General features: G+C 36.4%; 5 protein-coding genes across 7 annotated transcripts in view; 3 read left to right on the top strand and 2 right to left on the bottom strand.

Annotated features, from left to right (window-relative positions):
- Positions 1-26274: 26274 nt before the first annotated feature.
- On the top strand, positions 26275-30046 carry LOC141431625 (putative odorant receptor 92a). Of its 2 annotated transcripts, none has more exons than XM_074092805.1 (5): positions 26275-27090; positions 27164-27260; positions 27442-27546; positions 27926-28047; positions 28484-30046. In XM_074092805.1, exons 1-5 carry the CDS (start codon positions 26291-26293, stop codon positions 28620-28622), a joined length of 1263 nt encoding a protein of 420 aa, XP_073948906.1. In that variant the 5' UTR covers positions 26275-26290; the 3' UTR covers positions 28623-30046. The 2 variants fall into 2 exon arrangements, with proteins under 2 accessions (XP_073948906.1, XP_073948907.1); XM_074092806.1 differs by having other exon boundaries at positions 27926-28081.
- A 3305-nt stretch (positions 30047-33351) lies between these two features.
- Positions 33352-46430, top strand: LOC141431765 (uncharacterized). Its single transcript, XM_074092944.1, has 5 exons — positions 33352-33449; positions 38193-38231; positions 38509-43077; positions 44028-44077; positions 44745-46430. The coding sequence occupies exons 1-5, from the start codon at positions 33371-33373 to the stop codon at positions 46428-46430; spliced, it is 6423 nt and encodes a 2140-aa protein (XP_073949045.1). The 5' UTR covers positions 33352-33370.
- Positions 46431-54148: 7718 nt separating this feature from the next.
- On the top strand, positions 54149-60366 carry LOC141431624 (uncharacterized). Its single transcript, XM_074092803.1, has 10 exons — positions 54149-54247; positions 55061-55348; positions 56926-57008; positions 57759-57798; positions 58272-58454; positions 58919-59013; positions 59132-59168; positions 59451-59531; positions 59693-59712; positions 59982-60366. Exons 1-10 carry the CDS (start codon positions 54187-54189, stop codon positions 60123-60125), a joined length of 1032 nt encoding a protein of 343 aa, XP_073948904.1. The 5' UTR covers positions 54149-54186; the 3' UTR covers positions 60126-60366.
- A 4619-nt stretch (positions 60367-64985) lies between these two features.
- On the bottom strand, positions 64986-115724 carry LOC141432133 (uncharacterized). Of its 2 annotated transcripts, none has more exons than XM_074093583.1 (5): positions 115618-115724; positions 115283-115404; positions 88652-88820; positions 75882-75983; positions 64986-65378 (listed from the first exon to the last, which is right to left on the bottom strand). In XM_074093583.1, the coding sequence occupies exons 2-5, from the start codon at positions 115301-115303 to the stop codon at positions 65329-65331; spliced, it is 342 nt and encodes a 113-aa protein (XP_073949684.1). In that variant the 5' UTR covers positions 115304-115404; positions 115618-115724; the 3' UTR covers positions 64986-65328. The 2 variants fall into 2 exon arrangements, with proteins under 2 accessions (XP_073949684.1, XP_073949685.1); XM_074093584.1 differs by having other exon boundaries at positions 88664-88820.
- Positions 115725-132859: 17135 nt separating this feature from the next.
- Positions 132860-144179, bottom strand: part of AGO2 (Argonaute 2) — an 18076-nt gene continuing 6756 nt past the window's right edge. The window contains exons 8-15 of the mRNA XM_074093582.1: positions 143123-143230; positions 142185-142304; positions 140418-140507; positions 139974-140102; positions 138307-138416; positions 137188-137278; positions 135741-135943; positions 132860-134345 (exon numbers count right to left, since the gene is read on the bottom strand). Of these exons, the coding sequence (XP_073949683.1) occupies positions 134249-134345; positions 135741-135943; positions 137188-137278; positions 138307-138416; positions 139974-140102; positions 140418-140507; positions 142185-142304; positions 143123-143230 (948 nt within the window). The 3' untranslated portion in view covers positions 132860-134248. The remainder of the gene's footprint in view (positions 134346-135740; positions 135944-137187; positions 137279-138306; positions 138417-139973; positions 140103-140417; positions 140508-142184; positions 142305-143122; positions 143231-144179) is intronic.

Here is a 144179-nt window from a genome sequence, read left to right as displayed (position 1 = left end):
ATTTTTAATCAAGACCAGACTCGTAGTTTACTTGAAAATTGGAACAAAACGGATATAACACTTTTGCCTTCCTCGCCCTCTATATCTTTTTCTCTACTATGATCACTTTTTCTTTCCAAAATATTTGTAAAAACTCTATAATTCCGTATTATAAGTGTCCTACTTACTATCTTTCCTCTTTTTATTCCAAATTAAAGAAAACGAGCACGTTGAGTCAAATCAAAAAGTAAAAAAAGTTGATGAAAGATAGCTAAGTAGCAATAACTCAACCGGCAAGAATGTAAATCTTAAATGTTGATAATGCAATTCAAGTAGATACTCACGCTTGTTGCCTCATAAGATTCACGTTAAATTATAATTAGCACTATTTAAAACCTTAATGTAAATCAAGAAAAGTTGTCATTAATTTAGAGTCACAATGTTGAAAATTTGTGCACTGAGTCTTGGGAGGTTAGTGACGGCAAACCCTTTTGTCAGTCACAGTACTTATGACAAAGTTCCCCTCAAAGCCCTAGAGGTCACTTCCTCTTATAGTTAATTATAATAACTGAAGGGCCGACCACGTGGCCGGACCCGAAGGCCACTTTGTGCACTCGCTTCAGCAGACCCTGGCTTAATAAGGTCGTGCTAATTGATTATAATTAAATTAATTGACACATGTGCTCCAAAATGAAATATATTTATAACACGAACATGCTATTGTTAATCTTTCAGTGTACTTAAGCGATAAAAAAGATTAACAATTAAATTTTACAATTTACACGATTTACTTTTTTCATGGTTGGTATTGATAAAAATGTTTTTGAACCATCATTAAGTTGAAAATTTTTCTGAGCATTAAAAATGAAAATTAATGTTAATAATAGAGAGGCACGTACACTTGCTGTTTTCACCTTTTCAACCCCTAAATTAATGCTACATTAGTAAATTTTATTTTTTATCGCATCCATAAAATACTTAAACTGGGTTTTAGATAACTAAATAAAAAATCTAAAATGTCATGCCAAGCGGCTTATCTCTTAGAGCTTTTGCAATTACCAAACTATTAGATTAGCTTCAACAATACGGAAAGCAATTGATGCGTAAAGTAATTACCTGTTCCAGATAGCACGAGACCCTTCATTTCTGTTGCCAAACTCGATTACATATGCTGACAGCCAAGTACCTCAGCACTATAGTACCGACCAGTCTAAAGCGAGCCCCCTACCCGGACTTAATACCTTTAACAGCATTAATAACAATACTTTACGCAACACAACAGAGATCAGGATGTCTTGGTTGGTTTAACGTTGCGTATATCTTTACAATGTATTTGAAAATGTAGATTAGGTATGGCCTCTTATGGTACGGATGATAGGAGACGCTAAAATCAATTATTTTGATCTAATAGTTGTAAGTGCTCTTCCGCTCTAGTTAAGAAGTAATCAATTCGAAATGAAGCTCTATAGTTGATGTATTTCGTGATAACAATGAACGTTTAATCATTTCTTAATGATTATTTTCCAAATAATTTTAAAAATCTCATCAATTGGTGGTACAATTGTCCAGGGTTGAAATTTAAATAACAATTCGAACTTGTTATTGTAATACTGTGAAAGAGCTAAAATCATACATACATTTAAAAAAAATATTTTTGGTAGTTACACAAAAATATTTTTCTTTTGAAACTAGATAATATCGAAAATACAAACTGAGACATGGATACACAGAAAAACCAGAAAAAGTGCTATAACCCCTACACCACCGCTGGACAGGAGTCTAGACACGAATTTCTCCTATGCACACATATCTCAGGTTGCTTTTTTCCACTACGCTACTTTTTCGATATGGTTTCACGGGATACCCGTAAAAGTAACGAATTTGGAGTTAAAATAAAAAATACAAAAAAGACTCCAAAAAACCAATCATAACTAGATAATAAGAAAAAACTTATCTATGTCACATACTATCTATACTATCGTAAATTGAAAATACAAACTGTAATATAGACGCACAGAAAAACCAGAAAAATAAGAGCAGCACTGGGAATCGAACCCAGGTCCTCGGTATTCCGTACTATCGTACATAAATAATAGTATTGTTGTGTCTTGTGTTCTGAACAAATGTACTTCATTCTTTGTTTTTTTTTGTGAAAGCGAAAATTGCCAGTCGGCATTTTTTTTAAATTGTTGCTTATTATGTCCGTTTATTGTAACTCAATAAGCAACTGAGAAACCGATATTACGTCTGAATTTATTCTTTTAATTGTCTTTTTCAGCGAGAATGTTGATATTTCGTCGGTAAACTTTTAATGTATGCCCGTTTCGCTGCAAACGCTGGCAGGGCGAACTTGCTCCGTCGATCCCAGATGCTTGAAGAACTAATTTAACTGCCTTCGGTCCCCTACAGCCACTTCAATAAATTCTAAACTATATCTAAATAATTCTCGAAATACTATTTTGCGGTGGCAATTTTAAATTTTGCAACCGAGGGAAATTTATTCTTGAAACTTGTGCACTGGAATATTAATGTTTTGAGAGTTTTTCTCCAACTGCGATGTTTCTATTGTTGGTTTTTAATATCAAATATTTGAGTTACAAATATAAAACAAAAGTAGGTGCTTAGTAGTTTTTTGTGTAACCAAATATAATTTAATAAATATTTAATTGTAAGGTTTTATTTAAGTTTACCTCGTATACATACATAAATGTACATATTTGTTCCGAATCTTGCAAGTTAATTTTGATCCACTTATAGTGGTCGAATTGACTTGAAATTTAGTAAACATTATTAAGGTTGGATGAGGATGCAAGTACAGTCAATAACAACTACAGTCGCTTAGATAAGCTTCTATTTTTTATCAAAAAAATATCGTAATTAAATTGAAGAAATGGCAAAACGAAGTTTAATGTCCTTTATTTCTCTTTTTTACCATTCTTAACTTTTGTTGTTCACATACGAGTACATAACAGATGTGATGCTAAAAGAAATAATTTTTCAGTATTCTCAAATTTTAAAATGCTACAACTCTATTAAAAATGGCGGACTCCACACTTACCTATCTTACTATTTAGCCGGAACTACTTCCGACATGAATGCTAATGAATGAGGCGCTATTTTCATGAGACCAATGATGCCAGATATCATTGGTCTTATGAAAATTGCGCCTCGAGACCGTGTCAAGTGAGTGATCCTAATTAGACGGCCGACTTCGCGCAATGCATGTTAACGAGTGACATTTGCATTCGGAGAGCGCATTTTGTCTGCGTTGTTAGGGACAAGTTCCACTAGATGCGAATGGAGTGAATAATATACGAAGATGTTTTATAACACGTTTGTTTTCTACGGTGTTACAAATCTTGTACCTACTTGGTATCGAGCAACTTGACTTCATTATGTTACAAAAGCAAAAAGCATAAAAATGTACGGATGGAGCTTAATCCAATCTACTATTGCACGTAAATTAAGATTTTTAATAAGACATGTGTTGTTTCCGAGACAGCTTAGCTTAGCTAAATAAGAAAGAAACAGGGGCTCCAAACTGGGAAGAAACCTATGATGGGGGTTTCTCTGCGGGATCGAATCAGAAATCAGAAGATACGTAGAATAACGAGGGTCACCGACCTAGCCGAGCGAGCTTCTTGAGCAGGCCATATACCATGGAGAATACCATGGCTGTTGGGGAAAGCGCAGCGTCGGACGTACAGCAACGAGAGTGGTGGTTTATCATCAAGTGACCAACTGCCAGCTTCCTCACTACCTCCCTCGGTCAATAAAAATATCTTTTCTCACAAATATTCGACGCAACTAGACTCCACCCTTACCCCGGTGGGGGTAAGCCGGGTAGCGCAACTGTCAAAATCACCACGTGATTACGCGGGGGAATGAGACGGAAAATGAGCGCCCTCGGATAATTGGCCGGCGGGATGAATTTGTGTAACGCGATATTTTGATGAGGTGCGGATGACGCCGCTGCGAGTTGATTGTCTGTGTATGACTAAATGTTTTATATTCCAGCCGAGGCTAACTATATTTATATTATACGCCATCTGAGGCTCTGTACTATTAAAAAATGCTTACCTGAAATCTTTTCAAACTGTTATAAGGTTATCTGGACTTTTACACCTTGAGGCACGCTACTGCTCTCGCAATCATTTGTAAATTTTGGCTATATCAATCTTGGGTATAATTTGTATTACCCACGACTTCGCTTATGAAGAGTTGAAACTATACAATCTTCCGAAACTAAACCATTATAATTAGACATACGTCCTTCTGGGTGCCTTAAACTATCTCCATACCAAATTTCATCTCGATTAGCAACAAACACACATAAGTATTTTATATTATTAGTCAGAATGAGTTTGGATTTAATTGTGATCACAGGCGTTTTACTGCTCACTTTTAAAGCAAGCAAAGCTACTCATTCTACTTCAAAACCGCATCCCAAGCCATATTAAATTGTTACGACGGCCTACCAACTATTATAACGTATAGTTATAGGTCGTACAAGTGAAGTATGGCGTCTGGAGCTTGAAGTGGCTCCTTTATTGCACTGTTTATAATATTTTTATTCCTTTATCCGGATGTTTCTGAAATTGCATCTGTCTCCTATGGGATATCTACGTGTACCACGGCTACGTGTAAACATAAAATAGGAGTATATAAATACCCTTTGGCTGATTCACAACGCACCGCGCGCGCCGGTGGAGGTAGCTTGCACGTGCTCATTCTACCTACTTAAATCTAAATATATATACATGTTATTTTTTTCGCCATCGTTGTTTTATGTGCTTGTGGAGTCGCAGTGCAAGTTAAAACTTGTATAAGTTCGTATGTACTGTATTTGTTGTATGTGTAGCATTCTTTTGTTTACAATAAATAAAGATTTTTTCCTTTTTTTTTACAAAGAAAATAGTACCGGAATTTAAAAAATAACTTCATAAAGGAAAGGATTAAAAGTGAAAAAATCTACAAATAAAATGAAATTTATGCACGATTAGCTATTGCTCGACTCTGTCTGCAAAGAATTTGTTTATTTTATTGCTATCCCGCGTGACGTATGCAGTTTTATTGGATAAAAACTATCCTATGTTATTTTTAGGGTCTCAAACTAAGTATACCTTTACCGGTTGGTTACGCTTTTTGCCCAATTTTTTCTGAAATATTTAGAAAAAGTGTTATACCTAATTGTTAAGCCACTTATGAACAAGAAAGCAAATCGTATTTTTTTTGCTGTTATTGCAATGATTTTTAGACTAATTTTATCGCAATTACTTGAGTCGTTTGTGTGATATGATAGAAAACGTTGAAATGAAAATGTCGGGGGTTTTTAACTCTTCTAATTTCTAGTTATGTAGTTTTTGCGCGCTTTGTTGTACCTACATTAATTTATAATACGTAACTAATTTGAAACACGAAAATGAAGGAATATTAATTCTACCTACATTTTCATACCTACCATTAAAGCTTACAAAGATTTTTTAAATTATCATTACGCTACAAAAACTTTATAAATCTCCGCCCATTCATTTCAAATGAATGGCCTCACAAATAAAATGGAAAACTCATAGCAAAATACGTATTCAAAATAATTACTCGGCAACCACACAGTATGCCCAATGTTTATTAAGAACAGCGGGAGTTTTCATTATAGAACATATGGATGTCGAAAGTATTTTAAAAAGCCTTTTGTAAGCTACCCTTTCGCCAACACGAGTTTCGCGAAATGCTCTTTCATACTTGAAGAGGATGCTCGTTTTGTAATGCCGAACCCACGACACACTAAACAGACTAAGAACAGTATTAAACTAATATTGTAATTCGAGACCAAACCAGTCCGTGCTGTGTCCAGTTTTAGATTACCTTAGAAGGACCCATCCTTTCCCGTAAATAGGTGTCGTAAAAGGTAACGGAAGGCTCAAAAAGACTACGACACTTTACATGGGAGGTACAACCAGTGTATACACAAAGTGTCTCTGTCTGTACGCGTGTGTAACCGGCGTTCATACAGATTTACTTCGTGTATGCTTAAGATAGTTGTATCCTGAAAAATTGTATAGTTCCCTCGGCACGCTATAAACAAATTCTTCACAAACGAAGTCTTAGCAATAATAACAATTAAAAATGTCTCAATCTCCTCTATCGTCGTTATTGTAATAAAAAGTCGTCGTTATTGTAAGACGCGCAATAGAGACACAATAATTTTTGAGGTAACACTAAAGAAAGTTTATACATGCTGATTAAAAGCTTAATCTGTCAGTTTTTGAATAGATAGATACATTTCCTGCAATAACTATTGTACTGTTCTAAACTGAGCTATAGGAAAGTCTGAGGACTATGAAAACAGATCTTTAAACAATGCTTGTTTTGCTAACATGGCGCTTTTCTGACGAGGGTCTGCTCATAAAGGTATCTTCCGTTCCCACAATTCAATGTTATGAGTATGTACTTGATTTGATTAATCATAATGTGATTTCGTATTCTGTCACCTTGAGGTGATATTTTTGAATATACTTAAACTAATACTTAAACTTCCTTACGACATCATGTTAGCGTTGAAACATCGACGTGATGATGTTTTACAAGCTATAAAATAAATGAGTTTTCATCTACCTATAATGCTTTTACACTGGGTGGAACAATTGGAATAATTATAATTATGACGACCAGATGGCCTAGTGGTTAGAGAACCTGACTACGAAGCTTGAGGTCCCGCGACGACGGTATTTTTCCTTCAAATTAAAATGAAACTGAAGGGGAAATAACAACAAAAAAAAAAAACAAAAAAAACTTCGTCTGTTCATGACGGAGTTCTGAGGTAAACCACACAAAATAAATAACTAAATTGATAACCTCGTCCTTTCCATATCTTGTTGGTATTTTTTTTATTAAACATCACGTTGTGCGATAGACCATTCAAATATATACTGTCGCAACGAAACTTTTTCCGGTCAGTGGTCTTGTATGGTTAACTACCCGGTTAACATGGTCCAATCGACTCAAAACCTCCACTTATCTATCTGTCAATCCCCCAACAAAGCGCCCCATGTATCTATTGACTCGACCACGGGCACTTCAACACAAACACGATTTTAATCAATACATCAAACAAAACTTCGCCACTGCGGCAATAATAATTAAAAGCGAATGATTATGTGGAATATTTGCGGAGGACCAAAGGGGAATCCGCCCTGAGGCCGCGGCATAATAAGACATAGTTGCCTAAGAATAACGAGCATGTAGAAGCGGAACAAAATACATCTAAGTATTAAACTTGTTTAAAAAGCCGTGGTGGCCTAGTGGTTTGACCTATCGCCTCTCAAACAGAGGGTCGTGGGTTCAAACCCCGGCTCGCACCTCTGAGTTTTCGAAATTCGTGTGCGGAATTACATTTGAAATTCACCACGAGCTTTGCGGTGAAGGAAAACATCGTGAGGAAACCTGTACAAACCTGCGAAGCAATTCAATGGTTCGTGTGAAGTTCCCAATCCGCACTGGGCCCGCGTGGGAACTATAGCCTCTTGTTCTGAGAGGAGGCCTGTTCCCAGCAGTGGGACGTATATAGGCTGGGATGATGATGATGATTAAACTAGTTCTGTGTGAGGATTTGATAAATTAACTTTCATCAGACATGTCCAAGTAAGAGCGCGATAAGAATTGAATGTTTTTTTTTATTTCATTAAATGCATAAATAACTCTGGAAGGTATAATCTCTATTCGTTAATTCTTGCATCTTACACATACTAATCGAAACAGTATATGGCTTTAAAGCTAAATATAATGACACTGGCAGTACCTATTTCTTTTTCATGATTCATCGAACTTTTGGGCATTTTTCTGCCTGTAGGCAGATTCTCTCGAGTCCTTACTTTATTAACAAATGTGTTAAAATTCTTTATTAAACCAACATTTTGTGCTTTGTAAAGTAAATCAGCTGTTATTCTTAGTGTAAATTTGTTCTTTATAAAGTACACCAAGACTCGAGGATAAACCTTGTACAGTCTATCCGTTAGTCTCGTTCGCGTGTAATCCTACGCCCTCATGTAATCCTGGTGGGCAGACGATGATTGCGTCCCATTTCAGTTTACAAAAGGTAATCCTTTGAAACTATTGGGGAATTTTGATAGACCCCATAGTTAGTGTTTACGATGTAAATTTGACTGTAATATCATAAACCTCTTTGATTGGATGTGTTCGAAGTTGTGGGATAAGAACTTGCAACATTATGTATAGCTTCTTATATGTATGTGATATACATAATCTAACGGTATACGGCTTAAGAGCCATATAATATACATACGCACACGACTTTATAATTTTTTCAACGATATCTTAAAATTTTCAAACTTTAAGTCAACCTTTTATATAGCGATAGTAAACTAGTTTTACTGCATTACTTTACTACGTGACTACTCCTTCCTCTACTACTCTTTTACTACGTGACTCTACGTTAGGCTTCTACTTTTTTTATCGGACGGACTGTTGCTGTTAGCCTCAGGTGACTTTTACAGCTTACCGGAGAGAGGGCGAGCAACCAGATGGGCTGCTCAGCAAGTAAGCTTCTATTAATTTAACATTCGTTTGTCTTTAACTGTGACTTAGATTTTGCCAGACACTGAAAACATACCTAACTTTTCGTTTTGTTTGCATTTTCATGAAGAAGGTTCTAACTCAACAAATAAAACACAAAAACATGCATACATTGATAGCGGATGTATTTGGTTTTTACCTATTGAATAATATCTTAACTAGCTGAAGTCCCCCTAAAATAATGTACAATCGAACCATTTGATTCCTGGCCCACCGTAGAATGGTCTCACAATGTCATAATAAATTACCTTGTCAAGCAATACGATACAGCACTATGACTTTTTCTACGAAAAGGTTCCACAGTGAGTCACGATTCAGTTGGCTAGATAGTACGATGGCCCTTAAATATTTTCTATGTTTGGTACTATACTCTAACACAGACGAGCAGCAGACAACAGAGATGCAGCAACAGACGATGACTACTTGTTGTACAGTACAGTATGCACCTAATATAAAGTAAAAGTAAATACAATTAATAAGAAATTGAGTGTCAATAAAACAAACCCCGAGACGTCGATTCGAACGTCCCCGCCGTAAACACTCAGCGCTCGTTACATTGAAAATTTCATATTCGGAACGTAAACACATCGGGCAACATTGTCGCCCGAACTAAACCGACAAACTTTACGAGCGCATAAACATAAAAAACTCATCGGGACCGCTGAGAAAAATATGAAAATGCTCCTAATATACGCGCATGTGTTGGAATAAAAGTTTTTCCATTTAGCAGTACATTGTCGCGGATAGTATTTCCCTATAGAAGTCATAAACATGATGGTTAGTACTGCAGTGGGCAGCCGGGCGCACTCCCTCCAGTGAAAGTTCAATTTCACTCCGGTCTACGGCTACAGAAGAATAATAAATATGTTGTAAAGAAATGACAGTGTTTTATGGCTGCCAGGATTTTAGTGATCGGGAAACCTGCTCATAGCCCTTAGATTCGTCGTAAAAATACATGTAAGTTCAGTTTTACTGTCCAGGATCCTAATAAAATTCAGTAAATAAATAACGGTCACAAGACAGGCTTAAAGAGTATAATGCTATGTATAATCCCAGAATTACGTACTCCAACGCCTGTCTCAAATCTCTTAAAGCGGCGAAAAAACTTTGCGCTTCCCTGTCCATTACGAAGTTCAAATTAAGCTTTTAAAATTTAAACGGGCATTTGCTTCAAAAACAAAGTCTGGTTGTAGTAAATTATTAAAAAACGGGGCTCTCAACTCTAACGGTTTAGTTAATATTAACATTTTCTGTGTACAATATAAAAAAGCGGGTTTATTTTTGCATGCAAAACGGCAGGTAAAAATAATTGCTTTTTAAAATAGAGCTCGCTCCTAACATAAACATTCCGATACATCCAGATGAGTGCACTGATGCCGCAAAATTGAAAGCAATTTTTAATAATTACGTTTGTTGGAAAGTATTTGGGGCAACTTTGTCTATCGGGCGTGCTATTTGGGGCAGCGAGAGGCTCAAGGCAAAGCCGCGCAAGCAAATAAAGTTACAGCCGAAACGCTCGGTAATGAGAGTTGATTGGATTACTACGGCTTACTCAGCCCCAATAATAATAACCAAAAATGCACGTGGACTCATATTAAATAACTCACTCAATATAACGTCCAATTTAGACGTCTAAATAGACCGGGCTACAGACGCGGTAATAAGGGTAGCGTTATGCGGCTTGTGGTAAGAGTTTATGGTTATTCTCATTATGTTAAATGTTATGAGTTCAGAAGTATTTTTAGCGGTCTGTTTAGATGTTGGAGTGGCGTTGCGTATTAACAAAATTGGGATTTTAAATCAAATAAATAGCTCGGTTGCGGAACCTACTCTTCTTTTAATATTAAAGGGGGTTGGTTTTGTCATAATATTTATTATACTCAGGCAACTTTTTAATTACAGAGATGAACGTTTTTCTTGAATAATAAAGAAGGCTGAAACTAATTTATAAAACATCTTTCCATTAGTTAGTTTCCTTGGTTCTTTTTTACCGTATTAAGTTGAATAAAATTGGATGCGAACAAACTTACGTTATCCTCGTAACTCTTAGCGTACTTTCTAAAGTAGTGGTAAGAATTACTGCCGAATGAACTGTGTAAAGCACAAATTGTTCAATAGAAACGTTACTCTTCATATGTTGAAAAATCACTAATTAGGTAAATTACAAGTATACAGGTATGTTGCTCTGTGTATCTGTTTATCTGGTTGTTTCATAATTACATATACCTATGTACCTATTGTATATAGTACTGTTGTATTTTTATTCATGCTACTATTTGTTTTTAAATTGCACCACCTATATATTTTTTCTTTAGTTTCGTTTCGTTCCCTGGAAGAAATCGCTCTGAAGCATTTTTCTCCATTCTCTGGTGTTGCAAACGCAACTGTTTTTATTTTGTCATTTATGTTTTAAATTTATACATAAAATTACTTAAGCTGTAAAGTAAAATCAAAACGTACTACAGAGGTCATGACGTTAAAATATTGACCAATCACAGCTTCGCATGTACTATAAAAAAAAGCTATGTAACCGTCAAAAGACACACATTTACTAGGCACTTTCCTATGTACACCAGCTACCTCCGAAATTAAACTTACAGTCGAATCTTTATCGAAATTTTATTCAAGCATCGCTAGAAAACCCTCTACTTCAGCAGCCAGGGTTTCGGCAGCTACAACTGGCTTTTCCGTATTGTATTGATATACAATAAAGATACTCACTGTACTGTATTTTAATTTCCAAAATCATACATAGGTAATACTGAAAATACTCCCCCTTCGACTTGGTGTAAAACACCTAAGTACATATACAATCAAAAATTAAGGACTTGGAAGGCTATAAATGTTTGGCGCTGTAGGAAAATAAAATTGAAGCCTAATCATGGTACGAGAAATATAATTTAAATCCATTATACATTGCTTTTCCGCGGTAATGTTGATTAAGAAGCGACCTATTAACCACAGCAATGTAACGCAAATTGCATAATTTCTCACTTCTTCGTGTAAATAAGTCTATAGGCTAACGCTTACCATATTTATCGCATTACAAGCGAAACAAGCGCGATATATTTTAGATACGAGACGCACCAATTGTAAATAACGCGGCGTCGCGCAACATTAATACAGAAACAGATATTCGCCACGTCGCAGCTTTATATCTTTTGTTTCCGTTTTGTAAAATTTCGCCCCATAACATTATGTTGATGGCCGCAATAACGCTTGAAATATTTACGAATATAGTAACAAACGAGGCGAGATTTGATAAATAGGGTATACGCCGGATTGACCGTGGAGGAATAGATTAGCCCGGACAGCGGTGCGATCTTCATTTTTTTCTGCCCGCAATTTGTCGGGAGCTGCTTGACTGCTTTTTGATCAAACGGCACGAAAACAAAGCTCCTTTTGTTTATATTCACCGCTTTGTTAGTTAGGAATTTAAAAGTTTGAGATTACTACTCTGGGATTCATTTGGATTTTACATGGCAGCTTGGTTAAATTAATAGCAAGCGGCATCAATAAAAATAAGTTAGTTATTCAATGATATTTGTGTGAGGCGATTTTCTTTTTCCTGGAAAACGAAGCGTTGGCAGGCCTCCCACTAGGTGGGCTGACGACATCGTGATAGTTGCGGGCAACTGGTGAATGCAACTGGCGAGTTGCTGTTCATTGTGGTGCTGTAAGGGGGACGCCTTTGTTCAGCAGCGGACGTCTTCCGGCTGATTATGATGATGATGATGAAGTTTCTATTTGCACGAGGTTGAGGAAACTCGCTTATCGCTGAAAGTAAAATAAGCTAGAAATATCTTGCCTTCACGTGGTATATGACTCTCTCACAAATGTTTTCTGTTTACTATCTATCTAGATTTTCTATCGGTACATTTACAACAGCACCTACTTTCAAGGCTTGGTTTACATGCATATTATTATCACAAATAGAATGTACTATTACTTTTTTTATGATAATGATGATGATTACTTTTTTATAATTATTTTCCCCTTAAAATTGCTCACAATTCTGACGCACTCATATCAAATCTCTAACGCTCAAGCCCCTGCGATCATTAACAATAGATTGGGCTTGAGGCCCCGGATTATATCGCGTCCCAAGCGTGGCCACTTCGTCCGCCTACCCCACCTTTTGACTACCGTTTTGCAATTTGTTACCCAATTTTGGATACATACGGACTTGAAAGATTTCTAGCATCAATTTGAAAACATTTCGCTGTTTATTTAAATCCAAATCGCACCATACCCATAAGTATCATTATTGTGTTTCTTCTACTTTCAAATTGGTCAAGTTTTTAATGACATCTTTTATCAACTAACAGACGTTCACAGCCTTCCCCCAGAAGCTCCATGTCAATTGTATTGTGCTACCTGTTACCAAAAAGCTTCTTACTAATTAAATTCGTTCGATCATTCGTCCACCTAGCGGAAGCTCGCCTTTCTTTTGTCAAATTTTATTGTGAAGTTATTTTTATTCACTGTTTGACTTACTTTGCAATGTTTATTATTGGAGATGAAGGCTCTAAAGCGGTCTCCGAGATTGAAAATGTTTGGGTACTTATACATAGTCACGAAACGAAATACGCATTAACTTTCTACGATGTTAGGGACTTTGCGATAATAATCTTGTCAAACTTTAAGGTACATTAAAAGTCACTTCGAACATGTTTTTCTTGAAATTTTGATTTCACCTTAACTTTCCTTATAACTTTGGAAAAGTCCCTGTAATCACAAGAGTTGCTTGCAACTGATTTTGAAATATCACTATGATGTAACAGCTACGTTAATCGTATATAAAGTGACCGCTTCTTCCCTTGGAGTACTTAGCAAGCGACGACCGGGTCCCGGCATTCCGTAAAAGTATGACACAAAACATAGATTACACATACCTATTATTTTACTGCAGTTATAAATAGTTACTTTATAAACATTCTTCATTGTCAGCGTCCGTAAGTATCGGTGAGTTGTGCGATGGCCGTTGGTCAGAGCAATATGGGGATTCCTAATTAGCCGAAGTATCCTACTAACAACCGCCCAATTAAAACAAATTTTGCATAGTTACTCTAATAAATAAACCTGCTCTTTTGAAGTTCGAGGCGTTCTCATTTCATTTGAAGAGGAAAATTGGACATTGTCGTGTCAGCTTTAACGATAAATGGATAACGTAATTGTAGCCACCATGTATGTATTATTTTATTCGTGCTGGATTCGTGGACGAAGGTTTTTTTTAGAGAATAACACCCCGATGCCGCAAGGCTAGTCTTCAAGATAGAATGTTCACAGAATAAGAATACAATGCAAAATTTTGTTTTATTTTGTTAATTTTTCATTGTAAAATATACCCTTTCAATGTTTTAAAACCTTCTTCAAGTATCTACTAGTTTACTAAAAAATTTATATCTATTCCCAACCAGACTGGTTCAAATTCGAATTATTATCATTCAAGTATAAGTATACTTTGTCAATATAATAAAGCAAACAACATTATTCTCAACGCCCAACTACAATATCTTAGTAACTATCGCCGAGGATTGCCCCCGCCACGGCGACATTCGATCGTTTGAATCCAAACCGTATAGCAAAAGCAACAAGCACGAGCAACTTCGTAAGACAATTTAATCGTGATTGATGCGAAGTCACGCCGTCAATCCAGCCGATGCGATTTCCCACCGGGCAGCTTCTAATTACCAATTCGATGCCCATAAATATTCCAATGATCTCGAATTTACATAATGTTGCCCACAACAATTGATGGAACTGTATAATTTAGGAGGGCGACTTTATACTTACAACCTGTCTGAGAGGTGTTGAGACAACGCGGACTATCTTACCTACCTGAATATGATTGTTAGATATGATCATCTCGCATAAACATTATATAAATAGAAATATATATTCGCTCTTCGCAAATTACAAAGAACTCAATCAAAATAAAAACAAGTACATATACACACATAACATTCTCTTTCTTACAAAAAAAAATTGTATAAAAAAAATTGACAAATCAGGGTTAAACTCGCGTGGAAAGATTTCCATACTTTCCTAGACTGCTGCGTAGACATTACGGAATTTTCCTATGTTACTTTGCGTTATAGGTTTTCCTGTAATCCAAAAGGTTTTTTTTTTCAAATTTTTATGCCAAATAATTACAGAGATTATATTATAATCTTAAAACTATTTAGGTATATTCAAATTATGAAATTGCTTAAACATTTATTTATTCATTTATATTTATTTAGTAACTGTCTCAGGAACACATTCGGAAATTTTAGTGTATATATAATAGTGTATATTGGATAGTGTAATTTTAGTGTGTATTTTAGTGTATTTTACTATTATAACACTGACCCAAGCGCTCGCATCTCGACGCGACGAGGATTGACGAGTATTGGAGTTCGATTTCCGAGCCCTGGATTTCTTTTCTGTTTTTTTTTATATGTTCTGATTACAGTAAAGTTAACTAAAATAATTCATAACGAAAAATCCGTAAAAATAAATACATACAAAACAAAATATAAAGTAAAATTTCTGAACTACGATAGTGAGGTTGTCTTATCGAAAACAAACAAGTCAACATAACGTTGACCGTAACTTTATTTGAAAATAAACAAAGCGGAACTATACCAAACGTCAATATGCAGACGACATCAAACAAACTACAAAGCAAAGACTCAATTACGTATCGTTCTTATAGTTACCGTCCCTTATTACGACCGCGAAATGAGGCAATTTTGCGGACAAAAGGATGCCTCTCAACGCACGACGGACGCTGACGGCGATTCAAAAGTTTCCATTTGAAGGCTGACGTGGCCACCCTAGCTGTCCGAGTTTATTGAATTTAGTCCCGTCTAGTAGGATGACCACACGTTTATTGTTCTGTCCGAGCATTGATTAGGGTGGCCATTGTTACAGGTATGCACCCAAATATTTTGGGTATAATTTAATTATCTGTCGAGACTTTATGATTGAAATAGTTTGTAGTGTGAAATGCATGAAAATGATAGAGCCGTTTTGTTTATAATTTACAGTGAAATTATAGTATGGTACAGTCTAAATGAGCTGAAATTGTTCCAAAATGTTGTTGTATTGTTCATACTTTACTTTAATCTATTTCGTTAAATGAAATCATTTTTTGGGGAGGCCTATGTCCAACAGTGAACGTCCTACTGCTGATACCTGCAGTGATGATAATGAATCACTTTTCATGTACATTTGAATTCTTAACATTTCCAGTTACGTAAAAAAAATGTAATGGATAAAGTAACAAGTACCGAAACCAGTCGTTAAATAAAAAAATTATATCTGTGTAAGTTAATAATATTTACCTACAACAGCTTGGCTTGGCTAAATTAAAACATCGGCAGATAAAATCGTGTCGACGAAAGAAACCGGACAGCACTATTATTATCAATTGTATGTAGCTTAGGTTATTTAAAGGGGGATGAGAAGGATGAGTTGTCCATATTTCACCTCTGACTACATCTCGCGAGGGATAAGTCAATTAATTATTATATTGCGTTTTTGACATTCCCCGGATAGTTGCTTTATTGAGTCAGTTGCGGTCAGGATGTTATTTATGGTTCCGTGCAATTTACACCGAACAAAGTTGTACAACGTTCCTTATGAATGATTTTCGTATTTTTTCCTTTGCTGTGTTTTGTACATTTAGAGCTAGAGCTAGAATTTCGCTTTTGGTTGCTTGATACGTACATATATGGTTAAGAACATGTGATATTAATATTTTATATGTTTATCAACATTGTGTTTATTAGACAATGCCATATATTAATCAGAGGTAGTATAGTTATCTATTAATGAAAAAAAACGTTAAAGTCATTTCATTAGTTCTAGAAAAAAAATCCTACAAATAAAAAAACAAACAAAGAAGAACCATTTAATTAAATAGAAGCGGGGAAATGCTGCCAGCATCTTTGGTACCATGCCGCAGGGTCCATTTTTAGATTTATTACAGTTTTAGTTTATTTAATTTTATTGTACCTATTATACCTTTTTTATTGTTGGACCTGTATTGTTCTGGAAATAAAATTATTAATCAAAAAAAAATTAAATAGTATAGAATAGATTAGTAAAAATAATGTTACATAATATCGCATGTTGAAAATCAAACCGTCATTAAACTATACATTAAATCTTTCTTGTATAGTTATTGAGAGGTGACAAATTTTGTTTAGTGACGTTTGATTCTCATGATGCGATAAACATTAGCAAAACTTTATTTGCAAGAATAGCAAAAATATGACTCAAATGTCAAATGTACTTTTTACTACTTTATTGTTGTTTCCATCAGTTAATTTTCAAGAAGTAGCGTGTTCATCTAAACTTTTAGTACTGCATTTTCTAGAAACTTATTAATTTAAGTTTTCAAGTTATCAAAATACAATATATTCTTATACAACAGAAAAAACCTTATCAACTACTGTTTCATATTTATTGCCACCGGTCACCTACCTCCCTGTCTGAGGCGATTCATTGCCGTAATGTGCGACATTTGTCGTGCGCTCGACATTATAACTCACGGCTGGCAAAAGTGCACCGATACGATACGACTTAACAAAACCTAATAGCTTTGTTTGATAGAAACTGTCCCATTTGAAATATAAATTGCGGATGTTGGACTACTTAATTGGGATCATAATTGTATCGTAAATCAATATTATATTCCTGTTATTTACGATTCAAGTTTAATATTTTATAAAAATTAAAAAAGAATGGAATAATTGCCCTACCTATAAAACTAGTTATTACACCCTACAAATGATTGAAAGCCCTGATTGTCTAATTTTAAATAAATAATATATTGATTGGACATATTGTGACATTAATATATTTCATTTGATCAATATTAATTAAATTGTAAATTAATATCAATATTAATTGTATTGTTGTTAATTTAAATCGTATTGTTGTTTTTAATTGTAAATAATAAGAATATCCTATAGTGATTGTTGCTAATAAAAAAAAAAATATTTCCCTAATAACAATAGGTAGTGACCATTGTCCACCGCACTGCTAGCTTCCCATTTTCAAGTTATTTAATATAATATGTAAACTTAAGTTAATCGCGTTAAACAAAATATATAGAGCGTTGACTTAGTTCTTAAACTTTTAGTTAGTTCCTCGTATATAATTCCTAGTATAACTCCTGGGACCTGACTTTTTTAAAAGACTTTTTTACTTACGCCCTAGGCTTGGTCCACCAGCTTTGGTATTTTGGATATTATTTCAAAATTCATAAGATTCTTTTTTCAATTAAAAATTTGTACTTTATGAAGTATATTCGGCCATTATTCTTAGTGTTAATTGGTCCTTTATAAAGCACGTGAGGGCCCACGAGGATAGTGTAATACAGATGCAACTATGAAAAAAAAGGCGTGAAAAAAGAAGAAATACTATCAGCAAAGTCATTTCATATTTTTCACCCCTCTTTCCCCAAAACTATATCGAATACAAATTATAAACCTTTCATAAAATTATCTAACTGATGATGGAAATCGTATTAAAAATACGTTGTGTACTTTAAAAATATCTATGCGTACATGCAGGACAGATCTTGTTTTATACTACGGGTGTGTAGGAGACAAGAATGAAAACGGTTCAGAGTTTACAGTCTTCAAGAAATTGAAACGTTCGTTTTAATTGTGCCCATACGTAATTTTAATAACTATTTAGTATACTGATACTGTAACAAGCCTACCATAAAATATATAACGTATATTGCATTAAAAAATGTTGTCTTGAAAAATAAGGACTCATATTTATTACAAGCTCTATCTGTCTCTCTACTTCAATCAATCTAATAGCCTTGAAATCCTCCGTAACATCGATGTAGCTACCTTCTTTATTGCTGTTTTCTTTGATATATTTTTTTACACCACAATTGCCATTTGTGTCACGACTATCAGTGGAAATATATGGGTGCCATCAATTTTACTACCTAGGTACTTTTTATACTGGATCATTTACCGTCACGGTGAAATGCTATTTACATTTTATTATGTCCTTATTTACTGGAGTTTCGCATAAAATAATATTTAAACACGACATGTGCAAACTTGCATCGGCGTTATTATAAATTAAGAAGAATAAAGTTCGCTTCAGCTATCGTCATACATTGACTAAAATGGTTTAGGAATAGTTCACAGCGGAATACTAATGAAGAAAATAAAGCCAAAATCTTACCTACAAGCACATTCTGTCCTCCTCTCTCTTAGGTCCTGACTCACTTAGTTCCTTTTACTATTAGAGATTTTTTATAGCGGCGTAAATAGCGGTAAACAAAAAAAAACAATTCAAATTCGGCAATTGTTTTTTATTTATACATAGAAAGAAGATTGATTTAATTTGCAAATTAGTCAGTTAGTGAGTATTGGTGCTGATAATAAATAAAGAGAAGCTAAAGCTTGTTCCGTTAATTATAGATAAAACCTTCTGTTTCAATAAGTTTAAAATAAACTTTCGAACTTCAAATTGTTAAAACCGCAATAAAGTTTATAGCAACGCTTACAACGCATTTTATCATATACCAGCAAAGTTAGGGTGCAAACTAAAATTGCTCGCGTACCTCATAGTCAGAAATAAAGCTTATATTCTGACACAGATAAGTCAATCTGTTAGTGCAGTTCAATTAGTCCACCAGCTAAGTATGTACTATTATTAATCCTGCATTTATATTATAATGAATTTAAAGTTCCTAAAATCCTTATAAGAGAAATGAAAAACACGTGGACTCTAGACTTGTCCACACACACACACACACACACACACACACACACACACACACACATTGTGTACATGTCCTGATCCTATGAGGTAGGCTACTTCTTGTTATGCCTTCTTATGCAAAGCTGAAGTGAATTATATTTTAATTGTAATGTTGTAACCGGGACGGAGATTAGGCGCTGGACTGTTACTATCTACTGACGTGAAACCTGACAGAAATCAAGCTTTTTCTGTGGATAGGATATTAGGAATTAAAGTGTAGGATACAAGACAGGTAGTTACAAACAATATAATTACAATCGACAGTCAAATAGATTAATAAAGTCAAATTTATTTAATAAACCGGCCAAGTGCGTGTCGGACCGTTCCGTACCATTATCTATACAAAATTAGACATTAGCAAAAAACACGTTTGCTGTATGGAAGCCCCCCTAAAATATTTATTTTATTCTGTTTTTAGTATTTCTTGTTATAGCGCAACAGAAATACATAATCTGTGGAAATTTCAAGTGTCTGGCTATCACGATTCATGGGATACAGCCTGGTGACAGACGGACGGACAGCGGAGTCTTAGTAATAGTGTCCCGTTTTTACCCATTGGGTACGGAACCTTAAAAAAAAACAAAAGAAAGTTAACAAAGTCACATACTTATGTATGTACATAATATTATAATGTAATTTTCATTTGCAACAGCGCGGGGTCAGAATACTGTTTCAAAGTAGCCAAATTCAATTTTATATTTTATATAAATGGGCTAGCTCCGCGGAAAACAGCTCTATGTTAGAGATAGGACCTTATTAAAGTTTAAAGGTTCCGCCATTATTCATGAGCGGGTGGTCGCGGCTGATTCCCCACATGTAATAGTCGCAATAAATTCGGCCTATTTTATTGGCTATTAAAATACTTAATGGAACTGTTTCGTTGCAACTAAAACTATCCTCTTAATGTGGGTATCCTCATACCGTTTGATAAATAACGACTCCATATTAAACGGTATGAGGATAAGAATTAAATATTAAAATCTAATTGAAATAGATATAGATGGATTCATTATTCGCTACCTGACATAATTTAGGGCGGATTGATATTTAGTTTAAAATTCATTAGGTTTTTTTGTTCTTTCTGAATTTTTTTATAGTTTAGAAAAGTTAAAAATTGTTTTTTTTTTTTAATAAGACTGTTTTTCTTGCAAGTACAACTCAACTCTCGAACAAACTGTAGGTATCATATCATGTACCAGGGTGGAACCTTTGTACTACTAATGTGATCATGCTCTCGTCCTCATTTTGTCAAAGAAATCATAGTGCAATTGATTGTTAACACATGTTAACCATACAACCTGGTACATGAATCAGTTTGTTCGACTGTACCTTTGGATTGTGTAATAGAATTTAACTTTTTTGTGCCCAATTTTGGAAAAACTATCATTGCGAATAAAATGCCCTAGCTTGAATTTTACTCTAGGGTTACGTAGCGTGGTAGACCCGTCATGCAATGTGATTTTTTTTTTGTTGTTATACAGATTACACACCCAATATATACGTGGGTTGCCTAATGCTTCTGAAAATATATTATATGCGACTGATAAAATAATCCACTGGTAAAATAAGCGAAAAAAAATAAACGCGATCATTAAAAAACCGCTTCATGAAAAGCCGCTACGTGAAAAAAGACGAATAAGTAAATTTGCGATCGTGAAAATCGCGATGTAAAAATTCGCCAGACAGAAAAAACGCGTTTGTGAAAATTATCTAACAAATCCCTGGATCTATGTATTTAAATGCTCAACAATATATCTGTATTCACCAACACATTAATTACCTACATAAAAATACTGTCAAAAAATACTTTTAAAATGATTACCAACATGTTTAATGCTGTCCATTGAAACTCAACCAGCCACGTACAGCAGGATCAACTTAATTAAATCAGTTCACGAGTACAATCCGTTGACTGGCTGGCATGCATTGAGCTAAGGATTTCCATTAAATTAAACACCGTCTTTGCACAACTATTTATAAAGATTCCGCGGGGGTGCCATTCAGAGCGGGGAATTTGACGTGTAGAGAACTTGGGCGTATTTGATGATAGGGCTGTTCTACCGTACTACCATTTAAAAGATATTTGAAATACTAATTATTACGAGTACTACCTACTACTACAATTACTTTGCCGTTTTCGGCTACAATGACTTAAGCGTAAGTATTGTTGAAATATTTCTGGGCTGGAATATCCCTTAGGTGACTGACGTATCCGATCTTTGCAAAGAACGTTCTTATGCAAGAAGCGCATGTTAGAGTACCATTTGTAGTTAAAGGTGTATTTTCGGAGGCGGTCTTGCTTTTAGTTCGTCATGTTTTAAATCTAGTTCTCGCCTTCTCTCAACCTAAAATGCATACATTTCATTTTCAGTTTCATTAATTTACCTTGCTTCTTCGCTAAAACCAAGCACCACAACTTTACTACGTCTGTGCGACATAATTAAAACTTACAGAGCCCGCCCTCCCCCTCTTGCACATCAAAAAAACATAATAATATAACAATGACGCGTTTCAAACTATTTACTAGCTCATTATCTAGTTCTGTGTAGTTAACCGTTGCTCGAGTAAACGCCTGTTGCCAATCCAAACGAATGCCGTAATTAAATATATTATGTACTTGTATTTGATTTGGTTAAATGACTATTTTTTTTTGTCACCTACCTCATAACTCTTTAAACCTATTTGATTTTCTTTCTTCGATTGGGAATATTTCCAATTAAGTTTTCCTTTTTTTTGGGTTGTTTTCATTTATTTATTTATTTTGTATACGTGGCAGCCCTAACTCCCGGAGATTACGCTCGCACCGAACCATTGTGCGATCGAGAGGTGGAACACAAATCTACCTCATAACCTACGCCCAACCTATTATTCTTTGTGACGTCTTCATTTTGTAGTAAAACTAGATATCAATATAGAGTTGACTGTACCTACTTTTCTTTTTCTTTATTTAAACCAACTCCATTATTATTTTCCCATAGTTACCTACCTGATCTTCTTTTACATTATTCCACTTTTCTTTTAGTTTAAACTTCCAATTGCTCCTTGTTTTTATTCCTTAAGCTCCTTATTTTACTCAGAGGTGCGATTGAACCCACGACCCTCTTGTTTAACCTTAATACTTACTTAATACTTAGTTAGGTACGTAAACATTACAGGTTACAAATGAAAACAACTTTTTCTTAGAACAAGCATTGAACCACTTAATTAACAGTAAAATGTCTATTTTAATTGTTGAGATGGCTTTAGCTACTAAAAATTATATAAAACCACCTTTAAAGACGAATAAATAAAAACCAGCTTACAGTCAGACAAAAAGCTATGAGTACGTACATTTATTATTTGATCAGGAGTAATGAGAACCTTCTTTTTTTAATCTGGTTCAAAACCGACTCATCATCAACGGAAATAATTATTATCTATGTTATAATAATGCTACTGTTACAGAATTGGACATTTAAATTCTAAAATAAAAATAGATAACGTAAACGTACGAATGCTCGTCACTGTCCTAATAGTTGGCATCTTTAATCTTATGTCATTAGCAATAAAGATGACACCAGGGTCTCGTCTATTGGGTATTAGGGTGTCGAGCACTCGGACGTTTACCTTACCTCGACTTTTAAACCCATTTGTTGTAAAAGAGAAGGTAATGACCACTCTACAAAGTTTATCTCTTATTCACAAACGTATCCTATTGCGTGTGAATAAGAATACGCATAAAGGACCCGAACACGATTCGCGTATTATATTTCCAACATAAATAGACCCCTTACACTTCAATACATCTTTCTAGAACTCTTGTTCCTTTTAAAGGTGGGGTATGAGTGAATGGCTCATCGTAATTTGGTCGTTGTTTCTCCACAATCGAGCACGTAAGTACGCATTTTATATGGATTCCAAACGCATTTCAGGAATGAACACAATTTGGACATGAATGCGTTTCGATCTGAACTTTGGATGAACCCATATACGACCCTGATGATCTAATATTTTATGCGTGATTGAGAGGTAGCATTATTAGATCAATAGCTTTTTTTTCATAATTCCACTGTACTTATATGTAAATTACAGCAATGCTAGAACTATCCATGTTGTTTTAAATTAAATCAGCGCACATTCAACCACTGCTGAGAAAAGGCCTCTTCATTTTCACACCATTTTGCCCAGTCCTGTGCTAGTCTCATCCACAGTTTACCAGGCGACTGCCAGGATGTCATCCGACCAACGGGCCGGCGGTCCGCCAACCGTTCTTCGACTCAATCTTTTCGATCACCTGTCGAAACCACCACCATGTTACGTTGTTATAGTTACGAAATAGTTTTATTAAATCAGTACCTAAATAAATTAGTTCTACAAACTAGGTACATCTTTACGTTTAGCTTTGTACAAGTGACAACCGTGACACAAGTTCAAGTGGTACTGAAAGTGTTAGCGAGAGGTACAGGTCAAGTCACAAGAGCTGGCACGAATGGAACCTGTAATAGTTTACCACAGTGTTGGGAAGAACTACCTATAAAAATTTCCAGCTGTATGTTCTCTAGGGGAGCTACCCTGAAACTCAGTGATTTGATCATAAAATAACCCCTTTTTAGGGTTCCGTAGTCAACTAGGAACCCTTATAGATTCGCCATGTCTATCCGTCTGTCTGTCTGTCTATCTGTATGTCTGTTTGTTTGTCTGTCTGTCTATCCGCGGCTAAGCTCAGAGACCGTTAGTACTAGAAAGCTGTAATTTGGCATGAATAAACATATCAGTCACGCCGACAAACAAGTAAAATAAAAGCATCTAAAAAAAAATTACACGGTACCAGACGTAAAGTGGGGGTGATTTTTGATCTCGACTAACCCTATAGTGTAGTGTGGTATTATTGCATAGGTCTTTTAAAACCATTGAGGGGTTGCTAAGACGATTTTTGTACTTATTCAGTGATATGTTTGCGAAATATTCAACTTTAAAGTGCATTTTCATTATGATTGAGCGTCCACCCCCAAAATTCAGAATCGTAGTAAATGTATGAAATTTACAAGGAAAATTATAGCGGCTAAGATTTCTTGAGAATTATTAGTAGTTCAAGAGTAAATAGCAACCTAATAAGGTATAAAATATACCTAAACTTGGAAGATTCCGTACGCAATACGAAATCTACGCTACGGAACCCTATCCTGGCCGTGTACGACATGCTCTTGGCCGGTTTTTTAGCTATTAAAATGCAACCTCCAACCTTTTTATCAGAATTATTTGAACTTTTATGAAAAGAGAGTGAATGTTTAATAAATCCTAAGATTCATGACAATATAAAAATCAACAGCATTTAAACATAGTTTATTGTAAATAAGTAAAAAAGTGCAAGCTTTTTCCTGATTCTACTTTTTTGTTGACTGTACTTGCACTGTCATCCAATTTATATAATATGCATACCAAATTTCAAGTCAATCTAATCACTGGATGTGTATCAAAATTAACTTACAAGACTTGAAGCAAACATACCAGTATACGAACGAGGTGAAGTTAAATTAATAATAATAATAGAACATTAATCAAATTATATTTTTGTCAACAAAAAAACCCTGAATTTATCAAATCATCTCCAACAACTGAACAGACACAAGTAATCTTCAAACAAGACGAGTACAACCGAATGCCAATATTTCGTACCAGCAAATAGGCAAAGGGAAGGCAAGCCCCACAAAAGCCGTGCATTAGCATGAAGTGGATGACATACTCTCATCGGATTATACCCATATTAGTCATGCATCAAAGGACTCGAAACGGCATTGTGAAGTACCTACAATTCAGCGAACAATACCAAATTATAAAGCAATCGCTACGTTTGAGAGCTTCTTGACCCATTTCTGTCTGTAAATTAATGATACGCTTGTCTAAAGTAAAGCGTATGGGGGGGGAGTAAATGCCGAGTTCGGGGTCATACGTGATTGGAAAACTATAGGACTTTAAAAATGTATTAAGTCCTAAGGATATGGTTACAGAGAGTTGAAAAAATGCAACAGTAAAAACTACAAAAAGCGTTTACCTGTGAACTAAATACAATTACTTTGCTTACCCGCTACTTTATAAAGAAATAAAAAGAAAAGAAAAAGAAAGCATAATAAAAATGAAATAATCAAAAATGGTCGCTCCGCAAAGTAACGCCTGATTCTATAAATTTACGTTTATCTAATTGAACAAACAATGTAAAAATCCATGACCGCAATAAAATATTTTGAAATTTGAAAAAGAAAAACATAACTCATGGCATCTTTTCTGTGTCAGCAGTACATTTTTCCAATAGGTACAAATAATCACATCAAATTAGGTGGGCTAGTTAACAAACGTAAATATCTAATGTACATAGCTTTCTTTAATACAATCCATTGTTTAGATTATAATATTGCATGTTCGACGTTTTAAATAAAGGAGCACTCCAAAAGAAAACAATATTTTATTATGTTGAGGTTTTTTTTATTTAATAACCTTATAAATTCGTACTCTCTTAAAAAACCTAATATATGTATTTCGAAATACATTTAATTTGAAAATAAGTCCAATAAAAATTCACCTTAACAAAGCTGTGCCAGCACAGTTAATTGAGTAAATATTTCACATATTACTATACAATCAAATGTCAGGCAAATTGCTCACAATGAGGTTAATTCTTTGATCTTGTACCTTAGCCTGTATTCTGAGTTGATCGGTTCATAAATTGAGCCTCCGCCTCCGTCTTCTTTACAACTTACGACAGTAAAATGATTTCTCTATTAAATTGACTTTAAGTTAGTATGCGACTACGCGACTTTTCTACTATAGAGATTATATTGCATCGTGTCGTTTAGTATAACAGGATTTCAACAAGCAATCCTACTCAATATTAAATCAAAAAATATTTTGTCCTCTCCTTTATATTTGCATCGTCTTTCAAACACATCGACCGATCATGTCCGCAACTGATGAAGAAAATTTCAAAAAAGATATTGATTTCGTGGCCACTGTAGCGTCCCGAATTTGTCTTTACCCCTTTTATGGCAGACCAAAGTACAAGATTTATTGTTATTATTTTATATGTTTCCTTATATTTTTCGTTTCTGTGCAACAGCTCACCGCGCTATGTGTTTACGGATTTAAAAGTTTCCTTGACATCGTCAGCATTGCTCCCAATATAGGAGTGTCAGCAATGTCAGTGACTAAATATATCAAAATAAACAAAAATAAGCATATTTACGACTCGATACTTAATCACCTGCGCTCTAATATGTGGGACGTAGTGGATAAAAGCTCGCATACAAATCTTAAAATTTTAATGAAATACCAGAAAGTTGTAAAGTTTGTTACATTATGGTACGCTTACTACGTCGTGCCGCTGCTTTCGATTGTGGTGACTTTTCCGATTTTAATCATGTGCTATGATTATAATGTTCTTGGAAAGGATCTCGAACACCGATATCCCTTCGAGGCTTGGTACCCCTTCGATAAAATAAAGTGGTATTACGCTGCATACGTATGGGAAAGCTTGATGACAGCCCTCGTTGTTTGTATTTATTCCTTCTCCGAACTAATAAACGTATCTTGTATCGGCTACATTTGCATGGAACTGAGACTTATAGGCACACATTTGCGGCAATTGATTGAACCAAAACAAATCATTGACTTAACAAGGTCACATAATGTTGCAGCTGTTCATGATATAATTAAACGTAAACTAAGAACCATTATTTTGAAATACAACATTTTAGAGAAGTATGTATCAATTTTGAACTTTTTTCTTCTTTTCTTACATTAAGATTGTTAACTATTTTTACCATTTTTTCAGTATCTTATCTAAGCTAGATGGTGTGCTGGGTGACATAATGCTTGTAAATTACACATTTGGATCTATTTTCATATGTCTTACTGCGTATACGTTTACGGTAAATACTTCCACATAGGTATATATATTGAGCGGCAAAAAATCTGGCCCTCGAATGTATGCAGTAATAGGTAATTTCGTATGTAGAGTGGGCAAAATTTTATGCCGCTGAGTATATTCACAACTTACCCCTTTTTCAACTATAATTATGTTACGCTTATGACCATCATGCTTTATTTCAGGTTGTCGACGAATTATACAGCACCGTTCGGTTTTTCTTTTTCTTTATTTCTCTTATAATTTCAATACTTCATCAGTGCGTTATGGGACAAGTTATAAGTGACCATGTATGTATAATTTTTATTTCAAAGTTATAAAATGAAAATGACATGTTACTGTTTCGAGCACTTTTCGAGTCTTGCAATAAGATTTTGCTGTATTATGTTCTTCGAAAATAATTTGAAAGATGCTTAAGCAACTACAAGATGTTGTAAAAAAATAATATACAAGTTCTCAAGAACTCATAAAAAAAGGTCGATTTTCTTTTTCTTTTTCATTTAGATCTTCAGAAAAACGAAGAAAACCGACGAGTTCCGAGCGGTATTAATGGAAAAATGACAATGCAACTGTAGTTAGAATATATATATATATAAAAATTAAACGAACTTCTATAGAATTAATTTAGTTTAAAAACCGAATAAAAACGTGTTTGTTTGTATTCTTCAGAGCGAGGGTCTTGCTGGTGAACTGTACAATTCGGAATGGACCTACGGCGATCAAGAAACGAAAAAACTTGTGCTGATGTTCATAATGCGCCTGCAAAAACCCTTTCAGCTGACCGCAAAGAAGTACGTTGTTATGAACCTGAATACTTTCACTACTGTAAGTTTTACACATTTAGTTTTTACCCGCGGCTTTGTACACGTAAACCATTAGATCTAGCAGCTAAATTGAAATTCCGGGATTTCACTAAATTCCCAAAAAATATACCGTAGTCTTAATTGACGTTGCACTAAAAAAACTGTGTCAAATTTCATGAGGTTGAGATACTGAGATTATATTACAACCCTGTGTGATTATCGGGATAAAAAGTAGCCTATCTGTTGTTCCAGATATTCAGTTATCTACATACCAAATTACTTCCAAATTCACTTTTAGCGTTTTAGCGTAAAGAAGTTACAAACATTTACACCCCAAAACATATAATAAACTTTAGTTTTTTAATCAAAGCTTGGGTATAAATACGAGTAAGTATAACAAATTTTCTTTCTTTTTCTGTTTCAGATTTGCAGCACATCGTATCAGTGTTTTAATTTACTACGCAAGATGTACAATCCAAAAGGGAGCCTTGATAGTTAAATTTTTATGTAAAGCAGGGGTCGGCAACGCGTGGCCTGCGGGCCGCATGCGGCCCGAGACCTAACTCCTTGCGGCCTGCGACTGTTTTATAATATCACTTACAGTACCTACCTACAATAGTTAACTAGGTAGATATCTATTAGGTACAAAATTAGCTTACAAGTGCGGCCACCGCCTATATCTATTTTTTTCACTATGTGGCCCATGTCTGCAAAAGAAGGCGCGTGAATTCTTAAGATCTTTTTTTAAAGAAACAGGTATCTTAACCCTGCCGTCGCTTTATGTTTTTGAAATAATCATGTATGTAAGGAAGAACATATGTGATTTTCCCACTAACGTCGATAAGCTAAAGGCTACTAGAAACACAGGGAAGCTTAAAGTTCCATCTTACAGACTGGCTAAAACAAAAAAGTCGTTTCTGGGAAATTGCATACGTTTTCATAATAAAATTCCAAAAATATTATAAACGAAAAGGATACAAAATTCAGATCTATTGTCAAGAAGACATTAATATCTAAGGCGTATTATAAAGTTAATGATTATAATATCATGGACAGGGATATTTGGAAATAATTCTGATCCGCATTACCGATCCCTTCAAATATTATAGCGAACCTACTATGTTAAAAATAAAGTTGTGTTAAATACTTGTGATGTATAGATATCATTTAATAATATTGTAAATCTGTTTAAAAAAATATATCTCGTTGAGTTTCTTGCCGGATTCTTCTCAACAGAGGTTTTTCCGAACCGGTGGTAGTTTTTTTTTTACATCCATAAGTGCTTGTTTTAGCCTAAATTGAATAAAGATATTTTGACTTTGACTTTGAAGCTAAAGTGATAGAACTAATTGAAACTGTATCTAATAGACATTAAATTGATTTAATAAATGTATTGATTGAATGTAGCGTTATTTCGGGGAAGTCTAGATTTGCCAGCAACCAAAACTTGACCAGTGACCCACTGATCAGTGGTTGGTTCTGGAGTGGCGACCTCATATCAAAAGATGAAACGTTGGTAGGCTTCCCGCAAAATGGACGAACGATCTGATAAAGATCGCAGGAAACCATTGGCTGTAGGTAGTACAGAACCGATGGATGGATGGATGTGGATTGATGATGATGGTAATGCAAGAATACGTAGTTAATAATAATGATAATAATTTATTCCAAAAAATGGGTACAACAAAACTTACAAGAAAGAGGACAGGAACAGTTTAGGCACACTAGTATCCTTACTAGTAACCTAAACAAAATAATACGCAAACGTGACAGTTGTTGTACTTAGACACTCAACAGTAAGCCCTCTAACTCCTAAGCTAAGTGAAAACTTGTGTTAAAGGAGTTAGTGGTCCACCGCTCGCAACCATGTACACAAAAATACACACAATTAATACACTCACATATTATAGCATGTCTGAACAATGCACGTCGCACGACCTTTGTAACTGATGTGACTAAAATAAAAAATAATATATGATTGTTTTTTTGGAGTTCTTTTATTTATTTCAACTCCAAATTCGTTACATTTAAGGGTAACCCGTGAAACCATATCGAAAATACAAACTGAGACATGGATGCACAAAAAAAAACAGAAAAAAAGACCAGCACTGGGAATCGAACCCAGGTCCTCAGCAATCCGTAAATAATTTTTTTAACCGTCCTTCAAAACTACCTTGATTTTTTATTTATTTACTGACAAGGCATGTCTTATTAACTACCATTGCTGAAATTAGATCCAAGCCGTAGCAAGGGAGATGAAACTAAATTTACCTGCTCATTAATAATAGACCCCATACTGTTGTATCTAATTATCTCCATGCATTATTAATAAATTGTGGGTAGTTTTGTTTTGTTTCATAAAATATATGTGGGTACTTGGGGAGTTGCAGTGACAAATTAAAACGGTGGTTGTGGTTCGTTAGTCTAACAACTGGTAGCATGGTGTACGGTTGTGTCGCTCTGAAGATAAGCTCTGGTTGAGTTCATAACGCGTCAGTGTAGTGTGGTGGTGGTGATAGATGCGTTTGTGTCATTTGTTTGTGTTCTTACAGTGTGGAGGTGGAGGAACTGCATGAACACGCATATTTTGCATAAGCTTAGCTATCGTAAGTTCGTGGGTGAGCAAGGAAATTATTTTAGTTCATAGAAGACTTAAGTCTAGCTAAATTCGCTGTGCGCCTTGAAACGGTACCGGTAACGGCTAACTCATCGTGGAACGAAGACGATGGTGATGAGGAATTAAGGGGTGAAGATGTTACGCCGGCAAGATTTATGCGACTAAGAGATAACACGCGGATGCGTATAAGAAATAAGTCTGCAGTATTGCGCACACTATACTTTACATTGAACAGCGATAAGGAAGCTTATTACTACAGCTTATTAGTATGTCATGTACCATTTCGTGATGAAAGTGAACTTCTACTCGAAGAGGAAACTGCTGAGGAGTGTTTCATTAGGCGGCAAAGAGAACTTCGACCATTACATAGTAACCTAAACGCAGAAGAGTTTGCTCACGCAGAACAAGTGATACAACAGGCTCTTGCTCAAGCGGTCGCGCTCAACGCTGCCCGTGACACTCATGAATGTGAATGCTCCTTTGATCTGTGGCGGTGAACAAATAGTGAATAACGATGATAATTATTGTGAATATGTATGCGTAAGATCTGTAATGCCAGATGAAGTCTTTTTGGGTAATATTCGAAGAAAGAGAACTTTTCCGAAAAGTTTCTGCGGCTGTGGAAAGTGATTCACAGTGACAATAAAGCCAATTATTATTATTTATCACTGGCGGTGCAGGAAGTGGAAAATCCTTCGTCTTGAAATTACTCGTGAACCACAGTCAAAAGCCACCAGAGAACGTTATTCCCAAAGATAATCAATAACTGCGGTGGTTTCCTACAAACTTTAAAGTTGGATATTGAAGCACGAGTACGAGTTAAGGCGTAATATTTCCGTATCGGATGGGCTCGTGAATGGTACCATGGGCATTGCTAAGAAAATTAAATGGCCTGCTCTCCGAAGAGATCAATTAGAAGAAGGCGAGTTGCTTGAATCTGTGCTTATAAAATTTGATGACACGACTGTTGGCCTTAGAATAAAAGATAATGAGGGTTGTGTAGCAATCTCACCTGTTTGCACAACATTCCAAGTGCAATTAGGGTATGGAGATGTGGAACGGAGAATGTTGCCACTTATTTTAAGCTGGGCCGTGGCTGTCCACAAACTTCAAGGTACAACTCTTGATAAAGAGCATTTTTATTAAAACATTTACCTAGCAACGGCGTAAAGTTAAAAGTTGTCAGAAAGCAGTAGTCGATTTAGGAAAGAAGAATTTTGCAAAAGGACAGATTTATGTAGTTCTCAGTCGCGTGAAAACCTTAGAAGGCATTGTGTTATCTTATTTGGATGCAAATAAGCTTTTAAATCGACCCCATGATGAGAAAGCTTTAACAGAAATGATACGGTTGCGTAATCTTTCTAACAACAACTAGGTAGTTTTTTCTTTTTTCTTTGAGAATTGGTAAGTATTAATAATGTATTGTAATAATTATTATGACGACTCCTAATTACATATACATACAATCTGCTTTGTTCTTGTCTAATGTTTCTGTGATTACAGTTATAATTATAATTTTATTCTGTCGGTTCCAAAAAAAAATATTCTCAGTTTTTAGTGATTTGTAACCAAAATGCATCTCACAATAATTCCATTAAGCCCGAACACGGCTTAGTTACATTTTTTTATAACAGAGTTCCGGTGCCTACCTTTGTTCTTCAGCATCGGATCAGTTCGAAAAAAAAAACATTAAATTAAAGCTTCTTCTTTAGTCGCTTACCTACATTAATCGTAATCATTTATAGTCGCAGTGGAGCAGACGAGTCCTCGAATGGAGACCACGGACGGGAAAACGTAGTGTAGGGCGTCCTGAGGCACGGTGGACGGATGACCTTAAGAGGATCGCTGGCGGCAGATGGATGCGAGGGGTTGAAGACAGAGTGTTGTGAAGCGCCATGGAAGAGGCCTGCTGTAGGCTGCCAGTAGACTGCTGTAGGCTGATGATGATGATGATGATGATGATGATGATGGTGATGATGATGATGATGATTTATAGCCGCGCAAGCATTACATAGCTTTGAGGAGTTCTGTTGGACATCTGCAGTTTTGTTCATCAGGCAAAGTTCACCAAATTATTCATTTGAATGTTAATGCATGACTTGCTGTTAAAAAATGCCAAAATTGCTAGTGTGCTTATAAAATTTCAGGGTTGCCTTCGATTTCTCTAGGATCCCATCATCAGATCCTGATTTGTTGCCAATGGGATCACCTCGAAAGTGTGTTCTTTAAAACAAAAAAAGAATTTGGAAAATCGGTCCACAATTGGCGGAATAATCGCGTAACAAACATACCTACAAAAAAAACATACAGCCGAATTGAGAACCTTCTTTTTTTTTAAGTCGGTAAAAAATAGTAATTTTATTTTTCGATTGGAACCAGTATTAGAAGGTGCCTTGTAAACGTTCTCAGTTTCTTTATAAAATATCCTTCTCTAATTTCAGCAAATTTAAATAAAAAGCGAAACATACATAAATAGCACATAATTATACACGTGTTAGTTAGTTTTCGTGACAATTCTTTAAGAGCTTAAAGATCAATATATTTTATTGACACACGACTTAAATAAATAAATATCTCACGAATTATTTAATGCCGAAATAAAATTATTTATCGTTTTTTTTTTCATATAAATAAAGGGGTTGGTAGGGCTTCAATCACATCGGCATCAGTAGACGACGCACACAGTGGTACGAGATGTTCTGTATAAGACATTTGACCGTCCTCGCTCTCTTGGTACTGCCCATAATGGCAGTACCAAGCTTCTACCCAAGATGTAAGTACGCCTTTCGTATAACTTCACACTTGTATGCACTGTCTTTGATCGTAATCACAGAATATATAATAGTACAGAATGGCCACGCACCACCCCGCACCGGTGAGTTACCCCACCCCTCAAGCGCAGATTGCAGGAAAACCGCAGGAAAGCAGTCGAGTGCGCAACGCGATATATGTCGGCCGCACGGCACTAAGTTCAGGAGCAATCATTTTGCGAATACCCTCCCTACTTCCTTTTATAAACAAACAATTATTTCTGAAATTATCGCGATTAATACATGAAATAAGTACCTACCAAATAATTCATTTAAGTTTGTAGTCGTACATCTACTGTAAGTAATTGAAAATAATAATGCTAAAATACACAGACAGACACATTTTAAGTAGGTTTAAATAAATAGGTAAGATTAACGATTACATTTATTTGCACATCTAAGCCATACCTACATATAAGTACCTTTATATTTCATTGGCAGTACATACTTATAGTACTAGGGTTTTGCGATAGTCAGCCATGTGTATCTTACGCACACATTGACGCGTATACAGGCGTCGTCGTGCTTATCTAGATTCAAGAACGCGTATTTTGTACGTCGTGGCCGCCGTGTGTCGTAATGTCACTATGGTAACTTTTTTTTCCTTCCTCTTACTTAAAGTCTGATCATTTAGAATACGTCTTACCTATTATTTTTTCAGACATCAGTGCTCTTTCTTTTCAGCTTTTAGGGTTTCGTACTTACTCTAGAAATAAATCGTATACCTACCTAGTATGTCTGCCTATCTGTCTGTTTGTTCGCAGCTTATGTGAGAAGCACATAGCCTTTTTTCAGTGCAAGGATCCGTTTACTTTATTAAGCGTTGATAGCTTTTTTTACATTCAATAGTATTTTCCGACCCTGCAAGCTAAATGTTTATTTTTGGAGCTGTAAGCCAAAAACATGGCAGTACCTATTTACCGGATGTTCCTTCTAATAGAAACAGTAAGGTTTAGATTAGTTTTAAAGTTAGTCCTAAAATATTTACAGTTTCAGAAATATTAAACAGTTGGAAAATGAAAAGTGGTGAAATGAATCAGGTTGGCAAACGTTTTTCGCCAAAACATTAGTAAACCTTTGAGTCCTGACCCACCGTTGAATTTTCTCAAAGTGTCATAACAAATTCCCTTGCAAAGCAATGCGATGTCACTATGACTTTTTCTACGAAAATGCTTCACAGTGGGTCACGATACAGTTGGTTCGAGTGTACCTTAATCAGATTTTCTCACAAACTTCAATGTCCCACATTTTCCGATTCTATGGGATTTTCGAAAAATTCTTTAAAACTGCGGATAAATATCAACTGTAAAATCTGTGCACTAAGTTTCATCTATGGGCATTTCTATTTATCTACTATTCACATTCACATCTGGAGACCCTGTTTTTACAGCTCTGAGTCGTGGACTGAATCTACCTCCCAAATTTTGTTAAAATCGGAGAGGTTCTTGGCTGGTGGGTTAAAATAAAAGGTACGGCGTATCTTTTGATTGTGTTGGCTTAGAAGTTTGATTTTTTCATAGCTCCAAGGGACAGTAGATATGGATTTAGAGTATTTGATATGATTTTCAGCTTGATACCTCCACGGGTTCCTAAGAAAAAGGGTCTTGACAGACAGACAGACATACAGACGAACGAAAATGATCCTATAAGGGTTCCGTTTTTCCTTTTGAGGTACGGCACCCTAAAAATGACGTGTAAAAGTGCCCATTTACTCAATTAATTATTTCAATTTGAATTTGCTACATTCTGGATTCAATCCTTCGTCGTAAATAGGTACATAATTTTGCTCCCTTGTGACACAAAGAACTTGAACATTATTGAAGAATAGACTATATATGCCTCAGCGGAAATGGCAATTCGTGGATTCGTATTTATTAACTGTAGTCATCCACGAATTGCTTTTTCCCGGCCTCGGCAATAATGTTCTATTGTTTGTTGTGATTTAAATGCCTATGCAATTATTCTGACCTATTACGCATTTGTGACACTTAGCCAGGCTACCCAGAGGCTAACCGTACCTATCCCGTATCTCAACAAAAGTTTGTCAAGTTGTTCAGGAAGTCGAGGAAGTAGTCAAATAGGACATTGTGCATTAAGGGCCGAAGGTGGAGGGCTTTTAATGACTCGAGTTTGTAATCCCCTTACTGCCCGTGATGCACACAATGATTTTCATCACATTACGGGAAAAAAACATTCAAAGAATATAATTATTTTGTGTCTGAACACTTCAGACCTCGGCAAAAGAAAAACGCTAAGAAAAGAATTGAATAAAATAATGGCTACCCGCCACTTTATTCGTGTCATCTACCATAGATAATGCTAAGAACTGTGTTCATTACGTTAGTACTATTAAACTAAAAACTGGAATTCAAGACCAAAAAATCTACGACAGATATGTCACTGTTAAATCTCTCAAAGTCACTTCTGTCACTGTCAAATAAACTTTTCAGGTTTCGTCAACCTTTTTTAACAGTGATCACAAAATTCTATATTGCTCTCGTGTCTGACATTTTTTAATGCGCAAGTTGTCGCCGCGTGGTTTCTGGAATTTTGCTATCAAGTTGCAAAAACTACAATAACCGTACCTACAACGTGAAGAAGAAGAATATATTTATCTTTAATTTAACTGACATTGGCCTAAGCCTTAAGACCGCCATTGCGGGGAATAATAATAACCTTTTTTAATATGATTCCTTGTATTGTTATTAAATAAGGATTTTGTGAAAAAAAAAATTTACTTACTTATATTCAACTCTCAACTAACATTGAGACAATTTTATTCTAAGGAACATAAACAGGATAAGGTTGCGTTGTTCTACCACAATGTATGTGTGTGTGTATGATTAGCTAAATGTATGTAAAAAATTAAATCAAATATTAGTTTGATTTTATCTTAATTGTAAATTATTGCACCAAATGTTATGAATACCTGAAGAACAAGCACAATACCAGTTTTTCAACCAAAAATTACGAAATAATTAAGTTTTTATTCAGACGTCTAGTATTTACGTAAAAGTTAGTTAACAAAATTGCTTCTTTAAATTATAGAATCGAAATTACTAATAAAAATAATATTCTATCTTGTGTTTTAAAAAAAGGAATGTACTATTGTACACACACATTTTATTTCAGTGGCAACATTGTCGTAGATTTTTTGGTCTTGAATTCCAGTTTTAAGTATAGGCAGCCCACATTATACAGCCAGATGCTGCCAACATGTAAAAAAAATATTTACTAAAATTATTGCAAAATAATTTGATATAAATTTAAAATATAAAAATAACGTAGTTTCATGAAGCTGAGATAATTTTGTGGTGTAAAATTGGGTTATAGCTAAGTTTTAAAAATATTTTCATCACACCTGTTCGTAAACAGTGTCGCAACATGCAGGCTAACTTGGTTGCAACTTGCCACCCCCTGAATAAAACCCAAGGGCCTTTTTATTGAGTATAACGACAAAGGGCGTTATGAGTTGTTGCGTGTACTGCGGCTGGCCGCGCAGCTGCTGTACACGGTGCTGCACGCCAGTACCCTCACGCAGCTCGGGCGCACTGCTGCGGGGGGAAAGTAATACGAGATTATAACAATTTATTTTCTAATTCATAATATATACGCTCACTTTATATAAACTCGTTTAATATCTAATTTTGTAAGGTAAGTATTTCGTTGTTTATATTATATAATATCAATTGATATAACGATTAAAGCATATACTCGTAATGTTCATAACACCTAAGATTTAAAAATTATTATTCATTAAAAACTTTGATGCAAGCAATCAATCAAGCATGGCATTAATTTTTTCCTCTCTGTTAAAAAAAAACCTAACTAGCGTAGCTCCCGCCGTAGCCTTCTGAACCTAACCTATCCAAGTCGCTTCTGCTCAGTTTCGTCATGCTCGCTCGCTTCGCTCGCTCGCCGCCACATAATTTAACATTTACACATATTATTACATATCATGAGTGATATACCTAATGTATGTAATGTTAAAAGAAATTAGTCCATATAAATCGTATATAGATTGAAGTTATATAAAAATAACGTTATATAATTTAAGCGTTATACGTTAAAAATATACTTTTTGCTGTTATAGCTAACGTTCATTATATCTTGCGATCGTTATAAATATGAAATTAGATATTTTGTAGTTATATCTCGTGGGACGCACACGCTGCGGGAGCGGGGTGGCGGCGGGGTGCTGGCGCAGCACCCCGCCGGTTCTGGTTCTGCGCCAGCGGTATATGCAATTTTGGCAAAATAATATTTTTTGTCTTACAAATATACAATTTCACTCACAAATATGACGAAAAACATTGTATATCGCGCGTGTGGTACTAGAATTACGAATATCGACTCAAGTCTTCGACTTCGGGCTATTAATAGACTCGTTCGTAATTCCTTATTTACCGCTCTTAAGACACAATGTTTTATTTTTTATTTTATTTTATATTATTAATTTGGGGCATCAACAGCAATACAGTACATTATAATGGGACTTAGGTACTAAACAGAAAGCCAATAACAGATGTCCACAGAAATACAGTTGGCGAATCATACTTAAAACAGTTTAAACTAACACAGGCAACAAGTATTGTTAGTGAGTCCACAAGACTATGATCTCCTATTAACTTAGGTAATTACCTACTTCTTATCGTTAGGATGTAGGTCAAGTTTTAAGAAGAGTAAGAGTATTCTTTAATTTCCAGTTTATATGCCAGGATTCCCGTCACTGCCAATAGCGCCAGGTATGTATGTACTGTAATTAATTATTAACGTTACGACCATTATTCATTTTATTTATCGCCCTCCCAACCTAAGTACTGCAGTTCTTCCTTAATACACATATATTATGTACTAGCTTTTGCTTTGGCCCATAAACTATCTCTATGCCAAAAATCACTTCGATTCGTTGTTCCGTTTCGACGTTAAAGACGGACAAACATACAAACACACACACACACTTTTACATTTATAATATTAGTATGGATTTGTCTTTGATATGTAACATTTGTTTTGCTGCAGCGGGAAGTTTCTCGTTCGCTGGTGCCTCAGCTAATTCTGGTGCTGGTGGAGCAACATCTGCCGCTGTTTCCTCAGCTGCTTCAAGTGCTGGTGGAGCAACATCTGCTGCTGGTTCCTCAGCTACTTCTGGTGCTAGTGGCGTAGCATCTGCTGCTGGTTCTTCAGCTGCTTCTGGTTCCTCAGCTGCTTCTGGTGCTAGTGGCGTAGCATCTGCTGCTGGTTCTTCAGCTGCTTCTGGTGCTAGTGGCGTAGCATCTGCTGCTGGTTCTTCAGCTGCTTCTGGTGCTAGTGGCGTAATATCTACTGTTGTTTCCTCAGCTGCTTCTGGTGCTAGTGGCGTAACATCTGCTGCTGGTTCCTCAGCTACTTCTGGTGCTAGTGGCGTAACATCTGCTGCTGGTTCCTCAGCTGCTTCTGGTGCAAGTGGCGTAACATCTGCTGCTGGTTCCTCAGCTGCTTCTGGTGCAAGTGGCGTAACATCTTATGCTGGTTCATCAGCTGCTTCTGGTGCTAGTGGCGTAACATCTGCTGCTGGTTCCTCAGCTGCTTCTGGTGCTAGTGGCGTAACATCTGCTGCTGGTTCCTCAGCTGCTTCTGGTGCCAGTGGCGTAACATCTGCTGCTGGTTCCTCAGCTACTTCTGGTGCTGGAAGCGCAACATCTGCTACTGGTGCTGCTTCTGGTGCTAGTGGCGTAATATCTGGCGCAGGGTCAGGATCAGATTCTGGCACTGGTGGAGGTTCTGGATCGGGATTGGGATCTGGTTCCGGTTCTGGCGGCGGCTCTGGTTCTGGCTCTGGTGGGGGCTCTGGTTCCGGATCGGGCTCTGGTGCCGCATCTGGCAGTGCTTCTGGTTCCGGTTCTGGTGCAGAGTTGGGATCTGGTTCCGGCGCTGGTCAAGGCTCTGGATCTGGGTCGGGATCCGGTTCTGGTAGCGGCTCTAGCTTTGGCGGTGGCTCTGGTTCTGGCTCTGGCTCCGGATCAGGTTCCGGTTCTGGTAGCGGCTCTGGTTCTGGCAGCGGCACTGGTTCTGGCTCTGGCTCTGGATCGGGCTCTGGTTCTGGTAGCGGCTCTGGTTCTGGTAGCGGCTCTGGTTCTGGTAGCGGCTCTGGTTCTGGTAGCGGTGCTGGTTCTGGCAGCGGCTCTGGTTTTGGCTCTGGTTACGGATCAGGTTCCGGTTCTGGTAGCGGCTCTGGTTCTGGCAGCGGCTCTGGTTCTGGCAGTGGCTCTGGTTTTGGCTCCGGTTACGGTTCAGGTTCCGGTTCTGGTAGTGGCTCTGGTTCCGGATTAGGTTCCGGTTCTGGTAGCGGCTCTGGTTCTGGCAGCGGCTCTGGTTCTGGTAGCGGTGCTGGTTCTGGCAGCGGCTCTGGTTTTGGTTCTGGTTACGGATCAGGTTCCGGTTCTGGTAGCGGCTCTGGTTCTGGCAGCGGCTCTGGTTCTGGTAGCGGTGCTGGTTCTGGCAGCGGCTCTGGTTTTGGCTCTGGTTACGGATCAGGTTCCGGTTCTGGTAGCGGCTCTGGTTCTGGCAGTGGCTCTGGTTCTGGCAGCGGCTCTGGTTCTGGTAGCGGTGCTGGTTCTGGCAGCGGCTCTGGTTTTGGCTCTGGTTCCGGATCAGGTTCCGGTTCTGGTAGCGGCTCTGGTTCTGGCAGCGGCTCTGGTTCTGGTAGCGGTGCTGGTTCTGGCAGCGGCATTGGTTTTGGCTCTGGTTACGGATCAGGTTTCGGTTCTGGTAGCGGCTCTGGTTCTGGCAGCGGCTCTGGTTCTGGCAGTGGCTCTGGTTTTGGCTCCGGTTACGGTTCAGGTTCCGGTTCTGGTAGCGGCTCTGGTTCCGGATCAGGTTCCGGTTCTGGTAGCGGCTCTGGTTCTGGCAGCGGCTCTGGTTCTGGTAGCGGTGCTGGTTCTGGCAGCGGCTCTGGTTTTGGTTCTGGTTACGGATCAGGTTCCGGTTCTGGTAGCGGCTCTGGTTCTGGCAGCGGCTCTGGTGCTGGTAGCGGTGCTGGTTCTGGCAGCGGCTCTGGTTTTGGCTCTGGTTACGGATCAGGTTCCGGTTCTGGTAGCGGCTCTGGTTCTGGCAGCGGCTCTGGTTCTGGCAGTGGCTCTGGTTTTGGCTCCGGTTACGGTTCAGGTTTTGGTTCTGGTAGCGGCTCTGGTTCCGGATCAGGTTCCGGTTCTGGTAGCGGCTCTGGTTCTGGCAGCGGCTCGGGTTCTGGCAGCGGTGCTGGTTCTGGCAGCGGCTCTGGTTTTGGTTCTGGTTACGGATCAGGTTCCGGTTCTGGTAGCGGCTCTGGTTCTGGCAGCGGTTTTGGTTCTGGTAGCGGTGCTGGTTCTGGCAGCGGCTCTGGTTCTGGTAGCGGTGCTGGTTCTGGCAGCGGCTCTGGTTTTGGTTCTGGTTACGGATCAGGTTCCGGTTCTGGTAGCGGCTCTGGTTCTGGCAGTGGCTCTGGTTCTGGTAGCGGTGCTGGTTCTGGCAGCGGCTCTGGTTTTGGCTCTGGTTACGGATCAGGTTCCGGTTCTGGTAGCGGCTCTGGTTCTGGCAGCGGCTCTGGTTCTGGCAGTGGCTCTGGTTTTGGCTCCGGTTACGGTTCAGGTTCCGGTTCTGGTAACGGCTCTGGTTCCGGATCAGGTTCCGGTTCTGGTAGCGGCTCTGGTTCTGGCAGCGGCTCTGGTTTTGGTTCTGGTTACGGATCAGGTTCCGGTTCTGGTAGCGGCTCTGGTTCTGGCAGCGGCTCTGGTTCTGGTAGCGGTGCTGGTTCTGGCAGCGGCTCTGGTTTTGGCTCTGGTTACGGATCAGGTTCCGGTTCTGGTAGCGGCTCTGGTTCTGGCAGCGGCTCTGGTTCTGGCAGTGGCTCTGGTTTTGGCTCCGGTTACGGTTCAGGTTCCGGTTCTGGTAACGGCTCTGGTTCCGGATCAGGTTCCGGTTCTGGTAGCGGCTCTGGTTCTGGCAGCGGCTCTGGTTTTGGTTCTGGTTACGGATCAGGTTCCAATTCTGGTAGCGGCTCTGGTTCTGGCAGCGGCTCTGGTTCTGGTAGCGGTGCTGGTTCTGGCAGCGGCTCTGGTTTTGGCTCTGGTTACGGATCAGGTTCCGGTTCTGGTAGCGGCTCTGGTTCTGGCAGCGGCTCTGGTTCTGGCAGTGGCTCTGGTTTTGGCTCCGGTTACGGTTCAGGTTTTGGTTCTGGTAGCGGCTCTGGTTCCGGATCAGGTTCCGGTTCTGGTAGCGGCTCTGGTTCTGGCAGCGGCTCTGGTTCTGGTAGCGGTGCTGGTTCTGGCAGCGGCTCTGGTTTTGGTTCTGGTTACGGATCAGGTTCCGGTTCTGGTAGCGGCTCTGGTTCTGGCAGCGGCTCTGGTTCTGGTAGCGGTGCTGGTTCTGGCAGCGGCTCTGGTTTTGGCTCTGGTTACGGATCAGGTTCTGGTTCTGGTAGCGGCTCTGGTTCTGGCAGCGGCTCTGGTTCTGGCAGTGGCTCTGGTTTTGGCTCCGGTTACGGTTCAGGTTCCGGTTCTGGTAGCAGCTCTGGTTCCGGTTCTGGTAGCGGCTCTGGTTCTGGCAGCGGCTCTGGTTCTGGTAGCGGTGCTGGTTCTGGCAGCGGCTCTGGTTTTGGCTCTGGTTACGGATCAGGTTCCGGTTCTGGTAGCGGCTCTGGTTCTGGCAGTGGCTCTGGTTTTGGCTCCGGTTACGGTTCAGGTTCCGGTTCTGGTAGCGGCTCTGGTTCCGGATCAGGTTCCGGTTCTGGTAGCGGCTCTGGTTCTGGCAGCGGCTCTGGTTCTGGTAGCGGTGCTGGTTCTGGCAGCGGCTCTGGTTTTGGTTCTGGTTACGGATCAGGTTCCGGTTCTGGTAGCGGCTCTGGTTCTGGCAGCGGCTCTGGTTCTGGTAGCGGTGCTGGTTCTGGCAGCGGCTCTGGTTTTGGCTCTGGTTACGGATCAGGTTCCGGTTCTGGCAGCGGCTCTGGTTCTGGCAGTGGCTCTGGTTTTGGCTCCGGTTACGGTTCAGGTTCCGGTTTTGGTAGCGGCTCTGGTTCCGGATCAGGTTCCGGTTCTGGTAGCGGCTCTGGTTCTGGCAGCGGCTCTGGTTCTGGCTCCGGTTACGGTTCAGGTTCCGGTTCTGGTAGCGGCTCTGGTTCCGGATCAGGTTCCGGTTCTGGTAGCGGCTCTGGTTCTGGCAGCGGCTCTGGTTCTGGTAGCGGTGCGGGTTCTGGCAGCGGCTCTGGTTTTGGCTCTGGTTACGGATCAGGTTCCGATTCTGGTAGCGGCTCTGGTTCTGGTAGCGGCTCTGGTTCTGGTAGCGGTGCTGGTTCTGGCAGCGGCTCTGGTTCTGGCGCTGGCTCTGGATTGGGATCTGGTGGAGCCAGTGGAGGTGGCGCTGGCGCATCAGCAGGTGGCATCGGAAGTGCTGGAGGCAGTGGAATAAACGCTGCGTCTGCGGCCAGCGCTGTAGGAGCTGGTGGTGGTACTGCAGCAGCAGGGGCCAGCGGAAAGGCTGGAGGCAGTGAAACAAGCGCTGCGTCTGCGGCCAGCGCTGCAGGAGCTGGTGGCGGTACTGCAGCAGCAGGGGCCGGCGGAAGTTCTTCAGCTACTGGTACGTTTGTGCTCCTCTGGCTTGCTCGTCCAAACATTTAAATTTTACCCTACCAAGGACAACGAATGCTGAACGGCCTAGCATCAGCCTCACATCGGATACGCCTCAGTATGAATGTGGATAAGACCAAAATTATGGTCAACGACCGCGTTGATCCGAGGCCCGTCATCGTCAAATCGTCAATGTCTGAAAACAAAAGTTTTCAACCAGTGCGTCCTACCCGTCATAACATACGGAGCTGAAACGTGGACACTCACAGTACGGCTAATCCACCACTTCAAGGTCGCTCAGCGAGCTATGGAACGAGCTATGCTTGGAGTTTCTCTGAAGGATAGAATCCGCAACGAGGCTATCCGACACAGAACTAAGGTCATCGACATAGCTCAGAGAATTAGCAAGTTGAAGTGGCAGTGGGCTGGTATGGAGTAAACGATTTCTTGAGTGGAAACCGCGTTTTGGCAAACGTAGTGCAGGGCGCCCTCCGGCCAGGTGGAGTGATGATTTGCGAAAGGCTGCTGGTAGGAGCTAGATGCGTCTAGCCAAGGATAGGGCGCAATGGCGCTCTTTGAGGGAGGCCTATGTCCAACAGCGGACTGCTATAGGCTGATGATGATGATGATAAGGACAACACCTTTTTAACAACAACTATGCAAATATGAACTAAACATTAGCTTGTAAAGTTTAGCGAGAACGATAATTTAATCTGCATGAATTGATTGACAGATGGACAAATTTAAAACAGTGAGAAATAAACAAAGGGTAATCAATGCTGAATTTCAGTATTACGTCTAGTTCATTCCTTACACCGTTTCAATAAATTAAATAAGGACATTGTTTTGAATAAAATTTCCCTGTATGTTGCCACACTGTGCCTTTAAGTTTTTCATGATTATGTTTACCAATTATTTATTTGATAAAAGGCATTGCCAATCACTTTCATTTTATTTTAGACACGCAGAAGAATCGTCATAAACGTGCTGTAGTTGGTCTGGTAAAACACGTAAGTAAACTTTAATTTAATATTTTGCTAAATTAATTTGCGTTTGCGTGAGGATTACGAGTTCAAGACAAAAATCAATTTAAATATTTTATACATCGACATCACATCGGTTGTAAGTTTTAACAAAAAGTAGTCAAATTGCAATAAGGACTTTACTTACAGTCTCATGTACTTAACTATTTTTTTTTAATCATTAGTCCCAAAACTGTTCAAATGTACAAGTGGTAGATTTGATGATTCAATATTTATTTTTAGTCAGTCGACTTGTGTGGCAGTAATTGAAATTCCGGTATTTTAATATATACCATTCGAAATACTCTAAATTTACACCGTTTTTCATTTAACGTTATATGTAAGACATCCAGGCCACGGTTCATGTTTTTAGACTCAGCCATTGAGATTTCGGAACTTAACCTCGAGAATATGGGATAAAAAGTAGCCCGTGTGTTATACAAGATATTTGATATATTTTTTACTCAATTTCATCGAAATTTGTTCAGCCATTTTCACGTGAAGGAGTAACAAATACATAAGTAGCAAGCGCACATACTTCCGAACTTTAACATTTAAAATATAAGTAGCAAAAAATCATAAAGAGATGAACAGCAAAACCAAATAATGATTCATTTTAGTTAATATCTAATGTATATTTATTCCCTTATTTCAGGTACTGTTGGGACCGTCAAAAGACAATAATAAAAAGGATACGTCTATCGAACAAAAACGAAGAGAGCAAGCTCTTCAAGAGCAGGAACTTAAAATAAAAAAAGAACAAATCGAAAAAGAACAATACTTAAATGAAACGGAACTCAAAATATTAGAAGAACAGAAACAAGCTAAAAAAGATCAAAAAGAAGAAAAACGTATATTTAATGAAGACCTACTACGTACCGAAAAAGCGTTAAAAGAAAAAGAGCGCAAAATAAACGAAGACCTAGAAAACGAAAAAAGAGAACTTAAAGAGAAGAAGCCAAAATTCAAAGACGAACAAAAAAGAAAAGAAAACGAGCAGAAACAAAAAGAAATAAAACAAAAAGAGGGGCAAGAAAAGGAAACCAAGGAACGACAAGAAACAGCACATAAAATAAAAGAAGTGCAAGAAAAACAAGACAAAATACTTAAAGAAAAAGAATTTAAGATTAAGGAAGAAAAAGTGCAAAAAGAAATAAAAGGTGAGCAAGAAAAAAAAGTTGAAACAGAAAAGGAAAATGAAAAGAGAATTAAACAAGAACATGAAAGACAAGAGCAAGTTCAAAAAAATAATATTACAGCAAAAATCCAACAAGAAAGTATACATAAAGCAAAGGAGGATTTAGAACAAAAAGTGCAAGTGCAAAAAGAACAGGTACAAAAAGAAAAGGAAAAACAAATAGAAAAAGAGCAAAATGTCATCGCTAGTACAGAAAAAAAAATTAAAATAAAAGAAGAGTACGAACTGAAAGTACAAGCGCTCAAAGAAATGGAAATAAAACTCAAAGAAGAGCATGATCAAAAAGAACGCATACAAAGAGAAAAGGAAGAACTAATTAAAAAAGAGCAGGATCGCAAAGAAAAAGAATTATTAGACAAAAAGCTCAATATCAAAGCTCAACTCGAACGACAGGAAAAAGAACTCAAGGAAAAGGAACTCAAAATTAACGAAGAATATAAACAAGTTCTTATTCTAAAAGAAGAGGAGCAAAAGGCTAAAAAGGAGCTAGAACAAAAAGAACGTGTACAAAAAGAAAAAGAACGGCAGATAAAGGAAGAACAAGATCGCAAAGAAAAAGCACTAATCGAAAAAGAACTTAATATCAAAGCACAACTTGAACGTCAACAGGCAGAGCTCAAGGAAAATGAACTAAAAATTAAGGAAAAATATGAACAAAAGGAACGAGCTCTAAAAGAAAAAGAACGGAAATTAAGGGAAGAGCAAAAACGGAACGGAACGGAAGAACACGACTTAACAGAAAAAATGCTCTATGAAAAAGAACGCCAAATAAAGAACTTGCAAGAACGAATAGAAATTGAGCTCAAAGAAAAAGAACTCAAAATAAAAGAGGAGCAAGAGCAGAAAGCAAAACTGCTTAAGGAAATAAATCAACAAAAGGAAAAGGAAATCCTGAAGGGAAAAGAAAACATAGAAAAGAAAGAAGAGAACTTAAGCGAAATGAAACAAAAAATTGAGGAAAATATAAAACAAGAAGAAAAACTGTTGACTGATAAAAAAGTAGTCATGAAGGAAGAGCGAAAACCATTAGAAGAAGAGAAAAAAGTTAAACCAAAGTTTTCGTTCAAAAAATACTTTAAAGATCTAGCAATTGATATAGAAACCTCTGCAATTCATCATTTAACACAATTAATTGAAATTTAAAAGATTTGATTAAAATAAATAGGAATTATACCGAACTGACTTCATATACTTAGTATTTATTAGATTTTACTTGACGATAGGTTTTGCAATTGTGTTGTGATACATGATTGATTTTGATTTTTTTTTTAATTATTGTACGGTCTACATCATATAATAGTAGATTGTACAACATGCATGATACGAGTCATTTTAACCGAGACAATTATATAGCCATCCGAGCTGGTCCGTCGAGGGGAAAATGGATTTAATGCTCGAGTTTACACTGGTTTTCATGTCGATTGGGAGGAAATTAAATAACAACAGTGGAAACAATAATTGTTCACTTGTTTTATATTTCATGCAATGCTATATAAATAATTATTTAGTTTTGTTTATTATTATTATAATTTAAAAAAATATAAAAAAAACTTATTTTTTATTTGTGGCTGTTGGCACCTAATTACCTTGGTCTTAGACGAAGATTTTACTTTATGCACTAGAGCATTTTATGTCGCCAAGATCCAGCATCAATAGTTACATACGAACTTTACGAGCATGTAAAGTGAAAAAATATTTATTTCAATTAAAGTGGACCAATGATTAAATTTATACTTCGAAAATTATTATTGTAGTTTAATAAATATTATTTTAGACATGTTAATCAGAAAGCATACATAATTAATGTAGAATTTTAATTGTGAAGTATAAATTAGTTAGTTTTTTGTTAAATTAAATTGATGTATTTAGCACATGTGTAGCAATAAAGCGAAAAATTCCGTCAAATGTTTCGAACATAGCACTAACTTCTAGTTCACAAGATCGGGTTGTCGTCAGGTAAACCAATGCTACACGCATCATTATTAATATTTATTTTCATGAAACTTAAAGGCACTTTGTGTTTCAGTTATTAACAGTATGTATTAAATAATGTCCTCACATTATTTTTATCTTTTTTCCAGGGGCATCTGTTTCTGCTTCCGCTGCGTCAGGAAGCGGATATGTGTTACCGGGTATATTTAAACAATTGTTTATTTACTTGTAATTTTCTAATCTTATATCTTATATTTGTCCTGTTTTGTCATCAAAGGTCTTATTCACTGAAGCCTGTGCTACACCCACTTGTAGTTTCATGTTTAAATGATAATGAGGGGTTCTTGATGCCGTTAGTCTTGCTTGCAAATTATTAAGTCATTCAACCAATCAGAAGAACTTGTCACAGAAATCTTCATTATTGCTATCAAGTTATTTGCACAAAATTTACAATCTGTATGCAAGTGTGTTCTTACCTTGACGCGTATGCCGTCACGACCGCATCTGACATACAATATTATCTTTCCATAGTCTACTAGTGCTGTTTGTGACACACAACATACTTGTGATTATTGCTCAGTCGTATTATTTCGACAGTTTTTGTTTCACTGTTCTATTTTAAATCAAAGTTTAGTTTCATTTTTATTTCAGGAATGTAAGTATATTTATCGGAATAAACGAAGAGTTCTGAGATCTTTTCGGCAGTGTGACAAAACATAGCTTAGGTATAAAAAAATTAAGGAGAAAATAAAATACCTATTATTTTAAATAATCACAATATTTTTACGCGTACCTACTTAGATTTAAATTGCTTTTGATGCCTTTTTCTTTTATTGCCCTAACGATCCTTAATGAAGACACAATTTGTCATTTTATTTGAAAATAATATGATATGGACTTGATAGGTCCTTACGAATCCAATTGGTTCGACTCATAGCGTTCTCAGTATAAAACTATACAATTTGACAATAAATTCTTGGCATTTACAACTAACGCGATTAGATAGGTACATTTTTAAAACCTCGGCGAAAAACAAAACGATTAAAATCCGCAAAATATAACTAGTTGACACTAAAGTATTGTTTTTATCTAAGAAGCATATGCAGATTTTGTAGGTTTTTGTTGCAACTTACCGCGCCACCAATTTTTTTTTTCCTCTTTTGTCCCAGCTCCGAGACCGCAGCCGCGCCGTACCTGCAACTGCAAGCGCCCAGCAATCAAGGTTTTCAATTAAACTTTAAGTATTTACTAAGATAATTTATGAAGAAATTCGTCATAAAGCAATTCTCATCGAGAATTAATTATTGTCAAGTCCAATTGAACTGAAACTTGGTCAATGAAAACATTTGTAACAATTGTATTGCTAATTGATTTTATTTAGTTTAAAACTGCTCTAAATCATTTCTAGTCGGAAGTACCTATATAAAAGGGAGCTCTATACCTACCTACTATACATTGAGTCCCAAAAAATATCCTGTTTTTTAACCAAGCTTATATAATCTTTAATTCTATCAGTCGATTACATATACTAAAATGTTTTAATTTTTTAATTCCAGAATTAAAACAAAGAAAATTTCAAGTATGATCGACGAAACAACAACGATGACAGCTCAAGAAATATGGACCCCGATGAATCGTTATCAATATATTAAAACAGAAACGTATATATATTGCTCTTAGTAAAATATGTATTGTAACTATATAAAGCAAAGAGAAAATAAAAATAAAACACTAATTTATTTATTTAAAAATTTATCAATATAATTGTATAAAACGTTAGTTCTGTTTTATTTGTAGACTAGGTGTTGCCTGCGACTCCGTCCGCGTAGTATTCGTTTAGACCATTTGTGTGTTAAATAAAATAGAGTTTTTTGGAGACTTACTGCTGAAACAATCAAAAATGGTGTGCCACAGATTATTTTAACCATGATAAGCAAATTCAAACAAAAACAAGCAGAGAGGGATGCCTTGTTCAAACAAAAAAACCGGCCAAGAGCGTGTCGGACACGCCCGAAATAGGGTTCCGTAGGTATTTAGAAAAAATTAAGTAATATTTTTCGTATTTTGTACGGAATAATCCAAGTTTAGGTATATTTTATACCTTAGACTGCTCTTAAACTAGTAATAATTCTCAAGTAAACTTAACGGTTATAGTTTTCCTTGTAAGTTTGATATATTTACTACCATCCTGAATTTTTTACCCCACCCTACAAGATTGGATGAGAAAAAAAACCCCACATTACGTCTATGGTAGACTAAAAAACTTTTTTTTTACTGTACCATTTTGTCGGCATAGTTTACATAATATTCGTGCAAAATAAAAGCTTTCTAGCATTGATAGTCTCTGAGCAAAGCCGCGGACGGACGGACAGACAGACAGACACAGACAGACAGACATGGCGAAACTATAAGGGTTCCGTTTTTTCCATTTTGGCTACGGAACCCTAAAAAAGAGAGTTTAGATGCGGTGACCGAATGTGTAGGTTAGTAGGCATGGCAAGGGCATGGCAAAATATTTTGATACTATATCCCTTTTGTATATACATTTGAATTAAGCATTTACACAAGTCATAATTTCGAGCAGAAATATTTATGTACATTTTTCACAAAAGTATATTAAACAACTTTGGAAGTTACCTAATAATATCTATAGCTTCTGAATTTATACCGACATAATAAAATAACTGCTTAAAAATAATAAACACGGTATAAGGCACCGCACTAAAAGGACCTGACCTCATTAGAAGGAAATCTATAAAAAAGTTGTGAATAGTTAATTTTAACACTGACGGGGTCCGCATTACATTAGCTACTCCAGACCTTCAACATCACGGTTCAAACCATCTCTGTATCAAAGGAGAATGCTCAAAGTTAGGCCCACACACTTTATGACAATAGTAATAATACTATTATTCAAATTAATACCACTATCTGTGCCATAGCACAATATCTGTATCATATCATAATATGATTCACCCGACCATATTGATACCTGCGTTGTTGCATCTGATTTTTAAATGGTTACATATTTGAATATCGAAAGTTAAAATATCTACGGCTAAAATGTCGATGTTCAAAATATCGAAAATTAAAATATCGACTGTATCGAAATATCTAAAATTAAAATAACGAAAGTTTATATTGTCGAATGGTTAGATAATCTACGTCCAATATATCGAAAATATATTTATCTACAAAAGTGACATCGAAAGATATAAACATCGAATTCCAAAATATCGAAGTACAGAGTATCGAATATCCTTTGTATGAACTATCACGTGACGGGGTCGTCGGAGCTCCTATTCCGCTCAGTTGAGGCGCTTCGCGCCTTGCCGCAATACTAACCTAACCTAACCTATTGAACATGAATTACCAAAAATATTTGGTTCGGTTAAGTTAAAACTGTGACCACAACAACGCACGAGCCGAGCGAGCGAAGCGAGCGTGCCGCGGCAGCGTCCGGCAAGTGCTAAAAATGACTTGATTATGTAAAATAAATGCTATTAAGAGAAAAGAGCAATAAATAAAGCAGATTTGTATGTACGATATTTTAATTTTCGACATTCAAATATGTTGACATTTACAACTTAGATATATTGGCTATCGATATTTTTACTCATTCGATATTTTAATCAATCGACATTTCAATCTTAGACATTTTGACCATAGGTATAACAACTTTCGATATTGTGATACAATCGATATTTTAATTTTCGATATTTTGAACATCGACATTTTAACCGTAGGTATTTTTATTTTCGATATTCAAATATGTAACCTTTTAAATCTATGTTGCCGTCTTAGCATTTGTATTTTTTACGAAAAACGTAGAAATTAAATTAAATACGTAATAAAAAACAAATATTAGATGTGATATGTGATGTGATCCCTTGAGCTTTATTCACTTTAGCACCATAATTTGTGCACTTTCGAAACACACACGACGGCATTTTACATTGATTTGTTCGACTGTCACATTGACTGTCAAGGACTATTCGCACCGTGGCTTGTTTGAGGTGACTGGTTGCGACACGAGACAATTGGGTCGTTTATGAATCTTCAACGCGGGGGCGGTAGTAACATATCTACTCCCTGTTTATATGTAATACCATTGGTAGGATCTAACATACGCTTCCATGGAAAGTAAAACAAAAGAAAAAATACTTAGATTCCTATATTTTCTGATACTTAGCTTAACTGACGGACAAATAAAAATTTTTTGGGACACTACACTATATAGTCAACGGCCGTTATGAAAAAATTAAATCCTGACTCATTGCAAAACTATGAAGTTGCTGAATGTTAACAATGAATCACTAGCCTTAACCCGCGGCTTCTTCCGCGTTAGAAATAGTTTAATGCCTTCTTAACTCAACTGTTGGAAATTATGCCCGTGCAATTTTTTTAAATATACAACGATGGGTTAGTATCATTGCGTCTAAATGCTGAATCTAAAAAAAAACGGCCAAGAGCGTGTCGGTCACGCCCAAAATAGGGTTCCGTACGAAAAAAGTACGTGCCATTATGAAAAATTAAGTAATATTTTTCTAAGGATTTCGTATTTTATACGGAGTCTTCCAAGTTTAGGTATATTTTGTACCTTAGGCTGCTATTTAAGATTAAAACTACTAATAATTTTACTCTTAAATAGCAAACTTAGCCGTTATAGTTTTTCTTAAAAGTTTACTTACTACCATCCTGATTTTTTTCAAATTTTTCTACCCACCGGTTTAGATTTTAGAGGAGGGGGACGCTTGATTTTAATGAAAATTTGCACTTTAAAGTTGAATGTTTCGCAAAAAATCAATGGATCGAAAAATCGTCTTAGCAAACCCCTTATTATTTAAAAATACATATCCAACAATACCCCACACTATAGGGTTGGATCAGAAAAAAAAAAACATCCCACTTTACGTCTATGGGAGGTACACTAAAAATAATTTTTATTAGTTTTTTATTGTACCATTTTGTCGGCATAGATTACATGTATATCCGTGCAAAATTACAGCTTTCTAGCATTGATAGTCCCTGGGCAAAGCCGCGGACGGACGGATAGACAGACAGACAGACAGACAGACAGACATGGCGAAACTATAAGGGTTCCGTTTTTGCCATTTTGGCTCCGGAACCCTAAAAAGCTGATCTAAGTAGCAACTGGTCTAAAAAGCGGTCTAAGTAACAAGTGGTCTAAGAAGCAACTGGTCTAAGTAGCAAGTGGTCCAAAAAGCAACTGGTCCTAACCTGTTTTTGTCGAAAACTTGAAAAAACATAGGAAGGTTAGGTTAGAGTTGCGTCAAGGCGCGAAGCGCTTCAGGCACGCGGAATAGGAGCTCCGCGAAGTCGAGTCAAAGAATTTTAGACCACTTGTTGCTACTTAGACCAGTTGCTAATATGCTACGTACGAGTAGACCAGCTGCTTTTTGGACGAAATGATACCAACCCATCGTGAGAGCCGTGGTACGGTACGTCACCGTTCTTAGACAATGCACTCTACTATTGGTTAAACTTTTAAGTTTAATATTTTAATATTATCCCACGGGAATGTATTACTGGGATATCAAGTATCTTATGTCTCCAATACAAATCTTTGTCTATCTCTGCACGCCAGGTTTCATATAAATCTGTTCAACTGTTATTGGGTGATTGAGTAACAAACATCGAAACATCTTCACAAACTTTTACATTTATAATACAATGGGCCAAAAATGTTTGCAAATAGAAACAATGAATTTTTCGAAAACTGTCAGAGCTAGAGGCGGGTAGTTGGCGGGAAATTATATATCACTTCGTGCATTTTTAGCGTTCCGGAGCCAAAATGGCAAAAACGGAACCCTTATAGTTTCGCCATGTCTGTCTGTCTGTCCGACCGACCGCGGCTTTACTCAGAGACTATCAATGCTAGAAAGCTGTAATTTTGCACGGATATATATGTAAAGTATGCCGACAAAATGGTACAATAAAAAAATCAAAAAAAAAATTTAAGGGTACCTCCCATAGACGTAAAGTGGGGTGATTTTTTTCTCATCCAACCCTATAGTGTGGGGTATCGTTGGATAGGTCCATTAGGGGTTTGCTAAGACGATTTTTCGATTCAGTGATTTGTTTGCGAAATATTCAACTTTAAAGTGCAAATTTTCATGAAAATCGAGCGCCCCCCCCCTCTAAAATCTAAACCGGTGGATGGAAAAATTTGAAAAAATTCAGGATGGTAGTAAGTATACTTACAAGGAAAACTATAATGGCTTAGTTTTCTTGAGAAGTATTAGTAGTTTAAGAGTAAATAGCAGCCTAAGGTATAAAATATACCTAAACTTGGAAGATTCCGTATAGAATACGAAATCCTTAGAAAAATATTAGGTACTTATTTTTTTCGTAATGGCTACGGAACCCTATTTTGGGCGTGTCCAACACGCTCTTGGCCGGTTTTTGGATAGTAGGTAGGTACACTACTACACTAGGTATATGTATAGGTACATTCTAGTTTGAGTTTTTTTGAAGTTTGAATTTTTTGATTTTGGGTACTCTGTTACTGAACGAACGACATATCCCAGTTTTTTCGTAGTTATTAATTTGAAACTAAATTGGAGACCGCATTAGACTAATGCACGAAACAAAACTTAACATTTCAATGCTAACATCAATGATACTTTAATATCCTCACTTCGCACGATGCTTATAAAAATGTCGAAACACGTGTGCAAAAGCAATTTCTAGACAGACATAATATTTATACTTTCTCTGATATGTTATGTAAAGTGTTTATGGTTTCACCACGAATGCACTTAATATTTATATCGAAATAGTATTATTAAAGACTAATTAAAAATTGTATTGAAAAAAACATGATCACGACAAATCTAACGTTATGTATTTCACACTCATATAAATGAAAGACAGCCTTTTGTAAGATCTAATCGTTGACTTAGTAGTCAACGACGTTGTGCTTGATTATTTTTAAAGTACTAACATGAGGTTAACTTGGTATATTTTTGGTGTATTTATTATATTCACTTTGGGTGATGTTTGCCGTAATTATATCTTTTTATTCTTATTTAATTTGTTTACATTAATAAAATTCATACACAAGTTTTAAGAAAGAAAGAAAGAAAGAAAAACATTTATTCGTGACATTTTATACAAATAAAAGAAAAAGAAAAAAGGAAGGTAAATGTGATGCCGTCTCCGTCTATTCCGACAAACCAAACAGAGGACGCATCACAGATAGCTGTTACATAAAATTAATCACTGAATGGTAAAACAGATCAGATTTGACTATGGTTACATTCACAAAGCAACCTATGGTTGGATAGGCCGTTGTCTATTTAACTGTGTATGCGTGTGTGTGGGTGTGTGTGTGTGTTTGTGTGTACTATTTCTCAAAAAATTGTGTTTAAATACATACAAAACCTTATGGTAAAGGTGATAAAAAGTCAAATAATCTTTGTTGTTGGAACCAATACAAATTTTCGATGTAGTTACAAAATTACGATTGCGTGCCTGCATTTTTTCACAAGATTTCGTGACGTTTTCCTGACATCTAGAAATTTTGCATGTTTTATGCAGTTTCTATGTTTTATGATCTCGTCTTTACTGTTAATAATTTTGTGACTGATTTGTTCTCAATTCATGACGGGACAAGTTTTTGAGAAATACACAGACCCGTGTTTGTGTGAATGTGCACATTTAGTAACTATATATTATTCGATAAATAAAAAGATGACTTGAGCAAGAGAATCATTAGTCCAGAAAATAATTAAAAAATGACCACGATTCAACTCATTGACTGTAGGTAGGTATAGTGATAGTAAAATCTAATATGCAATAGTCAATTTATGTTTCAGTGGTAAATACCCGCACGCTTGATACCGAAGCAGGTATAGAACTAGCCCCAGCAATTCAAGGAGATGTTCTTATTATCACTAGATTTAAAAGAGATGATAAACTGAGCTACAAAAAAGATGAACTTGACAAAACAGTTCTACTAAAGGAGAAAAAACTAGCATTCAAACAAGCAATAGAGAAGAAACAAGAAGCTATTAAAGCTGCAATACAGAAGAACAAAGCAGCGATCAAAGAGTTCATTCAAAAGAAGAACCACGTTATACAGGAGAAAAAGAAGAAAATTGTCAGTAAGTAGACTTTTTCAATATATATCAGCCACCACACGCAATGTGTTTTTAATGTATGTCTGATTTTAAATCTGCGGGTAAGCGCTTTGGCCATGAAGACCTATCTAATACCTGCCTAATCATACCAATGGTCAATGAACTAAAATAATTTCTTTACCAATAATACCAATGGTACGTAAAAAGGTAAATTAAAAAATCGCGAAACAAATATCGTGAAAGTATCAAAATATAACTTTAAAACACTCACATATCATTAAAAATATCTATAAAATTGTGTCTTCATTACGCGGATCGTTATTATTAGGCTCGATGACCTTACCACTAACTTTATATGTAAAATTAAAATTTCTATCAATGGTAGGTTTTTATACAATCAGTGATATACATTTACTAGCTCAAAAGAGCTACATAGCACTCATTAAATGCTACAACTAGGTATACTCAAATACTCCTAGAGCTTAAGAGGTAAGCCAGCGCACAGCAGCACATTTGAGGTTATATATAGAACTCATGATACTATTCGACAAATCTACGAGCAGTCAAAGAAGATAGCTTTGTCTTGTCCAATCTCCAAGCACACGCCGCTGCATCCGTAACTCGGAAACTGATGGCTTTTGGAAATGCAAGAAGTTTTAACAGTGTCAGGTCAGTTTACAAAAAAATAATATGATTACCAGCATTACTTACGCGCAGCAGTTCTATAAACCTGCAGATACGTAAGTATCCGAATATGCAATAGCAACTGAAAGTTAGTTAGATTGTAGCATTTTGCTAAGGAACTATTGTTCTAACAGCCTTATTCATAAAAAAACCTTAATTGAGGTTTGATCGGTCTGTTACTTAGCAGACTGATTAAGCTTGTTAGACGGTTGTCATGAAGTATGATTCATAAACGCTTGCTAGCAGTCTGCTAGTTTTTTTTTGTTGATATGGCGCAGTCTGCTAGTTGTTGAGCTGCTGATATACGGATTAGACGCGTTATGTTGGCCATCTTGACAAATCAACGACAAACAATGGCCTCATCGATTATTTAAAAAAAAATTGACAGCAAATTGGCAAGAAAAAGTTGTTTGTTTTCCCGCCATTTCCGATCCGCATGTTTATGTTGTACCTAAGTATGTTAATCATCCTAATTTTATTTTTTTCATATTTATTGTTAGTAAAGTAGCAGTAATAAATACCTAATTTAGAGGATTTTTAAAAAAAAATTCCTGGATTTTTTTTAATATTTGCGTAACCTCTGCACTAAAAAGGCCATTTTGTGACTTAGCAGGGAGATAAAGGAGGGTCTACGGTCCTCTAACTTTAGCAGAGCCTTGATCGACTGATTAGCGCTAACAGACGTTTATGAATCATGTTTTTTAGCATCGGGCCTTCAAGGAGCCTTCAAGGAGGCCCTAACTTTTTATGAATAAGGCTGCAAGTGTTGCAAATATGCAATGACAATATTTCCCGTCCTTTTTTAAGGCAGTAAAGGTCGCTAGGGTACATAATAAAAACTTAAATCTGTGTTACTTTCCTTCATCATAAAATATTATTTATTATTTAACATTTCGTTATTTTATTTTTGTTTCCAGACTACCTATCGGATGAATGGGCTGAAATTCGCGGAGCTGTCAAAGAAAAGTACAAACAACTATTGAAGCGCTGGAAAAATTGTGTAAATCTTTAAGTTTCTATTTTTTGTATCAGTAAAAGCACATTCACTGTTTGCCTTTATTCTACTGGCAACATCATCTTTTTAAAATATTGCTAATGTCAACTTATGATTTTAAAAACATTCAACTTGGAGCTTAGCATAAGGTTTTGTCGCGGACGTAAATCAGATATCCTTTTCTAACCATGTATTGTGCAAACAGGATGACTACTATATGTTTGCTGTCAGCGCCATTAAAACTTTATTAGTGTCGAATCCATCATTATTTTTATAAAATGGTTTTGTTTAATTATCATTAAACTTCCACTATATAAGTAGTTACAATACCTAGAAATAAGAAATTTCATCGAAACATTCTGCACCTATCTGTTATTTGATCCTAATATGATGTGACTTAAATAAAAGATTACTTATATGAGATCATACGCATTATTTTTGATACCTCGTTTTAACAACTGATCTCATTTGTTTCAAAAATAAATGAAGAGCCATAGAAAACGAACAAATATAGATAGTAGGTATGTAGGTAGGTACCTATTTTTTCCCGATGAAGATTTTTGCTGACGCTTGAGATCTTGATTTTGACCACACTACCATCAAAATTTTCTACTATTTTCTTTTTTCACTATACTTACGATTTTTCATTTCCCGTAAAACACGCAACTTTACTATTTTTTTATCTTGACACTACAAGCTTGCAATAAAATAGTACGGTAAAACTCGCTTTCTTGCTCATAACACTTTATGTTACAGGAGGTTATTTATGATCGCATACTTAAAATCTTCCGCGAAGGTAAGTTAAATAATTCGCTTATGATGACAGCGAGATTTTGTTCATTCATTTTTAGTTATTAAATATAAAATACACGATTTAACTGTGGTGGTAGCTAGTGGTGACTGACTCGTGACTTAAATACATATAACTCCAAAATTACCTCGATGTTTCGGCCACATGGTAACAGCCGTGGTTACGAGTAAACTTTGTCGTTGCCACTTGGTCGTTTGCCATCCAGTCGAATAAAAAAAAAACTGAAGTGGAGGATTTATTTAGCCACTCTAGTATTTCAAATTCCTGTACTGTGCTTTACTGTAATCATGAAAGTGAATATTGCAACAGCTTTAAACAGTAAATCATGTCTTTTTCCTTGCTACTTCGCAAACCAAACCAATCAAATAGCGAAGTGATTTCAACCTAGTATAAACTTATTTTGCACATTTGGGCCTTAAACGTGGCAGATTATTTTCTTCTAAAACTATATTTCACAGCTTTGTTGGAACATATAGAGAGTACATGTATCTCTATAAAGACTAAATTAAGACATAAGAGGCAAGCAGCAACAGCACTTACATCCCCGACGATTAACAACACAGCTAATACCACACCAGGTCCCGCCAGTTCTAAAGAACGAGTACAGCCTCAGAAGCCGCAACGTCGATCTGCTTCTACAAGTAAATACCTACCTAAGCATGTAACTTTACGTCACAGGGGACCTAAGAGCTAGCAGCTTCTTCAGACAAAGAATTAGCTTAGCTTTTAAAAGAGGGAACGCTGCCAGCATCTTCGGGACCTTGCCTAAGGCCTACTTTAAGTAATTTGTTTTTGTTGTAAGTTATATATTTTGATTTTACGTAAGTATTTTAAGTTCAGGATAGTCTTGTGTAAATAGTTTTAATTTAATTATTTAAACGGTCAGAATTAACATTCTTAATAAAAAAAACTCGGAATCATCCATATATTAGCTTGTAGTATAATAATCGCAGGAACTACTGAGCTAATTGAACACATATTTCACTGGTACGAAGCTGCACTATTAAGTAAAATAGACTACGGTTTATCACTGGAAATTGCAAAGTTCCCGCGAAGAGAAAGTTGCTGGAAAATATTAATTGGTTTTTTTTTACTTATTTTGCAGGTTCATCTGGAGCTGCTTCTAATGCTAAAAGTCAGGCAACAACCAATGTGATAATTGACACTAAACCGAAAAAGAGTCCAGTTAAGGAGCAGAAAGTAACTACTTTCTTCCATGCTTTACTCCGGCCAAAAATTCCGAAGCGTATACATACGTACAGAGATACAGAAAAATGAAACCACACAGCAATTTAATCATTTTTTACATTTGTTGCAGAAATTGCTGCAGCAAATACTTGAAATCATCCGCGAAGGCAAGTTTAAAGTATCTACTTATCATAATTATCAATAAGTTACACAGATGAAAATTTTCCAGCTTCCATTAGTATTTATTATAATCAGTTTTAATTTCAGTCTACTCAATATATGCGGCAAACTTCCACTGTCACGCATAGATCTCCTTTCCAAATACATAGCCTTCTTATCTTTATCCATAACGTGAATTTACTTAGATTGTGGTTATTAGCTATCTTCATTCAATCAATTTTTTAAAAGGACGTGAGTAGGTATGTTATATTCAATGTAAAAAATTTCAGTACTGTGGACGAAAGTTGTACTGTCACTTGTCGACGGAGCGAAAGCGGAGTACAGATCAATGAAAGAAAAATGTTCTCTAGGTAAATATTTTATAACTTTAACATCTATATCAACTAAAAATTAAACGTCTCTAAATATTTTAGGTCTTCCAAAAAGCCTGAGACTTGTTTGGCTGCTCCCTTTTGTATAATATTCAAAAAAATCATATTTTTAAAATGTTTCAATTTTCTTTTATTTTCAGCCCTTAAATCCCAAAATCAGGTAACTTTTATTTTTCTCAAATACTGGCTTACACTGAAAGAGATGATTTTCTCGTATTTTTGTACTTAAAGTCCATTAATAATTACTAGTGATAACTTTTGGATTATTTGCCAATCTTCAATAGTAGTTCCTTTGGCAATTACAGAAAAGGATAATTATTGTTATGAAAAGAGAGGAACTATAGGAACTACTGCGAGTAATCCAAACGTTTGTACTCTTATTCAATTTACTTAAACTATGTATTTAGAATTAGCAAAACAATGTTGCAGTATCCAGAAGGGTTCGTGAGGATATACCAGCAGCCCTATAATCCTTCTGTGCATCAAGAACCGTGCATCGCGACAACTCACCAAATGATGAACACCCCTAACAGTCAACAGCAAGATCAACAACCCCATATCGCAGTGTTATAACAGCCACCTGTATTACCTCTTTATTGATAAACAACTTATTAATCTTATGGCAAATTATTTGTTATTATATGGCAGTTCTGGCACTTCAATGTTATCCTTAGCATCTTCTTATAGTGCCACTTCATTATTGAAGATGGGCAGTCACCTAAATCTTGACCTGTCCATAGCCAGTTGCTTGCGCCTTAGCAAACAAACAATATAAAACGTTTGCTTATTTTTCATGATAGGCAAGTTTTAATGAATTGGGCTTCGTGTTTTGTTTCTTAGTTGTTAGATGTTTCTTGTCTATTTTGTTATCAATATAAACAAATCTAAATAGTCTGCGTTTTTATCATTTCATCCAATAATACTCGTAAGTACCTTATCTGCATGGTCATAAAGACACTATGAACTGACTGAAAAGGCACTTCATTTCACTTTTTTTTTAATTGATTTAGAATTTTAGACAATACATTATTGATCAACATTCAACGTGATGTTTGTGTGACTTCAATACGAGCTGCTTTTGATGCATGCTTTTATTGCGGACTGTGCTTTTTGCTCACTGTAGGTATTATTTGCAGTTTCTTCCAATTTGCACCCTCGTAATAATGTTCATAAAGTTCACAAAGAAAAATTATCGGCTAAAGGTCTCGGCTAAATCTTGTGAGCAAAAATATCTGAACACGCTTCTACGCCGTTAACAATAGATTCGTATTCAGATATTTGTGATCAAAATTTTGCTCACAAGCTTATAAACTCGACTGTACTGTACAAGCTTTTTTTAAAGTAGTGCTAATATGTGTAGGTATACCAAATTTAAATTTAAATAAAAACTTATAATTAGTTTTATGGAGTTGTTATTAAGAGGTAGGTCTCTTCATGCTGTGTTATCTTAGAACAATGTATAGAGCACTGGTAAAAACGCCATCTCTTGGATGAGTTTCATAAGATAATACTTTTCTAATCATATCCCAGTAAATTTTTATTTGAAATTATGTACTTGAAATCGGCGTAAAAGACTGCCGCCTTTTGCCTGTAACACGACCAAGCTATGTTTGCACCTCGCGCTTAACAAGAACAGTCCAAAAATGTATAATTTAACAAATAGGAGACGATAATTTTAGCATTAACAGCTTTCATTCTTTGTCGCCGATACGTATCTTACGAATTTTCGTCTCCTATTTGCTGAATTATTTTTTTTAACTTTTTTTGTTAAATGCGAGGTGCAAACTTAGCTTGGTCGTGTTATACATACCTACCTTTAACTAACACTACACACAAACCTATATCTATCAATATATATACGTAATAGACAGCTATCGTAGCTATATACATCTATATAGAAGACATTTAGTCACGGACTCAACCGCTTGGTGGCGCTTTTGTCGAGACCACAAATATACGTGAAGTTAGCTATTGCAGCATATAACTACGAGCCCATGAACACAGAAGGTGCCCGTAGACCTTAGTCAGGCCGGCATAAATTAAACAACGTAGAATTTAGTTTCACGAATATTGTTTATTAAACGTTTAAGCCGCACAAAAAGAAAAAAATCACAAACACAATAAAATGGTTATAAAAATAACCCAAAGTTATATAAAAAATAAACACAAAACACAGTTTATATAAAAAAGACCGAAAGTTATGTAAAAAATGTCAACACATTGATAGAACACGCGTTGCGAGACGGAACATTGAATGGCTAATAAGTGTATCAGGTACAAGCAATTTAACAAATTAGTGCCGAACAATATAGAGTCCTAATAAGACCGAAAAAAAAGGAAGCGCTTATGGTAAGCCTTGAATTTGAATTTTCGAAAAGGTAAGATGAGTAACAATACATAAGGCCCTCAAAACATAAGGAGCAAGTGTACCCTTTACGATGAAAACTAGCTGTAAAATCCTAGTTAAACCTAATTTCATGCATGAAAGTAGAAACTAGTTACCTGCCCTTAAGGAAAAAAAAATAACTTTACACGCACTATAGTAAGTTTGAGAAATCTAACGTATAAAAATTTTGCGCAATCAGAAATCTAGGCACTGAACAGAATGCTTATTCGAACCAAAGTGTTTGATTACAGGTTTCCTTCCTCTTGCTCGGGACTCAACAGCCTGCGTGGTAATACTGCAGGGCTATGGCTGACAACTTCCGCAACCAGGCGTACGGAAAAAAGGACCGGTAGATGACACCCGATTCAGGCTGGCCGGGGTAACGGTCGGGCTGGAAAGAATTTTATAAATTAGCCCACAACAAAGCAAAAAGACCTAGCCTAAACGACCCTAAGCGTCAATGAAATAAACACTTACCCGATGGAAAATCGGCGATGCAGAAAAAGGTGCTCCTCAGCACGGGAAAGCAGGAAATTTGTCGTAAATAAGTGGAAAAAACGGTTGTGGCACAAACTAGCGGCACTTCTGTAACTTCGCCAACACGGCACAGATGAAAAAGCACAAATCCAGGACTGTTAACTGGTTATAATTTTCCAAAAAAATAGCACTTCAGGACAGAAAGCAGTGTTCCGCACTCAACAACCAATGTTCTAAGAATGACTCTAAAACAAAAACGCCAAAGGAAAAGCCAAGACACAAATTTAAATTTCAAAATTCAAACCAAAAATCAACTACATAGTATTAAGACGTAAACAGCCAGCACAAAACCGGCCAGTGAAAACGAATGAAAATAACCAAAAAGTATGCAACACGCAACTCGCATGCAGCATTGTAATGCTGCACTATCTATTACCAGTATACACACTCTCATGTATGGGTCTCTTCCTCTATCCCGAATTAAGTCTTCCTACAAGTTCTTAAGTACCTTTTAAGTGTAACTATTTATGTACCTTTGATATTTGCACAGTTATTTTATACACTGAGAAAAACCATTGAAATTTATGACTAAATCTACGCTTACAATTTTGACCATAATGTATACTTACCTAATTTATATTAACCTGGTTAATACAACAGTAGGGAATATTTCGGTAGCGTCATATAACAAAACAAACGAAGTTACAGAAAAAAATTGAGTTTTGGATAAACATCCATTTCGGACGGATCCATTCCATGATTTGAATATCAAAAGACTTTTCTCCAAAAATTTTGCATCCAACGTCTTTGAAGGTATAAGAGTAAGCTGATGTATCGTCGAGCGAGATGCGGCGGTGACAGATTCGGATATAATAACCGTATTCTGAATACAAAGCAGGTAGTGAAACGCAAGATAGTGGAGGGCTACAGCCGAAAAACGAATCAAATTTAAAACCATCCCTTCACTTAGGATCCCTTTTTGGTTTTTGCTTAGATAGTCTAGCGTGGATTTCATTAATTGTGGTTTTGGCACTTTGACCGGTTATTCTAAAAGAAAAATTTTCATCATAATTTATTTGATATGGGTTACCCAGTTTCTAACAGATCTTAAATAAATTGAATTACGATGTGACTTTTACATTCAAAAAGTATTGAGGATCAACAAGAAATAGAGAAATATAAATGTTTTTATTTGAAGTCGTGCTAGCCTATGGCTTCTCAAAACAGTGGATCGTAGGTTCGAACCCGAGCTCACACCTTGTAAGTTTATCGGAATTCATACTTTATGTGAAATATTGTGACATCGTGAGGAAACCTGCACAAACCTGCGAAGCAATTCAATGGTGCGTGTGAAGTTCCCAATCCGCACTGGGCCCGCGTGGAAACTATGGCCCAAGCCCTCTTGTTCTGAGAGGAGGCCTGTGCCCAGCAGTGGGACGTATATAGGCTGGGATGTTATTGTGAAATTACATTTGATATTACGTACCATGAGCTTTAAGGTGAAGGAAAACATTCGCAAATCGTTGTTATGACAAACAATTACACACCTGTAGTCATTTGCATCATCATCTCAGCCTATATAGCTTGGCCTTCTGAACCTAACCTATCCGAGTCATTTCTGCTCCGAACCGTCTTGCTCGCTCGCTTCGCTCGCTCGCACAAGTCACATGTTTTGTTGCATTTGACACGCATGATGTTATACCGTCTAATCATTATTGTAAATGTTGTTATATATTTTAATCATTATATGAATAACCGGATATTCAAAATGAAATTATTTCCTAATATAAGCATTAAAGCAATTGTTGTTATGACTAAATGTTATATTATTTAAGCTTATGCTCGGTAAAAATATTAAATCCGTTTTTATGCTAAAGGAATATTATGATTTTTGAACGTTTGAAATTATGCTAAAAGTTTGTTTGACGATTGAACGGCATCCATGACTACAAAACAAAACTATAAATATCATAAGTTTTACTGCATGTCTTAGGCAACCTCGATATTGGCAGAGTCATCAAAAAATTTATGGACCCACCTTTTCCTTCATTTGAATTGAAAAGTTTTAGTGCAGATTTTATTTAGTAAAATAAAGTCTTATCCAAGGCTTATCCATGAGCGTCGATGATGGCCGGGCTTGTTTGAATTTCGTTCAGGAGGTGAAATGGATCATGAAACGCAATGAAAGCGCCTCACCGTCGCATCTGTGCACACAAATCTCATTTACCTCCACTATCTTGCCATTTTACTGTATAAAAGTTTATATCGGTAGAAACATGCTTTCTGAAAGATATACGAACTGTATATTTGCATAAATATTTAGCAGCACAATGTTTTTGTAATAATACAACTTTGCAAAAATTTAACAAGTTTAATTTTACCAGAATAATTTCATTGATTTTCTTATGTCAAAATATATCTGTGCTATATAGTATATCTCTTAGTGACGTGGTGCCGTAACAACTCGCTGCTTTAAATAATATCAAAACTGAAAAAAATAAGTTTTTTTCATTTGTATAATATTTTTATTTGGTTTACCTAATGAATGTGACGATTCAATAAAACACTAATTAACTTTATATTTATATTTACATACATTTAACGTTATCCCAACTACAACGCAATTCATTAATCAATCCCATTGATTCATCAACCATTCTTAATTTACAATATAAAAATCTTTAATAATTAAGTACATGATGAATTTAAGCAGCTACTTTCTTATCACAGTTTCGTAGGTACAAGATTATTTTTTAAATTAATATTGCGTATAAATATAACTTGCTAATTTATACAATTTTATTTATCTAGGTACTTATATGGATTTTGTGCGTGTATGTTACAAATGATTTTGATTCCTAAATAACATTTGTACATTCTTCGCCTGCTTTTCGTTTCGTCTAAGAGAGATTTTTATCTTCGTAGATAAAATCCTGGGTAGTAAAATCTTGGGCTTGCTGGTCCTGTAAACAAAAAATGTTTCATGTTAGTCCGATGTCTCTATTTTACAACAACAATCCCGTTTTCATACAAGTTAAATGATTATAAATAACCTAACCAAGAAAAAGTTGGAAAACCCCCGACAATGTCACCTTAAAGTTCAATATCTCAAAAACGGCCTAGCCGATTTTGATGAACATGTCTAAGAACCATCGCTAGAAAACCTTATCTCAAAAAAAACCGCATTCAAATCGGTCCACCCGTTTAAGAGCTACGGTGCCACAGACAGACGCACAGACAGACACACGTATAGCGGTCATACTTATAACACCTCTCTTTTTGCGTAGAGGGTTAACAAATAACTATTGGTACGTTACATATTCATTCTTACACTAGTAATGATAATATTTTATTATTATAAATGCGAAACTAACAATGTATGTCAGTCTGTCACTAAATTTGGTATCGAGATAGTTCGTGACCCTGGGAAGGACATAATACGACAATTTTTTCCCCAGGAAATTGCACAGTTATCTCGTAAATCGGATTTTATTTTTCTTGACGATCTTTTGGTGAAACTATCTTTTTGACATCTGAAATGTAAATAGGCAATGTGTTATTTTTACTAAAAAATAAATTAATCTACTTATATACCTTGCGTAACCGCATGTTAACGAGTTACCAATGATCGAGTGCCTTATACTATAATAATATAATATTTATTCTCATAGTAAGTATATTACTTAAATACAATTAATTTTGCTAAATCCCATTGCACCATTTCACATGCACTAAAAAACCAGCACCAAACAACTAAAACCTTAAATTAATGTAAAGAAAATTATCTCTCAAGTTTATATCAAGAGGGCACTTGAAAACGGTTCTGCCGATTTCACCCTTCACAAGTCAGCTTCAGGGGTGTTATTGGCTCGTGTTCCGCAGGATTTCACGCTCGTCGGTTCGGAAATGCACGAAGTTTCCTTTTGTGGCGTTTCTCATAACTTGATTTGTGACGGCGCAACCCTTCAACGGGTTCCGGCGCGGCGCCGCCGCGGCGCGGCTCCACTTCCGCCGCCTCGCGTCGCCTCGCGAGGTGACGGGTAGCGAGACAGTCGTGTACTAAAGTTGAACTAACTATATCGAAAATACAAACTGAAATATAGATGCACAGAAAAACCAGAAAAATAAGACCAGCGCTGGGTATTGAACCCAGGTCCTCGGCATTCCGTGCCGTGTGCTATACCGCTACACTACCGATGGACAACGATACAGACGAATTTCTCCTATGCACCTCATATCTCAGCGTGTGTTGTTTCTTATTTAGCCACTTAACCAGCGACACTAGCGACATCTATGCCGCAGCCCTCATCGAGAAACTGCACGGAATGCCGAGGACCTGGGTTCGATTCCCAGCGCTGGTCTTATTTTTCTGGTTTTTCTGTGCATCTATATTTCAGTTTGTATTTTCGATATAGGTTTTACGGGATGACCGTAAAATTAACAAAAATTTGGAATTGAAATAAAAAATACAAAAAGATTCCAAAAAAACAATCTGAACTAACTATCTTACCATGTACTATGTTACTTAGTATTGATGAACTGAGGGCCTAATGTTAGTTGACGCGTTTGTAAGGAGATAGTGGACGCATTTTGAAAAATAGTATAAGCAGCGCTAACTGCACGCGTCGCGTGAGATGTATTTTACCTGTAGGTACCTGCAGGGCTACTACGAAACTCGAAACTCGAAGTTCATGCCGTGCCGTTCCTCTCGCTCTCGTATTAAACAGTATAAGTGTCAGAGGGACCACACGACACGAACTTCGAGTTTCGAGTTTCGTAGTAGCCCTGCTGTGCCCACAGGCGGGCGCCCACTGTGCGCACGCGCCAGCTAGCGTAGGCCGTAAAACAATTACTTTGCTCACCCGCAACTTTATGATAGTTACGTTTATGCAAGAAATGTGAGTTCATGCAATTGATCTACCTACCTTCAGACTGTAAGAACACACACAAATCACACAAACCCATCTATCACGAACACCACACTATACTGACGCGTTTCGAACTCAAATAGAGCTCATCTTCAGAGCAACACAACCGTTCACCATGCTACCAGATGTTAGACTGTGTGTGTGTGTGTGTGTGTGTGTGTGTGTGTGTGTGTGTTCTATGATGTGTTGCGTGAAAGTTTTAAGTATGTTCAACATTTTTCGAAAATAAATTGTAGTTTTCTGACGTGTTCTATTCTTAAAAATATAATATAAGTACTTAAAGAGACTTTTTTGCTTTAAGCATACGTTTAGGAATTGTGTATTTTTTTGCTGAGAAACGCAAATTCAACAGCACACTCATTTGAGTGATTTTTAAAAGATAACAAACGCAAGCGTTAGGTAGGTAGGTACTTGGTAAGCAATCAATCAAAGAACATAAGTAGTAAACCTCCACATATTATTTTATTTTGTGAACACAGGAAAAACAAACAACGCTTTTGTAAAAGGAAAGTGCGCGTCTAAGCTGTCATAGCAAAAAAGCTTATGAAACTGTCTGAGTCCAAAACTTTCCAAAGTTTCCGGAACGTATCCGTTTTTCCGCCATCCTCCTATATTGTATGTTTATTGCAATATATTTATGATAAATCCATAAAACGAACGTTGGAGTGCCAACATAAAGTATCTGCTTATTTGTTGACGATAAGGTAATATGTATTCGTGGATTTAAAAGGCGTTTATTGCAACTGCTGTCTGACATTCTCAGCTACATCTTGCTGTGTATTCAGAATTCGAATTAACTTTCAATGAAAACACCTTCTTAAAATAACCATGGTAGATATTGAGTCATGTGGGGTAAACGTACGCAGTGGGTCAGTGGGTTCAGTCCGAAATGTATGTGATTTTACCCCACATGACTCTATTTGATAATGTCTAATTTTGCCGGCCGATGAAAGCCAATCTTTAACTTTATTTTATTTTTGTTGTTAGAACAGTTCTTTACTCTGTACTTTATGCTCCATTAAGAAGAAATGAGACAAAAGTGAAAGTGAAAGAATTCAGTCTTAAAAGAACGAACTGGAAGAAATAGCTCCAAAAGAACTACCTACTCTTTAAAATGTTGATGATGTTATTATAGCTGCCAACAGTAACACACATTCTAAGAAAATGTTCGTTCGTATTACGGCTCAAATAATACAGCACCGTGACAGTTTTTTGGTATTTCTGCCGCATACCTACCTAAGTTTTTTTTTTCCCGATAGTACAGACCAATTATTTTTCACACCTCTCATTTAGAAATGTAACATTTCCTCCCTGACTAGAGGGATCAAAGTGCAACTTTTCTGTTCAAGGCTTTTTTTATATATGTATAAGAGGGGTCAAACGAGCATGCGGGCCACCTGATGGGAAGCAATCGCCGCCGCCCATGGACACCTGGCAACACGAGAGGTATCACAGGTGCGTTGCTTGCCCTTTGGGAGACGATAGGCTCGTTTTTTAAAGATCCCTAAGTCTGTGTTTTTTTGAAAATGCAATTTTTTGAAGTTGATAATTGTAAAACCACGTTATTTTCTATGCTGGTTGCTCTTTTATTATATTTAGAATTATTTTATTTCAATTTTCGTCATACTCTGTAAAATGTTGGATGAGTCCCTCGGGAGCAAAATTATTTTCATCTTGGACGTTAACACTTGAATCATTCGCTACATTCTGGATTCAATGTACCACCCTCGCCGTAAATACATCATTTTGCTCCCTTGTGACACAAATACCTAATATTGTCTAAATTGGTCAGGTCTGAAACTTTTTGTGAAAAAGTCGTTAATAGTTTGGTATCATTAGGGTTTGAGTTAAATATCACATCAACTACTATTGTGTCAATTTTATGTAAATATTCGGTCAGATATTAAAAAAAACTCACTTTTACCGTCACTTTCATCGAGGATCATAACAAAGCTCACTGAAAATGCTTAACCCAAAATTATTCACAGCCCTTTTTAATTGTGTTAGGTGAAATTTCTCGATGACTTCATTTCGTTTCGGGGTCTACCCACACATTCAATTTGCGCTTTTCTAATCTCCCGGCTAGGATCACGGTCAAACGCATTTTAATTATGAAATTGACATATCACAACTCCAACGCGAACTCGTGGCAGCAGCCATTTTGTGATTTAATAAAAGAGTTTGGACTTATTAAATTAATTGAGGCACCGACCTTTCTAGCCGGACCGTTGTTATGATATTTATCTAATGCATATTTATGTGTTTGCTCATTTTTAAACGAAGGGTGTCCAGACATGTGCGTTTGTGAAATTAATTCGGCTGACTTGTTCTTTGTTTTAGCCTCTACAGTCCTAATAAGGGGTTATTTTTCAATTGTTTTGGTACCTTCTAATTGTGTTTATACTTTATTTAATAGATAAATTAAAAAATATCTTATTTTTACTAAATATCCCACTAACGGCGGCGTTTGGGAGTGTGTGCGTATGTTTGTATGTATTTGTTACTCGTTCACACTTAAACTAATGTGTAGTTTGGATGTGTACCTATGTAGATCTCTGGGCATTGTGGTAACACAAAAGCAACATTTTATTGTAATGTTCTCACGGAATATGGAATATGATCCCGTATTCTCAACCGCAGAGACGAATTTAGGCTCGGGTTATTTAAATGCAACGTCAATGAAGACCATGATAAAACTGATCAAAATTCTGGAATTTCAATAATCAAATACTAGATCTAATCAATAGGTAGGTACCTAACTCATACGAAGTCGCTGGTAAGGGCTTGTTTTATTTAAACTTTAATCGTATATATAGAAAGGTGCAAATAAATGTAATAAAAAAAGTCCATTAATGACTTAACAACAAGCGGCAACCTGATTGTAAATAAGTAAATTAAACTTTATTACATGTTAATGCAATTCAAAGGGTTTTAACGCTAAGCAGGAACTTTATCAAACATGTTTTGCTCATAACCAGAAAGTCCGTGAAGTAAAAAGGTCATTGTTGTTCATATTGTGTCGGCAACAACTTTCAGCAAACTTTTATTCCAGCCAAGGTTGTCGTCAACAAAAAAAAATCTGATTTAAATCTTATTCAATACGTGTAACCGCCAGTAATTGCTATTAAATTGCTTGTTCTATATTAAAACGTTTTGTAATAGCTCGCACAATTGTTTAGCTATATCGGCTGTTGTATAGTTGCAATTATTAAATCAAATACGGGTTAGGAAAGTTTAATCACTCGTGCATATGTAACTAGGTTTGAAACTTTTTTTATTTGTGAACTATGTAAAAACAATTGATTGTTTTTGTGTAGAATTTCTATACATAAAGAGTACTTTTTTTTGTTTATTATTATGCCGTATTTATACACATTGTAACTTTCTTCTTTTTATTAGAAAAGTTACCTGAAGATCGTTGTAAAGTTATAACGGCACTTATTGCATATCCTGCAATCCATTTCAATGTAATGTACCTTTTTATAAATTGTTCTTTATGTGGTGTTTAATAATGAATTATTGTATATTGTGTTTTTACAAATCTTCATTACGCATTACATGTGTGTCAAATCTTGTAAATCGAATTTACCTCACTTCGAAATTTGCTAACCGTAGCAACATGATTCCCACTACGTTGCCAAATTTTTACCACTAGTTGCCCTTTCTGCACGCGCTGTCATAAGGTAGTCATTTTTTGCTCCGCATTGTCTACAGAAAATTTTCTGCCATGCCACTGGTAAGCCGTGGTGGCCTAGTGGTTTGACCTATCGCCTCTCAAGCAGAGGGTCGTGGGTTCGAACCCCGGCTCGCACCTCTGAGTTTTTCGAAATTCATGTGCGGAATTACATTTGAAATTTACCACGAGCTTTGCGGTGAAGGAAAACATCGTGAGGAAACCTGCACAAACCTGCGAAGCGATTCAATGGTGCGTGCGAAGTTCTCAATCCGCACTGGGCCCGCGTGGGAACTATGGCCCAAGCCCTCTTGTTCTGAGAGGAGGCCTGTGCCCAGCAGTGGGACGTATATAGGCTGGGATGATGATGCCACTGTTAAGTTCTAATCTTTATTATAAATCGGTTAAAAACGTAGATTTTGGTTCTAGGAAACCAAAATTAAAAATAGCGAGAAAGTAAAACTGCCAATTCTAGTTTTATTAATTTTAGTACAACTATCTTACGCTTTCGGCTTGTGGCTATCTAAAATCTGAATAAAAACAACCTGACACTTTTTTATATTAATGCTTCTAGTTAGGTTATGTTTATACTGTCAATTGTATAATGTTTGCCAAATAGTGTCAATAACACCGATCAACTTGACCTTTGCTGTTCGCGTGCTAACCTTAACACTGGCGCCTTTTTTGGAGCAACCGATATTACTATACTTAATGGAATAGGTAGAAATTTAACACGGGTTTTTTCTTCTGAATAAATTACAGTAGGCAACTTTCTGTTTAATGTCATTTAATGTATCTACAATTAAATGCAGGTACAGTCATCAGCACCAATATTTAACACAACAAAGCGTGAAAAAAGATCCGATACGACTCTATCTCTAGGGTCGGTAGGACGTGTCAGATATTATTGCATGCTCAGCTGTGGCAGATACTGATGCAGCTGACTGTACATATGCAAGAATTACAATCGTATTCTCTATTATTTAATATTTTATGTTAATAATCTACGCAAGAAAAATCTGTTGGTTTATAAATAAAAAAAGAGTTACGTACCGTACCTAAAAAATAATGTAATGTAAAAAATGTATGTAAAAAAACTGCATGAATTTAGGTAAATAATCGACAAATCGACGATTGATAATAATGTGTATATACGAATACGTACGGATTTCGTAGTGTTTAAATTGTATTTTTTATGTATTTTTATTATGTTCTATGTACTTGCGAAGAGCGAATAAATATAAATATTCCTATTTCTATGTACAATTTATTGCATGCATAGATTCAAAACTGAATGAATGTATATCAGGTTTACTAATATTACAACTACGTACGAGTATTATGATTATGATCCATCTATAGACACAACGTGTCTTGTGCCCTGTGTAAGTATAAACAACAAAATAGGCATCAGAGTAAGAGAACATTAAAACGCTTCCGTTTACAGCTCACAATATGCAGTCGTGATACATATCCGCTGACAGACTAATAAATATAAATAGGAGGAAAAGTGGTGCGACTGATCTGGCATGACGAAGGTTAAGCGGCTGCGCTATCCGGAACAAGTTTGGCATTACCTTTTCTGTTCACTATGATCCAGTAAATATTTTAAATGGCTCGGTTCCGTATAAAGTGCAGTGATTTGAGAGTACAAGATAATACGTAAAGGTTTAGGCGTTACTTTGCGGAGTCCATCTACTTTTACTAGGTACGTGTATTTACTAAAATCGGTACTTACTATAATAAGCTTGTGGACTTTAATTGTTTGGTTGTATGTAAAGGGTAAGTAAGGTATAGAATTACTGGACCGAACAGAAAATTCCCAGATTTACATATGCTTTTAATCTCGGAAAAGTACGATTTAGATAAAGCAGGCCCTCAAAGTACCTTCAAGTTACACAAAATAGACATACTTGTGGTAAATATTATTACGATTGCTGCGGATATCTTTGAGAGAAAAGACAAACTTGTCTAAGGTGTTATTGCTCGTGATTTTCGTTGAGGGTTAATTGCTTTTGCGTTATATACTTATTTTGTTTTACAAGCGGAGGGAGGGCGACTTAAACTGCAAACTTTTGGGTCGTAAAATGTCCACCGTATTAACTTACCGTAAGCTGACCCACATGTTTATTTACTACGTTATTCGTATATAAAACATAAAACAAATTCGTAACTATTTTACATAATAACTTGACCGCACTATTTTGCGGAAATACGAAACAAGTTTATCCATTTATTTGATGCAATTATAAACTATAGGAAAATATACTGGTGTGGTTTTAAATTGGTCTAAGAGAAAACAACTCAGAGGGGCTTTTCTATTCGTATAAAAGTTCTATTTGTAAATAATGTCTTTGTCCAAGTTATAATTTTTGGTGTAAACAACAACAACAACAACTTAAAAGTTATAAACTACATTTATCAATATTAAAATTACATGTGACTTAATATCAATTTCTGTATTGCGTTATTTTTATTTAATAGATAAATTATTATTTCGTTGATTTAAATGATTAATCCGTAGTAGGTACATTTGTGGTGCTAAGCATCAACAAAACAGAGGATCGAAGTACTAAATTACTTGCGATTTAAGAAAGTACTTCCCATGGAACCCTAAAACCGATTTAAACCATACCTAAGATTATATTGTATTAGTCTACACGGAATTTGACCCGAGGGCATGACATTATGACGCAGCAACCGGTCGCTCCATTCCGGAAATATAGATGGTTCATATTTCAATTGGTCTAAAGGCTTTGCTTTACTGTTTTCAACTCTACACAATATCTATTAAAGCCACATTTCAATTATAGTTATTTTGTCTATTACAACATTTAAAGTTTCAACAGCATAAACATATCACCTCTAAGTCTGATCTTGGATTGAACACAAATTAATTCAAATTATATAATTACCACGCGTATTTTACGATGCTGTAATAAAAATCTTTATTTATTTGATACACTTTTTATACTAGTGTCCAATTTCTATTTTAAGCTCGAGCATAATACTGACAGAAATCATGGCGTATTTTATTCGATAAAATTTATATTTGAAAGAAGGCACTAACTTCAATGCTATGTAGGTATCAAAATAATGGGTACACACAGAATGAGAATTTCCTTATCAAAAGGAAATATACATGTTGTTGTTATTATTTTAAGTAAAAACAACTAAAGGATGCTGACAAACAATTAAACATAAATAATAATAGAAACTCGTTTCAGTTGCAATTATAATTGAGTACCAGTTTAATTGCGTAATTTCTAAATTATTTTGCTCTGGTACTGATTTATACAAAAAATAGTCGTAAGTTTTCTGAAAAACTTAATTAATTATTAGGTTTGTTGAACCTACCTTTGCTTTCATAGTAGCTTTAATTTAATTTTTTAGATAATATTGTGTGCGTCAATAACTAGAATCATTTTTATTTCTGGTGCTATAACTAACAAGAGTTTTTTACCTTAGAAAAAATAGTAGATTGTTGCACCAAGCAGAAAGTTGTTCATTACTGTACCGAGTGCCGATTTGGAGCCCGAGCGTGAGCGAGGGCTTTAAAAAGCACGAGGGCAATATAAATTACTTAATGCGAGGTGCATAATAAGCTTTTCTTTCAACTATTACAGGAATAGTAGACGAAAAAAAGACTCATTGTAACAATTAATAGGAAAGAAATTTCATTAGCACTCGATGATTCCATTTTTGTAAGTTTACATTAGCACTCTCAAAAAATCTCCACGGAAAATTCGCAAGATTCCCGCAAATTATTTTTTTTTAATTTCTTACATTTTTTTTGGCAGATTTAGTATATATATCAGATATGTTTACCCGCGATCTGTCAAATTTCGGATGGGTGCCAGGTTGGCCAACCAAACACACAAAGTTTTTGTTTAAATATACGGCTACTTACTATTTTTGGTAGGATTGGTAGCAACAATCTTTTGTACGCAATCTGTCAAATTTCATAAGAACGTCAGACTATGCAGGCTAATTTTATAGCAAAAATACTTGTGTTACCTCTTTGGCCGTGCAATTAAAAAAAATCTAAAACAATGCAATAAAGGATTTTCATACATTTTTTCTGCTCTAGAGCAGAAAAGTCCCGCTTTGTGCTGGGTATTTAGTGCGGTTATGATGAAATTAAAGCATAGTAAGAAGAAAAGTTTATTTTAACACTTTATACCTCTGAAACCGTGCAGTGCAAGCATGCAATTATTTATTTTGTGCAAACTTAAACTAAAGGAGATCGTTTTATGTACAGAGTAAAACAAATTACCAAGGATTACTGTTTATTACAAATAATTAATAAATACAAGGTACACATTCTAAACACATTACAGGTTCATTCATAACGAAGACTGAATAACAACAACAACCCATTTGCAATAAAAATATAATTGTAAAAGATTTCGGTGACATAGTTATTATACATAACGGAAACAAACTACAAGGGTTTCAATTTATTTTAGGTAAACCGCTACACTAGGACTCAGGGATACATGCAAAAAAATACCCATGCATTTATACTACATTTATACAATAATTTACTATTTATATTTACACTACCCTTCACACTATCATAATTCAATCGGAAAAATATTTAAAATGGTGCTGAAATCACGAAATTTTCGATCGCAGTGAACAAAGTGGAATATTAAGGGAAGAAAGAAATAAGATGAATAAAAATAAACATTGTCTACATAAATAAATCTCTCACATACCGCTACAAAATCAGCGGTTGCGCAAGATTGTACCGTTCACCACCATTTTAAAGCTGTTTCATTCTGAGGTAAGTTCAGGGCAGTCCGAGGGTCGTTAGTACTACGTTGATTGACTAGGGAATCATCGGCCGGAGAAGGGTTTACCTTGAGAGCCTGGAGGCACGAAACCGTAGCCAGAAGCACCGGGCACCACGCCGCTGGTCTGGGACGGGTCGCCGGGGGGGGAGGGGGGGAACACCACTGGACCTGGAAGTCACATTATGCTGGATGAGTATTAGCGAAAATAGGTGTAAACTATGGTAGTTTTGCTATTTGACATCAAAAATGGTATCAGTTATATAGGTAGGCACAAAGAAATTAGCGTTCTCATCACATTGAGTTTCTGGGTCAATCAACTTTTTAGTGTAGCTTGTTGCCTTGGTAACGTCTCCTGAGTCACTTATTAAAAGTATGATTTTATGGGGTACAAAACCACTAAAAATTAAGAGTTGTGACATTTTTAAGGCAATTCTTTGGTTCATCTCCTAAGCATGCTAATAGTGTAAATCCCAATTTTTTTTCTAACAAAGTGTGTCACTGATGTCTCCTGGGTTACGGGACAATAACACTAAACAGTTAAATGACACTTCTGCACTGTACTGTCGTACTTCACTAAAATATTTTTTTTTAGTTACGTAGACACCTGTTAATATTATACTTATGTAAATAAGATACGCTTATACGTTATCATTTTTTGCACTTGCATCGTTGTTGCTCTAAGCTGGCCGCATGATTTGACAGTTAAGTAGGTATACAAAAAGTTAAGCGGTTACTATGTATTGTTACAAAACGGCTACTTACATCGATTAATGGACAAACTTAATGAAAATGTATGTAAAATGTAACGTATCAAACATTGGAACATAGAACCTCCTCCTTTTTTGAAGTCGGTTTAAAATGCACCTTAATAAATATATTGTCACAGTTCTACCAAGGCTCGTACATACCTCAAAATAGTGTTTTTTTTTGTGAACTTTAAGAAAATTATTTCAAAGGTAAATTTTTCTGACGTATTGATTTGAGATATGAGATTTTTTCAAAGTATGGATGATATACCTATTAATAGGTATATTTGGTCAATTCCATGGTTGCAGATTGATTGATTGATAGGTTAATTTTACTATATTGTGAAAAACATAATTTCTGAAATATTGTGTCATGCTAAGAGAAAATCAAAAAGATATAAAACGTAAACAAGGCATATAACTTATTTATTTATACATTAACGAGATATTTTTAGACTAAAAAAGTTAATTTGCTCTTAATGAGCTTATCGAAAACTTGCTTAATAAAAACGAGATTACTGAGAATTAATGTGAATGCAGATATCACTTTCTTTATTGCATAAAATTTAAATTGGGTTGAATCATCGGCAATAATTTATGACTTATGCCAAATATTTGGATGTTACTTCTTCTCAGGAACTTTGCATTTTAACGGCTTATTTGCAATTCCAATAACATAATCCATTTTATGAATATTATGCTAATATTCTTAGTAAATAAGCCTTAACGAATGGAGAAATATTGTTTACTCAACACTTGATAACACATACACATCCATACTAACATTATAAATTTAAATTTCAAATTATAAAAAATACCTACTTAGGTTTCAAATAAGTTCTGTACACTACACACAGCAAGCAAGAAGGGCGTACCTTAATTTTTTTTACTTAAAATCCACTTAGCTTCCGCGATTGCACCATAAAATACCTATTGTAAGTATAATGGATCTCACACACAATGTTTACTTTAACAAACTGATTGCATAAACTATTAAGGTAAACATACGAAATGGTGCTCTCGTTGACTGGTACAGAGTATAATTATCAGAACGCTAAATTATAGAGTTGTTCGACGTTGATCTCAAATAAAATGAGACGTTATGTTTTAATGGAGCTATAAGTGGCCAGTAATTATGTTATACCACTTCAATACAGCTGATGTCCTGCGGCGTTGCACTTTAGTTATTTGCGTTAATTTTAAATGGAAATGCTTTTGAAATTTAACAGCAGTGGAAGTAAAGATTTGTCATAGAGTTCAGTGTTCACGCATCACGAAAATCAGCGATATTAGTAAGTAGTTGTAGTTAGTTTAGTTATATATTAATTATTATTTAAATTACATACTTCTCTGCTACAAAGCATATGTTATCATGCATAACCCACCCTCCTCCTCTTCCACATCAAACAATACATATACGCAAGCCCACTAGTTACTTATTCATTATCAAAACTTAGATAACAACTACAATAATGAACACTAAATATTAAAAAATATTTTGTAGGAAATGATCAAAGTTAATGTTATTTAATGAGTACGACGCTAAGCATTTATTTTTTATCTAACCCGATGTCTCATAAATATTTGAACATTATACAGGATAGGTATGTAGGTATAGAACCTAAGCAATTACTTTTTTTCAATCATTACTTATGTGAAAGAATAAAACCGGCTATTTACTACCTACTCACAATATTTATTTCAGCCTTATTGAATGTTCATTGGCTAGGTTTAATCACGACCAATTTGGAAATGCATTAAGCAATAATTGAATGTCATTCGTAATTGATTTAATAACGGACCTAACTTTAATCAAGCGCATGCAAATAAGGCTGTTATTGTGTTGTATTAATGACATGTTGCATTTTTTTCTGAACACAAGAGTGAACAGAATCGAACCTAGCGTTACTCTTATGTAGTTCTTATCAAGAGTAATGTAACCGACGGGAATGCGGGAATGAAATATTTAGCAACTCCGGGCTCTGCGATGCGGAAGGCAAAGGTAAACCACCGCACTATTTTCCCAAGAAAGTCGTCATGACGCTTCGCTACCGATCCTCAAACGATGACCAATCGCTCGGTCAAAAGTGTGCGGACTGAGAAAACAATATATATTTTCATACATATTTTTAGTATATTTCCATGCCAAAACCCACCCTTCTCCTAATATATACATATCGACAATGTCACACAGATCCCACTCTCACATCACAAGACGCTAATAAGGTCATTGATAAAGACCTCCAAATCAATATTTTTTTTAATTGAAACAGTTAATCAATTGTTCCATTGTTTCAGGTTAGGACGACCATGACCGTGGTCCAACTTGTCCTGGAAAGCGATAATAACTAAGTTACAGAGCTACTTTTTTCTACACATGCATCTTTTTAAGGTTCCGTACCTGCAAGGAACCTATTTATGGTTTAAAAATGACTCATTACATATTAATATATATTTAATACTACAAATCTCTTCTGGGTCTGATTTTTGTACCTAACTAAAATTGTATCTTGGTTTCTAACAGAAATATCATGTGGAGAAATTTCACGGCAAAAAATATTCCTTCATATTTTTAATGAAAATTAGTTAGATTGCTAATCGATAAATTAAAGATGTAAGGAAGTACCATCCTTGAATGGCCGTTGCCAAACCACTGACATTGGTCAAACGCAAACAGAGCGAAGCTGCGCGTACGCATTACAACTTCCACTGGAACAATTAAATACGACTGTGATCTGATAGCGTCTTGTGAAATTATCATTTAATAACACCATTAAATTTTGTTAACGAATTTGACAAAATAAAACAAAGCGCTTCTAAATAAGATGTCTAGTGAGGAAATCAATTACTTAACTTCAGTCCTCTGGTTTTCCAGTAAAATTTAGAACTATACAAATCCTTAGTAAATAGGTTGTTATTGAACTACACCGCTACATCATCGGCTTTATCTGCGTTTACTATCAGGTGTGACAGAGATCTATCGCTGGTCAATTTTAAATTAAAAAGAAAACACGTGGCATTGAAACGAAAATTTTAAGGTCGTTAATGCAATATGCAAAATGTGTAATAAAAACTGTTAAAAACAATAAAAAAATCAGTTGAGTGAAAAGTAACCCATTAAGAAGACTGTTAGCAAAATGCAGCTCTTTCTGCATAATTTGTTAAAACACAATACTATTGCCCATACCTACTTCTATACTATTGATGATTCTACCGATATCTAGATTGAAGTCGAAACTATCACTTCTCATTTAGGCATTATTCGGTATTAAGAAGCCCCGTTCCTAAAATGTTAATATCAACCAACAAACTGCTTTTAATAATACAAATGTCACTAAAAGGATACCCTAAAACCCACTTAAAATTTGGAGCATCATATTTCTGTTTGCACTACGTTAATTAATTCGAATTGAATTTACTTTGAGGGACGGCACACTTGCGTTGTTTCGTCTGGCTGAGCGGGCATCGGCCGCCATTACCAAAGCCTGACCCCTCTAACTGAGCGTGCAGGAAAGTGACATGTTGCTCTGGGTTAATAATTTCAGAGGAAAATGTATCTAACTTAGTAACATTTATTAAACTGCATTACACGAGTTTCTCCGGTTTGATATCAGTTAAGATCTGGAGGACAACGATGAGTGCTCTACTGTTATGTTTATGGCTATGTGAGAATTGGAATAACTAGTCTGAAACTTTTTGTGACCTGTCCAATACAGAAAAAATCAACAGTTCCAAAATAACAAACTAACTGCAGGTTTAAGACGCTTAGTTATCGAATTTTTTTTTTAATTCTTGAGAATTTAATAAAAATTATACAACATCTATAGGAAAAAGTTACAGACAGAAAACAAAACAATTGATAGATTTAAGTTTTGTAGTTGATGTCGATATTAACGAACTACACTAATTTACTTTAACATACCTTGCGTTTCAACGCAGCAAGGTAAATTAGTGTAAGTAGGTATAGAAGTTCGGAAAACAAAACACATTGTAGTACGTATTTTTGGAAAGACCTTTAACCAAGCTAAAGATAATGTACATGGAATAGGTAGATTCCATTTATCAAGCGCCGTGCTGTATACGCTTCGAGATTCATATTCATTTTGGCTATAGAAATTAAACATTATTAAACTAGATCGGCCCTTGAGTAAATCGTGAAGCAGAGCCAATTTACATTGTTGTGCAAGCTAACTTTACTTCCCTACACAAATATCTTGCGTCTCGAGCATCAATACTCGCTCGTTGAATATTGATCAAGTTTATCGAAGTTAATTTAATTATATCCTGTTAGAAGATTTCTAATCTTACTTAACTGCCGATCTAGTTTAGGATATTAAACATCTCATTTATTGATTTTTAGGCCTTATCAAATTAATGGTTTAAATTAAAATGGATAGTAAGAACTCTCGGGCATATCAAGTACAGGCATACAGGCTTGCTAAAAATATAGCAATAGGCCATCAGAAACACTTGACTTGATTAAACGAAGTAAGTTAGTGTTTTCTTTGTGCCTATTCTAGATTGTGATATCGTCAATCATTCAGAATTTTAACAGAAGAGATCCCTTTAAAGGTTATGTTTGCCTTTGTACATCATATTTTGTATTTCAGGCTACTCCAGTAATGTTTACAATAATAAATAATAAATAAATAAATATCATGGGACACTTCACACCAATTGACCTAGTCCCAAACTAAGCCAAGCTTGTACTATGGATACTAGGCAACGGATAAACATACTTATATAGATAAATACATACTTAAATACATATTGAACATACAAGACCCGAGAACAAACATTCGTATTATTCATAAAAATATCTGCCCCGGCCGGGAATCGAACCCGGGACGTCAAGCTTCGTAGTCAGGTTCTCATACCCTTTGGCCATCCGGTCGTCAAACTCCACTAGCTATATTGTTGTCGTAGCGATTTGATTGAATGATAAGATAATGTCACTGCGTTTTTTACCGACAGGTCGCCGCACGAAGTCGATACGTGAAATATTTAAGGAGATCGACGTTTTTAATTATTGCAGCAAGGCTAGTAAAAGGGCTTGCCCTTTGTTTGGTAGGTAATAAAAATATTTACCAACAATGTTTTATAGTTTATTGTGTGCATGTCTGCTAGTTATTAGCTGTCATTAACTCAGAGTATAATGTACACTGCTTCCTCCCACTGCTTTGTCGCACAAGCATTCTGTACCCCTAATTATAGTTACGAAACTTGTACAGATTAATAACAGACGTAGCAATAGTGGACCTTGTGTTTGGCCACGAATAAAGTGTCTGGAATTTATAAGGGTGTCTTGGAGGTCGATGCAGATATTGTATAAATGGGATGGTGAGGGAGACAATTAAGATCCTTTCAGAAGCATACTTATTTTAGTCCATCTTTTTTAATTATCTATAATATATGAATCATTCTGTAAATCTGTATTTTTTGCCTTGTAGGCCTCATGTGACCGTAGCAATCAACTATTTACATATTGTTTCTTGTTATCCTTATGAGTAATTTTTTTATTAGGTAACTATCCGAATGCATTTACATAGATTTAATTTGTTGCTAGGGTGTCATTTATGGTCTAAAGAAAAGATCAAATAATAAAAAAAATGCAAATCGTAATTATTTTGAAAACGGTAAACGGAAAAAGTAAGCTAACTTTAAAATAATTTAAACAACCTCTATCACCTTCCTATACGACTTCCTGTCGACCTTCATGTATCATGGGCTGCTGAGAAGGGCAAAACGTTGTCTTTATAATAATTTTACCAGTATTTTCATTGTAATTTATATGAGTAATAAGTTTATGTTAAAAATTTAATTTTTTTTTGCTCAGTGGTACTTTTTGTTGATTGTACTTGCATCGTCATCTAAACTACATTTCCGTACCAAATTTCAAATCGATGCCATTAACCATTGAGAAGTTCCTTCCTGCGGAGACCATCCTGGCTGGACCACCAGGATGTCACTACCAAATTATTGTGTTGTCACCAGATTATTTACATAAGTATGCCAAATTTCAAGTCAAGCTACTGGAATAGGTCAAATTTAGCTTCTAGGATTTGACCCAAATAAATAAATAAATAGGGCAAGCTAAATAAAAGCTTGTAAAATAGCATCACGTCGCATCAGTGCTTTGGCGCTCTGAGATTGGTCTTATCTGTTACATTTGCCGACTTGCTGTTAGAAACATTCCTTTTATTATTGATAAAATCACAGCACAACCGACCACATTAGGCAAGCCGCGATTAAGAATTGCTTTCGTAGGACGATATAATCAATGAGTTCGGCGTTTGACAGCTGATAAACTAAATATGATCACGACTTTTCTTAATAAATATTTACATGTCTAGATACCTATCTATCTATCTACACGGTAGTTAGTTCTCTTACCATCAGGAGACCCACTTGCTCGCTGGCCAGTTTTAACAGTAGTCGGAAACATTCACGGATAGCTTTATGTGGCATCAAAATGTAATAAGTTACATAAATAAAAAATCTTTTAATTTAGCAAATTCCGACGCTGATATTTTTATTAACATTCCATTTTGTTAATTATTGTAACTTGCTAACATTTAGCCTATGTGTTATTCCAGATCTTCAGCTATCTAAAAACCAAATTTTAGCGAAATCCGTTCAGCGTTTTTAGCGTCAAAGAGTAACAAACATACATACACATTATGACGTGCATTGAGTAGGCAGCAGGGTCGGCAGCACTAGTGCTGAGCCTATAGGTACTACGAAGTGCATAATTCGAACTTCGTATCGCTTATATTATTTAATACGTGAGTGTTGCGTGAGTGTGAGGGACGGTACTACACGAACTTCGATTTTCGAATTTCGTAGTAGACCCTCTGCGTCTGCCTCTGCGCTGCTGCACCGCAAAGTATCAATGCACGCCAATGTGACACACACATGTCACAAACTTTCGCATTTATATTATTACTGGGATTCGGTTATCGCGCGCTGTTCCCTCGGGAACTAAGCATTTTTCCGGGATAAAAAGTAGCCTATGTCACTCTCTGGCCCATAAACTATCTAATATGATATTCCAAAAATTATGTCGATCCGTCACTCCGTTTCGACGTGAAAGACGGACAAACATACAAACACACACTTTCGCATTTATAATATTAGTATGGATTATCATAATAGGATTAAAGTAAAAATGTTTTACGACGCTTGACTCAAAATAACTGTAGCGCTTAGTAACTTTGTCCTGTCTGGCTACAAATATTGTCATTGACCATGAGAACCACAAACCCTTTCACCGTGTCGATTTAGGCCTTTCATTTTATTGATATTAGGAAAAAATACTTTACTTGTATCGATACGTTGAAAGTCATTTTTAAATGATAATTATAATAAAAAATGGGTAAAAAAAAAAACAATTTAGTACGTCAGTTAAATTATCAGAAAATCCTTTCGTCAATCAAACAAATAAATTTCTGTTAAAAATTTCATTTTTAATACAAGCTTTTTTGCTGACTACTTTTTGCATTTTCATCCAAACTTCATTTCCGTACCAAATTTCAAGTCTATGCTATAAACCGTCGAGGAGTTCGGTGCGGGGGAGACGATCCTGGCAGGGCCAGCAGGATGTCACTACCAGATTGTTGTATTGTCACCAGATTTACATAAGTATACCAAATTTCAAGTCAATCGGACTACTGAAACTGGGTCAAATTTAGCTTCCAAGATTTGACCTAAACAAATAAATAAAAATAAACCAACAGGGCAAGATAAGGAAAAGCTTGTGATAATGACAAAGATGAAGCGCGTCAATGTTCGGAAGGGGGCCATGACGTCACGCCGTGCTAACTTTCATGTTAGCTCAAATATTACAACCGCTTTCTGTGTGTTTCAAGCTTTACCAAGTACAAGACCAGCAGCAAAAACGTTTGTGGTAGTCAATCTTCCCACATCTAACAATAATTATAGCTTAATCACTAGTCCTCAATGAAATCCTAAATTCCAGTCAAGTCACCTTAATCGGTGTAGAAACTAACGCTTAGCTCATGTAATGACTAAAATTACATTTTGTAATGTTGTCTTGATAAACATCGGAGTGTGATTGTTTTCATAACAGGGGCACCGTCTTAATTGAAACACTATTACTTGGCGGTTCTTTGGCAATCCCTGCTATAGCTCTCACTGCAGAACTCAGAGACATTGATTTATTTTAATGAATACCTACTAATTCCGCTACATTAGTACGTTAGGCTGGCGGAGTTGCTCTTGAGCACAAAACTTTTATTCATTCGTGTGTCCTAAAAACCTCTTTAAGTTCAGAGTTAAGTTTGGAAATACACAAGTTTTTAATTAAATAACTGAGAATCTCAGACACAACAAACATATTTTTTCATTTTAAGTTAGTTGATTGAATTTACTTTTGAATACTTTAATTATTTTAAAAGATATTCGTGTTTTTTGCTAAGTCAGTAATTCTACTTCATTTCTAACTCTACACTCACGGTTTGTATTTTTCAGTTGCGCTTTGATGTTTTTAGATGAAAATCACACAGTGGCAGCAAACCGGCCAGTCGATTATCGAAATAGTATGCAACCTCGCTAAAATATTTAATTAGCGCCTGTTGCAGTCGTACCTTTTACACTGGGCACAATAACAAAAGGATTTAAAAACACAAACACAACCTAATTTAAAACATAGTGTAATCGATTGTACTCTCGATTCTGAGCAAACTACTTTCTGGTTTTCAGTTATTTACTTAACACCTTGTATAAGGTGTAGGCTCTACTGCGAAAACTTTTTAAGTAGTGAAAATGCTTCTTTCCGAGGCTACACGGGCTACATAGCAAGAAGAATGAGGTAAACTGCATTATTACATAAAATAAAGGGTTCCTTTCTTATACAGTTATTCTAGTTCAGCAAATAGTTTCTCTATTCATCCTTCTCTTTTCGTGAAACCCGTTGCTGCTTTAGTTTTTAGTACATTTCAAATAAAATAAACAAACAAATTGTTCAATTCATAACAATTCATTGAAGCAATCTTATTCTTGATAAGGGCTATTTACGTCATTCTATTTACTGCGTTTGAATGATTGTTTAAACCTTAACAGCCGCTTAAGACAAAGTGCGAAGATAAGAAAATGTCACGACAACTAAGCTAAGCTACGCTCATTATTACACTGTTTCAATTGTGACATTTACTACCGTGATAATGAGGTAAATGTTAAGTTCACAATAAAATAAAATTAAAGAATTATCGGACGTTCTTAAGTCGGGGTCAACTACACTGCCCTCCTAAGCCGAAAGGCGCTATCTAAAAAAAAACGCTTTTCTGTCATTTACACCATGTGATGCAGAATGTTATAAGCTACACAATAGTATAATCTATAAGAACGTTCGTGGCACACGAGGATAAAGCGCATATTGCGCGCTCCCTTGCACGGGAGTTATGGGCACGTAACACCCGTCCACTAACAAGGCCCCTTGCCATTACCATTAAATACATAAATAAATAAATAAATATCATGGGACACTTGACACCAATTGACCTAGTCCCAAACTAAGCAAAGCTTGTACTATGGATACTAGGCAACGGATAAACATACTTATATAGATAAATACATACTTAAATACATATTAAACATCCAAGACCCGAGAACAAACATTCGTGTTATTCACACAAATATCTGCCCCGGCCGGGATTCGAACCCAGGACCTCAAGCTTTGTAGTCAGGTTCTCTAACCACTTAGCCATCCGGTCGTCAATAATCCGGTCATTAGTATGTAATTTTGTACCTTTGTACAAACCATCTCTAAGAAATGATGTTTCAACGCTTAGTTGGTCTTCACTTAAGAATGCCGTTTAAATCCTTGTGCGTCTACATTACCGTGGAAAGACAAAGAATGAATCTAGGGCCGTAGACTAATGAAAAACCTTTAGCCACAGCTGGTGTTTAAATTCATAAATTAAATAAGTTCTAATGACCATCTACGAAGTTAGGATTCAGGCAGGAGATTAGCGATCAAGATAAGCTACATCTTCACGTTATATTGATGTAATAATGTGGGTAGGTTTATAAAACACTGCTAAGAAAGTAATCAATCATTATTTTAGGAAAACAGCGCTGCGTAATGTGCCATTAAAGTGGCAGTAAAAGTTTACTTCTGGGGCTATTGGTTAAGTGGTCACCAATGTCGTTACATGTCAGGTCATGCTGCTTTTAACTTAGTTACGCAAAGTTTATTTCTTTAAACAAGAAAAAAAAGCTGTCTCTATTTCCAACTTATTCTCGTCAAGAACATAGGTTAGGTAGTACAGTACAGGTACATACACAGTGTTACATCCATAGTCACCTTTCAACTGCTAATAATAATAAACAAATATACAATAAGTTAATATCATTTTACAATTTACACAATTGAATGCCCCAAATTAAGCAAAACTACTATATGTAGATAAACACGTATTTGCTTAAATTCTCTTGTTTGTTTGTCACCTAACTATACCTATGCTGACGAAATAAATAAATGAATTTGAATTTGAATTTGAATTTTGAATGCTCATTACAATCTTGTTGACTGAAAAACAAACGTTCTTATTGATTATGCAAATGTCTGTTTTTTATCGGGATAGGAACCCGTGGGACTTCTAGTTTCATATAGCCAGGACCAATGACTACTAAGGTTAGGCTATTGGGAAATAAAAAAAAATCTGTTTAACCGCTCAGTAGTTTTCCGATCCGATACCAACACCGCCAATCCCTTTAACATTACATGCAAAGCACTTGGTCAAACTTGTCACTTAAAGCGGTTTTATGTTGACGTTCGTTAGATATGGAATTTCGATAGATATTTAAATTTTGAAACTTGAAACGATATAGTTGCGGGTGTTATGAAATAAGTAAGAATATGCGCGAATAGAGTAAGTATTCGCGGTGCTCACAGAAATCGTTTTCATAAGCTATCACATAAATATTTTAAACAAATACAAGTATTTACTTTATATACGTACTATATAAGGGTTGTATTCTTGGACATACATCTATCTATCTAATACCTTTTAACGAGCAATTCTTGTATATATATAAATATATATTATATATTTCGGGGATCTCGGAATTGGCTCCAACGATTTCGATGAAATTTGGTACGAGTATTTAGGGGTTTTCGGGGATGAAAAATCGATCTAGCTTGGTCTTAACTCTGGGAAAACGCTTGGTATCGAGTTTTAGCCCGAGCGGAGCTCGGTCGCCCAGATATTTTATCATTATGACTGCTGTGTCAGTTGTTGACATCATCAACTGTGACCATGGCCGTGGTAACAACGTCGAGCCTTTGAAATGAGGTAAAAACCATTACTGTCGCAAAGGACTGTGTTTATATTAGCAAGCCATAAATGCAAATATTTAGTCACTACCAACGGTTTCAAATCTAGTTAAGCAGAGGCACACACGTATGAAGGCGTTCACTGTGTACCTATACGTCTCCTACTGCTAATAATCGCTCATACAATAAATAGTTAAAGAAAGAAAGAGTTTGGTGTTAATATTTTTCCTTCTTTCCTTCTAGTCACTTCGAAGGCGGGGAGACATCAAAATACATGTCGATCGTCAGTTAAGCCGAGTTTAGACTTACAAGAAAAATCGTGCAAGTTGCATTACATTTCGAGGCCGTAAAGCCAACGAGTTTGTAATGGTCAATCGGGCACCGCAATGTAATGCAACTTACACGATTTTTCTTGCAAATCTAAACTCGGCTTTGGATTGGTTTCGAACTTGCGGGGTAGTTAGTTACCGGTAAAATGGTAAAACTGTGTTTCATGAAGGATAACAAAAATACGCTACCAACACAGTGGGTATACTATAAATGCGACGTAAAGCCGCACTGTTCTCGTATTTGTTTCAAGGGGTACATGACAACCTAATACAAATTTAAGGGTAAATTAAAAAAAAGTTATAAACGACTCTATTGTCTCCTTTGCTCTCTACCTGCACCATATACTTACTCCAATTAGTAGTAAAGCTATAGATATAGCAACAGTTTTGTAGCGGTTATGCTAAAGCGTCTGCCAACGCTGAAACCACGCATGAAGCAGTAGTTATTGAGGTTCAATTGTATACCATTTAATGTACCTGTGTTAGCTCTGGGGTCTCTGGCGCCAGCTGCTGAGAGCGTGTTTAGCAGAGGACCCCCAAAGTTGGTCGGCGCGAAGTTGTCGCTGTAGTCGAGACCATAGTCAAGCCCGAACTGCGCGGCGGTAAGCGCGACGCACGCGCACAACACGATCGCCTAGACAAAGAAAAGAACAGGTTATTCATAGAAATTTGCATAATTATTTATGTGAGTAAACTTATTATTTTACAAAAATAAATAAAGAAACACAATTAACAAAGGTCCGATCCGAGTCGACAACTTGTAGGCGGAAAATTCGAATATAAACTTGAATAAATTACTAAGTATATAATGGCGTTGCGAAGTAAAAATGTCAATGTCATCACATCAAAGTGGCGTTAGTGTCACGCTTAGACTAATAGGTGTCACGTCATCACGTGTCACAGGTGTCACAGGTTTGCATTTCGTTCTCACTTGTGACCTCTTAAGGGCCCCACACACGGTACGATTCGTCGATTTTCATCAGATCTATCGTACAGACGAATCGTACCGTATATGTGGCCCTTTACGTCTAATTTCTTTGATTATGAGACAGAGACATCATAGTTATTTGGGCAAATAAGATTTAGGAGAAATATCTACTAGTGAAATACTGAGTATCAGTACTTAGGTTAGCTGTGAAAGTACGTTTGTGATAATATTAAGGCTGGGAATATACGTCAGATTTTTCGATAAGTACGACAGTGTTTACACTGGCAAAAAAAAAATTAAACATATTATTATGAGTCTACATTTTACCCGAGCGAAGCCGGGTTTTCATCTAGTATGTCAATATTACCATGTACGGTCAAGGACTTTAATTCATTGGCCACCATGAAACCATTTCACAGTAAACGTCATAGAGACATCGTATTAATTAACCAGGAAAGTCGTAATGACTTTTCCTTAGAAAAGGTTCCATGGTGGCCCAAATTAAATCAGGAAAAAAAACCGACGTACTCAATATTCGGAATATGGGTTCTTTTTTTAAAATCAGTTATAAATACATTCTCTAATAATTAATTGGTAACACTGATCTGTGATAACAAGGACGATGTCAGATAACCTCGTTATTGTGAATGTAGAGCTGATGAAAGAACATTAAACAAAAGTTCACGGCGTTGGTTTAACTAATGGCCTATCAAGTTAACTGGGCGTTAACTTAACTGGATACGGTGATTAGTGATTACACGTAACAGGGCATAAAGTCATTATCACAATTCAAAGATATAAACAGACACGATTCGTAACTGAAATTGTATGCAGGCACACATTCAATGGCTATTAGTTTGCGCTCGAGGTTTCGCGTCGTCGTGGATCATAGGACGTTATGCCAGGATCATTCGGATCCTGCTCTGTTGTGTTTCGGCGAAATTACTTGTACAGTTGAACAAATGGAATCATGACCCACCGTCGAACCTTTTTTCATAATTATTTATATTCATAAAAATTTGGTGGCAATTTGACTAAGCCCTCCGCCATTTTGGCCAGTTTAAATTTTCAATACTTTTCTTACACTTTAATCTTCACGGTAACTTCTTTTATATACAATTTATTTCTTCGACGACGACTGCGCCATGTTTTATAATTGAAATTAAACACCTCAGACTTGATATTAATTTATTAACATAGTTAATTATACAGAATCACACCGACTCTTATAACGAGGTGAGAGTAGAGAGGGAGAGAGGCATAGACAGCCACTCTATACATAAACTATAGAAGTCCTTAAGGGAATAACAGATTATAGAACAATAATGACTTCTTTCGCAGACACTGGCGTGTCGTTATGATGTTTATTAAGAAAAGGTACCACGGTGATTCAATGTATTTTATGTTAAGGTGTTGAGGGTGTCACTGGTTGGTAGCGCTCAATTATCATCGGACGGCCACTGGTTCGATTCTAACTCATGGTTAAGCACGTTTAAGCCGAACGTTGATTGTACTGGCTCTACTACGGATTTGTCAGTCAGTCGGTCTGTTAAAAGTTTTCTTTCTATTTGCTTACATTTGAACATGCTCGAATATCGATGTGGTGCCCAGTTTTAGCCGTGAAGCTAGATGATTTCATGTAGTAAAGTAACAGATAAAAGCATATGCTTGAACAGCAAAGTAGAAAATTACATTTCTATAAACTTTCTGAACTAGTTGAACAATAAGCTCGAACAATCATTTTGTAATTTAACCGTTTTTGGATATAATACAGTTGACAACAAAAATGTATGGCCTGGCATTATATTAACTCCGTAATAAAAGTCGCACAAGGCGTTCATTTTGCGTGATGTTTAACTACTGCTTGTATTTTAATTGTGCGTTACCAAAACGTACGATAATCGATCGAATCAATCGCATAACCAAATCAATCGAATTGTTACTGTATTAATCACAGCTGGTGGTCTTCTGCGGCCTTGCTCTATAGACATACACTTTCAATAATAAATTTATGGGCCAGTACGGGACTGCATTCCAACTGCAACGTAACCGCAACTGTCGACTGCTGCGCGGTGTACCTACTGACTGCCGTTTCGGCAAAATATTTTTCGCCAAATTTCACTTCCCAAAAAACTTATCGCAGTAGTTTCATTTCCCAAACGAATCTCGAGGTTAGGTTAGAACTGCGTCCCCCACAGAAACGAACTGCCATCAGAAAAGTAGGTTATTATGCCATGCCATATTTTGGGAACAGTGCTTTATGCCACGATACATTTGACTAAATAATACTTGGTTATATGAAACATGACTAATTAATTATTTTTGAAACAATAATTTGCCAAAAAAAAATTACTAAGTTACTGTAAAATTGCGGTAAGTTGTTTATGATTGTTGCATATGATTTTTTGCCAAATGATAATTTGAGTAAAATATTTTGGGATGTGATACTTTGGGAAAAGTTTTTTGCCCATACATTAGTACGTAATCCCTGCTGCGCTCATACATTTTTATAGCAGTCAGTGTGCAGTTGTTCCGACTGCAATGGAACTGTAAAGACAAAGATATTGGCAGTCCGCAGTTGGCAGTTACGTTCCAGTTGGAATGCGTTCCGTCTGTACTGGCCTTAACAGTTACCAACATAGCAACAATCACTTAAGTAGGATTAAAAATTATTAAAAGCGAGAACAATTAGGTTTGTAAACATTGCTTCTAAATTTCTGATTTGTGTTTGAATTCGAAAAACAGCGAAACGCGAGGCGGACTTGCGCACTGAGGGTTCAGTACAAATTACATTTACTATTTGTAAGAAACAAAAAAAAATCGGAATCTGAATTTGTTTATACGTGCCAAGTGCGCCAACTACACCAAGAGACTCCCAAACTGCTGTTTAAAATAAAATAATACGTTATTCTAAGTCAATGGAAAGTACTTGATTTCCCCATGGTATTTGTACCATGGGAGTGCCTTTTAATCATAAAATGAGAAATTTAGTTCTTTAATATCTCCAACTCCAAGGGATTACAGATCTGACTATTTGATGATACTATCAACTTTCAATCTGACAGCAAAAAGACCCTACAAAAGTCCCAAACCTAAAAACCAAACCGTAATTACTAATTAAAAACCCAAAGCATACGAGTCCACGTTGCACACGCGGTGCTCTTCAGCGAAGCAGAACTTCATCTATTCAACCCGCTCTTTCATGAAACAATGTAATACTACGCTACATCACACTAAAAAACACATTTTACCAACAATACGTCCGATAAGTTTCACATGCGAGTGAAACCGCGGAAACGTTATGTAACCTAACCTGTTCACATAGTTGGTATCTGGTTTGGACCGAAACAAGTGCCTGAACTTGGACCGACCTCGACTGAGGTCTGCTCGGCATTCGTATGAACCCCTGTCCAGCTGACACATGTGTGAATACAGACCGGCGGTTTCTGCATAATGTATTAATAACTGCTACCTGCGACTCCATCGAAGTATTGGTTTATCAGGAGAAATATTTTGTATGTCCTTCTTAAAAAGCCGTGGTGACCTAGTGGTTTGACCAATCGCCTCGCATGCAGAAATTCGTGGGTTCAAACCCCAACCCGCATCTCTGATTTTTTCGAAATCCATGTGCGAAATTATATATTTGAAATTTACCACGAGCGTTACGGTGAAGGAAAACATCGTGAGGATACCTGCACACACCTGTGAAGTAATTCAATGGTATGTGCGAATTTCCCAATCCGCACTGGGCCCGCGTGGGAACTACGGCCGAAGCCCTCTCATTCGGCCTATGCCCAGCAGTGGGACGTAAAATAGGCTGGGATGTTGATGATGTCCTTCTCAGGGCATCAAAATCCGTATCCGTAAATTCATCTAAATCAGTTCAGCGGTTTAAGCATGAAGAGCTAACAGACAGACTGCCCGAGTTACTTTCGCATTTATCATTAGTAAGGATATTTTACTACAATAGTAAACAATACTCGAGCCTGCTCTCGCGTGAACCGTTTAGAGACTATTATACCAGAGATCCAACTATCTGCATATAAAATTACATTAAAATCTGCAACAACTGATTTCTGAGAAATTAACTCTAGTAGCGCTTCGATAGCTAGTTAGCTGGGAAAATAAAAATATTTTATGGCTTTCGCTGTTGGCTCGGTTGACATTACTATTTCTCTAGTTATTAGTTGTGTGGGTGAAACTAAGTATTTCATTTGCGAAATGGAGATAGTTAAATCACGTGATTAATTAACACTACCTACTACCTAGTTATTTCGTAACAAACCATACCTAATGGCTACGGAGTGGACAGAACGCCCGTCTGCGCCGCGCACGCAGTTCACTTCACTTAGTTATGTTAATCAGATTGTGATCTACATTTCATTTTCGCACTTATAGTCGTATATAGCGTTTGTATCAATAAGATTCTACCCACATTGGAATACTTCAACTAATACAATAATGAACTATTTAACGTGACATTTCTATATCTGTTTAATTTTCCGTGAAGATAAAGTATACTAGGACCGTCGTCTCCTTTTTATTTACTCGTGCATGTAAAATTTCATTAGAATTTCTGCAGTAATTTAACTAACAGAACGACAAATATACAAACGAACTCTCATATTGATTCGCCGTTGATTGCATTACGGCACTTACCTAATTGTCTATGTATGGAAAACTACCTAGGCAACACCTGAAACTACGTATTTTATTTTAAATCTTTATACTTAACATTATAATGGAAATGGTTTTCCAAAACTACTAAGTATCAGTAGGCTTATAAGTACATAGTTTATCTAGTCTAAATTTGCTAGATCTTTTAAGAAATATAATAAGGTATTACATGGTATGAAAAGGTAGATAGCTACTTTTAAAACCGAACCTAGCGTGCTATAGAATAAATATTAGCAATTAACGTTGAAATAAAATCAATCTACCTTAATAAACTATATTTAAATACTAAGGCGTTGATTATCCAGTACCCACCTGTCTCTTTAAAGCTAGCTCACAACATTTCATAATTAATATAATACGAGTACAGTACTAGTCAATTTATGGAGCAAGCAATGTTAGGAAACCCTTCAATATTCAACATGGCCAGCGCAAGGTAGGCATCAAGTTTAACGCAGTCTGGGAAGTTTAGCAAGGTATTGATGAAACTGTGCGAATGATAAAACCGAACTGCAACAACAACTATGCGCAGACTATGAATTCTATCAGCAGTGCTGCTACGTATACACATTGTACATATTGAAAAGGTAATCTTTAGTAATAAAGATGGTAAACTGTCGCGAGACGGTTGGCTCGAGGATCAAATCTAGAAGGCAGATTTTGATATAATATACGTAATTTTTTTCCTCAGTTGAATACATAAATATAACTTTTCTCACAATCTATCTCTCTAAAAATTGTAATTTTTTGTCATATTTTTTAAAAACATCAATATCTCGATAACTGACGATTTTGGCATAGTACGTGACTCTTTCTGCAAATAAACTCCACGTTCTTCACAAACACCAAACATATAACCAATTATCCTGTATTTTATCAATATATTTTAATGTAACTGAGCGAATGCTAAATAGTAAAATTACTATTGATTGCGAGTTGTCTGTCAATATCGAAAGTATCAGGGCTCCTTTCATAAGTTTTTAGTGTAATCTGTGCGCTAAATCTATGCTTAGGCCTTTCTTTTCTGTCATTAAATTATGTAATTCACATTTATGCAAATTATTATTACCTACACATAAACCAAAAATAAAACTTTAAAAGAAACCATTGTTGTAAATAATGATACTGTAGCACTTCTCGTAGTTATGCAGACCGGTCTGTGTACCTTTTATAACATACCGCGACGTTAAAATCAAGCTTGCATTCAATGCCTTCTACAAGTTCAACATTTCACTTTATACAGGCACACATAAGTATAGAGCAAGCAAGGTAAGGCGTGTAATTGTGCAGTATCTCGCAATGCCACTGTTCAAACCACAACTGTTGGACTGGACATTACTCCTGGCTACCGCTTTCCGCTAACGCAACGCATTTCATACACATTGAAAACAATATAGATTGTAATATCGATCAAAGCTTGCGATTTAAATCTGCTGGAGATTGTATCGATGTTAATGTTAGTGCCGTTAGTTTGCGTATAGATATATGAATAGTATGTTTAGAGTAGTAAAACTAAAAATGTCGTAGGTTTATGAGAAAAAACAACAGTTGTATAGTATTAGTTCGAGTGGCAAGTATGTTGCAGAAATTATGTCAAAAATGCAAAAACATGAAACTACGTGAGACTCACTCATATTAAATGATATTGTAACGGATAATGATATAAATTATATTGTTGCGGCAGCTGCCCAGTCGCGTGCTCCTATGAAGAAGGGTTACGAATTAGCCCGAAACATGTCGAGCTAAACTCGATTTAAGACGTTAGTTAGTATCCGTTACAATATCATTTAATAAAATGCAAAAATTTTTTTTACATAAAATAAGTATTTTCTTACAAAACCACGCATTCCCCTAGTTATAATCATTATCAAACATTAATTTCTCATGGGACTCTATATCATTCGTAACTTTTCTATTCCTGTTTTTAGTGAACAGATCGCATAATTAGACAATCTATCAAAACCTTTGCTAACGTATCTAATTATTAATTGTGCATTAAATCGCCATTTATAAGGAAAGGCCCAAAAATGTTTTCCAAGCCAATTGCATGATAAAAAACTGAATCACACCGACATGCCGTCAGCCTCGCCCGAGCGAATCTCCGGCCCTACATACCTACTGACAAGGACGATTAGAACAAGGCAACGCCTTCGTACTTATTATTGCTATACGTACGGCCATTATAATACTGATTTTTAGGGTTCCGTAATCAACTAGGAACCCTTATAGTTTCGCCATGTCTGTCCGTCTGTCTGTCCGCGGGTAAGCTCAGAGACCGTTAGTACTAGAAAGCTGTAATTTGACATGAATATACATATCAATCACGCCGACAGTGATACAATAAAAAAAAGTAAAAAAAAATTTTTAGGGTACCTCCCATAGAAGTAAAGTGGGGGTGATTTTTTTATCTCAACTAACCCTATATTGTGGGGTATCGTTGGATAAGTCTTTTAAAACCATTGGGGGGTTGCTAAGACAATTTTTCTATTCAGTGATCTGTTTGCGAAATATTCAACTTTCAAATGCAAATTTTCATTGACATCGAGCGGTAATTCAGAATGGTAGTAAATATATCAAATTTACAAGGAAAATTATAGCGGCTAAGATTGCTTGAGAATTATTAGTAGTTTAAGAGTAAATAGCAGCCTAAGGTATAAAATATACCTAAACTTGAAAGATTCAGTACACCAATACGAAATCCTTGGAAAAATATTATTTAATTTTTTCGTAATGGCTACGGAACCCTATCCTGGGCGTGAACGACACGCTCTTGGCCGGTTTTATTACTTATTGCTTGTGTCCTGACAGCCTTAAGGAATGTTTAGACGAAGCCAGAGTTGGCTGCCAGTTTCACTTAAATACTGACGGGAATAGAGCGCCGGTCTATTTTTCAAGCCAGTGACTTGTCTGGGGACTGGCGCCAGTGTTACTGGCTTCGTGTAGACCTTGCTTAAGAAAGAACAAAAATGCGATAAGTGTGTCTGCAATCGAGGCTCCGGCAAAATAGTAAAAAACATTAAATTTAACACATATAGGGACATACATACCCACATACATACATACATACATACGCTCGAAAAACATAACCCTCCTTCGGGCAGTCGGGTAAAAATGAAGTAATACGAGTTCAGCTTTTCATGGGCTTTCTTGAATTAAAACTTTAGTACTTTATAGAAGAATGAAAAAATATCTTTTCAACGCCCATTTTCTTTCACGGTGCGTAAATTAGCTGCATTTGAAACTCTGTTTTTCAAAACAGTTAAGGAATTCTCGAAAGCCGTATTTCTTGCTATATTGCAAGCGTATTCAAAATAATTTGACTAAAGTGTGGAATAGTGAGAAAGATAAGATTGCTATCTTGTCACGGAATGCAAAATACATGCAGTGAACATGCTTCAACTCCCGCGCACGCGTGCAGCGAAACCAAATCAAGTGTGAACGCACTCGTTGCGACACTATGACACAACTCGGACGCTGGCTATTGTACTAACGTCTAACATCTTGTGCTAACATCGTAGTTGTTTTAACGTGATAATGTCCAAAAAACGGAACATTTAACTATATTGGAATATTGAGGACGTCGTGTTTAAATTAAATAGCATTTTGTAGTCAAATACATTTGAAAAGGCAAAGAGCTTAACTGTGCTCTTGCATCTACCAATAAAAGCAGTTTTATAGATAGTGCCACGAGAATTGAAGTGAATGATTACACACACAACTACATGAATAACTGATTGCATAAAAGGAGAATGAATGAAATGAATGAGTGAATGTCAAAATCCCGCTGTCATTACATGACATGTTCTTGTGTGCGTAACCTCAACTGTGGTGGCACCATATATACTATTCTTATTTTTGCGGCATCATCCGCTAGGTTTTGTTATTTCATAGCTAAATAATTATGACTCTTAACTCCTCTGTTCAAGGAGTCCTTTGTGGTAATTATATAAAGACTTAATATTTAAGTAGTACTACGTAGGTACGTTATACAGTCACCAGCATTAATATCTGACACTACAAAGCGTGCACAAATATCTGATACGACTCTATTTCTAAGGCCAGTAGGACGTGTCAGATAATTTTGCACGCTCTGCCTGTGGCAGATTATTAATACAGATGACTGTAACTACCTTCGACAGAAGCTAGTGATTGAACTTCACACGTTAAGCCAACGAGTTGTTATTAATAGCTGATATGAATAATAAATTACTTATCAACCTAACAATGGGCCACATAAATTATTTCAACAGACTTGCCTGCTATGTTAGTTAGCACACGTATGTTGGTAATTATAATTAAGTTCGCAAATCGACCAATTATTCACTTGACACAAAGTGGAGCGCGAATTTGACAAACGTCAAATTGTGGAGTCAAATAGTCGGCTTTGCAACCAGTGTAGGACAAAAATAAACAAGTTAATCAAGTCTGCATGGTAACAGTATTGTAATTACTTTCCTACAATTACTAATTAAAAATACAGCCGGCCGATACCAATAAGTTGCGGTGAATTTTCAGTATTAAATTTTGATGGACTATATTATTTACCAAAACAACCTTTTCAGTAATAGTCGGTTGGTAATAGTCTTCCTTTTAAATTGGTTATAATGTACTGTATACGTTTACGATTATTATTAATACTATTTCAGTTTTTTCCAGCCAACGGTTTAGCTTGTAGAGCGATGAGACGCTTGACTCTAACAAAATTAAAATTTCGTGAACGGATCCCTAAAAAGAATAAACATAAACATAAACGTAGTTTTTTCAGACATATAATCTTTTTGAAAGGCATATCTAACGTGTAGGTAAACTTATATTTATACACATCTTCTAGTTAAATCTTCAACGATACAATTGGTACGTAAATATAGCCGTGTAATATCTATTTCTAAGGCGTATATAAGCGCCGCCTTTAATTAACAGCAAAATACAAACAACAACACAAACCTTTCGTCGTACAGCGTATATTAACAGGACATTCAAATAATTGCAACATTACACTAGCAGAATGCTAGGACGTTACGACATCTCACGGCAATAGGATCACTACATGTCACGGTAACTGTCGAACAGGGGCCTATGTTAGGCTTTGTTTTGGACATAACAAAACGTCTCTTTCTAAATACTAATGTTAGTAAGGGACGTGTACTTTGTCCGTGATAAACGCGTTTATGCTAGGTCCTCCACGCTGGTCCTGGATTACACTATAAATTATTACCACGGGAAGCCGAGCCATCTTAGGCAATGCAGAATTACTTTAGAATTTATTGCTTCTAGAATTTAGTAGAGCTCGGATAGGATGCGAAGCCTATTTTACGGTTTGCCAACAATCACTTTTAGAGTTTTATTTAGGTTAGCATGAGTGATGTACCTACCTATTACAAACTTACCGTAAAATACGAACCACGTTATATGACAGTACGGCTAACGCAGTAGGTATTTATTCGCAATTGCCTATAAGACAGTACGATGCTTCCTGAGCAAAACCCTGGCATTGATACGTAGCAATTTTTTACTGTCATGTGATGTACAACAACTGTTGCACTACTGCCGAAACAACGTGTAATAACAAGCTGAGCACTGCTCTAGCCGTAGTTTCATTTTGTATGAAAAAAAATACTGTCATTCCAATACATTCCATATCCTGGGTACCGCCGGCGAACGTGTTAAGTGTATTTTTATTTCTTAGACAAAAATGTCAGCTGCATCATTCTTGAAATAATGATGTAAGCTTATAATTAAGACTTTGTTCCGCGCATGCGACTTTTATTTGAACTGTGACGTCTTCAAAATATTAAAATATACTGAACTTACTTAGTATTTACTAAACTTTACATTGGTAGAGTACTTTACAGATAGACCGGATGATCCATAATATAATCTTAGTAGTATATTATTTTATTATGTTGTCTTTAAATCTGTCCTAGATAGCGACAGTGATGTACTAAACGACGAAACGATCGCACTTTATAGAAATGCAGATATTGAACTGAATAATAAAGAGCACGTTTAGTAGATACTCTAAGCTGGAAGTGCAGTATATGTTACCGACACTGACGTATTTATTTATAGTGACCGAGTGACTGTTTTGTCTCAGTCGATATTTCAAATCCAATGTGACTTATTTATATTGTAGTACATTTGCAAATTTCCTGTCACACGTTCTTACATTTAAACTAGTTTGCTTATGTCGTTCGTAACTTGAAACAAAAGATCGGTTTTCTTTTTCTTTCTCACTTGAATCTTCAGGAAAACGAAGAAAACCGACGAGCCTTGGGCGATATTAACATTCTGGTTGAACTGTATATGACTGAAACTAGTTTGCAAATTTTAAATTGTTATGAAAACTCGGCTAAACCTAATATCATTATTTCATTAATTCGTTACTTTGAAACCTCATAAAACTTAACTACAGTCTTTTTAACTTCTAATTGAAACGAAAGATATTGCAATTTATTTTAGTACTTACATACACTTATTAGCATTAAATCTACATATAATTTGATACTAAACGATATTTGCAATGTTTGCCCTCTTAACTAGGTTACATACAAAATCCTTTTATTAAAAAAAAATATATATTCTATTTTTTGTCCACCAACATTTTCCCATTGAAAACTTCCCGCTTAAAATATCAACGAGCTCTTGTTTCAGCAACGCCTTTACTTTAATATAAATTCAATTTTATAGGTGAGTTAGGCAATGACTAGATACTAATTGAGTGCAGTTACATAAATTCAATCCCGAGACAGTTGATGGTAATTATCTGTATGTTACAATGATCAATTTCATCGTGTCGTAACTAATTGTTTTCATGAAGTTTCGCGATCGGTTTCCTTAACCGAATTACTTGGGCGTTACCGGAATGAGTCAGTTAAAGAATCACGTGATTGAACTGTTGAGTCCTTTGTTTAACTGTATTAACCTTACCGACTTAGAGAAGTCGAAAAATACATTTCAAAGTTCAATGTCTTTAAAACGATTGAACCAATATTTATCAAACGTAGCTAAGAACCATCGCAATTATCGCTTTCACGTAAAAAAACCGCATATTGGTCCATCCGTTTAAGAACTACAATGTCATGGACAGACAGACAGACATACATCGGCGACAAACTTATAACACCTCTTTTTTTGTGTCGAGGGTAAAAATAAAAACAGAAAATGATGAATTATTTTATGAAATCTAAAGTGCTACACTGACTTTTACTTGTATGATTATTTATCTAATGATAGCAACACCTCGGATATTTACATTTGTTGAGAAGAATTGTTACGAGAGATACAACATCTATGTAAGTATTTATTACTTTATTACTGCCTATTATTTAATAAAACAAAATAATCATCATCATCGTCCCAGCCTATATACGTCCCACTGCTGGGTAAGAATGAGAAGGCTTGGGCTTGGGCCTTAGTTCCCACGCGGGCGCAGTGCGGAATGGTACTTCACGCACACACACCATTGAACAGGTTTGTGCAGGTTTCCTCGCGATGTTTTCCTTCACCGTAAAGCTCGTGGTAAAATCCAAACGTAATTTCGCACATGAATTTCAAAAAAACAAAATAATACGTCCTACCAACTACACCACTGGGGACCCAACCAACCATTCTAAAACCTTCTATATCTACATTAATAGCGGTGTGTGGTGCCGTCCATCACAACTACCATAACTAACGACTCCCAACATAACAAAGAACAAGAAGACTTGCCAGCCTTTACTACGAAACCCTAAAGCTCCCTACAAAATCTAGGTTATCGCGTACAAGACCACGCCCTAGTTCATTGAATAGTTCATTACTTATATCAGACACGCACAGGATATCCTTTGATCATCCATTCTGATAGTAGGTATTATACCCACTATTTTATAAATACATAATAATCATTTTTTAAAATTCCTTAAATTGAGTTTCTAGATATATTATTTTTACACACACACACACACACACACACACACACACACACACACACACACACGAAACGTTACCGCTTCGCCACTTTTAGCAATTAGGTTTTAAGTTTGACAAAAACGGTACAATAGTGACAGGTTGCCAGCCTTTCGCCTACGGTATACCTTAACCTTTATCCTCAGTCGCCTCTTACGACATCCACGGAAGAAATAGGTGTAATTCTAACCCGACACCACACGGGTAATTATTTTTAGTTTGTGACATTACACCTACTAAATAAATTAGTAATATTTATAACGAGTAGCTAAAATTAATCCGTGCAAGTGTTAAATACGTTTAAGTAAACAAACCTGCATTTTTAACATTTATATATTTGCTTTATAACATGTGTTTTCTATACTGATTACTATTTATGTGTTGGTGTTCAATAAAGAGTATATAGATAGTATAAAGATCTGGCCCTCAAATGTATGCAGAAGTAGGTAATTTTGTATGTAGAGTGGGCCAAATTTTGTGCCGCTTAGTAGATAAAGACTCGGGAAAATTTAATGAAAAGTTATAAGAATAACATTCCGGTTCATTAAAACCGTATATGAATTTCATATTTACGTTTAATACAATTTTGGCTTCTAAATTAACTGCTATATTAAATTTATAAACGGAGAGTTATAATCAACTAAGCTGAACCATGAATGAACCAAAACATTTATGATTGGTTTTTTGGAGTCTTTTTGTATTTTTTATTTCAACTCCAAATTTGTTACTTTTACGGGTAACCCGTGAAACCATATCGAAAATACAAACTGAGACATGGATGCACAGAAAAACCAGAAAAAGAGACCAGCAGGGAATCGAATCCAGGTCCTCAGCAATCCGTGCTGCGTGCTATAACCCCTACACCACTGCTGGACAGGAATCTAGACACGATTTTTTTACAAAAAACAGTTAACTGAAGAGCTATTTAATATCAAGAGTAAGTATATTTTGTTTTAGCTGACCACGAGTATCGTGACGAAGACTCATATTATAATACACTTACGGTATATTTACGTAAGTCCAAACGAATTGAAACAGGAGTAACCTCCGAACCAATGTCGTCTTATAATGTTATGGACGTCGGTAAACATGCACACGCGTGACTATAGTTGCGTAAAAACCTTCCGAATGTCAAATATTATGTAAAATGACCGCAGTGATAAACGCCGCTAACAGCTTCTGTTCATTCCTTTAAGCGTTCAATGACTATATCAGATATATATATATTAAGTAAATAACTTAACTGAAAACTGAACTTAACTGAAATTTATTTTAAGTTACCTAGTTGATTGCATTTATTTTTAAATACCTTCATTATTTTAAAAGATATTCGTTTGTTTTGCTAAGTCGCGCTTTGACGTTTTTAGAAGAAAATCACGCATTGACAGCAAAACGGCCAGTATTCAATTATCGAAATAGTATGCAACCTCGCTAAATTATTTAATTGGCGCCTGTTGCAGTCTTAACTTTTAGACTGGGCATAGTAAAAAAGGGATTTAAAAAAAAACAAACACAACCTAATTTTAAACATAGTTTACTCGATTCTACTCTCGATTCTGAGCAAGCTACTCTCTGGTTTTCAGTTATTTAATTAACACCTTGTATATATTTATATATAAATAGTGATACTTTTTGATATTTATAAAGAGCCTACGCACTGGTATGGTCACGGACATTATTTTATTGAGCACTGCGGAACGCATATTTGCCTATTTATTGATTTCAAACAGATTAAAAAAACACTTAAAAGAAGTTTTATCTAGTTTTCTGAGCTAAAGTAAAGTATTCTTTACTAGAGTTGTGTTTTAACATACCTAAAAATTCGGACTGCAATTTATTCTTCAATTATTTCACCGACCTGAACATAGCACTGTGTTTTGTTAATTTATATTCACACTACAAAAACACGTATCAAAGGAAGTGTCAAGGTTTCTACGGTCGAATCAAAGGAAGATACATAAATAATGCAAAGTTTAAGTATAATGAGAATTGTAAACAGAACTACCTATGCGGTAAGAAGTTACATGGTAAATATTCTAATTGGAATTGTCACCTAGATATCGAAGGTTACCAAGTACAATGTCTTGCAAGTCACAGGCAATGAATGAGAAACAGAAACTCACTATTTTAACCGGCAACCTTTATAGACAATATTATATGATTCCATAGTTTTAAAAAAATAGTACAAACACATGGAGATAAAGCACGCAGTTAAAATAATGTGGAGCCCAAGGATAACATTTATCGAGAAGAAATGAATCTGACAATAAACAAAATGAAATCATTAAAATTTTATCAAGTCAATTGATGTGCTCGGCTAAAATTGTGTTTAAAATTATTTAGTTAAAAACTATAAATTTATGATAATAACTAGTTAAAGTCTAGTAAGTCATTCATTGTAAGTCGCGCACAGCTAAGTTACCATGCAACCAACGTCTGCATTAAGCCACACCTACATATTTAGAGCTATTTGAACCGTTACAAACTTACAAAGTAGTTTTATTCTTGTTACGAACCATTATAAAATTGATCGTAACTATCGAAAGTGGTAGAAGGTCGAACATACCCCAATCGTTCAATTGTTATGTAAAAAATGTACTCTATGACAAAATGATAGATTCAAATGACTTAATAGACCGCTGACGTTTTATTTGAATTAATGATCTAACTATTTCGTTTTGCAATGTTTGACATACCTATTATGGGGATAAAATATTGAGAAACCTGGCTAGATAGGTACTTTTCCAATTTGGCAACTAACATCGTTTTCACTTTCGCTCCATGGCTCTTAAACACAAGTCTTGGTCATTGTGATCCTTACATAAAATCACTACAGCACTCAGAAAAAATAAGTAGAACATGCGGAGAAATTTAATAAAATCAGAAGAAGGACAAGGATAAAAATTGAGGAGTCGATTAGAGTAAATTAAACCTATGCTAACCGTGAGTTTACTATCAAACCAACTGAATCTTGACCCACTGTGGTACCTTTTCATATAAAAGTCATATTGACATCGCATTACTTGACAAGGAAATTCATTATGACATTTACTTACTGTGAGACTGTTCTACGGTGGGTCAGGAATCATACGGTTCGATTGTACTTGCATAGACTCTGTAGAACTTGATTATTTTTAAGCAATTTAACTCTATAATAAGCGGTGCCGAAGCGGTAACCGCGATTTGAGTCCAATAAAATTATCGCTACCCAGACATATTCCTATTTGTTCTTGTTAAAATGGAAAAGCCATTTCGTCACTGCACTCAATGGTTCCGCATTCTGGTGGCCACGCAAAATTACTGACGTATTGTACCCACCCGGATTCGAATTTCTGCGTTAAGATTTTGACTTTGAATGCTTTTAAATTAACTAGGTATTGCTCTCAACTTCGTCTGCGTCCCATAAGAAGTTTATCTACATGTTCGCTGAATAAAATATAGCTTCTTGCACGCTGATAGTTCTGTAGTTTTTGGTTTTATCCATTACAAGCAAAGAAATATATACGCAATCAAATCTCTCCTCGTCATAAGATTATTATAAAGTTTAAATTAGATTTAAAATTGAAATGGAGATGTTGTCTTTGGCACGGAAAGGTAAAATTTTGATAAATGCACGACTTTACCAAACGGAAACAAAAATGCTATCATTTAGTTTGCAGGAGGAATGCTATGCATTCAATTATCTTTTTATTTTATTTCTTTACAATACAACAGCGCGACCATCAGACGAGAAGTGCAGTAGTGTTGCGCGCACGGTATTGCAATTTGACTAGCTATTAGTCGCGCAAGTAAAATTGCTACAGTAACCGTAGTATCATCATCATGGACTACTATACTATACTATATATTACAAGTAATTGCTGGTTATAGGTATACTGTATTAATGTGACTAACAATTTATTCTTAGTCATATAAGCATCCTTTCAACGTGACCATGTTCATCATCATTACCATCTATACATGCGTCCCACTACTGGACATAGGACTCGTCTCAAAATAAAAGGGCCCCCACGTGGGCTAAACGAGGATCAGCAACAACATGCACCATAAAATTGTATCGTGTGAAGATTTCCTTTACCAACAAGCTCATAGTAAAATACAAATGTAATTTTGCAGATATTTAAATTCCAAAAAACTCAGGTGCAAACCCGGGGTCGACCCTCGATCCTCTATTTGAGAGACCATGGGTGAAACCACTAGGCTACCACGGCCTTTCGCGAGGCAGATACTAAAAATATGAAAATGATGTCTAGTACACTATAACTTGGAAGTTAATTATTAATTTTGCTCGGAATGCAGTCACGTGATTGAAAAATTTGCATCTAGACATTCATGTCGAGGTTAAGTTGCACATAGATTATTATCAAACCTCGTTTTAATTCCCATATAGACTTTAATGTACCTAAATACTGAGGATGCAAATACCGTCGCTTATACAACAATACCGCGTAAGTAAAAAAAATGGCTATAATCTAAATTGTACTGAGTAATCTACCGAATGGTGTATAAAACGTCACAAGGCCAATTTTTTACTTACGCGGTATTGTTGTATAAGCGACGATACGTTCATTAATTATAGTTATCATTTGCCAATGATACCTGCTATGCAATGCCTTGATAAGCTTGCGCGTGACGCTCGGTAGAATCCTGTCACACTCAGCATTTGCCGTACTTGTTTATCAAAAAAATCTTGATAAGGACAACAGAAGTTCCCTGCGACAGGGTTCCATCAAGAGCCACATACGAACTTGTAAAAGTATAGTAAATAGTCAAATACCAAAGCCTCAAAGGCAAATATAAATTAAATACTTATTAACGTTGCGAAAAAAGATGATAACGACTATGATAATATGATTTTAAGTGGCTCTGATTGCTTGTATTAATTTGCTCGTGTGAATTTTTAATACACAAAGACCTAAGTACATTTTTTTAATAGAAAAATATATTACACAACTAGTTTTTACCGCGGCTTCGCGCGCCTCATCAAATCATTAGATCCAGCAGTTAAATTGAAATTCCGGGATTTTACTAAATTCCCGTGGGAATTCCCAAAAATTACATCGTTGTCTTCGTTGACGTTGCACTACAAACAACGGTGCCAGATTTCATGACATCATGACTATACCCGGAGGATGAGATTTCGAGATTTTATTCCGATCCTGTTGGAATAACGATGTAAAAAGTAGCCTATATGTTATTCCAGATGTCCAGCTATCTTCATACCAAATTTCACCCAAATACATTCAGCCGTTTTAGCGTGAAGGCGTAACAAACATACACACACATACAAACTTTCGCATTTATAATTAGTAGGATTAATAGGATAATAAGGTGCGGTGCATGTTTGGCTAATTCTCACTCTTATTCTTTAAACATGCGAGTAAATCGATAATCGATAAGTACACTCATACGAGTCGAATGAATAACTCGTTGCAGTCGGAAGGCGGAAGCGCGGACCGGTTCGGCGGGCGGCGCAGGTGATGTGTGCACGTATACGGTCATACAGGTTCAGGGTTGAACAATGAATAGAATATCTCAGACATCGTGACTTATAAACTACCTTTTAGTGCTACCGCACGTGCAATGCTACGACTGTGGGACACATATGTTTTATAAAAATCTGGTGCATTTTTAATTATTTTATAAACATAGCATCCTTTCATTTAGTGGAAATATTTTTTGGAAGAATGATTCAATGTTTCCTTTGGCCAAATGCATTTTATTCGAAAACTGTGAACTACTCAGTACTTATTTCAAGACTATTGTGTAGAACCTATTGTATAGGTCAGGTTATGTTAGTTTTATGAAAATCCTGAAACATTGACAGTTTCAGAATAAAATCCATTTGGCCAAATGGGAAATTTATTGTGAAACGAATCATTTATAAAAAATAAATTTGGTTAGACTTCAGTGAACCTGTTTACATATCTTATATAACAATAACAATATATTTATATTAATAATGAGACATAATGAAGAGGAGGATGATGTTTTCATAGTTTTTAAATTAATAATCATAGTTATGTATCTAAATTACGAATACTATTAATTATTTTTATATTTTGGCAGCCCTGGAGACCGTCGCACGCGCCGTCCTAGACAGCGCCCCTTCAGCGCGGAGCCGCAGACGCAACATTTTTATGTCACACTAGTCGCGCCGGCGTTTCCCGGTATTCAATATTTTACTTATTAAGTAATACTTAAACGTCTGTAAATATTTCGCTTGGTGGAAACTTGAAAACGTCGTAAGGGCAAACATGAATAAGTATTGGATTTAACCTTATCATGTCTAATTTGTTGGCTGTTTAAAATTTTATCGCTGAGGATTTATTTATGAAAGCCGTAAACAAAGCTCTGAAATCCATTTAGTCAGTTAAGTATTAGATTTGCATTCCTTTGGTTTAATTACAATAATAAATCTGAGATACCTACTTTAAAATAAGAGCAATTGTTTTTGTTTTGTTCTTTAAAATATAGTTATTTTATGTAATTAATTTATTTATTGTGATAATGTGTTAATATAAACGTTTACTATAAAAAACACACAAAAATAACATGCTATTTGTAATCCCACGAAGATACGAGTATTTAACTATAAAATCAACAAAAAGTTGAAAAACCCATGACATTGTCACTTCACTACATTTGAAATTTACCACGAGCTTTGCGGTGAAGGAAAACATCTTGAGGAAACCTGCGCAAGCCTGCGAAGCGATTCAATGGTGCGTGCGAAGTTCCCAATCGGCACTGGGCCCGCGTGGGAACTATGGCCCAAGCCCTCTTGTTCTGAGAGGAGGCCTGTGCCCAGCATTGGGACGTATATAGGCTGGGACGATGTAACTTCAAAGTTCAATATCTCAAAAATCGCTGAACCGATTTTAATGAGACATATCTAAGAACCATCGCTAGAAAACTTGCTTTCAAATAAAAAAAACCGCATTCAAATCGGTTCACCCGTTTAAGAGCTACGATGCCACAGACAGATACACACAGACATACAGACACACAGACACACCTAGGGGTCAAACTTATTAACACCCCTCTTTTTGCGTCGGGGGTTAAGAATAAGAAACTAAATTGTAGTTTGAACACAATTTGGATATTTAATACATATAATAGATACATCTAACGAAATTGATTCCAAAGAAAGGTTTTTATAACATGAATATTAGCTAATGTAATCTAGATTATGTTAAAGACACAAAATGTGATACATGCTTGTTTCCCTGTAAAGTCTTTAAAAATTTTCGTGATATAGCAATTCGAGCATTACGTGATTTTGTGTAGAAAATGTTATATCAGAACAAGGTCAGTAATTATGTAAATGCACAATGACAAGGTCTGAATCGACATTAAAGCGATACAACAAGTGCACATTTAGATTCGCCTTGACTTGTATACTGCTTGTTAAGAAGAGGAAGTGTTGGCATGTCACAATGCTTCTATTCACAATTAGGCAGTTGGCGTAAGGTCGCTACTGGCCGCCATCAGTGTTAAGTTTCTATGATTTCGTAGCTTAAAAAAAACAAGCTCTATTTGTACACTTCGTTGTCTATCTGTGTGTGAATACATGCGTTGCCATTATTTCCATTACAGGAAGAGATATTGGTTTGTTGTAACTGTATAATTATTATAGTGATCAAATTAACTTCAAATTTGATACGGATGTGTAATTTCAATAAGTCATAAGCCATGGTAGCCTAGTGGTTTTACTTGTGGCCTCTCAAGCAGAGGGTCGTTCGTGGGTTCGAGTCTAAGCTCGTACTTCTAAGTTTTTTCGATTTTACGGGAATTACATTTGAAATTTACGTATGTGGAATCAAAATAATAACTTGGCATTTAATAAGGAAAGGTGGGAGGATCGGGCTGCCAAAAGAGCGTACGTGGGACGACCGGCTGGTCGCCGCCCGGTTGGGCGACCCAGGTACCGCTGGGAGGACAGTGTCCAGGCGGATCTGCGACGTCTTCAAGTCGACGACTGGCAAGAGGCTGCGCACGATCGGGACAGATGGCATGCTCTCGTTTCGGAGCCAAATTAGTTAGTTTAGTTTTAATAAGGAAAGGTGACAACGGTATAATAAAGTGTAGGCCTACAGACAACCATACGCTTTGAATTTCAGTCAAAATTTTAGCCATACAAGTAAGTATGCTAACATTATGGGACTAAAATTATTCAATTTCAATATTTTGGTAATGTATTTAATTGTTATTACATGTTTTATAAGCAATAAAGTTTTACTTGATTTCTTACTTTATTGCTGTACCTATCATTACTAAGCACCTATGGTTTTTCTAACGTGACGCAGCTCGTAACTAAAATATGACATAACACTAGTAAAACTTTGCGTCATTTCTTTTATACCTATTGCTATTATCATCGGCCATAATTCAACACGAAATATGAACACTTTGCTCCGCAAGTGTTAATGATTTAGCATAAATAGTTAAACCGCGAAGCTAATGTATAATGACTTTTCCTAGCACAATGTGTCAGATTTAGCACTTTCAATTTACGCAACACTAGCTGTCTAGAACAGCAAGCAATCGTTAAAATTCTATTATTTAACGAAAAATGTGGACTCTGTATAATAGTTATAACTTTAAAAATGCACCTGTAGTCAGCAAAAAAAGTGGATTTCCGTGCTCAAAATAATCTATACACGACTCTACTGCCAATGTAATAAGAGAGTGATCATTTAGAGCACCAGAACTTCTCATCTACTTCCGCTGCTTACTGTACAAAGCCAGTTTTATTAGCGCATAGAACCTTTTGGTTGTAGTGTATCCCCGGATTGAAAATGTCACGTGCCGCGATTGTCACTTTTATTGGTCTTGGGCATAAATTAATACTAAACGCATTGAATTTGTCACAAGTAGAGTACCTAGAAGCCTTTCATTTGATATCTTGTATTGATGAGTACTTATTACATGACCATTCTAAAACGGTAAATTATGTGGAAAAAAAAAAACAACAAATGATTTGATTTTATGCTTATAAAGAAGATATAACATTCCTTAATTAGATGGCCTAGTGGTTAAAGAACCTGACGTTGAAGCTCGAGGTCCCGGATTCGATTCCCGTGTCGGGGCAGATATTTGTATGAAAAATACGAATGTTTGTTCTCGGGTCTTGGGTGTTTAATATGTGTTTAAGTATGTATCTATATCTATATAATTATATTTATCCGTTGCTTATACCTATAACGCAAGCTTTGCTAAGCTTACTTTGGGACTACGTCAATTCATGTGAATTGTCCCGTTATATTTATTTATTTAATTGCGATGAACAAAACGAACTTCGATTTAACAATAACCATAACACAATAGATTTACCTGAATAGTCAGGCAACCAACCCAATTAGTACAAATTAATGCAAAATCGCTAAAAACTAGTGGCAAAATTTGCTTTTTTCTAACCCTTTTTACCCACACGCGGGCCGGAACTGGGCAAAAATTACGGGAAAAAATCCAAGTCCTACACGAATTAACACAAATAGGTCGTTCACCGCTAGCGAATGATCATGAAGGTCGCGTTTTTGCATATGCGGTCACGAGCCCGGCAGCTGCAGGACTACTACGAAACTCGAAACTCGAAGTTCGTGTGGTGCGGTCCCTCTGACACTTATACTATTTAATACGAGAGCGAGAGGGACGGCACGACACGAACTTCGAGTTTCGTAGTAGCCCTGCTGGTCGTCTCGGATACAAACGTGCAAGAACAAAACTTGCAATTAACGTGAGAAAAGTCTTCGTGATTGTTTGATAACGCGCTGCCCTTGGCCGTAATATATCAAACAATTTTGTTACGTTAAAGGCTCGTTCACCGGAGATCGCAATCAAAATTCTGTTCGATGTTTTTGAGATCACTAAGTAAATTTAACAAACTCATTCAAACTTTACTTATTCAAAGTTAATTTTTAATATCTTTTCCCATTAAAGTCTATTTCAAACTAGAGCTGTAAACAATTTTTACACAATTTATTTAGTAAACAACCAAACTTCTGCGAACAACAATCCAAATACAGCCTTATAATGTGTAAAAACACACGTCTTGTTACACGTCCGAGATATTAATCGAATCAAGTTTAATTAATTGTGAGATGAACGATGCAGCGTTACTCAACGAGGAAGCAAGTTTCCATGATATAACATAAAGCGACGCTTACTCTCTTAAACTCTGCCGCCACTGACTTTATTGGAAATCGGGTAAGCTGTTATTTCGAACCATTAAATTCGCTTACTGAAGCCATTAATCATGTTACAAATTACCTGCTAATAGTCCGTTTCTCTGCTTTCAATTCGACGTCGTTGACACCCCCTTATCGTTTCCTAAATAAAATAAGAGAAACTTGTTTTGCTCTGTTTGGTCCGGAACTTTTTTTTTAAATCACATTGGGACATTAATCTTTTGTACCTACGATCTTTTACATCCAAATGTTAATAAATAATAGAAACGTATCCAAAATGTACTGTTAAGTACTCTTCTAATATGAAAGAAACTTAACTAAGGAGCTGTAATTGATTTGAATTTAACTTTGAACTGTTCTCTTAAATAACAATTAGTCTCCAGCTATGCAAATGCTTCGATGGAAAGCCGAGAACTTGATGCATAATTTTATATTATTCAGTTAGTAAAGGAAAGCTACTTGGTGAACTTTTAATCTATAATAACTATCGTACTAAGTCATCTCGTGCTGCTTGAATGATCACATTTCTCGTAAATATAGGTACAATAAGTTTGATAGTACAGTATTTTTTTTATATGGTACTTCAAAGTTGAAGTTTTTTTCTGGGGTAACCAATTTATGGATATTTTGTCCAATTCACGCTTATCTTCACGCTTCACTTTTAGGTTCACGCTCAATTATAGAGAATTCCTTCGAACTTGGGATTTGTCAATTTGAAAGAAAGGTGCGATCTAGTTCTTTAAAGGTTGCCTGGAAGAAATCGCTCTTAAGCGATAAGGCTGCCTATTGCTTACCTTGTAATTTTTCCTCTGTGTATCTGTTTTCTGTATCGCTTACTATTTCTGGTGTACAATAAAGAGTCTTTGTATTGCATATTACTATTGTACTTAAATTAAAGGTAGCCAATAATAAAATTAAGAATAATTGTACCAAAAATCCATTTTCAATAACATGTTGTACATAATATTTTGCTATTTTTTTGCGTCATTTTCAGTTTTCATTTATTTTACTACAATGTTGTAACTCAAAATAATTTAGAGATGTAAATATACCCCCGAAAAGTATACGAGCATCTGTCTGTTCAGTTACGGATCTTGACAGGTCGTGAGTAACAGAACTTGCTTAATCTCACCAAGGGATTGTAAATGCGGCCTAAATTACAAAAGCGAATCAATTGTAGACATAATTCCGTATGCAATTGCAGAATGGAGATGAAAGTTTAAGCTTAAGCTGTAATAAAGAGGAAAACGTAATACAAGCCACGTGACGGAGCATATTTTTAAACAAATTTACGCAACGACACATGGTTCCGAGACTTAAAATTTCACTGTGATTTGCTCCAAAACCTTACCATGTCGCGCACGTGTTTAAGCATAAGCGGTCCCATCACTTCCCGTTGGTTATCCTACAAGGTGACTGAGAAACCTGACGTGGGATTGGGCATCAGAACTCTATATTGACCATCACGAAGTCCAAACTCCAGAACTGCAGTATGGAATATAAAGAAACGACCACTTTATTTTTCCAAGAAAGCCGTCATGAAGGTTACTCTCAACCGACAACCGCGACAGCGCTATCAATATGAAATAGCTTAAAGAAGAAACAAATAACTATTGTTTACTGGTCGTATTTAAAAAGGAGACAGTCAAGATAATCAAACTTATCAGCCAATGAAATGAAAAATAAGTTCACAAAAAAAACATAATTATGCTTCCTTTGCGATAACAATAGTCGGCCACTTATTTCAAACTAGCGGACCCGGCAAACGTTGTCCTGCCCGAAAAAACACTACATTAAAATTATGATAACATACCAACAACAGCGCCATCTAGCGGGTCCAATTAATTTAAATACGTTCTTTAATTTGAGGGGAGAGTACCGTATCGACGGGATGAACATTAAATGTTTGACAGTTACGAAACCCAATAACATTTTGTATGGGAAAATGGTTTTTCTTTTATTTTACTTTTTCGTCAATATTTCAATGTTTTTAATACTTATTATCCTATTCCTGACGAAGACAAATCCAAAAACACAAAAATCATAAAAATTGGTCTAGCTGTTCTTGAGTTATAAATGGTGTAACTAACACGACTTTGTATATATATATAAATAATAATAATAATAATATATAATAAGATAAGATATAAGATAAGTTACAAACCCGTCGCAAGAAGAAGAGTTATGTTTTGTGTGTGCTTGCAAAGGCATGCGAATGTTAACTTAACAGAAACTTAACAATTGTTTATTAATAACGAGTCTAATTACTGAGAAATTTACTTTCAATTAAACACAAAATAAAAATTAACATAAAAATTGTCTACAAGGACCTAGCGATAAAATTTCCTAGCTTCTGAATTTATAGTCTTGTAACACTTAAAGTTTGTTTAAACAATGCCTGTAATTGCATCAATGGAGGACATTTATGGAAAACTTAATGCCCGCGATAAGACACCAGCTACACGACATTTGAATTAAGAAATTTGTTCTATATAACCTGTTTAGGGCCTATTTTGTAAGGCAGTGATGCATTGTTACTAACAAACGAGATCGCTCGATATGCCTTTCTCCACAACGTAAAATTTTGCAAAGGATTTGTTCGACAAATTGGTTCAATTAACAATTGCCCAGCTGAGTTTAGTTATGACTATGTCTCTGATAAAAATATAATGGAATGTTTTAATTAAACTTAGAGTGGAATGTGTATCGGATGATCAGAACTTAGTTGTATTAGATAATATTGCTTGTGACACAAGTAAGCTACCGCATGATTCTTCTGTCGGCACCAATAAAGAATGCTCGCTCACTTTCGGCATCGCGATCTACTTGTTAAGTTGCTCCAACTCGTTGACAATCAATTAGTTTTGTTACTTAGTTTAAGACAAAGTATTAATCTTGCTGTGGCGTAATGCTTGCCCACAATGAATTTTGCAATGCACGTGCTTTCGAGATTTTCATACGTTTATCAAAATCATATCGCAGTGTCATCGGGTAACCCAAATCCTTGAGTCGTGAATTTATTATGGTTCGTTTCCCACACAATTTTAAGATAATTTTGCGGATTTCACACGTATGCAATTACGATGTAACAACCATCAGATTAACCGAAATTATAACCTATTATTTTTATTGGAACCATTTACTCTACTCTCGTAATATTAAACGAAATCAAAAGCGTGGCTGTATGAGTTTATTATACGAACACATTGCATAACAGTACATCGAAGACTTTATTTATGGCCATTACGTTGCACAGCTTCCCAAAAAAATGTTTTCTTTTTTTTAATATTTGGACAAAATAATAAATAAATATTTTGTTTCGTCCTGTAGAAAAAAAAATTGTAATTGATTAAAACTTACGATTCTAATGTAATTGGTCATGTTGTCGTTTAGCGGGCACTGTCACAGATCACTCGGTGCGGGTGTTGCGCGGGCGCACAGGCTCGACCGTTCTCGACGCTGGCGGACTCGGGCACTGCCGCCTGCAACCCAAGCGGACCGGTGGTGGTACAATTACCAATGTCGCGGCACCACAGACATACAAATAGACAATTTCCAGTAATAGATCACGTCTTAATGTGCCCACAGAAGCGGATCACGAGGTGTGGTAACTGTTCAGAACGCACGCACGCGACCTTGGCTTTGGTCGGAATTTTAATTAACGTTACAAAAGTTTATTTAAATTTAGTACGTACTGGTGATAATACGGGTGTGTGCGGAGGGAGCTGGAGGCGGTAGTAAGCACTTCAGCAGCGTCAACTGGTTATATAGGTTAGCGCGCGGCCTCGCGACGCGGGAAGTGCGCGCGCGCCGGCGGCCATCCCAGCCGCCCTAGCCGCCCGCCCTGCGCTTATCTATGTAGGGGTGTTCTTTTATAACTTCAGTTTTTAAATCAAATACGTCTGTTTTATTTTTGTTATTGCTTATTGCATTGTAATTTATCCTGAAATAAATATTTTCTGTTAATTTCAGGTGAATAAGTATTTACTATTTAACTTACATGTTCAAGAAAAAAAGTAGGAAGTAACAACAAGAAGATAGAAAAAAGGATTTTCCAAACCCTTAGGTAGTGATCCATGTTATTGTCGTTCGTAAATTTTTATACTTAGCCATCTTATACAATATAACAGGTACATACTCGTATATCGGATTAGGGTAATAATAATTGTAAAAAAAAATGTTTCTGTAACGAAACACTTATCAGCAGCACTAATTGTCATGATTGTCAATCAGTATATTCGGAATTTTATTTTTGTGGCAGCTAATAAGACGCGAGTTTTTAGTTTTTGTACTTTTTTGCTGGTGCACATTAAACTACCTATATCTAGGCCTAAAGACTACTAAATTCATCCATCCATGTTTCATATAATTCACATCGCCTAATTTACCTCAAAGACCACCTAACAAGTCGTAACCTAGTCGTTATTAAAATCTTTTATTAAACTTGCAATGTCGGTTTGTTCATGTCTTATCTTGCAAGTAAAATTTCACGCACTTCTAGCGCATTTGCCATTCAAAATACATAAACTTGGTTGTAAATGCAACTATATTCCACAAAAAAGCAAAGCTAGAAAAAATGTTGAATTAAAAATGTTTTATTAAAACTTATATCGCTTATGGTTGCCATGCCACAATTACACATTGTTATCGCAATTACATTTCTTGCTCATTGACGTCATAGTCAAGAGCTCAACTTATTATAAGCTTTAATTTGATTCGAGTCTTAAATTTTATCCGACTGCCGCCAGTAATTAGGGTTATGGTTTACATGGCAAATTATTATCGGGGATAATAGAAATACTCAGCGGCACAAAATTTGGCCCACCCTTCTTACAAAATTACCGATTCTGCATACATTTGACGGCCAGATTTTTTGCCGCTCAGTATATTTATAATGAACTCTTGTTTTTATTTTTGGTTTACACCCCTCCATTGGTGCCTAGATATAGATTTTATTAATTTATTTTTCTAAATACACCACTTTTAGACATAGACAAGTACAACGGGTTTTACATACTGTTTTGTTAAAGTACTTACTTTCCACGTGGGAACACAAAAGCGCAAGCGCTGCTTTTTGGCGGCAGGATTTGTGAGTGCAATCTCATGAGATCCTGGAAGGGACATATTTAGTATACTCGTAGGGAGGTGGTCTTGATCTACCATCAAAAGGTCTCACAGTAAATTGCGATGCCTTTATAACATTAGTATAAATAATTAATTAGTCCAATATTTTCCGATAATGTAATTGGCGTACTAAATAGAATATTGTTTTATCCCGGAAACTACTCAAATCGCAATTGATTTGTTACCTACCATCAAAAGTTCTCACAGTACAATACAATACAAAACAATCCTAATAAAGAGTAAAAATAAAGTAAAAGTTTGTGAAGAAGTTTGGATGTTTGTTACTCAATCACGTCTAAACCGCTGAACCGATTTCGATGAATTTCGGTACACAGATAGTTTGAGTCCCGGGGAAGGACATAGGGTAGTTTTTATCCCGGAAAATTGCATAGTTCTCGAGAGATAGCGATAAACGAATCCTAAGCGGACGGAGTCGCGGGCAACAGCTAGTAATAAATAAATAAATGGACGGATGGCGACGGCAGGGTGGGCCCAGTCAGAGATGGCGACTCGACGACTGGCCTCAGCCTACTTTGGACCGTGAGAAATGGAGGACATGGGGGAGGCCTTTGCCCAGCAGTGGGACGTCAATTCAGACTAGATAATAATAATAAATATCATGGGACACTTGACACCAATTGACCTAGTTCCAAACTAAGCAAACCTTGTACTATGGATACCAGGCAGCGGATAAACATACTTATATAGATAAATACCATACTTAAACACATAATTATACATCCAAGTCCAAGACCCGAGAACAAACATTCGTATTATTCATGCAATGACTAATTTATTACACACCACAAAATAGTAAGCGATACAGAAACATGCGAGAAAAATTACAAGGTAATCAATTACGGTCTGAGCGATCTCTTACAGGCAATCTTTTTGACAAATGACATAATTATTTAAGTATATTTGATTTTATTGAAAATATTTTAGTAAATAGCAATAATACCTTTATATTTTTTATTGTGATAGTTGAACAGTGCTATATCCATATAAACTCATCATCATGTCAGCCGAATGACGTCCACTGCTGGACATAGGCCTCCACCAAGGCCCTCCACTCAGACCGGTCTTGTGCTTTCCACATCCACCGCGATCCCGCGACCTTAACCAGGTCGTCGCTCCATCTGTTGGAGGTCTACCGACAGCTCGTCCCGGTCCGCGGACGCTATTTGAGAACCTTCTGACCCCATCAGCCACCAGTCCTGCGAGCAATTTGCCCCGCCCACTGCCACTTCAGTTTCAGAATTCTTTGAGCTACGTCGATAACCTTAGTTTTACTGCGGATACCATCAACAACCATATCAACTGGTTCGATAGTATATCGAGTTTCGGAGCTGTAGCTAAATACTTCCGCAAGCTCAAGCAACACCTGTCGCGGTGACAGTGGGTAGCGAAGGTCAATGCCCTGAAGCTGGCAATGTCACTAAAGCTTTTCACTGGCTGGGCTTTACTGTGTGTGCAACTGTGCATGTGGGTAAAACATGGCCGGCTAAATAGATGTAAGTTGCCTTCTACGCCTATGTAAATATATTTGATGTAGATAGATAGACGCCTATGTAGATAGATAAAAGATTTTGAGGAAAAAAATATTTTGAGTTTAGAATTTTATATATCAAATCGTTATTTAAAAAGAAAATAATAGTTTTAGGCAGATATTTATTTATTTTAAATGGCGCCATCTTTTGGCGAGTAGCTGACTTATCTCGAAAGATGTCGAGTAAAGCTTGGTCGCCCTAGTGCTAATCATTGCTATCATAACATATGTACTCTAACGAAGTAAATTCTTAATATTCAATTGTTATTGTTAAATCCTCATTTATATAATAAATGCGAATGTCTGTCTGTCTGTTTACCTACTTTTAGCCTTAGGTAAAGTGCTATAATCGATTTAGATGAAATATTGTATCTAGGTTGTTTGAGACTCTGGGAAGGGCATAGGATAATGTTATTACAGAAAAAATCAAATTTCCCTTCTTCGTCCCTTGTCTATAATATGTATGAATATTTTTTTTATTACAGATTATAAAATATAATTATTTTTGGCATTTGTTAGTGCATTATAAAGTAAAAAGGTAAAATGGAAAACCTTAACAATTTTAAACCATTATTATAATATAATATAATAATAATAAAATTAAATTGTTTATTTTGGTAAAAACTCATAGCAATTACACAATTATTGGACTAAGTTCTTCTTTTCAGAGTCCTTGTAAGCTGTAAAAAATACATCTTTAATACTCGTAGGTACTTATTTAATTATTCGTATTGTATATTTCAGCTCTCCTTGTACATTCGTTCCCATGTCTTAATAATTAGTCAAAAGTGTAAAAGATAAATTGAATTTCATGATATTTATCGTAACAAGAGCGTGAGAATGAAGACGAATTCATTAATTACGCAACTTTTGAATCAGATAGTGCTTATTTCCGAGTGATTCAGACAAATGTTTATAGCTTTTTTATAGTTTCATTTAAAATTCAAACCGTTTGTTATTTCAATTTTATTACAAACAACTCAATGTTAAGGTCATTTTTGTGTAAGTCACGGCTAGTTTAATCCAACGTTTCATCGTCATCATCCCAGCTTCTTCCCACTGCTGGGCACAGGGTATCCTCTAAGAATGAGAAGGCTTGGGCCGTAATTCCTACGCGGGTCCACTGCGGAATGAGAACTTCAAGCACACTCTTATGTTGCTTAGCAGGTTTGTGTGGTTTTATCACGATGTTTTCCTACGCCGTAAAGTTTGTTTGTTTATTGTACAAAAAGGAAATACAAAAATGTCCAAAAAAAAGTGCTAAGTGCAAAGGTGGAGTCTGTGCTGTGTTTGTGGAAAACTTTGCCCGGATTTGAACCCTCGATAGTGTGCTTGAGAGGGCAATAGTATCTTCTTAAGAGGCCAAGTCAAACTACTAGGCCAACAGGGTTTTCCAAACCAATATTCACAAAATATTGAAATAAATACTGTAAGCACTTTGGCCCTGAAGGGTAACTTCAGCCCTTGGTTTGATTGACAACAGAAAAATACATGTCCAATATATTTTGATGATGTAACTGACGGGCAAATAGTTAAGTACCCAGGTTATAACCAATTTTTAAAGGGAAATAATAAGTGCAGCGACTAAAGATTTATTCAGCATCCCCAACGGAACAGCTTCTATCCTAATTCTAATCTTTACAATACCAGCAAATTATGCAAAATCGAGCGACAATTTACAAACAACAATTAATGTAAATGTAGATACCCTGGAAGACTGGCCGTGCGCTGGTGTGGGACGTTACCTGTACATATACCCTGGCGGCGTCCTACCTACCAGCAACTACCAAATGTGCGGGGGCGGTGGCAGACGCCCGGGAACGCCTCAAGGTCACATCAACCCCCAACATCGTGAGGAAACCTGCACAAACCTGCGAAGCAATTCAATGATGCGTGTGAAGTTCCCAATCCGCACTGAGCCCGCGTGGGATCTATAGCCCAAGCCCTCTTGTTCTGTGAGGAAGCCTGTGCCCAGCAGCGGGACGTATATAGGCTGGGATGGACGCAAAAAGAGGGGTGTTATAAGTTTGACCGCAATGTGTGTCTGTGTGTCTGTCTGTCTGTGGCACCGTAGCTCTTAAACGGGTGGACCAATTTGAAAACAGGTTTTCTAGCGATCGTTCTTAGATATGTTTTATCAAAATCGGTTCAGCCGTTTTTGACGTTTTTGACTATGAAGTGATAATGTCGGGGGTTTTCCAACTTTATATTGGTAAGGTTATTATTTGACTGTAGTGTCCAAAATAACGTCATTTTTCATCCAATTACTTACCTACTTACTTCGCCGGCTCAGCGACCCAAAGTGGATCTTAGCCTCCGACACAAGACTCCGCCCATTGTTCCTATCCAATCCAATCCAATCCAATTGCACTGTCTTATTTCTTACTGTTGGATCTTTAATGTCATCATAAATGTTTCAGTTTGACGTTAGTCTTGAACTTGAACACAGCAACATTGACCTAAATTTTACATTTCAATGAATGAACGCTAGTTACAATTACAACCGTAGCGAGTCAGTGAAGATGTTTGCAAACTATTTTTTGTTTCACTGTTACTTGGATTATTGTTGGTGCAAATCATAGATCTGGTCAATCTTAGATCTTATTGCGAGTTGAACACTTTTTTAATAAAACTGTCCTATTATTAAAAAACCCCTGTCTCACCTACAATGAAAAGTGCAGGTAAGGCCAAAGGTGTATTTCACTGGTTCAGCCTATGCCTTATAGGGTGTCTATCTGAAAATACTGACCATGGGGCGAATTCCATTCTTTAGCAGCACGCATTTCTATATACAGTAGGTTTATATAAGCTTTTTTTAACAGAGTGCACTGTTTGTTGACAGCACTTGCATTGCCATCCGAAATACATATCCGTACCAAATTTCAACTCGATCCATTAACTATGGAAGAGTTACAACCTGTGGAGACGATCCTGGCCGGACCACTAGAATTTCACTATCAGATATATTACCAGTGTCACCGGACTTACATACTCGTAAACTTCCAGCTTAATTAGATACCACGAATTGGTCAAAAAATGGCTTGAAAGGTTTTGGACCACAAAATAGGGACCTACTTTACAACCCTTATTGCAAGCTTTTATTGAACTTGCAATGAATGTATGTTTATTTGTGATGACCGGATGGCCCTGAAGAGAACCTGACTACGAAGCTTGAGGCCCCGGGTTCGATTCCCGGCCGGGGCAGATATTTGTATGAATAATACGAATGTTTGTTCTCGGGTCTTGGATCTTTAATATGTATTTAAGTATGTATTTATCTATATAAGTATGTTTATCCGTTGCCTAGTGTCCATAGTACAAGCTTTGCTTAGTTTGGGACTAGGTAATTGGTGTCAAGTGTCCCATAATATTTATCTAATTTATTTATTTATTTGTATGTATGTATGTGCGGGTCAAATCTTGCAAGTTGAATTTGACCCACATCCACTGGTTGGATTGACGTGAAGTTCGGCATAATTATGTAAATCTTGTGTCAATACAAAAATCTGTTAGTGTCATCCTGATGACTTAACCAGGATTGTCTCCGCAGGTCGGAACTCCTCAACGGTTAATGGCATCGGCTTGAAATTTGGTACGGAAATTTAGTTTGGATGCTAATGCAAGTACAGTGAACCAAAAGTAGGTACATCCAGCAAAAAATCTGGTATTAAAAATGATTTTTTTAACAAAAACTTATTTTACTATTCAGTCGTTAGTATCTTTACGTCTTCTTTGCAGCCAATAAATGGAATAATTAAGTGCATATTGTTGTTCAGTAGATTATTTCATGCAATTATTTTGCCTATTTACATGTTTTAGATTAGGATACGAGTAAAGTTATTATGTAAAATTAATAATGATCAATATATTATATAAAAAATAGAATACTCTCTATACTGCATAATAGCAATTCAATTGTTAGCAATCTTTGCACTTAATTGTAATTATTGGCTAGCAATCAATTTGTAATAAAAATGTAAATAATAATAAGCACTTAATTTTTTACATTTACGCTGCAATGACCTATTCTCAGGTCATTCTCAGAGAGTTTTCACCGCCCTTTGTTTGCAAATTATCGTAAAAAATCATCAACTTGTGGTTGTACTAGTAGCCTTTAGCGTTGAAAATAAAAAACCTGCCAAGAGAGTGTCGGACACGCCCAAAATAGGGTTCCGTAGCCGTCATGAAGTTATTAAACAAGTAATATTTTGTATTTTGTACAGAATTTTTCAAGTTTAGCTAAATTTTATAAGTTCTATTTACCTCTTAAACTACTAATAATTGTCAAGCACACTTAACTGTTATTATTTTCCTTGTAAATTTGAAACTAAATTGACTAAGATCATGATTTTTTTCAAAAATTTTGAACCAACAGTGCCTTTTAACAAACATTTGCACTTTTAAGTTGAATATTTCGTAGACGAATAGTCTGTACTACCCCTGATTGGCGTATTTCGATATGATTTTAAAATACCTTTCCAACGATACCCCACACTATAAGGTTAGACGAGAAAAAAACGCTAAAAACGAAAGAAAAATCACTAGGCGAAACTATACGGGTTCCGCATTTTGGCTACGGAACCCTAAAAATCATCAAGTTGTAGTAAAAGGCGTTGCAAATAAAAAAGCAATATGGTCGCCAGATTATGTCATGTTAGACAAACTCGCTCGCCCTTCACCTTGCGCACCGCCCCGTTCAACCGCAACACGAAAAAAGTGAGGTATTTACAAAAGTACTTCATAATTCGAGTATTGGGGCCAAGTTCAATGGGCTGCCGATCAGGCATGAACACGCTCGAGGCGTTGATTGTTAGGAAAACAATAGAGAAGATTATAGGTTCTTAACACGCAGTGTCTTTACAAGCTTAGTTAGGTACCTAAATATGTTCCTAGTAATTCTTAACACCCGATCATGTATTCTGTTGTGCATACAATGTGTACAGAACAGCAAATAGTTTTTTTTAATATGTGTAAGTAAACTATAAATTTTAGCAGCATAAAAAAATCATCCTTCTTATTTTTCTCCTACCTTGACTACGCTTCTCATTGACTTTGGACTGCGATATGTTTAAGATGGGTCGACCTAGGCGCAGCTACATCGATCAGATAAGGGAGAATGTCGGCGCCGCGTCATATCAAGAGATCAAGAGGATGGCTCAAAGGAGGGATGTGTGGAAGATAAGACAGGTACTCCACCGACAAGATTATAACTCTTAAGTTAAAGAAGAGAGAAGGTTTAAAATCTTCTTCTTTTTATAATTTAGATTTAATCACTCTTCATTGAAATAAGAGTGATTTAGAATTATCAATCTATCGCAGTCTACGGTGGACATTATCATCATCATCACCCCAGCCTTTATACTTTCAACTTGCTGGGCACAGGCCTCCTGACAGAATGAGAAGGCTTGGGCCGTAGTTTCCACGCCCGTGCGTATTGAGAACTTCTCACAGACACCACATCATTGAATTATTTCGCAGGCTTATTTCCTTACGACGTTTTCTGTAATCGTAAAGCTCGTACTGAATTTGAATGCGAATTCGCAAATTAATTTCGAAAAACATAGATTCGAGCCCGGGTTTGAACCCACGATGCTCTGCTTGAGAAGCCATGGGTCAAACCGCTAGGCCACCACCACTTTTTATAACAGAGACGTAGGCCTTTCCCACCACCAAGCCCGGTGTTCGAGTTTCCATATCCAGCCACTATCAGCCGCCCCGCTCAAATCGTCACTTCATCGTTCCTTGTACCCCAACTTTTCTCGTTCCCTTCTTGTTCAGTTCGGACAAGATCAGCCTTTTTCGGGTTATTCCCACCTGTTACCACCAATTTTATATCAGCGGTAACACTGGTAACTAATGGGAATAAAAATTCCCATCTGTTTTTTCCGAGTAGTTACCACCAATTTCTTTAGTGGGTATGAGATGGGAAAAAATCCAATTACTTACCACCACATTCATTTTAATTTTCAGCAGTTTATTGTCAACATATTATAAAAGGTTCTATTCTATTCAATATTTATGGAGTTATTTTATCTTATCGCGAATATTTTTCCTATCCTATCACTTCTATACATAAAATACTAGCCTGTTTCCCGTGACTCAGTCCGCATAGAATTCGTTTATCGTTATCCCGCGGGAACTGAGCAATTTTCCGGGATAAAAACTATCCTATGGCCTGCCTCGGGGCTAAAACTCTGCACACCGAATTTTATTTCAGCGGTTTAGACGTGAACAGGTAACAAAAAAACTTTACAAAAAAAAATTAAATTACCTGTTCGTAACAAAAAAAAACAGACTTACAAACTTTCGTATTTATAATGTAAGTGGGATAAAACATCCAATAAATAATTTTAAAGTTAATATGTTTTACAGGGTAATTAAATTATTATTTCCTTGTTCCAGTCCAACTATAATGCCAACCCTAAACATACACGTGGCATTACAAGGTCACGGTTCGAACGAGATCCACCGATAGGGCAGTGACGCTCCTGTGACGATAGAAATTAAGTAAGTCAAATCTGTGGTCAAGTTAATTCACTTTTTCAAGTTTTAGCTCCTACCTACACGTTGAATTCTCAATCTATCTATCGACCTCGTAGTACAAATACAGACTGCCTTGTTATAATCTTAATTGCCGAAAAGGTAGGTCTAAGGTAGGGAAAAGTAAAGCGTGTTTTAAGATAATATTAAAACCGGAAGGAAGGAGGAAACCTTGCTGTCACTTCCGAGGTTCGATCGCCCGCTTGTTGACCTCCTTACTCAGCTAATGAGCTGAATGTATCGATTTTGCTAAATATGTATAGCTTAAATATGTATGCGTAAATTGAGATTTTATTCAAAAACAACGACCTACAACTAAGTTTTTATCTTTTTGTGTCAAGTAGCTTGCAAAATGCGTAATACTATTAGTCGAAATTTTTAATATTTTCTTAAAATTTCAATAGCTATTTAAATTTAACGTAAAGGCAAACTATAGTTTATTTTATAGTCAAAGCAGATGATTTCCGTGGATGTAGGTGTAATACTTCTAGGTATTTAAAGTATTGGCACTAGAAACTATAGCGCTATTCATTACTAAATACCTAGTACTTACTAGCAGAGACAAAGAAGTCACAAAAACAAAACAAATAATCGAGCAGGGAGGTACTCACTTGTTGAAGTACCTAGGTATATGTATGTACTTTTAAAACTAGTTTTTTAACTGGCTGAACTTTTTTTGAATGCACGTCACCTTAATCTACATAAGATATGCATATCAAATTTTAAATGAATCCGTGTGAATTTCAAGACAATGGGTGAAATTTTATTTCTACATAATACCTAGTTATGAACAGGACAAGAAAAATTAAAGCTTGTAAAAAAACAGGAACGTATGCTACGTTTAGCTTAGGTCAATGGAATCATAAGTTTTTTACAACATACGAACTCAAGATAGATGCAGTCACGTGATAATGGTAATGCGTATGTTAAGTGGATTAACTACTGATTAATGTATCAAGTTACATATTGCTAGCGTCGTGACTAAGAGCGGAACCGACTAAGGATTGATTTAGTTAATTGATACTGTACTACTGTTCCGCGTAATCAGTCATGTGCCTTAACAGGCGATAATTTTTCATCGAGATAGATCCGGTGAATTGTAATTTTTTTCCTTGTTATTAGGGTTCCGTTTCCTCCTCAAAAAGAAAACTAAACTGAAATTGGTCTGACCTGTCTTGAATTGTCTTGTCTTTATACTAGGGCAGTATACCGTTTTTGGACAGCTAACATTTGAAATAATATACAAAAGTTATAGTATTAAAATAAAACATTCAGTTAGTTTTGAAAAGTTTATACTGAAACGAATAAAGTTTGTAATGTTTTATTACCATACATTTATTTCAAACTTACATTTAAACTATAAATGGCCATAAACGGTATAGTGGCCACAAACGGTACTTCTGCCCTACTGCCCATTGAGCTAGAATTATAAAATTAAAAGCTGGTTGTAGTTTTTCAAACAGATGTAGGAAGATTAGATATCGATCTATTAAGGATCAGATTTTATTAACTGCAATGTAAAGTTTGTCTTACAGGAAGAGTTTTCATAAGAATATTTGGTGTTACCTTTTCATTATTTTCGTAATTTATGAACAATAGGTAAGTGTAGGTACGGAATCTACGATGCGCGAGTCCGGCTCTCACTTGACAGATTTTATAGCTAGAATGACCGTAGGCATAGGTGGCTCGTTAAGGTCACTATAGTCATAAACGAGCCGACTGAAATCGGCACAGACGGGCTGTAAAATTGAATATATAGGCACCTACTTAAATTATTCGGTAAAAACCTGGAAAAAGCTGTTCGACTCTGCCGCACACACATACACTATAACGGATAAGCCGTTGTTCAACAAGTACTGCTAAACCGTCAATGCCTGCCCGCTTCTGTGTGTAGCAAGCTTGACTTGCACATAAGCGGGTGCACGACAGTATTTTCAATCGCATAAGTGCGTGCTTATTTATGATGAGCACCTAGACAGCTCCGATCATTTAATGGGGACTGCACAAAAGAGTATTAGTAGCTATAAACTTTTTGCCACTTTAGTTCATTGTTCAAAAATATATTCTAAAATTATTAATTGGTTATTATTGCGAATTATTGACATGCCATTCTGCATTTCCAAGAATAAAGTTATTAATTTTTATTGGCCTTATTAGTGATAACAACCTCTGAATATTCTGTTCAAAATGTTGACGTGACCATCTGCACGTTCAATGAAATCGAGTCTCGGAAAGTTGCTTTTGCGGGACATACAATTCAAAGCTGATTGAGTACTTAATGACTATGCTTTTATATCACATGCCAGATTATTTAAAGTTCACTTTAAGTGGATATTAACGAACGCAAAATAAAAACTGTAGAAACTGTATAACAATCATGATTTTTAGCGGGTGGTCCGTGGACCATTGCTGGTCTTTAAAGTACCTAGTAGGTAAGTAAGTATGGTCAATTTATATAAAAATTTAAAATAATAATAGGTAGACAAATTTCATAACGAGAGTCTGGCTAATGAAAGATGAACCTGCAAAACCGCGGCAAATACAAAAAAAATGCAGATGGTATCACCAGTACCTATCACCATAGAATAAGTAATAGTACAAAAGTACAGTACAGAAGCTACTCTGCCGTGCAAAAGTGACGATTAGGAATAAGAATCGTGCCTACTTTATGCTTCTCTGTCAATCTCATAATTTTTTTAGCCGAATGATACTTTTGCATAATCATAACTTTGCATAATTGGTGTACTGCCTTTTCGGCGAAATATGTTTCGCAAAATTTCACTTAGCAACCAACCTTTCGCCAAAGTTTCATTTGGCAAACTAATATTTGGCATAACTTTACTTCGCATTTTTTTTATTTATCAACATGTTTACATTGCAAAATTTTACTTCATCACACATTTATGTGGCAAATAATTATGTAGCAAATGATTGGCTTAGGCGAATAACACATTGTCAAATAACATTTGGACAATTTTTTACATTGCAAAGATGTACTCTAATTTGATTTGTGCGAGCGAGCGAAGCGAGCGAGCAAGACGGTTCGGAGCAGAAGCGACTTGGATAGTTTAGGTTCAGAAGGCTAAAGCGGGAGCGAAGCGGAGCGTAGCTCCCGCCTTAGCCTTCGATGTTAGGTTTTTTTTATAGCAGCCAGGATAAATGACACTAGAAAAGTAGGTTGGATGCCATTCAATAAGTTGCTAAATTAAGGTATGCCAATCAATACATTTGACGAAAACATAAATGACATCTTAAAAAAAATCCAGGTAATAATTTGCATAATAATAATTTATCGAATCATTAGTTGGAAAATGATATTAGTGCGAAACGTTGAGTTGGGAAATAACATTTCGCCTAAATAAAACTATGGGATAAATAGTTTGGGAGTTAATAATTTGCTAAATAATTTTCGCCGATACATTAGTAAACCGCATAATTATCAGTTCGAATAATAGTCATTCATTTCTCAGAGTATTAAATAGCAGAACACTCTTATCGCCGAATATACTTCTGCAGAATATTAAATAGCAGAACTGTATCGCCGATTTTTATATGGCACAATAACATAGCAAAATACTAGTTTGGACTATTGTATTTTCACGGAATTTTAAATAGCGCTGACTTTAAGATGGCGTAATGACATCTACCATAAGAATGGGTTAAGGTCAAAGTAAGGCGAGCAAAGTAAGTGCTGTAACAGCAGCAGGAAAAGCGCCAGAACATAACAGCAGCTACATACTAGGTTGGGTTAGGTTAGAACTGCGACCACAACAGCGCGCGAGCCGAGCGAGCGAAGCGATCGAGCGTGCCGCGGCAGCGGCCGGCGAAGCGCCAGAATCTTACTTCTGCCTAAATAATAACCGTAATTTAATTGCAAAGAATGTTTAGTAAAATTTTATTCTGCTTTTTACTATCCTTATGCAAAGTAATATTATGAGATATGTCTTTCTGCGTAGCAACTATATTCGAACATAATATAAATATTATTCTCATCGATATTATGTGATATTAATATTCTGCTATATAAAATTATGAGAAATGATAGTATGAGAAAAAATATATGCGAAAAGTAATTCGGTGATATGATGATTCTGCTAAAGGTTGTTATGAGAAAGGAAATTATGAGATTTGATTCTATGCAACATAATATTAGTGAACCAATTTCACCTACCTACCTACTAGCCGTTTAGCGTGAAAGAGTAGAGTAACAAACACTAGGTACACACACATACATAGGTACTCATAAACTTTCGCATTATTATTTCGCATTAAGTAGTAGTCATTTTTTAAACTTCTATTTTTATCTTGTTTATATTTTCATCATTCAATTCTCTATGGCCATGCTAGCTTCATCTCGCGGATTCACTCCCGTGAAAAATTTAACGTTGAAACGTAGAGACTAGCTCTCTTTGTGGTGGGAAATTTGAAAATTCTCTTCTTATTCTTAAGAGATAGCCCTGCCAAATGTCAAGTCTCTCGGACCAGTGGTTTAGGCTGTGCCTTGTATGGCAGTCAGTCACATTTCCCTATTACTTATAGATAAAGATAGATCAGTCTTTCCCAAAGTGGGTGATAACGCCCCCTTGTGGGCGCTAGAGGCCTAGAGGGGGGCGGTAAGAGGCCCAGAAAAAATCTTCACCTTGGTGCCTTCATTATGCGAGACTAATATATTATTCAGGTTTTTAAGGTAAAAAAAAACCAGCCAAGAGCGTGTCGGGCACGCCCAAAATAGGGTTCCGTAGCCATTACGAAAAAATTAAGTAATATTTTTCTAAGGATTTCGTATTTTATACGGAATAGATAGATAGATAGATAAATAAAAACGTTTATTTGGTACTGCAAACACACACAATCAAGATTAGATACAAGGATACAAAACATCAATCCAGACTTAAAAGTAAACATTTCATATTGCTTGTGTGCGCTGCAGTGCAAAAGGAATCTTCCAAGTTAAGGTATATTTTATACCTTAGGCTGCTATTTACTCTTAAACTACTAATAGGTAATTCTCATGCAAACTTAGCAGTTATAGTTTTCCTTGAAAGTTTATTATACTTACTACCATACTGAATTTTTTCAAATTTTTCCACCCACCGGTTTAGATTTTAGAGGGGGGGGGGCGCTCGATTTTCATGAAAATTTGCACTTTAAAGTTGAATATTTCGCAAACAAATCACTGAATCGAATCACGAAATCGTCTTAACAAACCCCTAATTGTTTTAAAAGACCTATCCAATGATACCCCACACTATAGGGTTGGATGTGAAAAAAAAATCACCCCCACTTTACGTCTATGGGAGGTACCCTAAATTTTTTTATTGTACCATTTTGTCGGCAGTTTACACATAAATCAGTGCAAAATTACAACTTTTTAGCATTTATAGTCCCTGAGCAAAGCCGCGGACGGACAAACAGACAGATAGACATGGCGAAACTATAAGGGTTCCGTTTTTGCCATTTTGGCTCCGGAACGCTAAAAATGAGGGGCGCTACAAAATAACTGTTTTTCAAAGTGGGCGTTAGACGAAATAAGTTTGGAAACCTCTGAGATAGTAGCCTATCAACATCACAAAGATAACCAATAGGTATGCAAAATTTTAGGACTCTGTCCAAAAGTTTACACTAGGGCTTGATGAGTTCAGCCCGAATTTTTTAAGAGATATTACAAAATTCACTTACAGGTAAATCCATTTGATTACCTATCCAATTATGTTCTTTCTATGGCACGCTGGGTGGGACAAGGTTGCAACCTGATCCAGTTTAGCTAGCATGCAAGAAACACCTGATTATAAGCACGACAGATGCAAAAGGTATTCGTGATTCACTCAATTTTAGGACCAATTAGACGCCAGAGCCGTACGGTCAAGGGAAACTAAATGTGTTAGGAAGCTTATAATTTTCAAGCCTGGTCGTGCGTTAAGCGGCGGTTTTTCAAAGGCCGTATGAGTAAGTCAGTAACCTGTTCTACTAGATATTCTTCCTCTGTCCTCCTCCTTTGCCGGCCTTTCCTTTGTCCTGTGCCTGTATCCTTTCTGATACATTAAGGGTGTTTGGCAGGGGGTTGTAACCCTACACAGTGGCTGTAAATGAAGGAAGTGATTTCTAATAACATTCCACGACATTGCGAAAAATAATGAGTTTACGAATTATAACGAATTTGAGGTGTATTTTATGACGTTCGATACGTGATATTTTCCAAAGAGCTCGTTGTTAGATTACCTGTGTTAGTACAGTAACCAGCATTAATATCTGCCAGAGGAGCTTGCAAAAATATCTCACACGTCCTACCGGACCTATCAGATATTTTATGCACGCTTGTTGTGTCATATATTGGTGCTGGTGACTGTACCACATCACATAATATGTATATTTTAGATATATTATAACAACAACTTTCAGCCTTTATACTATAACGAATGTCTGTCTGGCTGTCGTGGGCTCGTGGTCCACATATTTTAAACACCATCACTACTAGAGTCTGGCTAATGAAAGCTGACCCCAGTACCCAGCTAATATTTGAGTGGCAACGTTATTCAAATGTCATGGACAAACAAACCAAAGAGTATTGGAAAACAGACACTTGAGCTATTATCTATTCTGTGACTTGAGTGTAAGTACTATTAATAGGGGCTTTTATATTATGAAAAAGTACGCGTTTCAAATCGTTCAATCCTACTTTGGGCGGTAATACCAGGCGCGGCTTACTCCGCTGTTCACAAAACAAAAACCAAATGTTATGTGGCTCACAAAAGCAGTATGTGATGTGTCTGTACAATACATTTCATTTAATTTCCTTCATAAATATGCAATCTGATGATGGCATTTCTAACCTTCACTAGTGTACTCGTATTCCGGGAGTTAGATCCCTAGTAACTACACGTGCCGCGTGCGAGTGAACACGAGTTATGCGATAGACAGAGAAGCATAAGGCACTTGTCCCACCGCCGACGATGAGCGAGAAGAGAGCAGAGCGAGTAACTAGAAACGAGTGGGCGAGCAGTGAATAGCGAGTGTTCCAGCACGACGGGCGATTACTCGCTCTACTCGCTCGAGCCGGGCGGCCGCCAAGCTAACAGCGCTGAGCGAGTATCGCTGATCTAGTTTTATAGCTCAGCGAGTCTTAGCTCTTGTCGCAGCGACAAATGATGTAAGAGCGAGTTCTCGCCGGCAGTGTGAACCGCCAGCGATCAACTATTAATATATGTGTCTTTTTTAGTCACACAGGATCTTATATCTTTTGTTCGTTTCTTGAGCGAGAAAATAGTCGATAGCCAATCGTTTCCTCGCCGGCGGTGAGACAACTGCCTAAAGTAGACACGATTCTTATGCCTAAATGTCACTTTTATACGGCAGAGAAGCTTCTGTGCTTGTACTAATACTTATTCTGTGGTAATACCTGGAAATACCATATGAAAGTTTTTTTATTAATTTGCCACGTTTTTGCAGGTACAGCTTTCATTAGCCAGACTACATTTAACAACAGATAAGATTAGACGGACTAAAGAAAGACGAAGCTCTTGGGTTATTGGGGTAATGCTGAAGTTTGTTAAATAAAAAATCATTTAGGCTATGACGATTTTTATTTGGTATACTAAATTAATAATTAAACACTGATGGATTATATTTTTTCAGTTAACATTATAAATAATACACGTTATAACAGATATTTTTCTTAAATCTGGATTATCATCATAGCCCATATTAAAAAAAACACTTGCTGTAAGAGCTATCCACATAGGAACAGGCCACGATAGCCTGTACTCTTTCCTGCAAGGGTAAATTTTAATATTCAACTAAAAAAATAGAATAAGTATTAAATTATTTTATTGAGCGATAAATATAATATAAATAAACTAAAGACGGATCAGCAACAGCCATTGTATAACATAATTTTAATTGAGAAAAAATTGGATTTATTCGGATAATTAGCGTTAATGGGATAGCTGACCCGACATTTAAAAAAAAACCTGGAATAAAAATAGACTTACACAACACAAAATAAATGTCATTTATTTCGGTAAAAAAAAACTCTGTCCCTTTTTTAACCAATACATCACCTACAGTCCAGCCAGTATCGATAATTATACTGTCATTTCATTAAATTTAATAATAAGTAAGATTCAAATTCACATCAAAATATAGCTGAACTCAATATTTAGAATTATAGGTTGATGTATATAACCAAAAACAAGTTTTTCCTTAAAATTAGGCACAATTATTTTATACTAGGGTACTTTGAGATAACCAGAGAGCGAACTACCTCAACAGTTAATAAAACCAACGTTATCTTCCAAGTCTTCAGACCATAAACATTTAGTAATAAATAAGCCATAAATCAATATAAACTTTTCCCGTACACTAAGTATGGAAAGTATGGAAATGAAAATACACAACGAAAAATGTTTTTATTTCTATCAGAAAGAGCGTTAAAATAATTATTAAAAAAAAACATTTTAAAGTAGATAGAAGACTTCAAATTAGCTTACTCAATGTAGCTATCGAAAAGTATTTTTCGAGAAATTGGTTTATTAGTACTAAAACCAGTGGGATCCGGAGGTTTTAATGTTTTTAGGAACGGAAATCCATGACCATATATATTTTTTTTTAATTACGGCCTTTTTGATAAACTTCCACTTTGTTATCAGTTGGTAAAAGTAAATCCGGCTTAACATAAAAGTTTATTATGCTGTCCTAAAAACTTTCTCACAGGACATGAACGATTGAGATATGTCTTACTACCCTCTCTTCTCAAAATTTCACCCTGTATAAGCATATAGTTAAGACAACTCCAGAAAATATAAATATACACAATTAGATTAATTATACAATAAATAGACAGGACATAATTTGGAACTGGCAAGGTTCAGAATTATAAATCAAAGCCTCATATTTACTCTTCAGAGTAATGACTTGAAAGAAAGTCTGTCAATCTATTTTCTATAGAATACTATACTTTAACATTTGTCATCATCAAAAATAAACTTAATTCAATAATAAAAACTGTTAAATTCATAGAAAACTATGCTAACATTAAACATACTTAATTCTAATTTATTTTTGTCATTTTATATATTTTTGACATATGTTTTATAATAAATAATTATGTTTTCGAGTTACACGAAGAACATACGGCTATACTGCAACATTTTGTCGAGCACGCGCAGTCTCTTTGGCGCCTTCTCCAACCCGGCATTGTCGAATTTCTCTTCACTAAAAAAAGTTTTGATATTTAATTCGAATATTTTATCTTATTAAAGTAATACAAAAAAATGTATACTTGGGGTTTCTCTACGGGATTCAATCAGGTATAAGAAGATACGTAGAAGAACGAGGGTTGCCAACATAGCCAAGCGAATTAGCTCGTTGAAGTGGCAATGGGAGAACAGATGGTCGTTGAGGCTGAAAAGTTTTGACTGGAGGCCGCGGATCGGCAAGCGAGATGGAAGGATGGCCTGGTTAAAACCACGTGTTCGCGGTGGATGCAAGCCATTTCCAACCGAAACAACTGGAGATCTATGAGGAAGCCTAGTCTGCCAAATAATAAGTAAGACTCGAGCTTCGTTTAGTTATGCGTTGTCTGTCAGTCAGTTTCGTTAATTTTCTGTAGACATTATCATTATCAGGGGTCGGACAAAAAGTGCCGATGACGTCAAACCACTTATAGGTTGATTTCAAATAGTATTTTTGATTTTCATAAACAATTATCACTTATCATTTATCAACCTATTTATTAAACGATATGAAATTTATTTTATTCACTGAATTCCATTGAGTTATTTACGATTATTTTATTACATCATTAATGCTACTTTGTTACTACATGTCACACGGAAGTTTAAATAAAAACATCATCTTGTGTGCAAGATTACGTAATTTTTACGTCATCCGCACTTTTTGTCCGACCCCTGATCATTATAGATAAATAAGAGCTAAAGAGTCAAATCAAACTTCCATTCGTTCAATCATACGCGTAAAGTTAATCTGGATTTAGAAAGTCACAGAAATATAGTGACAGTGTGAAATATTTGTATGTCTAACAGTGGACGTCCTACGGCTGATTTATGATGGTGATGAATACAAGATAAAAATGAAGTGACTTCTTTTTAAATAGTTACTTTATACTGACATCATCTGAGTTTTCGAGTGGAGACCGCGGATCGGCAAGCGAAGCGTAGGACGTCCACCAACGAGATGGACAGATGACCTAGTTTAACCTCTTCATTGCCACGCTACGGATGAAGTGACAGGCTCTTTACGCCACAGAAAAACCAGCGATAAATCAACTTGACTTTTAATTCCATTGCAGAAGGATTAATTTCGTGTTGAATGTTTGTTTGTCATGCATAGATGAACGTGGCGTGCGAGGCATTCTATTGGCTGTCACGACTGGGTGACTGTGGCGGTGAAGAGGTTAAAGCAGCGGGTTCACAGGATGCAAGCCGCTGCCAACCGAAGCAACTGGAGGTCTATGGGGGATACCTATGTCCAACAGTGGACTACCTACGGCTGAGATGATGATGACAGACATCATCCGAGAGTAAATCCACAATAGTTTTATTACTTATTCTAATCTTCAAATGGATAATCATAGTAGTATGTACTTACTAAGTAAGCGAGCGAGCGCGCAAGCAAGCGAGGTGCGCATAATACGTCGGCGTCGGATACGACACGGAGCGCATACAACGCGAATAAAGGTGGCATAGATAGTATGTCAGCTGTTCCACCTCGTCGTGCTTTAAGCCGCCGTCGTTGCAGACGGCGTGGTAGCGCGTTGGACGCGCCGTGCCTTTGATGGCTTGGTGCGACACCTGGAAAACACGTGCTGTTATAACGGATCCCACGAGATGGACGGTAACGGTGTAGTCAGCCCAGGCGCTGGCAGGAACGGGGAGTGTTAAGGCCCGCTTCACATGCACACGGTCACTGCACGGTCGCCGTGCCGTGTTTAAATAGAAATGTATGAGCTACATAGCTCGTACATTTGAGCTATGTAGCTCATGTAAAGCGGGCCTCATGGTTGAATGTCCGCGATCCCATGGCACTCCCGTAACGGCAGAGTGGACAAACCCTACAGTGAACCGTACTCTAAAGTGAGAGAGCCACACATAAAAATTTCTACGGAAATGATGCATAAAGCGTTTTCATAAATATAACATATTTTTCTGTGAAACTATTGATAGCAAATTTATGAAAGTTTAATCTACAGATTAACTTAGGTTAGGTTAGGTTTATTTTTTAACAACCCTGTACAGAATTTCTGGAAAAATTGCATAATAATATCAAATGACTCAAAATCGGAACAAATGGAGAAAATGGGGGAGCATTACTCAGCAGTGGGACACTTCTCTAGGCTAAACAATAATAAAGAACGTCCCCCCAGCCATTTTTTCGAATAGCTTGGACATTTTTTAAATGTCTGCAGCAGTAGTCCTATGGAGTAGCGAGTTCCAATGGGCGGTAAGTTTTTATATACGTTGATAAGTCGAAATGGCAAAAAAAATATATAATGCCATTAGTGACCCGCCCCGGCTTTGCAGGAGTGCTATTAAAAAAAAGGCTAGGCCTCTATTCAAAGGCACTTTACATTTTTAAACTCCTTTCCCCAAAACTACACACATGCATAGCTGGAGCGCGTCGCTATGTGTCATACATCCATATCCATACTAATATTATAAATGTGGTGTTTGTATGTTTGTCCGTCTTTCACGCCGTAACAGAGCGACGGATCGACGTGATTTTTGGCATAAAGATAGTTTATGGGCCCGAGAGTGACATAGGCTACTTTTTATCCCGGAAAAATGCACAGTTCCCGAGGGAACAGCGCGCGATAACCGAATACCACGCAGGCGGAGCCGCGGGCGAAAGCTAGTATAATTATAAACCTTCCGTTAAAAATTATCTAACTGATGATAAAAACCACATTAAAATCCGTTGCGTAGTTCATGTTCTAAGCGTACAGGCAACGGAAAGTGACTTTATTGAATTCTATGTAAAGAAGATAGGTGATAGAAATGTAAAGAAGAGTATGAAGATGGTCTGCAACTTTTCTTACCAAGTAGAAGTCCAACTCTGTCGCATGCACGATGTCTCTATCTACGACTGTGCCAGGTTCCACGTTTCTCGGGTTGTTTTCAAAGAACAATCTGCAAATAAATAATAATTTCGAATTGGGTGATTCTTAACCGGTCGACCGTGAGAGATATGTAATAACTGTAAAATCAGATTTTTACTTGAAATAGATTATCCTGTCATCGTCGGCGAAGACAAGATAATGAAGATCGACCTTCACTTCAGGTAAGTTCGTTTGATCATCTAATAAATAGATTTAAGTGCCTGTCCACTAGAGCGGAGCGAGGCAGCAGAGCGGAGCGAGAAAATAATGCGGAGCATAGTCACGAAGGCGCGAAGCTACGATAAGATAGTGGAGAGGAGCGAGAGAGTAATGCGGTGCGGAGTAGCCGCGGACGGTTTTCCATTAGCGGAGCATCCCCGCTCGCGCTTGTTGCTCTGGCCCGCTTCCCCACTCGCCCTCGTTTTTTTGCCCGCTTCCGCGCTCCTCTTCCTCGCTCTTACTAGTCCACTAAAGAGGAGCAGAGATTTTATGCAATTCTATTGGTAATTTTTTTTATCTTGCTAACCGCTCCGCTGCCTCGCTCTGCTCCAGTGAACAGGCAGCCTTAAGAGTCCAGGTACTTAATCAGTTGACATTAAGGGGCTGTTTCACCATCCATTGATTAGTGTTAACTGACGGTTATATGTGGTGCCGTCTCCGTCTATTCGAACAAAACAAACAGAGGCGGCATCACATTTAACCGTCAGTTAACACTAATCAGTGGATGGTGAAACAGCCCCTAAATGTCGAGGGAGTTGCGGTTAACCATTAAATTGACAAAATTGAAAAAAGTTCATGATTCAAGCCTCGCCGGTACCTTATAGTCCAAAAAATTCTACATAAAAAATACAAAAAAATAGTCTTGAATAATGGGTCTCGTGTGGCACACTGCCAATTTAAGGGTCGAATAGCGTAGAAGACTAAGAGCATGTTTCACAACTCATAGATAAGTTTTATGTGACAGATAAATGTAATGCCGTCTCTGATTATTTTGACATAACCAACAGAGACGGCACCACATTTATTTACGAGTGATGAAACAGTAAACTAGGGAGTTACCTGGTGTGATGGCGCTTCTGTACGAGCAGGAACAGTACCTCAGGCTTGGCCGCCGTGCCCGCTAGACGCTGGTAAGCCTGGTGCACCGCCAACAGTTCGCTATTCATCACCTGCAAGTATTGGGCAATTGCAAGTATGAGCCGTGGTGGCCTAGTGGTTTGACCTATTGCTTCTCAAGCAGAGGGTCGTGGGATCGAGCCGGCTCGCACCTCTAAGTTTTTTAGAATTTATGTGCATAATAACATTCGAAATCATAGTGAGTAATGCACACATCAGCGAAGAAATTTAATGGCGTGTGTGAAGTTCCCAACCCGCACTGGGCCCGCCCGCGTGGGACCTTCCGCCCAAGCCTCTCTCTCTCTCTCCCTCGTAGCTCTCATACAGAGAAGCCCTGTGCCTTGCAGTGGTGATAGACTGAGATGATGATGATGAAGTATTGGGTTACTATTTTTTTAATATATTCAGGTCTTCCTGCAACTACAATTGCCGGACGCTTATGCGTAAAAATTTGGCCATAAAAAACTTATTCATTCATAAAACTTTTTCGTGTACTACAATGGGTAGTTTCCTTCCTGGGTAAAAAAAATAGTACTCTATTTAGTCAGCCAGTTAAATTATCAGAAAATGGTGTGAGCGTATTTCTTATTTATACAGGAACCTCCTAATATTTTGTAAACAAGTACATTATACTTCTTCGTTATTCAAGAAAAAAGAAATAAACACCATATACTACGGATAAATAATAAGTCAGGAATTGTAACTGCGTTATAAAAATGGTCTTCAGTGTTTTAGTAGGCGTGGCTTAAAAGCGTGTTCAGCGAGTCATCTGACTGACATCTGATATTGCATCGCGCGAGCAAACCGAGCCCTGCTTTCTTTCTGAATTTCCACGTCTATTTGCAACCATGAAAATTATTCGTATAAGAATCATAAGTCATTTTGGTTTAAGGTATAGCCACTTTTTGTGTGGAATTTGTTCTGAGTGACGCTTCCTAACTTATTATTTATTCGTAGACAATGTAATATAATCCACACATTATTACAATTAAAAAGGTAATAGATGGCTACAATTATTTTACTACTAGTGTTTACCCACAGACCTTATATCGAGATAGACGAAAAGAGCGCTTCAAACTGTATGAGAACCTAGCGTGTCGAATTTTTCGTACCTACGCAAGGTAGGTAAACTCTTAAGGTCATATGTCGATAAAATAATAATAATAAACATTATAATGTCTGTGTGTTTACCCGTACAAGTAAATCATTGAACCCAGCAGCTTAATTGAAAAAATCCCAGCGGTTGTTGTTTCGAGATATTGTTTCGGAATAAAATGCCTATGTTTTATTCTAGATGTCCAGCTATCTACATACCAAAATTCATTCAAATCCGTCCCGACGTTTCAGCATGAAGGAGTAACAATCATACTCACAGACTTTCGCATTTATAATATTAGTAGGATCATGGAGTTCACAATACTTTTTACACTGCATTTTGGTGGTTATGAGACGAGATTGTTTAAATACACGATTATCACCTCTTATTGAATCAATCTGTGTTAACAGTTTTGATTAATTCGTGCCAGCTCTTGTGAATCAACTTGTAGTAATATGACTTAAAGGCGGGGCCTAAAAATTTATTAAGATGTTTTTAGCATTTGTAAAAGTACCTGAGCAAATTGCCCCTCGGACACACCGTCGCGGAAGACGAAGACCTTCGTAGGGAGCGCCCCATTACGCTGCCTGTATAGAGTCAGATGCTCTACCATCATGTCTTCAAACTCTACAATCATTTCTTTCTGTAAAGAGAAAAACAAATGAAATATGAGTGGTGACACTATCGCATAATGTTTAAATATAAATATATGTATTTTTAAATACATACTTATATATATTAGGCTATTAAACGACAAAGTACAAAAGTGTGCCGCTACTTGATGCTAACTGTACAGTCAGCAGCAGAAGTGGATGAGCGGTTACGGTGCTCAAAATGGTCTACACGCGACTACTCCCAAGGTAAGAAGTGTTTAGGTAATTTGATGTACCACAACTGCTTATTTACTTCTGCTGCTGACCTATCTTCATGTATCAACGAGTATATTTAGTTCAATTACCTTTGGCGTCTGTATGCTCAGTGCAATATTGTAAATAAAGCACCTGGGATCAATCGACGCTGTAACCGCTGCAATACTGGGCGTGGCCGACTAAAACATAGACAGTGAGTAAATAGTACCTAGAGATGGGCCAAACATGGGTTTCACCGAATACGAATATTCGGCCGAATGTTAGGTAAAACTTTTACCGAACTGATTATGCGGCCGAATATTCGGCATAATTTCAATATCCCTGGTGTTGCAGATGTTTATGGGCGGTGGTGATCTCTTACCATCAGGAAACCCACTTGCTCGTTTGCCATTCAGTAGAATAAAAATAATGATAATAATAATTGATTCCTAAGTAGAAAATAGACATACGATTCATTTTTGTTGAGATTTTGAATCATGCAACTCTTGACTAAAACAAAAAACTTGCTTATATTTTTCTGGAGCTTAATCTCAAAGCAGCTACATTTTTTAATTAATAATTATCTTTTTTATCTGCTAATAACAGTGGGACGTATATAGGCTGGGTTGATGATGATGATGAATAACAGGATAAAGCAGTGTCAACATAAACGTAAAGCCTCACTGTACCTCATAACAATAACACATTTAACACTCATTTCATACATGGCTCAATACTGTCAAAAGAAAAGTACCAATTTGCCGAACATTCGGTGATTTAGCCGAATATTCGGTAAACCTGCCGAATATGCCGAATACCGAAAATAAAAACCTACTTTGTAAAATTCCGTACAAAATAAAACAAAAATCGGTCAGCAATTGCTATTCCAGCCGAGACGTGGAGAAAAAAATTAAGTTAGAAAAAACTTTTTCCCAAAACAGATTATGACATTTAATTTTATTCCAATATTTTTTTTATTCTTTCGCTCCTTTTTTTTCATTAAATACAGACATCGCAGGTGTATTTTTCCACTGAAAACACCACAAGCTGTTTCAGACCCAATAGAAAAGTCCGGAGTTCAAACAAAATAACTGATACAGGCCATTTGAGTTAGCTGTATAAGACTTGTGCCAACATTTCCATGGCCGTTTCAACTTTTTAAATCAAGATCAAAAATCAAAATGGTTTATTAAAAGCAAAAACAAATTACAAGAAGGGTTTCCGTTGGTTCCACACTAGGCTAAGCCTGTCACGTGGAAACCTGATTCGGGGTACAAATAATTGATTTGACTAAATCACTAATTTTTAACAAAAATGGGTGAAATAAAAAGTAGGCAGCTAAACGAACAAGTTGTGCGGCGAGTACCTACGTAGTGTGTGTATGTGCGTGTGCGTGTGCGTGTGTGTGTGCATAGCTGTGTATGTGCGAGTGTTTTATGACTTGGAAGATTATGTACTTAAGCATTGACCCTAATTAGACTCTCAGTATCGCGGTAATTTAAACAGTAGTTGACCTAAATCCATGCTGATAAACTGGTTAAGTATTACCAGTTTATGAGCATGGATTTAGCTTCGCGAGGGGAAGCCTTGAAGATGTGCAGAATTTTAAGACCGAGTTGTAAAGGAATGGGTGAAGGAAGTCTGGAAATCTCTTCGAAAAGGAGGTCTTCACACGGGGGACAGGGACTCTAAAGATTCTTTTCCGCATTGAAACATCATAAAGTTCAGATCGAATGGAAAATAGTTTGAGACTCGATAATAATGGAATTTGTATGCGACATTATTGTCTAGTTAGCTAGCCAGCAATCTTCGTCTTCTGATATTTAAAGAATAATGTGAACTTTTACGGTCATTTTAGAGAAAAGAGCATTAGTTACCTGTTCGGGAGACGGATGGGTGACGTCGGCACCTACGACCATCACGCGGCCTTGTTTAAGGCAAGCAGGCATGGAGCGGTTGTCCAACGCCTGGTTGATTCCCATTAGCTTTGAATTCACCTGCAATTGAACAAGTTAAATATCCAATTCCAACCGACAAACCGTTAGACCTAGAGACCTTATTGTCTAGCACACTTGGAATCACAATCGTTTTCAGCACCTCTTTCTGTTACACAGTTTAACACGAGGGTAGATAGAGATGGCGAATGTGATCGCAAACATCAACGCTTTGGACAATACGGCCTCTTTACATCAATCATCATCAATCATCATTGGGGTCACAATCCTAACAAGTTCCACGAGATCGATCGAGCACCGCAATGTCATGCATGACCAAGTTGGCTGCCCACCATACTTCATCTAAAGTGTTGCTCCCGTGTGACCTTATACAAATCTAGTAGTCCCAGAGGTGATGCACAGCATCTGCGTAAAACAATACCTTGAAAGATAGAGCTTGTGGTCCAACCAGTGATCCATACGGCTTTACTTAGCTCGGGCTTTAAACTCAACTTATCCATAATACCTACCGTTTCTCTAATATAATTGACTACTAGTGACTGTGAGCTATAGACCTCGCGCGTTTTTAGAAATGACTGAAATATGATATTTTTTACATTTTCAACCGCCCATGGCTTCGATACTTTGTAAAATTTCCACGCTAAATTTATAAAAAAATCCATAATCCGGACTTACAACCTCCTTTTCTAAAGCCCGGTTTATTCTCGCAAGAAAAATCGTGCAAGTCGCATCACATTGCGATTGCAAGGCCGCAAAGGTAACGTAACGAGTTTGTAGTGGTCAATCGGGCGCCGCAATGTAATGCAGTTTACGCGATTTTTCTTGCAGAACTGGGCTTAAGCTTGTAACAACAATGGTACCTTTAACAGGATGTTACGCACTGTCTGCGGGTTCATACGCTTTTCTGCAGTAAATTCTTTGATGCATTGAGTCAAGATCCCCACATCGCGCTCAGCCATTTGCTTCACCTAAAAAAAAATATTATTTATTTTAACATTTGAAACTTAACCGTAAAATTTTGCACTCGTTTTTAAATGAAACAACGAAATTATTTAAAATTGTGTTAAGTTCTATAATTAAAAACCGGCCAAGTGCGAGTCGGACTTGCGCACCGAGGGTAAACTTAAAAATTATTAAACAATTATATGATGTAACTAAAAATTTACGGTTTTCGCAGTTTTTCCTTTATCTGTGCTATAAGAGACGTTGCTTCATACCAAATTTCAAGATTCTGAGTTCACGGGAAGTACCCTGTAGGTTTTGATTCCCTTGCGAGTTTCGAAAATTTGCAGCATAAACGGCTGTCTTTTGATTGCGTTGGCTTAGAAGTTTGATTTTTCACAGCTCTAAGGGACAGTAGACCTGAGTATTTGACATAAATTTCAGCTTGATACCTCCACGCGTTCCTGAGAAAAAGGGTCTTGACAGACGGATGGACAGACGGACAACAAAGTGATCCTATAAGGGTTCCGTTTTTTTCTATCGAGGTACGGTTGAGGTAAATAATCAGTCTGTCAGTTAAATTATCATTAAATATTGGACACCTCATCATCATCATCTCAGCTTATAACGTCCCACTCCACTGCTGGGCACACCAGCCACCACACCATTGGACACCTACGAGTATTTTACTAAAAAGTCACAGACTGTGTCACTGGCACCGAATGTGTGCCATAGAAGTGAGTGATGTGTGATATGCGTAAACATAGCATATAATATAGCACATAAATATACAAAAAAATGTAAAACTAATTTTGAAAAATATAATAGTAATATCAGTGTTCATTAAATAGACTCCATCGAATACGATAGAAAAATATATATTTTTTTTAATGACGCAATTCGTGAAACGGAACAGAGTAGTGAGTGACGTGACACAACATTATCGGCAATGAGGGCTATCGCATATTATTATGA

Source organism: Choristoneura fumiferana, chromosome 10, assembly GCF_025370935.1.
Source record: "Choristoneura fumiferana chromosome 10, NRCan_CFum_1, whole genome shotgun sequence".
Taxonomy (NCBI): domain Eukaryota; kingdom Metazoa; phylum Arthropoda; class Insecta; order Lepidoptera; family Tortricidae; genus Choristoneura; species Choristoneura fumiferana.
This window is presented reverse-complemented; position numbering and strand designations above follow the sequence as displayed.

Excerpts from the sequence above, each read along its gene's own strand:
- LOC141431625 (XM_074092805.1), top strand. The coding sequence starts at position 26,291 with ATGTCCGCAACTGATGAAGAAAATTTCAAAAAAGATATTGATTTCGTG. Across the intron at positions 27,091-27,163 it reads AAATACAACATTTTAGAGAA|TATCTTATCTAAGCTAGATG; the intron begins GTATGTATCAAT and ends CCATTTTTTCAG. Across the intron at positions 27,261-27,441 it reads TTACTGCGTATACGTTTACG|GTTGTCGACGAATTATACAG; the intron begins GTAAATACTTCC and ends GCTTTATTTCAG.
- LOC141431765 (XM_074092944.1), top strand. The coding sequence starts at position 33,371 with ATGTTCTGTATAAGACATTTGACCGTCCTCGCTCTCTTGGTACTGCCC. Across the intron at positions 43,078-44,027 it reads CGGAAGTTCTTCAGCTACTG|ACACGCAGAAGAATCGTCAT; the intron begins GTACGTTTGTGC and ends ATTTTATTTTAG. Across the intron at positions 44,078-44,744 it reads TAGTTGGTCTGGTAAAACAC|GTACTGTTGGGACCGTCAAA; the intron begins GTAAGTAAACTT and ends CCCTTATTTCAG.
- LOC141431624 (XM_074092803.1), top strand. The coding sequence starts at position 54,187 with ATGAGGTTAACTTGGTATATTTTTGGTGTATTTATTATATTCACTTTG. Across the intron at positions 57,009-57,758 it reads TGAAGCGCTGGAAAAATTGT|GAGGTTATTTATGATCGCAT; the intron begins GTAAATCTTTAA and ends TTTATGTTACAG. Across the intron at positions 59,713-59,981 it reads CCCTTAAATCCCAAAATCAG|TATCCAGAAGGGTTCGTGAG; the intron begins GTAACTTTTATT and ends ACAATGTTGCAG.
- LOC141432133 (XM_074093583.1), bottom strand. The coding sequence starts at position 115,303 with ATGACCAATTACATTAGAATC. Across the intron at positions 88,821-115,282 it reads TGACCAATTACATTAGAATC|GCGATCGTGTTGTGCGCGTG; the intron begins GTAAGTTTTAAT and ends TTCTTTGTCTAG. Across the intron at positions 75,984-88,651 it reads TAACACAGGTACATTAAATG|GTCCAGTGGTGTTCCCCCCC; the intron begins GTATACAATTGA and ends TGTGACTTCCAG.